This window comes from Mastigoproctus giganteus, chromosome 3, assembly GCF_048544385.1.
Source record: "Mastigoproctus giganteus isolate SK-2022 chromosome 3, ASM4854438v1, whole genome shotgun sequence".
Taxonomy (NCBI): domain Eukaryota; kingdom Metazoa; phylum Arthropoda; class Arachnida; order Uropygi; family Thelyphonidae; genus Mastigoproctus; species Mastigoproctus giganteus.
In genome coordinates this window covers 5,315,776-5,459,954 of record NC_143577.1, presented here as the reverse complement: position 1 = coordinate 5,459,954, position 144,179 = coordinate 5,315,776, and the positions used below count along the sequence as shown (strand labels likewise).

The following is a 144,179-nucleotide window of genomic DNA, read 5'->3' as shown; positions in this document are numbered from 1 at the left end:
ACAATTTGGCTTTCGTAGAGACTGCTCCACTGTAGACGCCTTGGAACGCATAATAACCGCAACTAAAAACTGTAACCGCAAATACTTCCTAATGATCTCTGTCGATTTTGCCGGGGCATTTGACTCACTCTGGTGGCCAAGTGTCCTCGGCAGACTCCGGGAGGCAAATATCTCCAATAACCTGTACCACTGTATCAAAACCTACGTATCTGATAGAAGGATCTCAGTATGTGCTCCATACTCTCAACTTACTCAGCCTATCTTCCGGGGGTGCCCACAAGGTTCAATCCTGGGGCCACTCCTTTGGAATCTGGTGATGGACGGCTTCCTCAATCAGAATCTCAATGGGGCAGATGCACAAGCATTTGCAGACGACCTCGTCCTGATGCTGGAGGAGGACAGCCGGGCACAAGTGGAAGCCACTGCAAACCGGGCAATTGACTCCCTGCAAACGTGGGCGAAACAGAACCACCTAACAATATCACCAACCAAGACATCCTCAATACTCCTCAAGGGTTCTCTCGACACGAGAAGGCCACCACAAATCAAAATAGAAGGAACCACGATTAAACTAACTACAGAACTAAAATACCTCGGAATCGTATTGGATAAAAACTTATCCTTTACCCCACATCTCATCTATCTCCAGAGAAAGATCAGGAACTACTCAGCCCTCATAGCAAGAGTCACACGAAAAGATTGGGGACTACGGAAACGGACCCTGTCTCTCTTTTACAAGGCTTTTTTCATCCCTGCCGTGTCATACGCTGCAGGGATTTGGTACAACAAAGCAACCACGGCTGTGAACAAAAGGAAATTAGAATCAATACAGCGTAGCATCTTGCTCACCATCACAAGAGCATGCTGCACTGTCAGCTCTCATGCGCTGCAGGCCCTGGCAGGATCACTCCCCCTGGACCTGGAAATTGTCCGCTGCGGCATGCTCTTTCAACTGTCCAGAGGTAAAAGTGTATCCTGCATCGGCTTCACTACCGATCCAGCCAACAACAGCAACATAGAGAAAAAACGTCTTATCAACCATCTCCGGAAAACCTGGCAGTCCCGATGGGCAGAATCAACTAAAGGCGCCATAACCCGGAAATTTATCCCGGACGTTACCCAAGTCTACCTCCACCAGCCGGCCTGGTTCTCACCGGGGCTCTACACCACCTTCCTTCTAACGGGACATGGTTCCTTTAATGCCAAACTTTCGACCTTCGGAATAAAAGAATCACCACTATGCCACTGCGGTGAAAATCAGACATGGACACATCTGATGCATGAATGCCCCCTTTTTGATGATATAAGATGTCACTTTATAACAAAAATATGTTTCAACCCGAAGGATCGGGAACACCTTGTACTGTCGGAGGAGAAGTACTATAGAGCCCTCTCGAAATTTGCGCACGAACTGTTCAGCAGACTACGAGCATTACCACAACTTCCCTAAATTCGACACTGGAACTCTAACTCTGACAACTGAAACGGACAACAATGACTAGGACTTTACTGGATGAGACCTATATCCCCTTAGTGACACCATCCCACACTGACACCCTGATTATTGGAACAGCAGTGGATGAGATCCTATCCCAACACTGACCAACTAATGGCCTGTACACTGTCATGGACCTGACGAAGCCACAGCTTTGCTACATACACGCCATGTTAGTGATCTGAGCCGGCTCCCTTGTTCGGCCCTTTCTTCTCCCTTACCCCGGCGGGGGAGGTGACGGCTTTCCTGTCTCCTCCCCTCCTTGCCGACCCCACTCTTCCCTCTGGTGGGGTATGGGCATGCCCCACTGATTCTACCTGGGGTCGTCTCCCCCTATTGACCCCATTCTTCTGTCTGTATCCCTTCAGTCTTCATTCTCCCTACCCAACTCTTTATTAATACCATTATTGGGTAGTATATAATTTACTCATAATATTTGCATTAACCTAAAAGTGTAAACATAACGATACACAATTGTTATAGCGAATAGCCCACAGCCAATATGTAATTATAAAATTAAAAATTTGTATAATTAAATAAAACCCTCACTGTTTATTATACTCGTGTAATGATTTTATTAGAATAAAATTTAAAAATATATAATTTAAAAAAAAAAAACCTCCCCATTTATTATATTAGTGTAATGATTTTATTAGAACACAAGCCCGTGCTCAGAGCAGTTTTTTGCATTATGTAGAGGAAAAATTAATGTTTATATTCTGTTAGTAAAGGTAAATACCACCATAAACAGTAATCAGGCCAGCTATCGTACATAAGTGTATGAATAACCGTATGTATAAAGACAGGTCCCTGATCGACGTCTAGCAAAAATAGATATACTGTGCTAGTTGGTCAAAATTAAAGTGAACCTCTTTCGAAATACCTGAAATCCTAAACGCCCATGGGGAAAACAAAATATCTGGAGGGAGAAGGAGGAAAATAATTAGGGAAATGTTGTGCTTGTGTGTTGTAAATAAAACAGAACCATATAATAATGGCTTGTGTATCAGTAAAGCATTGATGGCTATTAGCCTCCAGCAGTAGGAATTTATCTTATGTGGAAGAGGCGAATTTTCGGTGCGGATATAAGTGATGGACGGAAAGAAAGCCAAATTTTGTAGTTTCTTCAGGACCCTGTGATCAAGGTGATCACTGTTTTCACTAAATTTAAGTAACTACAAGTAACGGAGCGCTATGTAAATTTTACAAGATGAGATATTTTACTTTTTCCATTTTATTTTTCCCTTGAGGAAACAGTACGGCACCTCGCATATTGACGAAAAATCCTATATGAGCAATCTTATATGCCAGGACAGTCTCTCCCGCCCCCACCACCACCACCCACACACATACACAGATCAAGGATAATGCTGTGATCGCGGACACATACCAATGCACCAAACTGGTAAAGTCTCCTCTAGGTGGAAATAAATCAGAACTCAACACAGTGGAAATTAGGAGAAACTCAATTAAGCCGCATTGTGGCGTCGAGTTATATTAAAGGAGGCAGCAAAGGAAGTAAAGAAACCGTTAGCAATAATTATGAGAGCTTCCTTGGACTCAGGGGAGGTACCGATGGACGGGAGATGTGCAAATGTGACCCCAACAAAGAGGATCAAAGGACGACACAAGTAATTACAGACCTGTTAGTTTAACTTCTGTTCCAGGGAAATTAATGGAGGCATTGGTTAAAGAAGCACTGCAGGATCATCTAGACAAGACTTCAGTTATAGCTCGGACACAGCATCAGTTTGTTAAGGGGAAGTATTGTCTGACCAATTTGATTGGATACTATGATGTGGTCACAAAGGAACTGGATGCAGGGAATAACTTTGATATCATATATTTGGAGCCGACCGGGCTAGCCGAGTGGGTAAAGTACCTGCCCGGCAACCCAAAGGTCGCGGGTTCGATTCTCGCCTTGGGGCTTGGATCAAAGTACTGCAAAAACCTTGGGAGGTGCAATATGGCCACAGAAGCCGATGCGCCAACAACTACCAAATCAAAAAAAAAAAAAAAAAAAAAAAAAACATATATTTGGATTTTAGAAAGGCTTTTGATACTGTTGCACATGGAAGATTGCTGCACAAATTGGAGCAGTGTGGCATTGGAGGCAAATTGCTGCAAGAGATAGAGGGATAGTTGAGTGAGAGAAGACAGAGAGTGGCAATCAATGGACACTGCTCTTCGTGGACCAATGTTATTAGTGGAGTTCTCAGGATTCAGTATTGGGTCCATTGTTGTTTTCTATATTTATAAATTATATTGATGATGGTATATCAGGCTTAATGTCCAAGTTTGCAGACGATACGAAGGTTGGCAGGGTTGTTAAGGACACTAATGACAGTACGCTGCTTCAACAGGATCTAGAAAAGTTGAGCAGATGGGCTGAGAGGTGGCAAATGAAGTTTAACATCGACAAATGTAAAGTACTACATATGGGAAGAAGTAACCCCACAGTAACGTATCAACTGTGTAGTTCTACACTGACAGTGGTAGAGAATGAAAAGGACCTGGGGGTAATTTTGCAGGCAGATATGAAGTTTTCTGAGCAATGCAGACGGTCTTCAAGAGTATCTCATGGTGTCTTATCAATGATAGACAGGAATTTTTCTAGCAGGGATAAGGAGGTGATTATCCCCTTGTATAAGGCAGTGGTGTACTGTGTGGCCACACCTTGTGTACTGGATACAGGTCTGGAGGCCTCATTTTAAAAATGATGTAGAGCTGTTGGAACGAGTACAGAGAAGGGCAAATTACAGTGTCTGAAGACTAGGCACCTGCAAGGTGATCTGATTGAGGTGTTTAAAGGCTTGAATGGTTTGAGCATGCTCAGTGCTGATGGGATTCTTCCTCTTGCTCAGAATAAATTCAAATAAAATTCATAAATTCATAAATTTATGAATTAAAAAAAAAAATTCATAAATTCAAATTGAGGAAAGGCATTTGTAGGATAGATGTGCGGCATTTTGTCTTTAGCCAGCGGGTAATTGATTGGTGGAACAGACTTCCATCTTTTGTTGTGGAAGTTGATAGCCTAAATAAATTTAAGGCTGAACTGGACAAGTATTTGGAACGAAGGGAGGGGTGAAATGGGAGCGGTTTTTCTTTTGGCTGATGCTGAATAAGCTTGCTTTCTTGCATCGTATGCCTCTCCTAATGCTAATGCTAATGATAATTCTAAAGGCCAATCGGAATACAACCTGAGATCATTTGTAATGTGTTGGCTGATGTTGTTCTGCAGCATCTGTGTGCTGCCAATATCATCTTTCTCTGCAATGATAAAAGTTTGACCTTCACTGTGACGTGTTATTCACATGAAGGTGAAGTGAAGGTTTCCAGGTTGAGCCCATAGCTAAAAACTGCTGGATTAAATCGAGCAGAGCAGAGTACACGATGAGGTCAAGCAGTGAAAACGAGGCGCCATCTTACAGCTCTCACCATCTCTTCTCCATGACGGCGTGGATCCCGCTTTTTTTGGTAATTCACTAAAGCCATTCATGGAGAAATTGGCAATACAGAGAACAAAGAACATTCTAATTCTCAGACACTATCAAGTAAATAAAGTACAGCCTGTTTATGAAATAAGAGCAACTATAAGCTGCTTCGCACAAAATGTGATGATGGAGTGTGATAAACAATTACATGCTCTACAATCTTATGATGCAGGATGGCCTTGACTTCATATGCTTGTTTTAAACCAGATTATGGGATAATAGATCATCTAATAAATTAGCTAATTCCAATAAATACAAGTTTTTCAGTTTCAGCAAACTTCAAAGCGGCCTGTGCGACCTTCACAAAAAAGTACAGACATGTACAATATATGAAATCGCACTCTCTAAAGCGCGTGTGCTGCTGCTGCTGTTGCCCCTTTCTTAATCACTGGGCTATATCATCACACTAAAGAATCCAGAGGTGAACTTTTTAGTTGTGAATTTAAGAGATGTACTAGATGTGAATATAAATCAAAATGCAGACACAATTATTGCTTGGGATTGCAATATGCAACTGCCAGAAAACCAAGTGTGAGTTTGACGCAGTGCTACAAACTGTTTAACCTAAAGCAATTTAATACTTCAGCTACAATGGAGAACTTGATCACGGTAAATTCAATTTTGACCACAGTCTAACCGAAAAGATGGCACAAAAACAGAATAAGATATCAGGAGGATTTTTTCCGTGAAATATATTAGGCTCGAAAGAGTACTTAAAAATCTAACCGACTATAACTGTAAAAAAATTACAAACATTTAAATAATAAGCATAAACACAACAAACTGAAGAAACTGTCACAAGTTAACAATAAACAAATCAAATGTGTTTATTACAGTCAAATGTACCTTACAAAATTTTTGAAAAGACCTTCCTCTCAGCCATCACCCAACACTACTTCGGCTTCGTCATCTGCACCTGCACTCCGTTTTATCTGGAAGATCAACTATCACAAATCTCCTTGAGACCTTTTCCGGCTGCAGAAAGCTCTCAACAATAAGGAACAGCTCGATATTGTCTTCCTTGATATATCCGCTGCTTTTGACAATATCTCGATAACGGCTCTGAAACAAATTTTATCTTACTACTTCAAAATACAAGGCAATATCCTGAAGATTTTATGTAACATTCTGAAGAAAAGACGCCTCATAATCTCTCATGGCGATTGCTCATTACTCCATTTCGCAGGGAGTGCCACAGGGAGGAGCTCTCTCACTTTTATTTGCTGCAGCTCTGGAACCATTTTTGCATCCCATAACGATAACTTTATTACATATGCTGATGACGTCAAATTCTTTGTCAAATCTAAAGATCTATAACAAATTAAGCAAACAAATCAACAAGCCAATAACGAAATGAATGGACTGGAGCATTACCTCGACTGTATTGTGCTACATTTAAACCTGCCCAGATGACAATTACAAAGGAAAGCAGAAGGCTCAATATCTCTATGCTGGTAAGCGAATGCAGGTTAAATCGCACATAGACCTTGGCCTAAAATGGGATGAGAGACTAACGTTCTCCGAGCACTTTGATTACATCAAAGCAAAAACATATGCGGCGCTCTGGGCTGCCAAACAGGAGTTAATTGACATTAGAAACCCAGACCTTGTTAAAAAGTATATCTTAAAATGTATACTTCCCATCCCACTATATGCTTCACAAATTTGGTTCTCTGCCCCACCCAGCAACCCGAAAGTTTTATTCAGTATTGAATAATGGCTCTTGAGATGGCTGAACAGGATCTCGAACCATCCATTTACTATCTCTAGAACCATCCTACTTTCCAATCTTAGTATTCCTTCCTGGAAACAGACAATTAACACAAGAAACATTTTCACATTAGCCCAACTGCTAACAGGAAGATTAGACGCTCCGAGCATTGACAGTTTATTTCACTCTCATCGAGAAGACCCTGGAATACTAAAACAAGACATCCTCTTCAAAGCAACTTAAAAACCTTGGACAGCCTAAGTCGCTTTTTTTGCAAACACTATAGAACTCTTCAATAAACTAAGGATTGAACTGGAAAAGCTCTGTGGCGACAACGCCTCCAGGTTGCAGGTCTTTGCCGACTCCTATCGTCTCGCCCAACTGTGCACTAAAGTGCACAGCCATTCGACTCAAAACTGCATTTAATTTTGATTTCTTTGAACTATATCTTCTCAATATTCTAAATGTCAACCTAAGATGTCAAAATCTGAAATATCCTAATATAAAATCATAATTACACATGTACAAATTTGTATTTCAAAATTTTGTATTCAACCTTTCAGGGTGAACGTTCCATGGACTTTCCAACCTTCTGCTCATGGGATCCGCTTCACACCGTAGAATGTAACCCACACCCTTCTAACCAATGGCTGTCCCAGGGGTGTCTCCTCAACGGACGGAGAAAAAAATTGATAATAATAATAAAAATAAAAATGATAATAATAATAAAAAAAAATTGAAAAGACAACGCTCTCAACACTGAATCGCCAACAGTTCCCGTGTAGACCACTACACTCAGTTTTACTCTGCAGATCTACAATCAATCACCTGGATGCTCTCCTATGTAAACCCCTGGCTTGTAGCCGTGAAGGGAGTTGTATACAGCAATGTGCTTTCTGTATATAATAAAGAATTCTTCTTCTTCTTCTTCTTCTTATGCACACAGCATGTATTAAATAACAAGGAACAGTTCATCTTTCTAGACATCTCTGCCGTAGATGATAATATCGCCGTACCAGCCAGAGCCAGATTTAAACTTTTTGTGACCCTAAGCTATAACATGTATGAGGCCCTTCGCCGGCTCACTGTGACAATATTTAAAAAGAATTTTTAAGGTAGAGCAAGGCCCTAAGCTGTAGCTTGATTAGCTTATGTGTAAATCCGTCCCTGGTACTACAGCGCTCATCGTCGTCCCGGAATACTATTTTAATATGGATGTAACTTGCTACATATACTCAGCAGCATGTTGAAAAAGAGAAAACGTTATTACTAAACAAGAATTCACAAGCTATTTTCACAATATCGAAAAGTGACCCACAGGGTGGGGTGCTCTTTGCCAACAACAACAACAACTAATTACACCAACTTTATGGCGGTGACACAGTGGCATCCTTCCACACCGGGTGGAAAAGGCCTGAATTCGAATTTCGAGAGTTTGTTGGTTGTTGGTTCTTCAATCTTTGAAGTTTCTAAAGATTGAAGCTTGAAGTAAGAGCAGAGATTCGGGTAGAAAAACATCGGATTACGTCTGGAAAGATAGTGGATGATTTTCATTTGTAGTGATTCAATTTGCTGTATCAAATATGTATAGTGGAGGTTCCATATGGGAGCAGCAAACTCTAGTACAGGGAGTACAGTTGATTTGAATAAAAGCATAGAAAACTGATGATCTTTGAATCGATATGTCTGCAGTTTGATGAATCCAATTTATTTTTTTTAGCTTGGAGTGATATATTTCTAATATGTTTATCAAACGCACATCCAGCGGTAAAAATAACACCGAGATCTTTAACATCAGCAAATCTGGTAATCGAAATATCCTTGTTGTAGTACTGATTTACTAAAATCATAGATTTTCTTGAACCTGCAAAGGAAATCCAGCTGCATTTCCTAGGATTTACCTCTGATAAATCCTAGTTGTAAATCTGGTAAATCGTTTAAAGCAACCCAATTAGCTAAAGAGTTGAGAGCAGCTTTAAAATTAACTGTATCAACTTGGCTGTTGATCGGTGAATAAAGCTTCACGTCATCTGCAAACATTAAAATCTTAATACTACCTCCCTCTAAAAATTGCGGTAGATCATTGACAAAGATGGTGAATAAGAGAGGCCCAAGATATGATCCTTGTAGAACTCCTTTTGATAAATTTCCTCGAAATTTCCCGTCCGATATATCTAAATTATGATATATACATATATATATTTAATATTACAGTAGAGATTGCTTCAATTTCAAATATAAGCTCACATTTCGATCTAGGGTTACTGTGGTATGAGGATCCGACTTTTATTTATTTATTATTATTATTTTTTTAATCTCCTTTCACCCACATGCAGGCCAATTCATACTCTGAATCACAGAGAAGTAAGATACAGTATGTTACTACTCCGGCCTCTGAGTGGTGGGCTAGCAGGCAGTAGTTAGTAAGAATTCGGAACCCATCTCTTTCAACTCAATACGTCATGAAATATACTTCGCAGATTTATTCCTCAGCCAACAACAGCTGACATATAATAAGTTGGAATAACATATAAGACTTATATGTTATTCCAAGTATTGGCTCTTGAGATGGTTCAATGGTGTGGCTGAGAACCAGTAGCGGATTAAGATCGGTTGAGGCCCCGGGCGCAGAAGAAAATATTGGGCCCCTTAAAAAAAAGAGAAAGACAGGGAAAATAACAATACATGTTAACCATTTTTTTAAATAAATGAAAAATATTATATACTATTAATGTTTTATTTCCAATAAAATTTGAATATAATGTATGTATAATATAATTAATAATAGCATAATAATAATGACAAAGTTTTGAACTAATAGTTGAACATATTAGTTCAACTAATTTGTTGGGGTTTTGCGTGGGCCCTTCAGAAGTCGGGGCCCAGGGCGCGCGCCCGGTGCGCCCGCCGTTAAATCCGCCTCTGCTGAGTGAGAACCCTTTCACCATCTCGCAAGTCATGCTGTCTTCGAACCTCAATATCAAGCCCTGAGGGTGCAGGTAGCAATCACAAGAAATCTGCTGACGCTTGCCCAACTTCCCGGCGCCTCTGTAGCCAGGTGGGAAGGAGCAGCAGTGCGTAGCACACGATTCTTGATTAGACCGGGGTTCGAGCCCGTCACCACCAAATACGGAGGGTGCGGAAAGGTCAGGGAATGACCACCGCATATCCCGGAGCAATATGGCCTTAGTTGCTAATGCTCCTAAAAACCAAATAACAACAATAACAACAACCCAACTTCCCGCCTACAGGCACGTCACCCCAAAGGTCAAGAGTGTAATTTCTCGCACACGGCCAAATTCGAGCCTCTCCGTGCTTCACATTCAACGTGCTGGATAGACTTTCGAGATGCCTCCCAGCGTTTTGGCTATGGTAGATATAAGCTAGTCTGTAATCAAGTCACAATTGTCTGCAATAATAATAAGCATCGCTAAGGAGCCAGGAGTGTCAGATGACACAATTTATGTCGACGATGGCAGTTGGCCTCAGAAACAATCCAACACATGACCGCAAAATGCAAGATGATCACCCAGATGGAGTGCACTCGTAGACACGACCAGGTAGTCAGGATATTACATCAGAAGCTAGCGAGGAAATACCAGTTGACCAAAGAAAGTGTACCGTATTACAAGTGAGAACCCCAGCCCGTACTATAGACCCCAACATACAAGCTATACTGGGACTGCTCCATAATAACGGAGAAGACCATCCCGCCCAACACACCGGACATAACCCTTGTCGACAAGAAGGAAAACGCTACCAATCTGATTGACATAGTGCAATCAGATAGGTAGATAGAATAGTGGTGCCCAACACTGGCAGCCTCCAGAAAACATACGATGAAAAGATAAGGAAGTACACGGACCTAAGACAGGAGATCAAAGAGATGCAGCATATGCAACAAGTTAAGACCTTCCCGATCATCGTGTCAACCATGGTGCCACAAAGACCCCACATAACAGCCTAGTAACAATAGGTCTTCCAGAGAAAACATACAAGGAACTCCAGAAGGTTGCAGTCCTGAACACTTGTAGGATAATCAGAGTTCCTCGACCAATAGTAACACCAGACATAACAACCAACTGTGCACTTGGTACCAATTCCCGTTACGGGGGTGGAATCCCCATCAGGGAGAAGGAACATAAGAACAACAACAACAACAATAATAATAATAATTCAATACAATACAATATTTATTAGTCATATAATAATACAACACAATACAATACAAATTTATTTATCATTTGAATTTGTTTACAATACAAGAACTCGTTAAGAAAAGTAAATTTCTTGACAACAAGTTGCAATTCATCAGTTAAATCAGTTTTTGTGTACAAAATTGTTAGCTAACGTTAAAACATTAAGTGTTAATAATAATAATAATAATAATAATAATAATAATAATAATAATAACCACCCTGTGTACTTGGTAGCAATACCCGTCACGAGGTGGAACCCCCAATCAGGGAGAAATAATATAAGAGCAATAATAATAATAATGAAATGTAATGAAAGGAACTCAGAATAATGATAGGATGCCAAAGTTTTGCGACACCCGTCGGGACATGACAAGAGTCTCCATGGTATTAGGACACCCACTTTGGAAATTTGTGAGCTGTAGTCATAATGTGTACAAAACTTATCTTCAGAGTAATCTCTGTCCAACTGATTATAACACTCCCAATGTTCAATTTTCTTTCAAATACCAGTTATTTCGGGATTCTCCTAAAAATGCTCATAACTGAGTTATTAAACTCAGCAGCCAAACTTTTTTTTTCTTAATCTGGGGAGTAAAAAAGATATCAAAGAACTAGACCTAGTGAAAATGATGGATGTCCCATCATTTCTATAATCGTTGCTCGCATAGTTATTTAAATTAAATTTAATTCAATTATTGCATTTTCTATTGAATTTAACATATTTTACTTGTAGAAAAATGTGTAATAAAAATACATTATTTGTACTCCATGATGGTCACATGTAGTCTAAGGAGTTCTAGGGTAATTCTTTTTCATTTCAAAAGAGCCGACCGGGCTAGCTAGGTGGGTAAAGTGCCTGCCTGCAACCCAAAGGTCGCGGGTTCGAATCTCGCTTCGGGCTTGGATATCACGATGGTGCTGACTATCCGGTTGGATCTCAGGGCCCAAGATACACGAAAGAAGCAAGAAAAAACTGGTTTCTTTGTGTATTGCTCACATCATACGATAAAAAAATTTCAAGAGATTTGAAGAAAGGGTTATTACCCTTATTTAATACAAAAATTCTTAATTACTCCTTTACATTTTCTTCCTTCTTAATTTTGTGCTGAATGATACTAGGCAATGCCAGGCAAAGGAATGTGCGTTATCCGGTTTCTGTTTCCTAACGCAATCTGTCTGCTTACTTTCGAACAAGAGGCATCACTCACCTTTCTCAAAAGAAACGAAACAACCTCAACGGCCACGTGTTTACATCACCCCAGGTGTCTTCGTCATTTGAAACAAGTTTTCTTTTATGTGAATCACTGAACACCCTGAAGCCAATAACTTTCAGACTAGTACTCACAAGTATTTTCAATTAGTTTATCGTAGTTTCATGAAACTTGCTTATTTCAGGACATATTTCAATCCACTATTTATTACAAAGTTGTCGGCTCCTTGATTCAAACCATGAGCTTTGCAAATGGATGGTAAATGGGAATGCAATTATAGTATCCATGGAGAACTTTTGGAGAAAATGACGTTTAACCCTTAAACATCAGATAAGCTGTATCTAGAACTAATATTGATTATTTTGCCCAAATGCATTCAGTTTGAATGTGCAAAATAAATGCAAAGAATTAAGGGGATGCGGCGCCAAAATATTTTGTCTGTTAACCCTATTTTGTGGTCAGTTTTGAACTTTGAGGATGAAAAACTCGAGTTTTCCGGAGAAGAAAACAAGAAACCTCTTCCGATTGAGGATGGTATGAGGCTTGAAACTTCTAATAACAGTTTTCATATCGAGATGACCCAGGTTTGGGATTCAAACCTGGGTCTCTTACACACGATGACATCAAGTACAGAGTCCATAAAGTGTCTTGTCTGACTATAAATTTTGCTATTGTAAAGTTTACAAATATTCCTTCATTTATCACTTGTTTAAAATGAAAGAAATACTTTATTTGCGTCATGATCTGAATTACACACTACTACAACTACTTTTCTTTTCTTTACTTTTTTTTTTTTTTTCTTTTTTCTGTGTACCAATAATGATTTAACCGTACAAACTCTTATTCAAAAGAGATTCAACAGACAACAAGCAGCAGTTCTGGTTCTATGGAAATCGTGCTAGTTTTCATGTTTTAAAAGTTGTAACCAACTTTTAAAGTGAAATGAAACTTATTTTGACTTATAAAATGAATTTTATTCTTTTTATATACATCATGTTCGAGATAATATTTTGAAGTGAAAAATATAATGTTCTTATCAATAGCGATGCGTCTTGATGTACACAGTCAACCATATAAACAAGAAATTCCGTTGGATTCCTCTTCCGTCAGTAGACAAGGTCAAAGTCCGATGCGTCGTTGCCCTTCGGAAGTGCACGTGCACTTAATGCCCTTCTGGAGCACATGACCGGTAGACAGACAACAACGCCTAGCTTGCATTTGTCCCACTTTTTATGAAGTTTCCCCTTCGGCTCTGTAGTGCATTTCGTGACGTAGAAATCGAGTTGTTTACTAATAAACTTAAAAAGCTGATAATCGAGGATATTCTGAAGATCCCTATTCGTATTTCATATGGCTCCATAAAGGTGTGACAGCAATTGGCATATATTTAGCGCTTCCAACATGGATAATATAGCATTCGTATAAATTTTCACCGAATTGGAAATCTAATAGTCCAATTCACAGCAAAATGCCCAATGAGTTATTTTTGGGAAACGTCTCCCTGTGCCTTTATTACCCTCAGTTTTCCAATCAGCCTTCTGACAGATTTATACAACTGTTCCAATTTTACGGACTGGTGCCAGTCCGTGAAATTAAAACAATTTTTAACTGTGGTTTTGTCAGCTCGAGAAGGCTGTAAACCACTGCGCTAGGGTTAGCGAACCCTACACTTCATTTCAAGAACTTTCTCTGGGGTTTTGCACATTTCACTGTGATTGTCAAAATTTAAAAACGAAAACACCTGCTTTGAAATAGGGTGATCTTTAAAAAGTGGAAACAGCGATAAAATGTTCAAGTAGAATAAAATAAACGCAGTTATTACTTTGCGTGTTTGTGTGTGTCCAGGATGTCGACTAAAAATTATGTACAAAATTACAAAATACTTTAATGTTTTGAAAACCAGCACGATACTTGAACCTATTAAACCACCCTTTGCTTGCCACGAACTTGACTTGGGGTTCGCCGTACTTATTCTAAATATCTTCATAAATACTTCTTGCTTTTGTTGAATGGCCATTGGACTCAGGGGCACTTGCTTCTGAATCTCATTTTCCATCCATATTATTAATAGCTTTTCCATTTTCGATATAGCACCTGAACGCTGTTTTGTGATCACCGTTGACCTTAAATGCGCTGATCCTTTAACGTGTTCTTTTATACGCGCACTGTCCCTTAGAATAGTATTCACTGTTGAAGCAGCGAGACCTAATATCCATGCAATAGATGACAAACTGTCCTGCTTTGTACTTCATCTTCATTTCTAAATCAATTTTGTTTCGTTTCCTAGCACTTCCACCACTTGCACTTTCCGTTGGTCCCTTTTTCTTTACCATCGTAATAAGTAAATAGGAATGAAGAGAAGATTCTGAAAATTTATTTATGTTTTTTATATGATTGAAGAAGGGGAACCCATTTCATCATAATACCATAAAAAAACCCACAAAATTCCAGTTATCGATATTATCTCTAATTCAATAAGATCGACTTTACTACCCGTTTATAATTAGACGGGTAGTAAAGAAAAGCCAAATAAACCGGAAAAGTGCAAATTGTTTTATGGTAGTGACCACCAGAAATGTGTTTTAGATATTGAAGTCTCAACTTTTTATAGTTTTATCTTACACACTTTCTGTTTTCTTTTATCTATTAGATTAGATATCGATCGGTGCGTTTCCACAGGTGTGTCTTTTACATAAAAAAGATTTCACTTACTCCGTCATATTACGTAGAAAAGCGTGCCCGGGGGTTGGCGAGCAAAGCGAGCAGGGGGCGGAGCCCCCTAGTAGTATATTATAATAAATCCAAATGCAACAAGATATAATATTATAAGAGCTTAAAAATTACACTATTAAATATTGGTGTAGAGACACCATAGATGGCTCTTAAACGAAAACTACGATAGTAGTGTAAAGGCATCGTTTCAACTGTATCTCATATTGTGATCATCCTTCACAACGAGTTACCATGTACAGTATTGCACTATCTCGAATACGTAACGCATCACTAATAGAGAAGACTTATATAATATTATATGCCTTGTTACATTTGGATTTATTATAGTATTATCACGTACTCATTTTGACATCTCTCATATTGTGAGATTAACTTCACAACTGGGTTGTCATGACTGCAATAACAAGGTGCCTGCCAACCCACCGATGAAAGGACAACTATCCTCGAAACGGCGCCGTCTGGGTGATGGTGTTCACCGAGAATAAGTAACAATAGTGTTCTATATTAGTGAAGCATTACTTATTCGAGGTAGTAACACGGTAACTCGTTGTGAAGGATGATCACAATATGCGATACAGTTGAAACGATGCCTTTACACTATTACCGCAGTTTTCGCTTAAGAGCTATCTATGGTGAATCTATACCAATATATAATATAATATAATATATATAATAGATAGTCAATTTAGTGTCACATTTAAAGGAAATTCTGATCTGAGAAAAGCATTAAATACTGTCTCAACTGATCTGTGTTCAACTATATTATGCACATAACCACCTACCCGGGGAAACCAGATTTTGGATCTCTTTTTCCACAATCGCCCACATCTCAATCTGACCTCAGACACCACAGATTTTCTTCTGACCACTCTTCCATCACGTTTAAGTTCGACCTTCCAAATGACTTAAATGCAGGAAAAGCGCCAGGTAATGATTATGTGATAATCAAAACAATATATTCCATCAAGTACTTGAAACGAAAAATCATTCTTGCACATCTCAATGAAGTGAACTGGGAGAAGCTACAACATTAATCAACAGACATCGCCATATCAGACCTGGAAAATGGGCTATCTAATATTGCCACCCAAGGAACTGCCAAGAAAATAATCTCAGGAAGGGCTAATTCATGGTTCAACGCTGAAGTCAGAAAAGCTTTCAGAAGAAAACCAAAAACCTTCCAGAAATGAAAAAAAAAAAAGTTTAATAACTCGATGGACTACCACATGTTCAAGAAAGAGTGGGCCACCTTCCTCAACTGTAAACGAAACGCAATCCGGCTGGTAGTACTCAACAAAATAAACCACTCCAGTAGGATAACACCCAAATGTAACAAGAAATTTCATATGGAGGGGAAAAGGTATTTCGGGAATTGGTATCGTTGTCTTTCAACTAAGCGCCAACAGACCCAATAACTCCAAACCTCAAACATTTCATCATCCAGTCCAGACAAACCCTTTCAACTATACTCATAAGTACCATCAAACTTTTCAACAAGCCTACTATCAGCCCAGATGGTTTTCCACTTTTCACGGTTAGAGTATGCGGTGCCTTCACTGTGGAGCCCCAATCTATATTTAATTAGATCTTAAAATCCGTGACAATCTCGACCAAATGGAATCACCACAGGGTTCAACCCATACCCAAAAGAAGAAACACTAAAGAGCCTAGGAACTTTAGACCTATATCACTGGGATTCTCTTTGCCGAAATTTTTTGAGAAAACCAACCTGACAGTGACAGCACTCTTTGATCACTCATTGATGTTTAGGTCTGTCACATATCTAAACATCTTCATGCAGTGATCCCCAAAAGATCTACATATACTAACGTACTTGACAGGGCCGTAAAAATGGGGGGGGGGGGGGTGCATTGGATGCACCGCACCAGGGTCCCAGTCGAGGGAACCATCAAAGTCTCAACATAAATAAACTAGGACCCTTGACCCATCCGGGCCCCCAAGTACCTTTGCACGGCCCTGGTACTTGACATCCTGTTTAAAATACAAACAGCTCTCAACAATAAATCTCAACTGGATATAACCTTCTTTGATGTATCTTCTGCTTTTGATAGACTCTCAATCTCTGCTGTGATTTACATTCTGGAGAAATACATATTGAAAATCACCAACCTGATTCTTACGTCCAGACAGCTGCTTCCTTCTAGCCATAAGCCTTTCAGACAAGTGTGCGTTGTAAGACTGCGAGTAGCGCAGGGTGGAGTCCTATCCAGTTTACTGTTCACTGCCGTTCTCGACCTTTCCTCTCAGGGTACAAACTAAACTATAATATTAGAGCCCCCTAGAAATTCACTTCAACTACCCATGTGTATTTTTTCGGTTACCGATTACGGTCAGTGATAAACAACCTCTCCTACCTAAAGAATTTTTTCCCAAGGAATTCAGTAAACCTATTGAATTCACTGAAAAAAGATCAAACTGTAGAAATAGTGTCCGAGCAAGCAATATAAAGTGAAGTGTGTATCCGAAGCCCACAGCTTACTACAATTATAGAATGGGAGCATCCCGAAGGAAACTCAGTATTATTTCAGCTTTGCCCAACCCCAACTCCTCGGGTTAGAAAACAGAAGAAGCAGTACTATGTAGCAGCAACTATAACAACATATAATAATAGCCTATTGAAATCTTATCGAAATAAAGTAACATTGAATAATGTCACACTACGATTTTTGTAAAATATTGTAAATAATTCTGTGTATATATTATTGTTATTACACTGCCGACCCTTCTAGCCGGTGGGCGGTAATAGGGGTGAAAGCAAACATTTGCTGAAATAATAATAATAATAAAAATCAGGAAGTACACGAACCTAAGACAGGAGAACAAAGAGATGTGGCATATGCAACAAATAACGACCATCCCGAACAAGGAACTCAAGAAAGTCGCAATCCTGAACACCTGTAGGACAATCAGAGAGTTCCTCGACCAACAACGTAACACCAGACATAACAACAACTACCCTATGTACTTGGTAGCAATACTCGTAACGAGGTGGAACCCCAAATAGGGAGAAATAATATAAGAGCAATAATAATAATAATACAATACAATACAATAATAGTAATAATGATACTGTTTAATTATGATATCAAAGATCATATTGTGCTATCTGCACAATATGATCACTGACCTTTCGCACCTATTGAAAACACCTGAGTTCAAATCCCATCAAGATAGAAGAATTTTTATGACCATTCTGCCCAATGTGGTTGAATTTGTCCTATGGTTTGAGTGGTTGTTTTCTCCCTGAAGCTCGATTTTTCATCCAACAAACAGGCAAACCTAGAATATAAGAATATAAGCAAATATAATATATAAATTCCTCGTGGTCTTAACTGCCTGACCTTTTAATCTAAAACAAAAAAAAAATCTGCTAACAACAAATAGTTTTGTTAGTGATGGAATCCTAGCAACAGGACTGACAGAAACGCTTCTGGCAATTTATAATTTGATTAACACTTATTTAGTTTTTAGTGACATTTATATCATTATAAAGCCCATTAAATAACTAGTTTTAAACACAGATTTAGTGCTTATTCTTATATATATTGTAGATCAATAAGTTTCGTGGTCCTGCCTGTATTAAAAAAAAAAAAAACATACAAATCGAATGATTTGTATGATAACCATTCAACACTGAGTTTTAATAGTAATTGCATAGGTTGACGCTATGTTCAAACTATATTTAGATTTGTTTTATGATATTTCTCTAACTTTAGAGAAATATCATAAAAAAATATCATACTGCCCTATTGAAATAAAGGAATTCCTTTATTCCAATTGGGCAGTATTCGGTTCCATTTCGTTAATGTCGTTAAACAGTTTCTCTGCAAAATTTATCTGCTTGGTCCCATTCCACTTGGTCCCACAGAGGAATATTATTCCATAAAAGGATACAGTAATTTAATTCAATACAAAGATGCATGGCTGTTTGCATTGCTACTGATGTTTGCTGGATTTCTGCTTTAAATAAAGACCTGATGGTTTGATAATTTCTTGACTTTACCTTTGCTTATTAGCATACAAAGTTCAGATAAATTAATCACGCTTTTAGGGTAGGAAAATTTCACTGACATCGAATGTATACAGGGTGGTTTTAATCTTTGTGTACATCTGGGTTCTGTTGGAGTGTTCACAAGAAGTACCAAGGCAGCACAAATAGTGCCTTAGCCTAGTATATTTGTAAATTGCGTGTATGTTGTTTGATTATCCCTTTGAAGGAAGAAAAATATGCCTTTTGAAAGTTCATGTTAGTATTTGACGGTGAACTTGTCTTTCAAATTTTTACATCTCATCAAGAGATTCATATCGATTTATTATTTATTTATTATTTTTGTAAATGGAGAAGGTAAATAGTATTACTTATTTTTACTTGTAGTTTTTTCATGCTGTCTTCCAATTAGTAGACATTCTTGTTATACCGTTTTCCCCTTTTAATATCAGTCTATTTTAAGGGCATGGAAAGTAATACAGTATACCATAAGCCCCTGTGGCCTAATGGATAAGGCATCGGTCTCCTAAACCGGGGATTGTGGGTTCGAATCCCGCCAGGGGTAGAAGGAAATTTTTTGCAAGCATGCGGTCGGTGGTTCAGTAGTAGAATGCACGCCAGCCACGCGAGCTGCCGGGTTCGATTCCGGACCGATGAAAGTTTATTTTAGAGGGTTCAGTATTGGGCCTATTGTTGTTTTTGAGAAAGGTATATCAGGCTTAATATCCAAGTTTGTAGACTATACGAAGATTGGCAGGGTGGTCAATGACAATAAAGACACTACGCTATGCAACAGGATCTAGAGAAGTTAGTCAGATGGGCTGAGCGGTAGCAACTGAAGTTTAACATTGACGAATGCAAAGTATAGCATATGGATAGCAGTAACCCCAGAATAACGTACCAACTTTGCGGTACTATACTCAGGGTAGTGGAGAATGAAAAAAGATCTGGGGGTAATTGTGCAGTCAGATATGAAGTTTTCTGACAGTGCAGGTAGGCTGCCAGAACAGCCCATGAGATCTTGTCAATGATATACAGGAATTTTGCTAGCAGGGATAAGGAGGCGATTATCCCTTTGTATAAGGCGACGGTCAGGTCACACCTTGAGTACTGCATAGAGCTCTGCATCCTTCTTCATTTTAGGAAGGATGTAGAGCTGCTGGAACGAGTACAGAGAAGGCAACGAGATAGGTGAGGAGAGCAAAGGGTTGTTGTTACCAAAAAGGCGTTAAGTTCTGCAAATTATAGCGTCTGAAGATTAGGCACCTGCGAGATGATCTGATTGAGGTGTATATAGCCTTGAATGATTTGAACAAGCTCGATGCTGATGGGATTCTTCCTCTCGCTCAGATTACGCAGTTGAGGGGGCATAAATTTAAATTGAGGAAAGACAGTTGTACAATAGATGTGCTGAAATTTGATTTAGCCAACGGGTGGTTGATTGCTGGAACAAACTTCCATCTATCGTTGTGGAATTTGCTAACTTAACTAAATTCAAAGAAGAACTGGATAAGCTTTTGGAGCGAATTGATGGGTGAGATGGGAAAGGTTTTTTTTTTTTTTTTTTGGCTGATGATGAATAAGCTTGCTTTCTTGCATCATATGCCACTACTAATGCAAATGCTAATATGGACACCCATTACAGCTCTAGTGAAAAACGATGCCTCCGCAGGAGACTTAATTATGTTTTATCCATCGTTCCCTGTTTTAATTATGGAAAAGGGATTCCTTCCGATACATTCACGCGTATCACTTGTTAATGCAAAAATGGAAAACGTGAAACTTTTGTTTCACATTTTATAATTTTAACTCTCTGTGCACATTTAAACACAGCCATACAAGTCCCTTTACTTTTTACGCAATGATTGCTTCCTTTGTTATCCTTTGGACTAGGAACCATCCAGAGTAGATGTTCCGCCTTTTAAAAAAACAAAGGGAGTCACGATACTGTTATCCAATGTTGCATCACCACCTTCAGTTCCCATCTCTCTAAGTTACTGTTTCCTTGACGCACCATGTATTTCACAACCGTTTCTTTATTTATCTTCTCTCGTATTTATTTTTCCTTTTAATCGTGGAAGCATACTCCCTGTATCAACCTCCCCTAACCCGACAAAATAAACATCGTGACTTGCAAAAAAATGAGTGCACAACCATTGTTATTCCTGCCATAAAATAAAAAATTTAAACTGATGGGCGCAGCTTCTGTGGGATAATGTTTTATTTTTATAATTTTAAATCTTTTTCATGCCTCTTGTATGGTTCAAAACGATGGATTTAAAAAAAAAAAAAAACAAGGAACTGGAGAGCAGGTAAAAAAAAAAAAAAAAATCACGGATTAAGAGGTGTTCACTTTTTACTATTTCATAACACTGGAATAAAGCTGAGCTTACCGCATCACTCAGCATATGTTGAAAAGATTTAATTCCTACTCTTTTCAGATCTAATTTAAATAAATGATATATTATTTACGACGATATTATTATGTTTATAACATTGCCTCGAAGACATTTTTCATATGAGTAGTCTCTTGACTGTTGAGCAAATTATATTGCTGGCATTTTCATCTATTTTTTGCACTGAATTGCAGCCTCGGGTTGTGAGGTGACCTTGCAGAGTGGTAAGACCTAATCTAACGGATATAAAAGGAGAACACAAAATGAAGACGAGAAATAGTACTCTTTCTACGATGAACGAACGCAAAATTTGGCCCTCAAGGAGTTACGAGGTTCATGCTCAGCTAAGTATGAAGTGGCATATCGCTCGGTAGAGCCAGAGAATGTACTACCCTCTATAGAGCATGTACTTATATAAAAGAAAGAGAGAAGTGTGTTTTCGTTCATCCGGAGAATCGCCACAGAAAACAGCCATCAAGTAATTATTGATAGCGTCACCTGATGGACAGAAAGAGGCAGATGATAATTTACGAAACTTTTGTTTAAACCTGTAGTAGTAGTACTTTAGTACCGTGAATAAGTTGACAAATGTAAAGCCAGAAGAAATATACTGACATTGAACCAGAATTTTTTTAGTGTTCCATTTTCAGGAAATACGTATGAATAAAATTTATTCTATAAAAGATTAGAGGAATTGAACGAAGAAGGAAAGTTAGTTTGCTAAATATGAAGCTGTTCAGCTTCATATTTAGCAAACTGAAAGGAATGCTCACTGAATGACACAACTATTCAGACTTTTTTAGAAGAAAGCAAGGAATTCCGGATGACAGTCCAGAACAGCGTCCCTGGAAACATTTTTTTTTAGAAAAGGTACAGTAGATACATCTGTAATAAACAAAAATATGTTTCATAGTAGGGCTAACTGAGAGAACAAACCCATCCACCCGTGTGTATGTCCGTAAATTGCATGTGTTCTCCGATCAATTTGCCTGTTTTTCTGGACGAGAAAACGAAATTCCGGGATAAAAAACGCTGGTGTCCTCCCTGAGGCTGACTAATTCATCAAGGAATCACCAAGAAAAAGAAGAATGATGATATCCAGCTCAGGACTCTGGGTTTGCCATGCCCATACTCACGAGACGTGAGCCCCTGGGGTATCGCAGATAAACTTTTCACTCTCCTTTTTATTGCCTTATTTACAAATAAATTGTTTAAATTAGTAGAACTTTTCAAACTTTACAAAATGTATTAAAAAGTGGCGAAACATTATGGCGCTGTTCAGTATGAGAGGTTTTAGTTCTTACGATGGGGAAAGAAGAAATTATAACAAGAATCAATTTAACGAAAAATTATACAAAAGGATATCAAAAAACTGAATCTTCAAATCGGTAAGTACTGTGTATCATAATTGTTACTGTTTTAAAGATCCGGTCACTTCTATATTTTTCATCCTGACTTCTTAAACTCTATTTCTCTGGGTTTCTTGTACCTTGGTCATTAACTTTCTTATTGTTATGCCTGTAAATTGTGTTCTAAGGTCTATTTTCTGCAGTCATTGACAGCATGGAGAAATGGTCAAATAAGGATAACGTCTTGCCTATTTGTGTTCTGCACGATTAATTTTTTTTAAATAAAAAAGTTTAGAACTGTGCACGTTGATGTTATTCTTTATAAATTATAAACACCATGAATTAAATAAATGCAATATTCTTGCAGACACCGATAATCACTGCCATGGATCCATCACTCCAGTGTTCAAACCTTCCTGGAGTCATAATGCTGTTTTTTTTTTTCTTTATTTCCATCTTTGTTTATTTATTTATGTTGTATAATTTCTTTTATGTAAACCCCTGGCTTGTAGCCGTGAAGGGAGTTGTATACAGCAATGTGCCTTCTGTATATAATAATGAGTTTTTCTTCTAAATAAAGAATATCTTTCCAGGTTGACCGAAAAGTCATTATAACGCCAATCATACCAAATTCTAAGGAAATAAATTATGCCAATGTATAAAGTAAGTAGGATAATTGAAGAAAGAAGAAAACTCCAAAGTGCCAGTTGATGGTAGGTTTCTTTTCAGGCATAAAGTGTTTTCACAACTGAAGCACACAAAATATCCGCAAAAAAATTCAGAAGAAGATGTAGGACTTATATGTGTAATAATGTATTTTTTAAAATTTTATTTAAGAATAAATAAAATTTATTTATTTTTTCCCCGGTATTTTCCTTAGTTATATTGTTTATTGCGTCCCTTATTCATTTTTATTCTCTGTTATACTGCAGCATCTCTATTATCATACGCCATTATTATTGGCTTTCTTATTGAGTTTGTTTTCAAGAAGAGAAGATAAGTTGCTATTCTCGAAGGCGCTTTTGACAAAATTCTTTCTATACTAGAAATAAATTTGTTAATTTCACCAAAATCCTCCCGAATTGCTTCTGCCAACCTATGTAAACCATGGACTAAGCGAGTAACATGGATCAGATTTGAATAGAAAATGTAAATAAAAGCGGTTTTTACCATTCACGAAGCAGCGTCAGTAATAAAAATTCCTTCTCTTTCGCTATGGATCGATTCTGGCCATAATAACTGCAAAGAATCATTACAAAATCTTTATAAGGTAGAGTGATTCACTTTTTCCAGAGCCTTACAAGCGAGTAAATACAGACGCGATGGTTCTGCATCTAATTTTCCCCATATAAAGTGTGCAATATTAGAGGCCCCAAACGTTTGTCGTTTCGTCAACGGACATCAAAATGAAAATTTCTCTATCTTGACTGACAGATTTCGTGAATAATGTCACATTAAGTAATTCTTTCTCAAGGTAGTTTTGTCTGGAATATTTTTGATTTATACAATATTTTTTTTCAAAATTTGCTTGGACTCGATTTTTCAACTTATTGAAAGGGATATTGCTGCTTACCAGGGTGAGACACATCCTTATCACTTTTCTCTTTGAGTACATGGCTTGGTTAAAAGTAACTGCTCTGGAAAATTTTCCTTGCTTTTCCTCTGCTTGGCCATTATGTGTAATGCTGTTTTCGCATGTTGGTCGCTCTGGAATTTGTCCTTGCATGGAACGTTCTTTTCGGAAACAGCACAGAACACGATAATGCCACCCGTAGTAAAATCTTTTCAGTGATTGGCAATCCACGAAGTTTTGTAACAGATTTAATTTTTGGCATATTTAACAAAAATATTTCATCTGGTGTAGTCGATAGCATAAGAATGAATAGCATTAAAACTGTGGGGTATTTACGTGTTTATTTTATTATTATTTTCCCTTTTCCTTTCATTTGCTAGCACTATTTTCTCAATTCGCCCATTACCTCCTCTTTCCGGGACCCCTTTCCCCACGGAATTACCAGTTGTTTTCTATCTTCGCCACCTGATGGACAACACTCGTCAGTAGTCCTTTCTATAAGTCATTTTCAACGCATCACCACAGTCCTCCCGCAGCTTTAGAACAAAGGTTCCCCACTGGAGACTTTGCCGTCTACCAGATTTCCACTCTCCGATAGTTAGTAGGGGTTTTCGCATCTTTGCGATCTGGAATTGCTGTCTCTTTTGTCTCGTTTTCACTATTTTCATATACTGCCTACTACTTCCTTTGCGTGAAGATCCTCAGATGATACCAGTTGGCTGAACGGTTATAATTTTCGTGTTTACTACATACGGCGTGATTTACTCTGAAAGCGGTTATTTTCTTTCCCCTTTATTAATGTGAACCCTATTATCTACTATCTACCGGCGGTGCCCCCTCAACAACGAGAAATAAACACACTTTCTTCCGTTTTCTGAAATTACAAAGACTCTGCTGATTGCCTTCCCAAGGCTGCTCTTTCTTCTATCCACGTCTAATGTTGGAGATTTTTAATAAGTGTTATTTAGCTGGTAGCTTTCCTGGATATTGGAAGGTTGCTAAAGTTGATACCTAAACATGGCAAAGATTTGTTGGAACCTAGAGCACAGGCTTATCTCTTTACTTCCAAATATGTCCAAGATTTTGAAAGATTGTTATTCCTCAGATTAAATGATTGGTTTACTAAGTGTAATTCTACACTACCGTATCAATATGGTTTTAAACGAAAATGTTCCACTGAAGATGCACTAAAGGACCTTGTAGATTATGTTGGCTCTTCAAATAGTAAATATGTATTAATTATTTATATAGACTTTGAAGGAGCTTTTGATAATGTCTGGCACGAAAGCATACTTTATTCTTTGCGCTTGTTGAAATGTCCTCAGTTGTTATATAAATGTTTGTCAAATTATTTGCACGGCACGAAGATTTTGGTAAGATATCAGCATTTGGTGTACTCAAAAAATATTTCAAGAGGTTGTCCCCAGGGATCTGGGGACAACCTCTTGAAATATTTTTTGGGGCCAACCTTCTGGAACATGGTATCGAATTTATGGTTACAAAACACAGATATGCAATGCCATAAAATTGCATATGCAGATGATTTGGTGCTGGGTTTTGATGGCATGTCAAGACGGGATTTAGAGATTAAGGCAGCTACTGTAATGGATAATCTAGTATGTTGGGCATCAGATCATAAGTTAAAGATATCTATTAGTAAAACTGTAATGATGTTATGTAAAGGTAGATTAGATGTGGGAAGGCCTCCGAGGACATTAATTGAAGGGAAACAAATCCCTATGGGTAAGACAACAAAATATCTACGGATATTAATTGACAGTAAGTTGACTTTTATGCAGCATTTAGAGTATTTAGATGAAAAAATTAAAACTTTTCCTCGTCTATTATTAGGATTAGTAGAAAGGAATGTGGTCTGAGTAAGAAGACTCTTGTATTATACTATAAGGCAGTTTTTCTGCCTATCATTGTGTATGGAGCTAATGTTTGGTATTCAAGATTACTCACTGTAAAATTCAGACAGAAATTATTGTCTGTACAAAGGAAAATGATACTATCTTTGTTTAAAATGTGTTTCCACTAATGCTGCTCAGGTTATATCTGGTTGTGTGCCTCGAGATCTCTACGTTGCTTACAGAGTTTTTTGTTACTATTTGAGAAAGGGGGTTGAACTTACTTTTATGGGTATTACTAATAATTTAGATATAACAAAATCTAAGGCTAAGAAATTGATAATGACTGCTTTGATGAATCAGTGGCAGGCCAGATGGTGCAGTAGTGAGACTGGTCAGGTTACCCGTTTGTTTCTTCCAGATGTTAACTTTGTCTGTGATGAGAAAAAAAAAAAAAAAACAGCTGGTTGTTTCCAGAAATGGAAACCTCGTATTTTATGACGAGACATGGATCTTTTAATTATAAGCTGCACTATTTTGGGTTAAAATCTGATCCGTTTTGCTACTGTACGTGTGTTGAAACCTGGGATCATGTGCTGTATTACTGCATTATTTATGAGCAGTACAGACAAAATTTAAGAAATGCGAGTTATTGTCGAGTTAGGTCCTGCAAATGAAAAATTATACCTCGCAAATAGAAGGTATTCTAATGCCTTGCAAGATTGGTCTTTAATAAGCAGAGACAGAGACATTTCCTTGTAATGTCAACTTCTGGTCTTGCTGAGCAGTAAAAAGAGTAGGAAATTTTATTTATTTATTATTTACTTTTTTTTGTCTATTTTTTTTGTTTATTCTTTTTATTTTATTTTATTTATTTATTATTTATTTTATTTTTTTGCTGGCCTGTAGTTTCAGGGTAACTGTAGGCGGATTATTATATATCTCCAGTTTGGATTTATATTCCAGGGGATAAGACTTTATTATTATTATTATTTTTTTATTTATTATTATTATTTTTTATTTTATTATTATTTTTTTTATGCTGGCTCTCAATTGCAATCTGCATGCTGGCTAATATGTGCACATTGCAATTGATGAGCGGGATTGCTGGCATCTGATTTTTTTTTTTTTTTTTTTCAGATGCAGAATTTTTTTTTTTTTTGTTGGCTCTCGGGTGTGGGCGACCTGGGAGCGGGATTTTGCGGGCACCTGCCGGGAGGTGCCACTGGTGGGTGCGGGATTTTCTGGTGCTATGTTAGCACTGACATAGGAGTAGACCCAGGTTCGGCTCCTTATGCTAGGGCGAGCATCGATTGGTATTTGCCCATGTTGGTGGCTGCCACCTGATGGCAGAGAGGCCTGGTAAATACCCATTTACACTTCAGGCCGATGTGATTAAGAGTTTTTTTTTTTTTTTTTTTCTACATGACAGTTGGTGGAGATGGACGAATAGTCCTGGTGCCACTGTGAGCCAGGTATACATATACATATATATACATATATTCTTTCTTCTAACATATTCTTCCTTTCTAAAACAATTTTAAAAAAATATATAAACATACATCACCTTTATCTAAGAGTTGGGTCTTACAAAACATTTCCCATGCCGATTTGAGAAATTTTTCATGCTCAATGAAATATTACCCCACGCTGATTTAATTGCAATACAATTACTTGATAATTTGCACTGCTTTTGTATAGTGATGAGCAAAATCGAGATGTCATAATCGCTTTTTTCGATTATAGCAAAATTATTCGATTATATCAATCGAATGATTAATTTGATTATGGAAACTCATTTTATTGTGTTATATTATTCAGTTGCTCTTTGCTCTGTTTTATTAATCAAAATTTTGTATATATAGCAATACGTCAGGCTTTGAATTGATTCTCTGCAATGGTCAGCTTTCTCACTTTATCTAGGATATGCGTGTCCTGTGGGTTAGAAATTCATAAATAAATAAAAAGTATTTCCTTCAAATGATAGTATCGAATTATATCATTCGATTATTCGTGTATTAAACACTAAGCAATAAGCAGCTGGTAATACTATATAACTTACATGAACTTATATGTAAATATTCATTCAGTTTTATTCGCAAAAATTAAGTTGTTATATCAACGGAGAAATATCTTAATATTAATTATCACATTCGTAAATAGCGTGACATCATGAAAGAAGCAGAAAAATAAGAAAAGTACCGGCTTTACTAAAAGTTACGTGTAATGTGGGTTTTGACCTCTACGTAAACATCGAAGGCAAGTTTTTGTGTGCAGTACGGTTGCCTATCTTGCACTTGATTTCCCCGGTGTAATGAACTGGTCCAGAACATCACGTGACCGAGCAGATAGTAATGTCCGGGTAATCTGGCTTGCCGACATTCTTGTGGGAGGGCTGATTCCTGAAAGGCGCGGAGTGATGCAAAGGGAAAGTTTGTTTTGCTGCTAGTTTTTACCTTCTCGGATACTGGAACCGGAAAATAATTCTATTCCTGAGTATTCAGTAAGTAACCTCCGTTTTTTGTTATTGTTATCATTATTTTAATCCTAGTTTTACAGAATCAGAATTATATCGTTGGTATTATAAAAACTGAAATTTTTAACAATAATGCAACCCATTTTTACGTTTAATTATGGCTCTATAATTATTATATTTGTATTCCCAATACTGTTCCCCTTTTTTAGCCAGTAGGCAGCTCAGTGAGTGAACAAAAATAGCAAATGATTTAACAATAATAAGGTTGTGAATTGAGAATTATTTTACCTGCTGTTATTAACACGAGGATAACAAAATGCTTGTGAGCAGTAACATATAAATAAATAAATTTTCTGTTTATACTCCAGGACGACCGCACAGTCAGAGGACTCGATATGGCAGAGAAAATGCTAGAAACAGTATATTTAGTAGTCACGCGAGCTTGAATCTTGGTCACCCAAAGCACGTGTTTTTATGTACCCTCGCGCCTGGCCACTTGGCTACGGTGACCTTCATCCCAGGAAGCGGGCCTTCTTGGGTAGCACAGTATAATCACCGTCCTCCCCACACCGAGTGGAAAAGGCTTGAGTTAAATTCCTGTCAATGACGTGAGGAATTTTTATGAGTCTTTTTCACTACGTGGCTGAGTTAGTTGGTCTCAGGCGAGGGTAGCACGGTTTTTCTTCCGGAAACTCGGTTTTTTCATCCAGCAAACAGACAAATCGACCAGAAAACACCCCGATTTACGAACAATAGATATGGCGCAGTACAGTCGAAGTCGCTGATGCGACTAAAACCCCTACAACAACCAACCAACTCTCGAAATTCTAATTCAAGCCTTTTCCGCCCGCTGTGGGAGGATGCTACTGTGTCACCATCGTGAAGGAGAATAGTCAAGGTACTTCCTTCTAGGTCGCGGAGATCGGTTTGTCTGTTAATCACGATGCCCTCTGTAACCATCAGACTGCAATCAGGATAATATTTCTTTTCAGTGCGAATCGCTCTGTGAGAATCACATCGAGAATCAGTTTCAAGATTGAATTTCGATTCATCTGTACGTAGAACAGTGGCTAGACTGGATAGTTTCCAACGTCAGAGGGCTTATCTGGAGGGAAGGAGTTAGGAAGAAACAAAACCATGAGCCATCTCGCTGTAGTTCTGAAGCAGCCAGGAGCTGGAAACAGCGCTGCGTGTTTGCTATTTCCTTATTTAACGTTCGTCATGGAATGTTGCAAGACCTTGGCCGACCTTGAACCTGCCTCACGTCTCTTGTCTCCCGATGTTTCCAATAACCGTGAAATTATGTTATGATACATTTAACACTGTGGTCACCTGTTGCGACTGTTCTGCATCACCTTCGGATTAGCCACCTGAATATTCTAAATTCAACGTTGTATTAGTATTGACTGGCGCTGTTGTAGTGCGCAGTTTTATAGCTCGCCTGATTTGCACGTTCTGGTTTAAAATCACATTTTGATTTATACACTAATTTAAAATGTATACACTTATTTAAAAAAAAATAATAAAAGCTTGGCTGTAAGTACACTTTTGGACTTAGTGTATTTAATTTTTTCTGGATATGTAAGTTTCTCTATTTTTCCTGCGCTTTATTTTTAATATATAAATTGCCACAATATTCGTAAAAGTCATTGGAAATAACCCTGCCCCACTTTATGCATGGACAGTCCGATGATTATTTCACCTCTATCTTGCAAACCAGTCTAAACGTGTTCATCAGTTAACGGCAATCAGTAAGATCTCTTCTGTTTCCTTTATACTATCGTTTTTTTTTGGAACAACGTTCGTAAGTAAATTTTTGAAAATTTATATGTCACATACATTAATCAAATGAGAGAGAGAAGAACTGTGATGGATATAGGGTAGTTCGCTAGTGAATGTTCCGCCCTCAAAAATTGAGAGGAACTTGAAAAATATGATTATTCCTCCCTTCCCCCTTTCTCCTTTCGTAATGCAACTAAGTGCAAGGGCGCACCCATAAAGAGAGCCATTATATTTGACATAGTTATACTGAAATAAAATGGACACCACCCCAACGAAAAAAAAAAAAAAAAAAAGGAAGAAAAAGAAACTTTATTTTGTTGTACTTCAATTAAGCGGAGTTTGACAGTAAACCACGAAAAGAGGCCAAAGTGCCGTTCGAGGTGCAGCTGAAAAAATTGGAACTGTTTTGTGTTCTAGATTTTGCCATCAGTGAACGAATCATCAGAGCACTGACTTAATAATACGATCAACAGAGAACTTGGGACTCTACAGTAATCTAAATCGCGTCTAATGTAATTTGATGTTAAAACTTGCAGTCTGGAGTGGGACGGGTTGTCTTTTTAAAATAAACAGTTTAATTATTATTATTATTATTTTTAATAATAAATGAAAGAAGAGGTAGAATAACGGATTCCAAAGACCTCTGCTCATTGAAATACAATATCTGTAGAAAAGGGTTTGAAAACTGAGCAGCCAAGTTGTAAAATTGGCTGCTTAGTTTTTACAACGTGAATGTCTTTAATACCTGTGGGTAAGAGTTATTGTAATGGGCGGCTCCTAGAACTTCAGTTCAAATTCGCCTCATTTCATGTAAATTAAACAGACTGTAAAAATGGGCCCTGACGTTTAGTAGTGTGTGCTGTGTTGTGCTTAGCTGTCCAGAAGCAGTAATCACCTGGAAAACTGCTTCTGAGTACTCGTCTACACCGTGGGAAGGTTGGCCATTTTCATCTTGTATAGACACAGTCTCAAATTATAAGGCAGAAAAAAACAAAAAAAAACGCATCTCTCTCTTACAAACACACAGGACATCCCAGATACAGTCAAGGTAACCCCAAAATAAAGATTTCCTAAAGAGCAACAGTTTCCTAAAGAGCGACAATTCAAAAACAGCTTTAGAAAAATCCTGAAATAATTTAAAAATTGTTGGACCACATAAAAATAGAATTTCTTGTTCGGGTATCAAGCTCCCAATATTATCTCTAAGAACCTTCCTGAGATTGTTATAGATATTACAATTATATGATTACAATATATGATTCCAACTTTCCTTGGCTCCCCACATACACAAATCTACAATTAGCAGACCCAATGCATACAATTTATCATTCATGGAACAATGTCCCGTTATTAATTAAAAACAGAGATTCCGAGGTGTGTATAAACCAGTTTTTAACATTCTTATTTAATAACAATGTAACATCAGGAATGAACTATTTAGTCACTTGACGGTATCCCATCTCGCCTTCCATAAGTTTATTTTCTTATTTAGACAACGTAATTTTTCTCTTTTTACATTATTATTAATATTAATCCCAATATCATATATTATGGTAGGTATCTGTCTCTTTATGCGATAGCACATACCTCGATAAATAAGGAAGGAATAAATGCAACCACTAAACCACTACCTGGATAACGACACTAGAAACCGTTCTGCATACTTAAGATACGTAAGAGAATTGTGCGTTCTCCTGCTTAAGATACAAGAATTCTAGTCTGAAACTTCCCAATCCGAGTTCTATTAAACCACGCCCCGCCTGCAAACATGGCCATAGGGAGAAAAACTGCTTTGTAATGTGGAAATAATGTCTTATACGAAAGTCCCCAATCAGATTTTGAAATGCGTATTAATGGAGCCAGAAAAATTCTTATTTAAGTACATTAAATGCGGATAGAATGACAATTTGTGGTCTATAACAACTCTCAAATATTTGGTCTCCACAACCATATGTAATTGGCTTCCATTTAATATAATCCCTGGAGGACGGTTAATATGCTTTAATCCAAGAAAGTGTAAGGTATTACACCTGGGAAACAGTAATCCAAAAATAACTTATTCACCTGGTGGAATTCAACTAAACCCAGTACTGGAGGAAAGGGACTTGGGTGTTACGATACGGTCAGACATGAAATTCTCTGAGCATTGTAAACAGGTTGCAAGGAAGGCCCATGGTGTCCTATCGATAATCTATCGAACTTTTGCAAGTAGAGATAGGGACGTGATAATCCCATTATATAAGGCTTTTGTTAGACCACACTTGGAATACTGTGTTCAAGTATGGAGACCGCACCTAAAGAAAGACATCGAGCTTCTTGAAAGGGTGCAAAGACGGGTAACTCGCCTGGTGAGATCGGCAAAAGGGCGTCCTTATGAAGAAAGACTTCGAATATGTGGGTTGCAGAGTTTGGAAACTAGACACCTTAGAGGAGATTTGATTGAGTGTTTAAGGCTCTGAGAGGCATCAGTAAAATGAACGAGAACTAAATTTTCAAGGTTATAAATGATGTTAGAACTAGGGGACATAAATTCAAGTTACGGGGGGAAATGTTTAGATTGGACTGCAGGAAGTTTTATTTTAGCCAGCGAGTTATAAATTACTGGAATAAGTTGCCTTCATGGGTGGTAGAGGCCGATAGTTTGGGGAAATTCAAAGGTCATCTGGTTAGTACTTTCAGGTAAGGGAAGCGCATAGGATGATAGGTTTAATTTCCTTTTTTTTTATTAATTATTGTTATTTTTTTTTTGTCTTTATCATTGTTTTGTTCGGATTTTTTTTTTTTTTTTTTTTTTTTTTTGGCTGGTGCAGCATAAGCCATAGGCTTTCTTGCACCATGCGGCCATTACTAATACTGATACTATATCCAGTTGAGTTCTAAATAACATCATTTTTGTCTTTGTTGTACTTATAGTGAGTTTAAAGTCTTGGGCCCAAGAATATAAATCTGATAAAACATTATTTTGTTCCAGATTCGATCGAGATCTACCAGCAACTTTTATAGTAAGGTCATCTGCGAAGGCTATTACATGATAGTTTTGAAATGTTCGGGAAGCCAATTCTGTAATACAAGATTCCAAATGAGAGTTCCCGGTACCGAACCCTGGGGGCAGGGGCGTATTCAGGGGTGGGAAGAAGGGGCATATGCCCCTCTTTAACCCTAATTTTTTTTGAACGCCTCCTGGTTTCTAAAAAAACTCACTGGTCAGCATGCCCCCTTCCCCTTACGATGACACCTGGACATGGTCGCCATGCCCCCCGTTACGATGATATCTGGATACACCACTGTCTGGGGGGCTCTGTCGAAAAAGTTGTTTTTAACCTGAAAATATGTTGATTTAACAAACACATACCTGTCAGAAAAATTCCCCCTAAACAGTTTATATAACTTGATGGGACAATCTGCACTATGCAACTGAGCGAGAGCAACCTCCCACCATAGTGAGTCGAATTCCCTCTCAAAGTTCATATAGATAGCAAGTTCATATTTAAATGAAGAACTTTCAATATGTGATTCTAAATCACTGGATTTAAACGGTGAAAAAGCCATATCGTTTTAGGGAATTCTTACTGAGTACCAAAAGATCAGAAAGATGATAGCCGTCGACCGTTCAAGAATCTTGCCAAGATTGGACAAAGTGCAACTGGTAGATAAGATTTGGGTTCTAATACAGGTTTATCAGGCTTCCTAAGAAGTTTAAATATAGCTATTTTCCACTCTTGAGGGGAAAAGTCCTTCGCACACGTTTATTGTACATTGTATATAAGCAACACAACATGTGGTAGAAAAATTAAAAATTCTTGCTATAAATATATTTTCTATTAAGTCCATCCCTGGGCATTTTGTAGTATTAATTTTCTTCATGATACTAGTCAATTATTGATTCGTAAACAGAGATACTGCCATCTGAGTTTTTGATAGTCTTGATTACCTTTTCTAATAACTGACTGAAATTATGAGTCCTGTAAAAGATCATATAAAGGAAATAATCGCGTTAATAAACAGAATCTTCGCTAAAAGGCTTGTCTCTCTCTCTCTCTCTCTCTCTCTCTCTCTCTCTCTCTCTCTCTCTCTCTCTCTCTCTCTCATCTTATCTGCAATAGCTTCACTATAAGTATATTTTTCAACGTCATTAGCCTATTTACCTCATGATTGTGGACAGTCCAGACATCGTTGATATTGGCGCGTAGCCCGACATACCGATCTTCATAAAATTGCAAGTTAGCATTAGCAGGCAGTGGCAAATGATGCAAGAAAGCAAACTTATACAGCATCAGCCAAAAAAATAAAACTCCCATTTCATCTATTCATTTACTTCGATACTTTGTCCTTGAATTTATTTAAACGATCAACTTCCATAACAACAACAGATGGAAGTTGATCGTTTAAATAAATTCAAGAACAAAGTATTGATTATATTCTACATCTATTCTGCAACCGTTTTTCCTCAACATGAATTTAAGCCCCATTACCTGTGTAATCTGAGCAAGAGGAAGAATCTCATCAGCACTGACTTTGCTCAAACCATTCAAATCCTTGAACACCTCAATCAGATCACCTAGTAGGTGCCTTGATTCCAGATGCTGCAATTTGCAGAACTGAAGCCTTTAATGGTAAACGCACTTCTTTGTTCCCCTTACCAATCTCATTGCCCTTCTCTATGCTTGTTCCAACAGCTCTACATCCTGTCTAAAATGAGGCCTCCAGACTTGTATGCAGTACTCAAGATAGTCAGATCCTCCAACGCCAACCCCATGTAGGAGTTCCACAGGGTGGAGTTTTATCTGGACTTCTCTTTACCGCCATGATGATCCCGTTCTGCAACGGTAGGAATGATGTATGCACTTATGCAGACGATATTAAGATCCTGACACCCATCCAACCGTCCATGAACAATAGGGCATTGTGTGAGCAGATTAATTATAAGCTTCTGAACTTATTCGTGTACTTAGACAAATTTGGCTTGGCCCTAAATCCGCAGAAGACTGTAATCATGGTGTACTCGCTCAAAAAATCGCCTACGCTCGTACACCCGAAACTTAATGAATGGATCCCAGTTGTTGAGACGCATAGAGATCTGGGAGTAACATTTGATACGAAACTTACGTTCAAGTCTCATATTGACCTGATTGTAAAGAAAATGAACTACTTACGTTGGGCAACAAAAGAGCACCTCTTGCACGTGAACCCCACGATATTTAAGAACCACAGTGTATTTGGCCATTTTGTATGGCGCAGAATTGTGGGCTGCAGCCACATTACGAGAATATATGCGAGTGAATTCTGGCTGCTGAAGTGGGCAAACCATAAGCACCATCTCCCTCAACAGTTAAGGACCACGCAGCTCTCTGAACAGCTTAAACTGCAGCGTTTACCAGACATCATTGCCTGGAAACGATTAATAACTACAATCAAAATGATGACTGGCACGATATCATCACCATGCTTCTGGCAGCTTTGTGAGTGGCACATTCCGCCATTTGCATTAAGAGGCACAAAATCCTTGAGAATGAAGACCAACAGACTGAAGATGGCCGACAGGTTTATACCCGCCAGTGCGTTAGAATGAATTCAGTGCCTAACACATATCGGAATTGACCTACTAAGGCTCATAGAAGATCTGAAATATAGGAAACAAACCGCAGTGTGGCTCGCTGAGGCTACTGTTGCCTAGTAGTTGTGTGAATTTCTGTCAAGAACTGTGTGTACGCAATTGAATAATGTATATCTCGCACAAGTTGATCAGTGGATGTGATGTTAAGATAAACTTTTGCATTACAATTGCCAGGACTCTAGACAGAAATGTAGTGAAGAGTAATGCAGTTTAAATGTCATCTTTTCGTGTATATTTAACCTTTCTTGTATATTTTAGACATTCTTTTATTCACATTTTATGGTAATCCCCTGGCATTTTCTGCCGTGAAGGGAATTTGTCACTTACCAATGTACACCTATATTTTAAATTTGGTAGGACAAATAAAGATTTATTATTATTATTATTATGTAACCTGACCATTGCTTTATACAAAGGGATAATTACCTCCTTATCCCTGCGAGCAAAATTCCTGTATATCATTGACAAAATCCCATGAGCTGTCCTGGTAGCTTGTCTGCATTGCTCCTGTAATAAAGTTTATATTATTACACACCATCAGGCATCTCTCATATTGTGGACTTATACTTCATAACTGGGTTGTCACTATTGCAACAACAGGGTACCTGCCCACCCACCGATGATAGGACAACAGCCCTAAAACGGTCACCAGGGGGAGTCTGATAATCACAGAGTTTCCGAGAATAGGTAACAACACGTCTTTCCCACTGGGGTAGCGTTGCCTATTCGTGGAGTTTGAGTTTTTGAGTGGTGTGCATTGAAGGAGTTACCGTCCCTTTCATTCTTCTACACCGTTTCTTTTCTTCTTGTACCTCTCCTACTATAACTTCCCCCCTCTACCTTTTGCTTTTCTAAGTATAATAGGGACAAGTAGACAGTAGAGTTATTATCCCACACATATACAAACAAGCTTCGAAGTGGTGCCGTCTGGGTGGTGATATCCGCCGAGAGGAGTTAACCTTCTCTTCCTCTTGCACACATTTTTGCAATAAGTAAGATTACTTTCATGGTGAAACAAACGATAGCAGATTTAAACCTCCTTAACATCTGGAATTTTGTTGTAATTCGGGTTCCATCAGAATTTTTTCCGAAACGCATCCGAGTTAACTTCAAACCTCATCAAACAAAATTTGATCGCAGCTCACCAAAGTTTGTAGTAGTACAGGAAATTACTTAACCTTGACCTTGATGCAGACCAGTGATCAAAGAATACAGGTAAATTCATATAAAAATGTGAATTGTTCTTTCTGTTAACTTTAATCATTTAAATTTCTCATTTCTATCTTGATTTGTTATCTTTTCTTATATGTGAAGATTCAGCTGGTCTCTGTTCTGGGGGTCTCCCGTTTGATCTTATGTACTCAATTGGGATTATTAAAGACTATTATTATTATTAAAGAACCAAACATAGTCCACATTATATACCACAGTGTACATTAGCACATCCACATTATATACCACAGTGTACATTAGCACATCCACATTATATACCACAGTGTACATTAGCACATCCACATTATATACCACATTGTACATTAGCTTTCTTCTTTTCTGTACATTTGTCGAAGATGTCTTTTTCTTCATGCACTTGTTTCACAAACTGGAGCTTTAAACTATAATTTTTGCCTCCAATTTCATAACGAACGTTTGTACTGTCCATTAATCAGATTAAATTAAACAATGTACTCGAAGTATTTCTTTAACCTTTGGAGATTCATTTAGAGATCGGTCCTGTAATACAGGAAACCCCTGCTGAGTTCATGACTCTCACTCGTACTTTGACGGAATATGAGAAGCAGCGTTCTGCAAGAGGTTATCCGATTTCGCCTCTTGTTACATACGATTCAGTTGCCAGTGACGTAAAAGGGATTTGCTCTGGACACTTCGATACGATTAACCGACTAAGTGAAGGTCACCTTTACATACGACGTGACAAACAGGTAACAGAAACGCATACCTTGGTTTCACATTGTAGATTTATCTTAACAATGAAACATTTTAAGCAGTTTGTGAGGACCTTGACATCACCAATTTAACGAGGTTAATTGGGTTATATCATCAGGAATGATGTGTCAATCCTAGTTTAGTGTTAATTTATCGCAATATTACGGATTTATCGGTACACCATGTGAGGTGAAAGGTGTTCAATCCGTAGTTCACCTGTGTGGAGCCACGACAGCCCTTGAAAACTCTTCCGCGAGGTTTTCCTGTTTGGACTTCGCGGGGTAGTAGCCTACATACGAAATCGCGCATGATTAACTTCCTTTATGAGAGTAATTAAACTTCGATTAACCAACTGCGCGAAATAATTAGCTTTTTTAACATAATTATTTCCTCCACGGGGTTATTTACTGTTTGTTTTTATTGTTATATTAAGCAACTCAATTGCGAGTCGTTTGCCTTTCGGAGTGCTGCTGGGCAAGGGACAATAAGATTTTACTACATTTTTGCCTGTTGCTTGTCGTTTGAGCTCCTTCCTCCCAAAAAAATTATATATACGGTACGTAATTCATAATGATCGGGAACTGATAAAGTAAATGATGGTGGAAGCTCATGCACCTCAAGCCTTCCCTCTGGTAAATCCGATACACAGAATTCAAGGCGACGTATTGGTTGGTCCTTGAATTAGAGACTGATGGGCATGATTAAGTTGGATGAAGTTTCTAGCGGGTGTTTGCAAGAATATGTTTGGAGCTCCTGTTCTATGCATGTCTCCACCACTTAGGAGATCAACGACCCGTATAATTCTTAGTACGGTCAACGTAGCCCAACTTCTGATCATTATGCAAACTGTTGAAAGAACGAAACAGTAGGAAGTTCATTTTGAATGGATTGTTTATTGATTCATGGCTATTCCAAGCTATCCTGCAGGGACGGCTTTAGGCACGTTGGCGTCCCTAAGCAATTTCCATTGAATATACTTTACGAGGTGCCTGTAATAAGCGCTCACTGTAACTTCCGCCTATTACAGGTCTCTCCATGCAGTTCTATCTCGCTTATTGCCTGGAGAAGATCCCGCTGGGTTGGGTATGACAATGTTCATATTTAACACATTATTTCCCCCCTTTCCTTTATGACTTTCATTGCTACATATGACAGTGCGTTCTTAATCGTGTGATTCGCAAGCAACGAACAAGTGGTCGGTGCATCAATCAAAAATCAGTAAGTTGATCCATATTTTAAAAAAACATGTTAGTTTTATTTATATTTGTAAACCTCCGTTTACATCTAGATACGTGTAACAGAACTTGTTTGAGATATAGTCGAGATACATCAGCTTACACAAATGCTCACATAAATTTATGACGAGATGTTTCGCGCGTTGACTTTTCTAGATAAGCGGTGGATATCGTGATTTTAGCATATACAGGAAAGTCGCAGAATTTTACCAATGAGAATTTCCTTCATTTCATCAGATTTTTCGAGGAACGGAATTTTCTCCCATTTATGTTTCGCTTTATGTGCTAAAAGTAATCGTGGTACAAAAGTGTATAGTCAGAGTAAAACGTCACTTTATAACGAGGCGCTTTAGTATATACAGGGTGTTTCAGTTAAACGTTTCAGAACTTCTAAGAGGGGTAGGGTACATCCTGACAACTCGAAATCATATAGCAATGTGGGGTCGGAAATGCTTTCCTGAAGCGGTGTTGTACACAGAAGCACCATAAAGAAAAGAGACCGTAAGTGAGAAATCGTTTTAATAATACATGAAAAGAAGCAAAAGGTACATGGATTAAAGTAAGTGTTCGAAGTTTCTTCCACGGGCTACAATGCACGCCTCACATCTCCGACGCATGGACATCCGAACATTCTGGAATACTCCAGGCGAATTTCGAATTTCTTCGGCAGCTACTGCGATTCTTGCAACCAGCTCCTCAGCATTGTCAACAGGGGTGTCATAAACTAGCGATTTCATATGACCCCAGAAATAAAAATCAAGACATGATAGGTCGGGTGACCGAGCAGGCCAACGCACGGGACCACCACGTCCGATCCACTGTTGACCAAATGTGACATCCAGGTAGTTACGAACATCTCCGCTATAATGGGCAGGGGCTCCATCGTGTTGGAACCACATTGTCTGTTGCGTCGATGCAGAAATCTGTTCATCTCTCAAAAGTTGTGGCAATACTTGCTGCAGAAAGATCAAGTAGATAGGTTCGGTTAGACGACACGGTAACAGGTAAGGTCCGATGAGGTGATCTCCCATAATACCGGCCCATACATTGACCGAAAATCGAATCTGTGCTGCACGACGTCGTATTGCATGCGGGTTCTCGACCGCCCAGATATGGTCGTTATGCGTGTTGAAAATTCCTTCCCTTGTGAAGGATGCCTCATCGGAAAACAACACTTCAGCAGGAAAAAGGGGATTTGTAGCACATTTTCCAAGGTACCACTGTGCGAAAGCAATAAGAGGTTGAAGAAACTTCGAACACTTACTTTAATCCATGTACCTTTTGCTTCTTTTCATGTATTATTAAAACGATTTCTCACTTACGGTCTCTTTTCTTTTTATGGTGCTTCTGTGTACAACACCGCTTCAGGAAAGCATTTCCGACCCCACATTGCTATATGATTTCGAGTTGTCAGGATGTACCCTACCCCTCTTAGAAGTTCTGAAACGTTTAACTGAAACACCCTGTATATGTACATAAAGTGACAAGGGTCTTCACTATGTCTGTCCGTCCGCATGTAATAATTCTATTCATAGTAGGTAGTTTTTTATGAAATTTTATATTTGGGTTTTTTCTAGAAAGATTTGTAGAGTAATTCCAAATTTCATTGAAATCGGATCAGTAAAAATCGGGAAATCATTATTATTTATTTATTTTATTATATATCATATAGGCTATACCGTATATTGTAACTTCAGCACTGGACTTAATGTTTGTTGCCATGCGCTGATTGGGAAAATGAATGGCAATGTGTCAGATGCGCAAAAACGAATTTTTTTTTTTTTTTATATAAATCATCTTATTACTAATTGCTTTGTGTATTGTATTTTATTTATTCAGAACAGAGAAGCTATTCGTGTTCTGTTTTATTCGAATCTTTGACACACTGTGTACAATTAAATTCAAGTTTTCTTTTATGAGATTTCATTAAAACAAGCTCTTAGAAACTTTATTCGTCCTTTGGCAGTTGTCACCGATTTTTTTTTTTTTTTGCCATAGATTTGTTTCTGAAAATGTTAATACAGTACTATAGTTCATACTTCATGCATATATCAGCAAAAATCGCGGAACATGTATACAAGTTCTGATACCTGTATTCAGATGTAAACGCTCCATAACAAACGTGTCCTTGGGCAATATAATGTATATGTATGTCCGAACAGATGTTATTAACACTTTCATAATAATAAATTAAGGATATTTATATTATTTTAATGTGTTCAGTTGAATGGGGGCCCGTAGTGGGAAAAGGTTAAAAAATTACATAGTACATCATTCGTTGGTGTCCAACTTTTTTTTTTGTTTTTTTTTTGTGACTGTGGGGTTATTTGGAACTCTGGCGCACATTTTTGTCTGATACCCCACAAAATATGGGGGACACAAAATATATATTTATTTCCCTGGAGCCTTCAATATTTCGAGGCCGTAACAAATAATCTGCTTTACTGCTTCCCGTTCTTGGTTGAGGGCCACGTAGTACAAAGAAATTCATACTTTAATATGAATACAAAAAACACATGATGTTTTCCGAATTGGACAGTATCCACTTCGTGTTTCCTAACGTTGCAGCTGCCAATTACTAATCCCTCTCCGACCGTTATTTTGAGATAACGCGGTTTATATTTGTACAGTACTGTATATATTTTCATATGCCTTTCTAGCACATTACTGTTCTGGAGCATGTATATATTAAACTAAAAAAATTTTGTTAAGTTTTCCTGTAAATAATTTTATTTCATTTATGATTAAACTAAAAACAAAAGTCTTCTTAAACAGAAGAGCGTGAAACTATTGCTACTTATATCTCTATATTGATTAAAGTGTAAAGTGTGTTTGGGGTCTAATGGCACCAGCGTATCTAGATATCATCGTAAGGGGGTGGCGATCAGGTGTTTGGATGTTCTTTTCTTCGTTTTTTTAGATAGACCAGGAACACGTGTTTTATTGATTGATCAATGTTTTACTGATTATTATCTTTATTTGAATATTAGGAAAGCAAGTAAATAATAATATTAATCATAAAAAAATGCAATAATATATCATTTCCAAACATTTGGCAATAGAACACACGGAACAAACAGGTTTATGAAATACACGTGTATATAAGAAAATTATAAAAGGAAAGAATAATAGAAGTATGCAGAGACAGATTTATTATTATTAGCCATATGGTGCAAGAAAGCCTGAGGCTTATGCTGCACCGGCCAAAAAAAAAAAAAAAAAATTCCCTATTACCCTGAGAGAGAGAGAGAGAGAGAGAGAGAGAGAAGTAAAAAGGAATCACCAAGAAAGGGAAGAATGATGATATCCAGCTGAGGACCCTGGGTGTGCCAAGCCCATGCTCACCAGATGTCAGCCCCTGGATTTACAGTGAATCTTAAGCTTCAGGGCCCCTCACTTGCACGGGACCTGGTAGGGGCCATAGCAATATGTTCTCATGGTTATATGTTTTTGTAAGATTTGAAAAAGTAGGATATTTTAACCACCACTGTCTCTTTCCATTTCGACTTCTCCTCCGTCACACTGTCAGGTTGGATGGCATTAGAGTCACGGGTGCTGGCAGGATATTTTGCAAGGGGGGTGCATGTGTGAAATGGGAATAAATTTTTGGGTGGGAAAAAGAAAATGCATTCTTTCAATTAATTTAAGTTTGACTGATTTACGTGTACAGCTGAGCCAACGTTTCGTGATTGGCGGGAGAAAGGACGTATTGTTTTAATGTTTCAAATTACTTCGATATCCAGTAAACTTGCACCACTTTTGGACTTCGAATGTTCCTGGTGCACTTTGCATGATCTTGCCCCATGCTGTCAGCATCCATGGTCTGAGTGACCATCGGCTTTAAAAGAAAAATACAAAGAAATCTTTTTTCTTAACCGTATTCTTATCTGCTTTCGTTTATGAATTTTCATAAACGAAAAAAAAAAAAAAAAAAAAATTAGTGACCTACTCAAAGTAATTGAATCATCACAAACGAAAAAGGGCAAATTTTCATCAACACTCTGTTAAACCTATTCAGAACAGTGGTTTGCATGCAGAAACGATTTAAGTTACTGCATCTTTGTTCTGGGCAGTCTGACCCAGTAATTCGAAAAGTGAACCACGATAACGTGACCCTCTGTATTAGGAAAGTAAGACCATCGAATTTCAAAGAAAGGAAGTTGAAGAGTTCTGAGTGATGGTGGAAATTCCTATTATAATATTTTTCTGATCTGTAAATGATCCAGCAATGAATTTTCAATTAAAAAAAAAAAATTACTGACAGAATAATAAAATTACAAACCGTTCTCTCAAATTGTTTGGACCATTCATAATTTGTGACTTATATAATATCGCCGTAAATACACCATAATTTACCCATAAGTTCAACTACATAAGTAGTGTAATGGCATCATTTGATTTTTATCTCATATTGTGGCTCCCTTCAACAACGAGATACCAGGCATTGCACTACTTTGAATAAATAATGCTTCTCTAGTAGAGGTTGTTGTTGTTATTTGGTTTTTAGGAGCATTAGTAACTAAGGCCATATTGCTCTGGGGATATGCGGTGGTCATTCCCTGACCTTTACGTATCCTCTGTATTTGGTGGTCACGGGCTTGAACCCCGGTCTAATCAAGAAGCGTGTGCTACGCACTGCTGCTCCTGCCCACTTGGCTACTGAGGTGCCCTCTAGTAGAGGAGACTACTGTTATTTATTCTCAGTGGGCACCACCACCCAGACATGTTTCAGAGCTTGTTGGCTCACTCATTGGTGGGGGGTAGCCACAATATGAGATAAAATCAAACGATGCTGTTACACTACTTATGTAGCTAAACGTATGGTGTATTTACACTGATATTATACAGGGTGTCGGTACAAACGTTTAGGGGAGGTAGGTAACATCTAAAGGAATGTGAATCGCATAGGAACCCATAATCGGAAAAATTACGGGGAAAGTAGTAGCAGAGGCACAAGAAGCAGAAATGACACAAGACAGTAATTAGTGGCAAAAATTTATTTGACATAATATTAACAATGGAGTATGAGATGGATGCATTTCATGATGTTACAACAGATGCTCGAAGGTTCCACCATGAGATGTGATGCATATGCGACACTGATGCATCATGGACTGGCGGACATGGTCGAACACACCTGGAGTTTCTTTGACAGTAGCAGTAGCGCAGAAGAGTCTCGCCATGAGATCCATTTCCGTCTCCACAGGCGATTCATACACGATAGATTTGAGGGCCCCCACAGAAAGAAATCAAGGCTCGATAAATCAGGTGAGCATGGGGGCCAGACAAAGGGTCCACCATGGCCAATCTATCGACGCCCAAAACGCCTGTTCAAATGGTCACGAACACACCTTCCATAATGGGCAGGTGTCCCGTCACGTTGAAACCAAATGTTGTGTCCCACATTTGCTGGAACATTGTCCCTGGTAGAACTTGTTCAAGAAAGATCCGATATTTAGCGGAGTTCATACGGGATGGTAACAGGTATGGGCCGACTAATCAGCCACCAACCATTCCTGCCCACACATTTATTGCGTTGCAAAGCGATGTTGTGCCACATGGGGACGCACACCGTGTGGTTTGTCGTGAGCCCACACATGAGCATTGTGCTGATTGAATAAGCCTTCCTGAGTGAAATAAGCCTCATTCGTCAACAAAACATAGGCTGGAAAATTCAAGTCTTGAACACTTTCTTGGAGAAACCACTGTGCAAAAGCTACATGTGCAGGATGATCTTGGGGGAGCAGTAACTGAACCCTTTGGAGATGAAAGGGGTGTAAGGAATCGTCGTGCCAGACACGCTGTACACTGCAACGAGACACTCCTAGGGCAGAGGCAACGGCAGTAAGTAGGATTATTCTGGACGGCATTCAACACACTTTCTTCCATGGTGGGAGTTCGCGTCATACGTGGTCTGCCCGCACTACTCCTGTTACCTCTAAATGACCCATAATTGCACACATGCAAACAAACGGTGGTTCGATACATGTCTGTCTGTGAAACGTTCTCCTTAAATTTGTTGAGTGGCTCGTCCATTGCTCTCTGCTAATCCATACACTAGGTGCATGTCTGCCAGCTCACAGTTCATATATCGATGCATGCTCTTCATGCGGCGACTACTGCTTGAATGAGTAAACCAGAAATTTTCCCTCTCGCGAACTGATGAACAGTGCTGTGTACCGACTTACGGTGACGTTTATGGTTATGGGTTCCTATGTGATTCACATTCCTTTAGATGTTACCTACCTCCCCTAAACGTTTGTACCAATATTTTTGAGAAACCCTGTATAATTAATTTTAACTCATAACATATTAGGCCTTGTGCATTTAGTCTTCAACATAATTTGTGAATGTAAACTTATGAAAACTAGAATTATAAATATGCTAACCTGAAGGCCATTGAAGTCGAATGATCAAGCACAAGGGTGCATAAGTACACTTACCTTGAGTGACCGGGGTTCAAGCCTATGACCATGGGTGCCAGCAGCATGGTGCAAGTGCACCACCTTTGGATTTCAAAGTAATACACAATTTTTAATATTTTCATTAATTTATTGAAATGTTAAAACAATACAAATTCTTTCTTTCAAAATAAAAGTGTTTCTCCCACCGATCATGAAACGTTGGCTCAGCTGTACACGTAAATCAGTCAATTTGAAAATTTGGTGAGCAAAAAAATTATTTCTGCATGCACCACCTTTCAAAATATTCTGCCGGCACCAATGCCAATTAAATACGGTGCCATTTCTTCTATTCTCCCTATCTTGTGAACTTCTCTGACTGTGTGGTAGCCTGGAGCATAAAGAGCAAATTCATTCATAAAATCACTTATTACAGAATCACTACAAAGTTTGCATTGCATTGCACACATAAAGCAAATCAATGCACACTTCTCTCTTCAGAGGTGCGCATTCATTGTTTACTGTGAGCAAAAGGGGAAAACTGGCAAGGACATGAAAATAACTTTTTTTAAATTCATATTACATCTTTCTATAATCTGTAAATGATCCGGCAACAGGTTTCAATTAAAAAAAAAAAGAAAAAAATACTGACAGCAGAATAACAAAATTATAGATCATTCTGTCAAGTCGTAACAAAATGCAAAGAATAGTAAAAAAAAAAAATAAGAAATCTAGAGCGACGAGTAACTTTATTATCAAAACTGGACGACCTTTTGACTGTTGCAGACATCATGGAGCATTCAACATTTGTGAACAGAGGCAGACTGGGTCAAAAATTCTTTCTGGGGAAAACTTTTAGCGTCCTCACAACAATGTTTATGGCCATGCAATTGCACATAGGTCTCCAGCTTCCAGCCCATCGGGGTTTCCCTGGTAAGTCTTATGGCCAGTCTGCCTCTGTTTGTGAATGGTCCATCAAGTAAACTAATGAAAACTGGAATAATAAATTTGCTTACATTTTCAGCCTTTCTATCACAGGTTAGAAAAGAATGCTTGAATGGGTGATTTTTTTTTTTTCGTGCTCTGCTCCGAGAAACTCGAAAATGTAAAATCACTACACTTGACAATGCAGAATTACAGAATAGCACATGATAAGAGCTGCAGAGCTTTCTTTCTGTGCCAATAAAGCAAAATGAAAATATCTGGTTGGCTGAATTTTTTTGTTTCATTTCCCACTCTCGTTTCCCCACTTTTTCCTTCAAGTAACTTTGCAACAAATTTTCCCACCCCAAGCGAAAACAGAACAGATACATATAAAATGTATTAAAACCGACAACGTCCAGTCTTGTTGGCTGTATAGAAAGAAAGCAATAGACAAGGGTAGAATGTGGTTGTGAAAATAGTAAATGACCTCAAACCATAAATTTAATGAAACTGCATACTTTGGAGTGACATGTTGGACAAACAATTTGTGTGATCAAAACCCGCTAATTTTGGGGTGACTGAAGTAGACATTTTACTCTTCCTTGTCATTGCTTAATTCGCTCTCTGAACACCACGAGATAAACGCTAATTACACAAAGAGTTCCTTCCACTGCATCGGTCACTTACAAAAGGTCATCGACATAGATGAGGATCGAAGGATCTGGCAATTTAGATGTCTGTGGTTAGCATAGTAATAACTCATTTATAGCCCTGTAGTTTTTCGTTTCAGATAAACAAAAAAAAAAGGAAAGAAAAAAACTAGATTGTTATGTGACAAATTTGTGTATTCTAAAATAAAACATTGCCCTGCAACAACAATCAGTGTACCCACCCTTGTTTCCCCACTTTCTCTTTCAGGTAACTGACTTGAAGTAACTATTTTTTGTAATCAACCACTAAAAAACATGTTATTCAGTGGGCGTTGGTCTAGTTCAGTGCTACTAAAAGTGTGGTCTGCGGACCGGCAACGGTTCGTGTAGGTATATCCTGTCCCAGCACTTTATTTCTTTATCTTTTTTCCTTATTGTATTGTTAACCTTATCATCATTTTTAGGTTGTATAATTTTGAAAATGAAGTTTGTGTGTTTTTTTAAATATAGTTTATTGACATATTTATCATTTACTCCCAACACCCAATTTTCTGTGGGATCTCAGTCTTGCCAACTGCTATTTTGCCAAAATAGCAGTTGCCAAAAAAAATGGGACTTTTCAGGAATGTAATCCCCACGGTTGGCGAGGGGTCACTGTACCATCGTGCATATAGAAGAGAAATTATTTCTCTGGTTGCTTGGAAAGTCAATCTTGGCTCAGGCCGCAGTTTAGATTACAGTGTTCAAACTGATCTTGTCCACATCTCATCACAAGGCAATTCTGCCAGGTCTGCTGCAATATTTCAGTGATCAGGCCAGCCACATACCTACAAGGCTCCTTTGTGCAAAGTCCTATAGCCCCCCCCAAAATTACATCTGTACTCCAACACTTTACAACAAAAACAAATAACATCTTTTATCAGAACATTTATTGTACCCTTGCTGGTTTGTTGGTTGTTGCAGTTTTAGGCAAATCACCAAATTAGGCCATATGTTATGTTTGTTTGTTATTTGGTTTTTAGGAGCATTAGCAACTAAAGCCATATTGCTCTGGGGATATGTGATGGTCATTCCCTGACCTATCCGCATCCTCCGTATTTGGTGGTCACGGGCTAGAACCCTGGTCTAATCAAGAAGCGTGTGCTACGCACTGCTGCTCCTGCCCACCTGGCTACAGAGGTGCCCATATTTTTTGTCTGTCATATATAATATGTCTGTAAATTGAGTTTTGTGGTCAATCTGCTGTTTACTAGGCAAAAAACCCCCGAGTTTCCGGGAAGGTAAAACCATGCTACCATCGCCTGAGACTGATAACTGAGCCATGTTGTGAAAAAGGCCCATAAAAATGCCTCTCGTCATTGACAGGATTCAAACTCAGGTATTTACCACTTGGTGTGGGGAGGACAGTGATATACCAACTGTGCTAACCACTTTACATTAATACATTAATTATTTAAATTAGGATACTAACAGAAAACAAATAAGTTTTGCTTTAACAGAAGTATAAGAAAGTAGAGCTAACAAAATGTATTCTTGTATAGTATACTGATGTTATTATATTTTGTAGCAATTTAAAATTACAAGAAATAGTTTAGGAATAACAAAATTAGGATTTTGTTGTAAAAAAAAATACTTTTTTTTTTTTTTGTTTGACAGAATATTGCACTGTAAATAATCATGTTATTCATTGTGTTTGTAGAATATATTTTTTTTTATAATAGGTGTTCTTGGTAATCTATTCAGGGATATGATATATATCATATTTGTTGGCTTATAGGATGCTGCAGTGTGGAAGACATATCCTCATTTTGGAATGGTAAATTTAAGGAAAAAAAAAAACTGTTGAAATTATTGTTAATACAATGGAAATTTAAAATTCAATAAAAAGAAAAGCCAATAAAGAAAGGTATAGGATTATTACTCTTATTATTTTAGTATTATTCAACTTCAGATTCATTACTGACTAGGTCATCATTATCCTCAACAGCATCATAATCATCATCCTCTTCACTACTCATATGAGAGCATCACTGTTACTCTCATATAATAAATGATCTTCAGTGCCATCCGTTGCATTATTTATACCACATTTTTTAAAGGACTCAACTACAATTTCAGTCTTAACATCATGCTATGACTTCAGCACCCATTCACGCACTTGTGTTATTAATGGACATCTCTATCATCCATTTATTCCATTGCTCCTGCATAATTCTTGAATGGCTTATTGATGCTGATATCTAAGGGCTGTAACTGGAAGTTAGGCTACCCAGAATTATCACCAATTCTGTGTTCATCATTTCAGCCAGTTGTTTGATGTTTTCAGTCCTAGGTGCTCTAAACTGATCCCATACTAGTAGTGCATTTTTATGCAGTAGTCCACCAGAATGCTTGGACTAAACTTTTACAAACCAATCCTTGATACATTCATCATCCATCCCTTCAATTGTACAAGTACGTGATTTCCAATTATAAAATAACTTTGCCTTCTTGATGTGCTTGCCATTGATTAGGGCTTAAATGTAACTAGAATTCACTTGTTACTCCAACAACAGCTTGATAATTACTGACAAGTGTACTAATGTATAGTAGTTAACTAGCCATTTACTACTATATGTTAACTCTTGGTTTTGCACATGTGCTATATTGCCACTTTCGGCTTCTAAGACAGGGCGATTTTTTAAGATATTTATTAGGGATAAAAGTGCATCTCATAAGCCAACAAATTAGTACCTTTTTATATTTCTGGGAGAAAAATCGCTGCCTTAAATTGTTTATGCAGTAAATGAAATAAAGATGGCTATAAATTTTGAAGAAATGCTTCTCTTGAAAGGTAATGTAAGTTGGTCTTTTGGAGCAGGTAAATCGAAATATTGAAAATCTAAGCATTTCAATCTGATTGAGAGAGAGAGAGAGAGAGAGAGAGAGAGAGAGAGAGAGAGCGAGAGCTTTCAAGTTATGCAGATGATTGAGAGAGAGAGAGAGAGAGAGAGAGAGAGAGCTTTCAAGTTATGCAGATGATTTTCAGACGTTTCATGGTACTTCATATACCATGCATTCAGTGAATAAATTTCTGTCTCTATTACACTTCAACTTCTCACATTGTAATTTATAGATAATTTACATTAACATAATTAGCTAATTATTTAAATGGGATATCTAGCCAAACTAACTAAATTATGAGTTATCTTCTATCGTAGTACGTTCGAACTTCACCATCTAAAACAGTGAGGACTTTTTGCAGTTTATACATGCTCAAGTCATTGAAGACGATGAGGCCCTGGTGTTATTCGATGTGGTGTCCCTGTTTACATGCACCCCCATCGAGCACAGGATGAAATGCATGTGCATGCCTTTGGAGAGGGATGACACCTTAAGGGACAGAACTCCCTTGAGCATAGAAGATATTTGTAGTGGGGTAGAATGTTTGTCCAGTACCACCATAAGCCACACTCCCTTGTGTGGCCCTATCATCCCTTTCTTCCCTGGCAGAGAAGACAGTTTTCTCTCTCTTCCCCTCCCTGCCACCCCTCTTTTTGCCTGGTGAGGCATGGGCCTGCCTCACTGACCATCTGGTGTCATCTTCTCTATCGTCCCCAGCCTTCAGTCTCCCCCTACTCTGCCTGAGACGACAGTGTGCCCACACAAGTTGTCAAAATCTAATAATGTTCAAATCTAAATTGCATCTGCATAAACCTCTTTTGGCTTTTTCTATTCCCAGCACTTAACCCTTCCCTTTTTTTTAATAGGTCCTAGCCACTGAAATCTCAGGAAACTAGGTGGCAGGGCCTGCCAGAGTAAACATAAATCTACTGGGTACCTGGACTGCCTCCACTAGGCAAAGTGTGGAAACGGTGAGTTGCAATAGGGACCCAATGGCTAAATGGCCAGAAGAACAACAGTACACAACACTACACATATACACCATTTCATGCCACTACACATATACACACACGCTTTTAAACCTCTGGCCACGACAGAGTATTGTTTCACACTTGCAATGAAAATTATGCAGAGATGGGGGAAACCCCTGGTGCTGTGAGAACCTAAACACACTTTTCACCATGTTATTTCAAAACACTATGTATAAGCAGGTTCATGGTGCAGTGATGGGCTCTTATAGCAAACCTAGCCATTGAGGAGCTCAAGTCTTAAGATTTTTGACAGATCTATTTTCCCCATGCATGCATGGAAACAATACGTCGACAATACATTCGCCATTAACCCCAGGGGGCTCATATCTGGTGAGTATGGCCTTGGCACACCCAGGGTCCTGAGCTGGATATCATCATTCTTCTCTTTCTTGGTGATTCCCTTCTACTTCTGACGCACTCTCTCTCTCTCTCTGGATAATTCAGGAATTTTTTTTTTTTTTTTTTTCCTCGACTGGTGCACCAAAAACCTGGCTTTCTTGCACCATATAGCTGCTAATAATAATAATTGTACAGTGGGGAAGAGAGGATGAGGTTCTCAGTTTTCTTAATAGCGTCTCCCCTTTTATTCAGTTTACCTCAGAGGTGAAAATGGATGGTACCCTCCCTTTCCTGGATGTGTTGGTGTATAGAGATGGCCCCAGAATAAAAATAAGTGTATGTATATATATATATATATATATATATATATATATATAGAAAACCCATGGGCTGTGAGCAATATACGCATTATAATACAGCACAGCCCAACAATCACAAGAATAGTGATATTAGGACTTTGTTGGATAGGTCTGGGTCCTATTGCAGTGCCTCCAAGGATAGAAAGGAGGAGATTTAAATGTGTCAGAGCAGATCTCAGGAAATGTGGGTACCCCCAGAAGATCTTCGATAAACATGTTAGTGAAGGGGAACATGGAAAAAGAGAGCCATTTGCATCCATTGCCACTGCATACATCCCCTACTATCCGGGCTTAACTGAGCGAATTGCTCAAGTATTACGTGCTTGTCAGACCCACTGTGTGCAACTATCAGGGCGAAGATTGCACACAGTCATGTCAAAGGCACAAGCAGGGGTCATATACGAGATTAAATTCCTGGATTGTGGGGATGTTACTTTGGCGAGACAAAACGCCATTTCAAAGATCATATGGGGGGCATATTAACGCAATAAAGGCCGCAGATTATGGGAAATCTGCTGTGACCAAACATTTTTTTGAATGAGAACCACCAAATTTCACCTGGCGATGCCGTTATAATCGACCATTTGCACAGATTTTGGAACTACAAATGGTTAAGAGTTTGCAGATTTGCTCTTCTGAGCATAATACCATTAATAGAGACAGGGGAATCCAAATTTATCCCCTCTTTGAACTGTATTTGCACTTCTCCAATCCATGGGGACTGGAAAAGTGCAAATGTATCCCCAATTCACAAACAATCCAAGAATGCTCTCATAATTATGGCTAAGGGTTTGCTTGCTTCCTTTGATGCCCCCCCCCCTTGGATAGATCCCATCCACCCCAGGTACTTTTCTTGTGTTTAGCTTGAACAATTTCTCTTCTACTTTCTTCTCAGTTATCATAAAATCATTTTGGTCTGTGTTAGAGTGTGATTAAACTTTTGGCCTCCACTTCCCTAGAGAATTCCTCATTTGTGAATGTAGATATCAAGTGGACCAATCTGATTCATGCCCTTCCATCTAGAGTTCACATAAGTAAAGAAGGCTTTGCTGTTTTTCTTTTCATTCTTTGTCAAAGATTTCTTGTAATCAGCTTTCACTTGCCTAACCTCCTTTGTGACTCAATGACATACTAGCTTATGTCAACTTTAGGCGTCTGTGTCGTCTGATAATTTATATGCATGCCATGCATTTTCATTCTCTGCCACAAATCTTATTAGCTCATCTCACATCAAATTTAGTCCTAAACCTTGAACAGTATTTCTTTGTTGGTATGAAAATCCTAGTAGCTTCCATGATTAATTCCATGAATGCTTCCCATTTAGATTTGCTCTTGGTAATGTCATTAGTAGGTTCCATTGTATAGAATTTAAAAACCATCAGAGACCATTGTGGCCACTTTAATGAAAGCAAAAACCCTTCCCTCTACTCCTGATGGTAGTTACATCATCTTTAAGTAAATCCCACATCAATATACTGTGATCATTGCCACCTAGTGGTTCTTTTATCAGCAGATTATTAATGCATGAATAATCACTGCTGATAATCAAATCAACAGTATTTCTCTCTCTGGTTACCTCTTGAAAACAATCATCTAATAAATCCACAAAATTTTTGCTAGTGTGTGAATGACTAAGCCACAAGTTCCAGTCAATATCTGGAAAGTTAAAATCTTCCATTATAAGACATTCTGATTTAATGGCCCACTCTGTTTCTCTGTGCAGTTGTTCATTGTACTTTCCATAGTCATTAGGTCTATAACACACTCCTACTCTCATTTTTGCTTTCCAAGTGCTTATGTCACACCAAATTGACTTAACATTGTGCTGGCCTCCTGTGTCAGCTGGATGCACTGCCTTAGATTTTGTGTTTCTTAACAGCATAACCCCCTCTTCTCTTCCTATCCTGTCTGTTTTTTCTGTACACATTGTACTCCCCAAATTCAAATTCTGCATTCCTTATATCTTTGTGACACCACATATTTGATCAGTAGTGTAACTAGGATTTTTTGTCAGCAGGTATATCCATAAAAAAGGCACCATTGCCTAATGCTAAAAATTGCCACAACACCAGATTTTGGCATCAGGGGGTACAATGTTCCTGCTTGACCCTACCGTGGCTATGCCACTTCTCTCATATCCCAACAATATCTGCCTTTGATGTCTTTACCAGCACTTCAAATTCACCAAATTTATTTACTATACTCCTAGCATCGATGTACATGCAAGTATACATGCACCTGTTGTTACTCTTAGTTTCCCTAACACAGCCCATTTATTTGTTTGTTCCGTGATGACTCCCAGCAGTCCTTGAAATCCCCAGAAGTTTGCTTTCCAGGCTGCTGTGCATTTCAATAGAAGCAGTGCAAGTATCACTTTTACCTCTGGCTGTGGTTACTGTTAATCTATTAGTCTGTGAATCCCTCCAAGGTAGCAGTTTTCTGTCCCACGTAAAACTGCCTTGATAGCATCAGCAAATATTCTTGCACCCTATCTATTTAAGTGTATCCCAACCCTGTGGAAACAGTCTATCTACCTTTTTGAAAAATTAAAAATAGTTCAGTGTTCACCACCTGGAGGCTAAAATTTCATATTAAGATGTGACAGGGGGAAAGCAGCTTATTTTATACATCTCTCTATACATTAAAAAAGTTTTCCTTCTAGTGATATTTATTTGAGCCAATGGGAGAAGAGGGCAAGGTGATTATGTCACTACAAATGTGCAGGTAAATTACATAGGTCATTTCCTGATTAGATTTTGATCAGTGCATTATAATGTTAGTATATTTGTATAATGTTATTATTATAAAAATAATAACATGATACAATACAAAACTATACAAATATTTACAAAAAACTAATCTATTTACAATCACACCGCTACTATATCGGGACAATGGTCTCTTCATCAGCTGACATTAATATACAAAAAACGTTACAATGGAACATCAAATGATGGCGGGTGTGGTCATGTATTAGACAGCAAAGCACATGCACGAGGTTGGTGAATGTTAAATGGAAAGGAAAAGATGGATGCACGTGCATGAGGTTTGTGAATGTTAAATGGAAAGGAAAAGATGGAATGCACGTGCATGAGGTTGGTGAATGTTAAATGGAAAGGAAAAGATGGAATGCACGTGCATGAGGTTGGTGAATGTTAAATGGAAAGGAAATGTAAAAGATTTGACTTACTCCATCATACCTCTACATTTTACATAGAAAAGCATGCACGGGGGTTGGTAAGCAAAGCGAGCAGGAGTTGAGTCCCCTAGTATATTATTATTTTTCTTTGTTGTGTTTAAGGCCCAATTTAGACATGATGAGGTCTAAGCCAAAGCACATGAAGGTACATTTTAATCTTCACAAAAAGAAACAGTGAGGGAGTGCCCCACTTAGCATTAGCATTAGTAGAGGCATATGATGCAAGAAAGCAAACTTATTCAGCATCAGCCAAAAAAAAAAAAAAAAACCAACCTCTACTCCCATTTCACCCCTCCATTCGTTCGAAATACCTGTCCAGCTGAGCCTTAAATTTGTTTAGGCTATCAACTTCAACAACAAGCGATGGAAGTCTATTCCACAAACCAACTGCCCGCTGGCTAAAGGCAAATTTCCACACATCTATCCGACATCCGTCCTTCCTCAATTTGAATTTATGCCCTCTCAGGTGATTATTCTGAGTAAGAGGAAGAATCCCATCGGCATTGAGCATGCTCAAGCCATTCAAAGCCTTATACATCTCTATCAGATCACCTTGCCGATGCCTAGTCTCGAGGCTCTTTAATTTGCAAAACTTAAGCCTTTCTTCATAAGAGCAACCCTTTGTTCCATTCACTAATCTTGTTGCCCTTCTCTGTACTCGTTCCAGCAGCTCTACATCCTTCTTGAAATGAGGCCTCCAGACCTGTATACAGTACTCAAGGTGTGGCCTGACCAATGCCTTATACAAGGGAATAATCACATCCCTGTCCCTGCTAGAAAAATTCCTGTATATCATTGACAAGACACCATAAGCTACTCTTGCAGCTCGTCTGCACTGCTCAGAGAACTTCATATCTGCCTGCACAATTACCCCCAGGTCCTTTTCATTCTCTACCACTGTCAGCGTAGTACCACAGAGTTGATACGTTGATCTGGGGTTACTGTTTCCCATATGTAGTACTTTACATTTGTCAATGTTAAACTTCATTTGCCACCTCTCAGCCCATCTGCTCAACCTTTCCAGATCCTGTTGCAGCAGCATAGTATCAGTAGTGTCCTTAACAACCCTGCCAACCTTTGTATCGTCTGCAAACTTGGACATTAAGCCTGATACACCATCATCAATATCATTTATAAATACAGAAAACAACAATGGACCCAACACTGAACCCTGAGGAACTCCACTAATAACATCAGTCCACGATGAGCAGTGTCCATTGATTACCACTCTCTGTCTTCTCCCCCTCAACCACCCCTTTATCCATAGCAGCAATTTGCCTCCAATGCCACACTTCTCCAATTTGTGCAGCAGTCTTCCATGCGCAACAGTATCAAAAGCCTTTCTAAGATCCAAATATATAATATCAAAGTTATTCCCTGCATCCAGTTCTTTTGTGACTACATCATAGTATCCAATCAAATTGGTCAGACAAGACCTGCCCTTAACAAACCCATGCTGTGTCTGAGCTATAACTGAATTCTTGTCCAGATGATCCTGCAGTGCTTCTTTAACCAGTGCCTCCATTAATTTTCCTGGAACCGAAGTTAAACTAACAGGTCTATAATTATTTGTGTCAGCCTTTGATCCTCCTTTGTGAATTGGGGTTACATTTGCACATCTCCAGTCCATGGGTACCTCCCCTGAGTCCAAAGAAGCTCTCATAATTATGGCTAGGGGTTTGCTTACTTCCTTTGCTGCCTCCTTTAATATAACTGGATAGATCCAATCCACCCCGGGTGCCTTTTTTATGTTTATCCTCAATTTCTCCTCCACTTTCCTCTCAGTTTCCACTTCAGATAGTTTAGCTCCAAACCATGACTTATTTAATTTAGAGTTAAATCCAACCTCTCATTATGTTGTGCTGTGTGAAGGAGGGGAAAGCCAATAAATGCTGTCATAAGAAAAAGCAGTAATAGTTTGTCTTTTTTATGAAAATAATCATAACATTATTATGATTTCCACTGTTTTCAAGCACCCAGATGTGTAAAATGGCTTCCATGTTCAAGAGAAAAACCCTCATTAACATGATTATGAGATTTCCAGAAACATGAAATCTTTGCAATAGACCATGAACTAGAAATCCTTGAGTTTGACTGAGTTTGTCTCACAGACAGTTGAATCTATCAGTGAAAAGGCTGCCACCAGTGCTCACAGTGCTTCTAGCACATGTTTGGTTTCTTTAAGTCAGTATTCCTTGCAGAATGGCCAGACAGGAATATCAAGAGTCAGCATGGGCTGTAAGTAAACAGCCTCACCATGCCCACCTTCATCTTTTCATAATTTCAACCACCAATTCCCACGATCAGTTCAACATTTCTCTAACCTCACAAGTAGAAATTTTCAAAAAAAAAAAAAAAAAAAACAATGAACAGAAATTTCATTAAGCAGTTCATGCTTTTGTAATATTCTATTTGGAAATCATGCTTTTGTAATATTCTATTTGGCAATATGTGAATTTTTTGGTTTGTGTTTTTAATTCCTGGGTATCAGGTTGAGGTATTCCAACCATTTTTAGTATTGATTAGAAAAGCTGCGATGACTGAATGACATTTCTGTCAAGGTTTCTAATATGTAGCTGTCCTAAGCTGCTCATCTGTGCAATTCCCTGCAAGCAGAATATCTACCAAAGCAGATGCTTTAGGAGGAAAATGCTTCTCTTCACTTGTATTCAGTAATATAAAAAATAATAAGCTCCAATTCTAAAGATATAACAAGGACAATTTTAGTTGAATGGCTTTTCATAAAAATTGTAACTAATGGACAATTTCTAATGTGGTAAAATGCTCATATAACTTCTAGAAAATGTTACTATGTAGTGTATATTCATATCTATTTAGCAAATTTCAGACTGACAATTTTTATTGCAGCTTTCACAGCTCCTGCAGAATTATACTGTAACAGCAGAGTTGTAATGAATTTTTTTTTTTTTTTTCTTTTTTTGGCTGATGCTGCATAAGCTTGCTTTCTTGAATCATATGCCTCTACTAATGCTAATGCTAATTTCTCTCAAGGTTGATGAAGTCTTTTGCATTATGATAGCAAATGAAGTATTGCTTATCTCCCACTATCTCAGATAGGCTACCTAAAATCTTGATTAGAGATGCCTTTAAGAATTCTAACCAGAATTCACACTAAGACCATTTCTTAGGTGCAAAAAGTAGCAATAAAACTATATTTCACAGAAGACTGTATTTGAATTATGTTATAAAGTTATGGCATAGTGTTGGGTTACAAGAGGTGCAGCTCCATCACCTCAACAGTAATACCCGAGGCTTCTACAAACTGCATGGTAAGTCATATCTTGTATATTATTCACCATTTAGGGATCCCATGCCAAAGCAGATCAGAGACATTTATGCATGCATGCATGGGAAGGCCGGAGTGTTCCAATTCTCTTTTGGAAGCTAATATATAACCACAAATAATTTTAACATTAATAATATCTTATGATATACAGTTTTTCATCATTTGTTTACTGAAGCAACTTAAAAATTTTTTACTTAATAAGTAAGCATATATTTAAATACCACAGGAACTGTGATTTTTCTTCTTACTATTTGTACTCAGAATGTGCTGTCTAATATTTTAGCAATAATTTTAATAATTTATAGTATGATATACTAAATAATTTAGTATGAGATACTTTTTCAAACAAAATAACCTATCCAAGTTATTTAAGTTTGAAAAATTTTAATGAAAAAATAATTTTGCATGACTTTAATTTTCATTTTTATTTATTTCCAGAGGTTCACTTGACATTTAACTTGCTGTTTAAATACTGTCATTGTCATGCCTCCAAGCAAAGTTATGACACATCTTCTGGAGGAGCACAGTAGCCTCACTATACCTGCTAATGAGCTCCGTCAGTATCTTCAGGTAGTCAGAAAAGTTGTTAGTTAAAAATTTATTAAAATTCACATTAAATAAAATGTGTTATTAACAGTACCAATAATAACTTCTGTTTGTAATGGCAGGGGATACAATATATATTTGAACTTCATTGAGGCTTTTGACACAGTCCCACATGGATGTCTTGTTTGTACAAACTGGAGTACATTATTTGGAATATGATACTATAATGGATAAAAAGTTGGCTGAGTGGTGGAAAATAAAGTAGTCACAAATGCTTAAAGTGAAAAAGTGACATGAGTAAAGTACCTAAAAATCAGTATTTGAGTCCTTACGGTTTCTAGCATTCATTAATAATACTGCTTATAGTGCTGATACCAGGCTTCAAATTGAAACTTTGGAATAGGCATTCTGTTCTAATATGTTATATTCCTTAAATTTATTATGCCGATTTCAAAATTGACATTTAAATTTTTTTTTTTTTTTTTTTTTATCATTTATGATTATTTACAAACTGCAAGATGGAAAACACATTTTTCCTTAATTTGTGAATTAATCTTCTTCCACTGGCTGGAAATTCTATCAATTGTTTTGCTCATAATAATACCCTTCATTCTACCTTCCAGTTTGAAAAATCTTGTCCTGCCCAAACTACCTCAACTTCTTAAAGATACATTACCAATTCCTTAAGTGCTGAACTCCATGTAATCCACCAATGGGACAATGAAAACTTACTTTGCTTTACTCCTTCTAAAACACAGTCCTATTATATATTTTGCAAAAAAAAAGAGTGTATGCCTATTCTTATCTTCAGTGACACTCAGATTTCTAGACAAGATCATATATCTCTGTTATACAGTACCCTGACTTCTTATTCATAAGCACATCAGTAACATTTCTTACTCTGAATACAAAAAAAAAAAAAAATGTTTTCTTTTTCATTCTCAAAGATTGAGGTTTCATATTTTCTGTAGCTAAATCAAATGTGCAGTTGAAGCAGAAGCATCCATGTTTGCACTTATGAGTTTCAAACTAGACTTTCAAGCTAGTTTTGGAGGAATCAAATGGTCTGCACTCACTTGGTTCATATACTGTAGCTCTTAAGACAGTTGTTAATGTGGAAATATTGGTGTAATAGGCAGGTGAACAAGTACAAATAAGCACTAACAATTTAAATATAATGTGGTTCACAATAAATTTGTCTCAGTCAAATCTTGTTTATTCCTTATAAGCTGTTTCTGATTTAGCTCATATTTAATTAGCTCATATGTGAACAAAAATATAACTAATTACTGCTTAACTATCTGCATTTTCATGACTATTTTCCCAGCTACTTCTTTTTTTTTGCTCATTTTTTTAAAGGTGATATTACATTTGGCACATCTCCCATCCCATTCCTTTTTTTTTTAATGTGGGCAAGTATTGAGTAACACATTCTTCCATATGCACAGACTTCCCTCAATGAAGTTAATGTTATTTTGTTATCTCTTTCTCAGTCACACATACATTTCTGAGCATCTTTGAGCAGTGCAGATGGGCTTCCAGAGCAGGTCATGGAGTTCTGTCAATGATATATAGGAATTTTACTAGCAGAGACAAGGAGGTGATCAGGGGTGGCTCATTGATAAGCACTGCAGAACTGCAGCACCCCCAGCTTTTTAAATCTAAATATACAGTCAACAGTGTTATATGAAATTTTGTGAAGAACAATGCAATGCAATGAATATTTTTATTAACAGTTCCCGCATATAGTATACTCATCTTTTATTTCCAATAATCATTTCAATAATAAACGAATAAAAATATGAGATCATTTTCAAATTTGAAGTTTACAGCAGGTGGAACTGTGCACTACACAATTCCACATTTAGGCCCCAGTGGTTGAATCAATACTTAGTTGGCAGTTTGCCAATATGCAATTTTAGAGGTGATAAAACGAGTCAAAGGAACTGCAGAGCGAGCAGTGCTGATTTGAAACCAAATTTGAATAAAAAGTTATTAATCAGTTTTCAACAAATAAAAAGTGAAGCATGGATTTTATTTTTAAATAAAATTTCGAGATTGCCCAAGTCTCTTAATGGTAAGTGTCCAGTTAATGTTTTGTAGTATTTTTAACTTTCTTATTATTATTATTATTACCATCTATGTCTACATGCCTTGTAACCAAGACAATTTAAGAGGCAGTACTCCCATACAGCAGTCACTAGCTGCCACTGGAGGTGATTATCCCTTTTGTATAAGGCAATGGTCAGGCCACACCTTGAGTCTGTGTACAGGTCTGGAGGCCTCATTTTAGGAAGGATGTAGAGTTGCTAGAATGAGTACAGGGAAGGGAAACAAGATTGGTGAGAGGAACAAAGGGGTGCGCTTACGAAGAAAGGCTTAAGTTCTGAAAGTTGCAGCATCTGGAGACTAGGCACCTGTGAGGTGATCTGATTGGAGTCTGAGGACCCAGACTCCAACTCCTGATCCCTATGGGAAAAGGCAGGTAGGCTGGCTCAGTGTGGCTTGTGTATTCTCTTTCAGTAATCACATTTGTTGGTGGCTGTTGTAAGAAGCTGAATCCAGTGTCAGTTGTAACACATGACGTCTGCTTTTAGTAAATCTAAAATAATGAGTTGATACAGCATATCATGCACTTGAGGGATGTTAATAAAATAAAGTACAAAAAGATCATTATCACAGAGCATTTATTACCATGGAGATACAACTGCTTGTGCAGGTACAAACATTGTAACATTACTTTTTTATATATATATATAAAATATCCACCCAGGGGCTCACATCTGGTGAGTATGAGCCCAGCGTCCCGAGCTGGATATCATCATTCTTCTCTTCCTTGCTGATTCCCTTCTGCTTCTGACTCTATCTCTCTCAGGGTAACTCAGAAATTTTTTTTTTTTTTTTTTTGGCTGGTGCAGCAAAAGCCTCAGGCTTCCTTGCACCATATGGCTAATAATAATAATAATATATATTCATCATTGTTTTGTAAGCACTGATCCCAGTTTTAATCCTGTACTTCACACCACACTGGCAATAAACACTGTTGTGAGGCTGCTAAAAGTTTTCCCCGGTAATTTTTGACCCAGTCTGCCTTTGTTCACAAATGTTGAATGATCCATGATGTCTGCAATAGTCAAAATGTTGTCCAGTTTTGATAATAATGTTACTCATTGCTGTAGATTTCTTATTTTTTTTTTACTATTCTTTGCATTTTGTTAAAACTTGAAAGAACGATCTGTAATTTTGTTATTCTGCTGTCAATATATTTTTTTTTATTGAAAACCTGTTGCTGAATCATTTACAAATTATAGAAAGATGTAATATGAATTTCAAAAAAGTTATTTTCATGTCCTTGCCTTTTTTCCCCTTTTGTTCACAGTAAACAATGAATGCACACCTCTGAAGAGAGAAGTGTGTATTGATTTGCTTTATGCGTGCAATGCAATGCGAACTTTGTAGTGATTCTGTAATAAGTGATTTTATGAATGAATTTCTTCTTTATGCTCCGGGCGGCCACGTGATCAGAGGAGTTCACAAGAAGGGAGAATAGAAGAAATGGCACCGTATTTAATGGGCATTGGTGCTGGCAGAATATTTTGAAAGGCGTTGCATGCAGAAATTTTTTGCTCACCAAATTTTCGAATACATGCAATATTTAAATTGTCAAATCTGACTGATTTACATGTAGCTGAGCCAACGTTTTGTGATCGGTGGGAGAAACACTTTTATTTTGAAAGAAAGAATTTGTATTGTTTTAACATTTCAATAAATTAATGAAAATATTAAAAATTGTGTATTACTTCGAAATCCAAAAGTGGTGCACTTGGACCATGCTGCCGGCACCCATGGTCATAGGCTTGAACCCCGGTCACTCAAGGTAAGTGTACTTATGCACCCTTGCACTTGATCACTCGATTTCAACGGCCTTCAGGTAATCTTATTTATAATTCTAGTTTTCATAAGTTTACATTCACAAATTATGAATGGGCCGTGACGTCTCTCAAACAATTTGAGAGAACGGTTTGTAATTTTATTACTCTGATGTTAGTAATTTTTTTTTAATTGTAAATTTGTTGCTAGATCATATACACATCTGAGAAAAATATTATAATAGGAATTTCCACCATCATTCAGAACTCTTCAACTTCCTTTCTTTGAAATTTGATGTTCTAATTTTCCTAATACAGAGTGGCACATTATACCGGTTCACTTTTTCGAATTACTGGGTTAGACTGCTCAAAACAAAGATGCAGTAACTTAAATTGTTTCTGCATGCAAACCACTGTTCTAAATAGGTTTAACTGAGTGTTGACAAAAACTTTCCTTTTTTCGTTTGTGATTATTCAATTACTTTGAGTAGGTAAGTAGTTTTTTTTTTTTTTTTTAATTTTTATGAATTTTCATATTAAACTATAGTGTGTAATTTTTCCCCTTTTTGAAAATGAGCAAAAAACATAGTCAACACGAAAGTGTTAACTATATATTAATCAGTGACTAATTAATCAACAGCTCAAAGATGTTAAATCTAAGAACTGGCTCTGCAAATTTCGCTGATGCTATAGCAAAATCAGGAATTCCCACTAATATTCATGGCGTGTCAGTTCCTTAACGCAGACTACAGTCAAATAATACAAAACAAGATATACTCTCAATGGCAGGATTCATTGAATAGACAGACTACATTTACATAAGATAAAGTCTGTAAATGAACCATGGTATTTGTCTGTACAGGATTTGTAAACAGGCGCTTGTTCTCGCTTAGCTCTGCATAGGACAATGTCATCTAACATTCCATTTTGCTGACTGAGAGACATTAGCATTAGTAGAGGCATATGATGCAAGAAGCAAGCTTATGCAGCATCAGCCAAAAAAAAAAAAAAAAACACCACTCCAATTTCACCCCTCCATTCATTCAAAATACCTGTCCAGCTGAATCTTAAATTTATTTAGGCTATCAACTTCACAACAAGGGTTGGAAGTCTGTTCCACCAGCCAACCAACTACCTGCTGGCTAAAGGCAAATATCCGCACATCATTCATCATACATCTGTCTTTCCTCAATTTGAATTTATGCCCTCTCAGGTGATTATTCTGAGCAAGAGGAAGAAACCCATCGGCATTGAGCATGCTCAAACCATTCAAGGCTTTATACACCTCTATCAGATCGCCTCGCCGGTGCTTAGTCTCCAGACACTGTAATTTGCAAAACTTAAGCCTTTCTTCGTAAGAGCAACCCTATGTTCCATTCACTAATCTTGTTTTCCTTCTCTGTACTCATTCCAGCAGCTCTACATCCTTCTTGAAATGAGGCCTTCAGACCTGTATACAGTACTCAAGCTGTGGCCTGACCATTGCCTTATACAAGGGAATAATCACCTCCTTATCCCCTAGAAAAATTCCTGTATATCATTGACAAGACACCATGAGCTACTCTTGCAGACCATCTGCACTGCTCAAAAAACTTCATATGCACAATTGCCACCAGGTCCTTTTCATTCTTTACCACTGTCAGTGTAGTACCACAGAGTTGATACGTTGCTCTGGGGTTACTGTTTCCCATATGTAGTACTTTACATTTGTCAATGTTAAATTTCATTTGCCACCTCTCAGCCCATCTGCTCAACCTTTCCAGATCCTGTTGAAGCAGCGTACTGTCAGTAGTGTCCTTAACAACCCTGCCAACCTTTGTATCGTCTGCAAACTTGGACATTAAGCTTGATATACCAACATCAATATCATTTATAAATACAGAAAACAACAATAGACCCTACACTGAACCCTGAGGGACTCCACTAATAACATTAGTCCACGATCAACAGTGTCCATTGATTACCACTCTCTGTCTTCTCCCCCTCAACTATCCCTTTATCCATAGCAGCAATTTGCCTCCAATGCCACACTGCTCCAATTTGTGCAGCAGTGTTGTGTTGTTTTTTTTTTTTTTTTTTAGGAGCATTAGCAACTAAGGCCATATTGCTCCGGGAATATGCGGTGGTCATTCCATGACCTTTCCGCATCCTCCGTATTTGGTGGTGACGAGCTCGAACCCAGGTCTAATAAAGAAGCGTGTGCTACGCACCGCTGCTCTTTCCCACCTGGCTATGGAGGTGCCTCTGTGCAGCAGTCTTCCATGTGCAACAGTATCAAAAGCCTCTCTAAGATCAAAATATATAACATCAAATTTATTCCCTGCATCCAGTTCTTTTGTGACTGCATCATAGTATCCAATCAAATTGCTCAGGCAAGACTTTCCCTTAACAAAACCATGCTGTGTCCGAGCTATAACTAAAGTCTTGTCTAGATGATCCCTGCAGTGCTTCTTTAACCAGTGCTTCCATTAATTTTCCTGGAACAGAAGTTAAACTCACAGGTCTATAATTACTTGCGTCAGCCTTTGATCCTCCTTTGTGAATTGGGGTCACATTTGCACATCTCTAGTCCATAGATCCCATCCACCCCGAGTGCCTTTTTTTATGTTTATCCTCAACAATTTCTCCTCCACTTTCTCCTCAGTTATTACAAAATCATCTAGCTCACTGCCAGAGTTTACTTCACTTCTGGCATTCCCCTTCCTGAATAACTCCTCATGTGTGAATGTATATGCAAAATACTTGTTTAGTTTGTTAGCCACCTCATCAGGATCATCAACAGTTGAACCATCAATATCCAGTGGACCAATATGATTCAACCCTCTTCTAGAGTTTACATAGGTAAAGAACTCTTTTCTTTTTTTTTTTCTTTGCATCCTTTGCCAAGAATTTCTCATAGTCTGCCTTTGCCTGACTAATCTCCTTTGTGACTTGGATACAGACCAGCTTATATCTATCATAGGCTTCCCTGTCACACATTAATTTATATGTATCCCATGCATTGTTCTTCTTCTCTGCCATATGTCTCATTAGTTCATCTGATATCCATTTAGGCCTAAGCCTTGAACAATATTTCTTAGTTAGTATGTAAAGCCTAGTAGCTTCCAAGATAAATTCTTTGAAGGCTTCCCATTTTGAATTTACTGCTGGTAACATCATCAGTTGGTCCCACTGTATAGAATTTAAATACTGTCTCAGTCCACCGTATTCGCCTTTACGAAAGCAATACCCCTTCCCTTTATCCCTAATGGTAGTTACCTCTTTGAGTAAATCCCACTTCAGAACACTGTGATCACTGCCACCTAGTGGTTCCTTTATCTGCAGATTCGTAATGCATGAAGAATCACTACTGATAATCAGATCAAGAGTATTACTCCCTCTAGTTGCCTCCCAAACATGCTGGGGCGCCTCCGTAGCCAGATGGGCAGGAGCAGCTGTGCATAACACACGCTTCTTGATTAGACCAGGGTTCGAGCCTGTGACCACCAAATACGGAGGATGCAGAAAGGTCAGGAAATGACCACCGCATATCCCCGGAGCAATATAGCCTTAGTTGCTAATGCTCCAAACAACAAACGAACAAACAACCCGAACATGCTGACGTAGAAAACAGTCATCCAATAAATCTACAAAAGCCTTGTTAGTGTGTGATTGACCAATCTACAAATTCCAGTCAATATCTGGGAAATTAAAATCCCCCATTATAAGACTCTCTGATTTACTGGCCCACTCTATTTCCCTGTACAGTTTCTTATTATACTCATCAGAGTCATTAGGCCTATAGCACACTCCTACTCTCAATTTTGATCTCCCAATGCTTATGTCACACCAAACTGACTCGACACTGCACTGTCCAGCGATGTCAACTGGCTTCACTTCCTTGGATTTTATGTGTTTCTTAACTAATAGCATAACCCCTCCTCCCTTCCTATCCTGTCTGTCCTTTCTCTAGATGTTGTAGTCCCCAAATTCCAGTTCTGCATTCCTTATATCTGTGTGACACCACGTCTCTGATATCTCAACAATATCTGCCTTTGATGCTTTGAGCAATACCTCAAATTCATCAAATTTATTTACCACACTCCTAGCATTGGTGTACACGCAAATATACATGCACCTGTTCTTTTTCTTAGCTTCCCTAACACAACCCATGTGTTTACTTGTACCGCAATGACTCTCAGCAGTCTCTGAAATATCCTGCATTCTGTTTTCCAGGCTTCTGCTCATTCCAATAGAAGCAGTGCAAGAATCACTTTCACCTCTGCCAGTGGCTACTGTTAATCTATTAGTTCTTGTATCCCCCCCCCCAAGTAAGCAGAGACGATATATGTGTTCATCCTGTGTCTCTGGTTTATCTCTGAAACATATTTTAATGATACACGATTTACCACTTTTAACCATATGACTGAGTTTTATGTACCTAATAAGATTTTTCTAACAATGATATAAAACTGCAGCCATTATCAACCCACTGCAGGATGGAAGTCTCCTCAACAATTCATGCTGAGGGAAAACTACCATAATCTGCCACACTGGTCCAGTGCGGGTTGGCAGATCAACCGTATTTAGCAGTCAGGGGTTTGAACCCCGGTCTACTCAAAGAGCATGTGCTACTGCACTCCCACTCCTGACCACTTGGCTATGGAGGCCACAATGAGATATATATATATATCCCTCATAGATTTACTCTTTGCCTAAGGAAATACCTCACTAATTGCTAAAATATACTTTTGCAACAATTTCATGTTTCACAAGTTTATCTGAAAATTTTAATTTGTAATTATTAAATGAAGTGATCTCTCCTTATAGGGTTTGCGAATGGAAATTTTAAAGGATGTGGATGAAAAAATTTTTAATGCCATTGATGGCCTTGTTGGTAACCTTGAACACAGACAAGCCAGCAAAATAATTACAGATAAACATAAAAAAGAAAAGAGGTAAGTATTGTTTTTATTAGAAAAATTGGTATTTTGTTCCAGTTTTTTCTGTAAAAGCATTCACACAAACAGAGGTAATTATCTCACTGTACAGATCAGTGGTAATAAACTTCTTCACTATTGTAAACACAAGTCTGGAAACCTAATTTAAAACACGATGTAGCTTACTTGATATAGTTTAAAAGAATAACATTAGTTGTTGATCCAAGCAATATTCTTACAGGGAAAAATCTGAGTTTTGCAGTTTGCAATGTCTAGAAACTAGGTATCTGTGTTTTAAAAGCAGGGGTAACTTGTTGATAGGCATTGCAGAACTGCAGCACCCCAGCTTTTTAAATCTAAATATACAGTCAACAGAGTTATATGAAATTTTGTGAAGAACAGTGCAACGCAATGAATATTTTTATTAACAGGTCTCACCTATAGTATACTCATCCTCTATTTCAAATAATCATTTCAATAATAAACGGATAAAAACATGAAATCATTTTCAACTTTGAAGTTTAACTGTAGGTGGAACTGTGCACTACACAGTTCCACATTTTGGCCCCAGTGGTTGAGTCAATGCTTAGTTGGCAGGTTGCCAATACGCATTTGTTAGAGGTGATAAAACAAGTCAAAGGAACTGCAGAGTGAGCAGAGTCGATTTGAACAGTGCACCAAATTTGAATGAAAAAGTTATTAATCTGTTTTCAACAAATAAAAACCGAAGAATGGATTTTATTTTTAAATAAAATTTTGAGACTACTGAAGTCTATTAATGGTAAGTGTCCAGTTAATATTTTGTAGTATTTTTTAACTTGCTTATTATTATTATTATTATTATTATTATTATTATTATTACCACCATCTACACTGTGCTGCCACTTTATTAGGTACACCTACCTAGTAGTATGTTGAGCCTCCTTTAGCCTTCAAAACAGCCTGAATTCATTTAGGCATGGATTGAACAAGATTTTGAAAATGTGGTGATGGAATGGAGCACCATGCAGACATGAGTGTGTCACACAGTTCCTTGAGATTCAACGGAGGTGTAGGCCTGCAGCGAACAGCCCTTTTCAGCTCATCCCAAAGATGTTCAATAGGATTAAGATCCATGGACTGAGCGGGCCACTGCAGTAAAGAAAAGTTATTGTTATGTTCCTGGAACAATTCCATAGTGATTCGGGCTTTGTGCACCAGTGCATTATCCTGCTGGAAGTAACCATCTGATTGAGGATAAATTGTCAACATGAACGGATGCACTTGGTCAGCAACGATGTTTAGGTACGATGTGGCATTCAGATGTGAATATATGGGTATCAATGGACCCAACGTGTGTCAAAAAACCTTCCCCACACCATAATACTTCCCCCACCACCTTGCACAATAGTCGTCAGACATGATGGGTCCATGGATTCATGTTGTTTTCTGAGCCTTCCATCAACATGAAGCACCAGGAACTTTGACTCATCAGACCAAGCAACTGTTTTCCAATCCTCTATAGTCCAGTGCTGGTGTTGCTGTGCCCCCAAGAGAGCAAGGAGGCATGCTCTCTTGTTATTTATTGATAACAAAGGTACACGATGTGGCTGTTGGCTGTTGTAGCCCAATTGCGACAAAGTGCGACTAGTGGTCCGTTGCGATATTTTGTTCTGCACACCAAGGTTGTATTCTGACGTGATGTGTGACATTGTGGCCCATCAGTTTGCTTGCACAATTCTAGCCATCCTCCTCTGACCTCTCTCATCAACAAGCGATTTTCTTTCACAAGAATGCCGTTGAAAGAATGTTTTATGTTCGTTGCACCATTCTTGATACACTCTTGAAACTGTGGTGCATGAAAAGTTCAGGAGAACTGCTGGTTCAGAGATGCTTTGTCCAGCAGGTCTTGCCAAGTTCGAAGTCTGTTAGATCACTCCTTTTCCCCATTCTTGCTACGGTTTTTACACTTAACTGATAGTAGAAAGGTTGTTCTGCTGCATTTATATCCACAACTGTGGTCATGTGACTTGCAACATTGTGGGACAAACCATTTGTGTGCACATCTGGAGTGTACCTAATAAAGTGGCAGCACAGTGTATGTTCACATGTCTTATAAGGCAATTTAATGTAAATTTAAGAAGCAGCGCCCCCATACTCAGAGCCATGAGCTGCCACTGATTAAAAGGTTTTGGCAAACAATGTTGGGGTCATATTTTCTCTTTCTAGATGATACAAATAAGAGTAGACATGATTTAAATTAACTCAAATTAACAAGAGAGGCTGTTTTTAAAGGGATTAGCATTAAGACAGTTGTAGAATAGATGTGAGGAAGTTTGCCTTTAGCCAATGGGTAGTTGATTGCTGGAACAGACTTCCATCTGTTGTGGAAGTTGATAGCTTAAATAAATTAAAGGCTGAACTGGACAAACATTTGGAGTGACTGGATGGGTGAAATCGGAAGGGGTTTTTTTTTTTTTTTTTTGGCTGATGCTGTATAAGCTTTCTTTCCTGCATCATATGCCTCTACTAATTAGCATTAGTTGAGGCATATGATGCAAGAAAGCAAGCTTATGCAGCATCAGCCAAAAAAAAAAAAATTCCCATTTCACTCATCTATTTGCTCCAAATATTTGTCCAGTTTTCCTTGAATATATTTAAGCTATCAACTTCCACAACAACAGATGGAAGTTTGTTCCAGCAATCAACTACCTGCTGGCTAAAGGAAACTTTCCACGCATCTATTCTACAACTGTCTTTCCTTAATTTGAGTTTATGTCCCCTCAGGTTCGTAATCTGAGCAAGGAGAAGAATTGAGCCTGCTCAAACCATTCAAGACCTTATATATCTAAATGGGATACATTTAAACAGAAGAGGTGCAAGGATATTTGCTGATGCTATTGAGGCAGTGTTAAGTGGGCTAAAAAATCTTTAACAGATTAATTAGAGAGGCAAAAGTGATTCTTGCATTGCTTCTATTGTAACATGCAGCAGCCTGAAAAGCAAGGTGTCAGGGATTTCAAACTCTGCTGTGGGTCCTCATGGAACAAGTAAATATATTTGCTATTAGGACAAGAGTAAGAACAAGTGCATGTATACTTGTATGTACACTAATGCTAGGAGCAGAGTAAATAAATTTGAAGTACTGATTAAGTCGTCATGTGCAGACATCATAGGGATATCAGAAACATGGTGCCACTCAGACATAAGGGGTGTAGAATTTGAATATGGGAAGTGCACATTGTACTCCCCATATTCAAATAGTATATAAGGTATAGTGTTACAGGTCTTGTGGTACTGGGGGTTCCCCCCAACTCTGCAATGTAACTTTTGTGGTGCAAAAGTTATATTGCAGAGTTTTCTGGCTTTTACAGACTCTGTAAAAGCCAGAAAAAGTACAGAAAGAACATAGCATATAGTGTTACAGGTCTTGGTTTTCACCCAACTCCACTATATAACTTTTGTGATGCAACAGAGACTCTGTAAAGACTAGAAAAAGTGTGAAATATTGTGTGGTTTGCATTGTATAATGTTTGGTTATGTTGGCATGTGAAGGGGAAACACATTTCACCATAATAACATAAAAACCCACACAATTCCAGCTATTGGTATTATTGCAAATGCAATTAGAATGAGTTTACTACCCATTTATAACAGATTCCACTAACAGAAATAAAACTGGAAATTGTTTTTGTTTTATGGTAGTAACCCCCAGAAATGTGCTTTAGTAAAATGTGAGCTAGTGAGGTGTTAATGGTGTGTCTCTGCATTTACAGTGTTGTTTATTCAGTTGCTACACAATCACAGCTTTATGTGTACCAAGCGTGCCTCCTCATTTTGTAATTGTGCTTTATTCCCTAAAATGGGAGTAAAGGAAGTGTCCTGGTGAAGACACTACAGATTCAGAGAGAAAAAGAAAAGCAATATCGATAGATAGAAGCAGACTGTGTCAAAAATCCTTACCAGGGAAAATTTGTAGTGGCTTGATGCTAGCATTTATGGCCAAAATCACACCGGCCTCCATCTTCTGACCTCTGTCCCACTGAGGTTTCCCCGGTAAGGTTATAGCCAGTCTGCCTCTGTTGATAGAGAAAAAAATATGAAATTGTGAAGCACTTCGAGTGAAATGAAAGACCATGTAATATTGCATGTGCTACAGCCCTAAATGAGGTAATGCCAAGAATTAAAAAGAACGTAGAGAAAATAAAAACAACTTTCATAGCAGGAACAACTCAAAGTTTAAAAAAATCCATTAGATCAAGACACAAAGAATTGGAAGAGATGGAACGGCTGTCATCTGTTTGGGTAGAAGATCAAATAAAGAACAATTTTGCTTACGATAGAAGCAAAAGCATTATCAATATTTTATTACGTAATAGTCATAATAAAATAGTTACGTATTTTATTACGATTATTTATTGTGTTTGGTAATGTTTTGGTTACAAATGTGTGTTCAGTCTTGGGTGATCGGCACCTAACCCTATTTTTCCCATAAGGCCTGTTATTTATATTGCATGATTTTGCATTGCACGAAGGTTTCTAGGAACACAACTATTGTGCTATATAAGGACTGACTACTGAGAAGTATTAATACATATTGAGAAGTCGCAATAGTCAGCTGTTTTCTTTGTGTCTGTAGCCACTGAGCAAATTAAAGCGTATCCCAGACATGGTAGGTAGTAGGGTTCGTTTTTATCTCAGATGAAGTTTGAGTAGCAAGGGCTTTACACCTACAGTACTGAAAAAGTAATTTTAACAACAGGTTTTTAGCTTTTTTGTACACAAAAAATAAATGTATTTAAAAATTTCCATGACCCCTTTAATTTATCCCGCGACCCTGCTGGGGGTCGCACCCCACAGTTTGCACACCACTGACTTAGGGTGGTAGAAAACAAAAAAGATCTAGGAGTAATTGTGCAGTCAGATATAAAGTTTTCTGAGCAATGCAGACAGGCTGCCAGAGCAGGTCATGGGGTCTTGTCAATGATATACAGGAATTTTGCTAGTATGGAAAAGGAAGTGATTATCCATTTTTATAAGGCAATGGTCAGGCCTTGTCTTGAGTACTGCGTTCAAGTTTGGTGGCCTCATTTTAGGGTGGATGTAGAATTGCTTGAGCGTGTACAGAGAAGGGAAACAAGATTGGTGAGGAGAATGAAGGGGTCCTTTTATCAAGAAAGGCTTAAGTTCTGCAAATTGCAGTGGCTGGAGACTAGACACCTGCAAAGTGATCTGATTGAGGTGTATAAGGCCTTGAATGGGGTAAGCATGCTAAATTCTAATGGGATTCTTCTGCTTGCTCAGATTACGAACCTGAGGGGGCATAAATTCAAATTGAGGAAAGACAGTTGTAGAATAGATGTGCAGAAATTTTCCTTTAGTCAGCAGGTAATTGATATCTGGAAAAAACTTCCATTTGTTGTGGAAGTTGATAGCTTAAATAAATTCAAGGGGGAACTGAACAAACTTTTAGAGGTTAATGGATGTTTTAAATTGTTTTTTTTTTCTTTTTTTTTTTTTTTTTTGGCTACATGAGCTCATATGCTTGTTTTCTTACATCACATGCCTCTACTACTGCTACATATTTTAATGAGTAGTACCAGGTACCAAACTTTTTCAATTCTGATGGTACAAGTATTAAAAAAGGTTGAGAACCACTGGATTAGAGGTTTGGTATTTATAATTTAGCAATGCATGTATTATCATCATCATCATCATCATCAGCCATTTTCAATCCACTGCAGGATGAAGGCCTCTCCAGCAACTTTCCAGTTCCTTCTGTTTTGAGCACTGGACATCCATTTACTACCCACAAACTCATGAATTTCATCTATCCATCTCCGCCTTTGTCTTCCAGGTTTTCTTCTAGCTCCTCTTGGATACCATTCTGTTATTTTCTTAGTCCATCTGTCATCATGTCTTCGAGCTATGTGTCCTGCCCAAGACCATTTTAGTTCTTTAGTTTTGATAAGAATGTCCTTTACTTGAGTTTGTTGCCTAATCCATGTGTTTCTCTTCTTATCTAACAGTCTGATTCCCAATATGATTCGTTCCATTCTTCGCTGTGTAGTTCTCAGCTTCTCTTCCATTCTTTTGGTGAGTGCCCAAGTTTCACTTCCATAAGTCATGGTGGGGAGTATACATTGGTTCATTATTTTACGTTTCAGACAAACTGGAATATTGCTCTTCAGTATGTGACTATATTTCCTGAATGCTATCCATCCAAAATTTATTCTTCTCTTGACTTCCAGCCATTTATCATTATTACAGCTAATAACTTGTCCCAGATAAGTATATGACTCCACCTTTTCAATTACTGCTCCTTCAATCATTATTTCCCTTTCTGTGGCATACTTGTTCATCATTACTTTTGTTTTAGCCATATTCATCTTTAGTCCAAAATCCTTACTAGCTGTGCATAACTGATTAAGATTTTCCTCTAATTCTTTGGGATCATGGCTTATGACCACAATGTCATCTGCAAATCGTAAATGGTTTAGGTACTCTCCATTCACATTGACTCCTTTCTGCGACCAGTCTAATCTTCTGAAAGCTTCCTCAAGGGCAGCAGTAAACAGCTTCGGAGATATTGTGTCTCCTTGTCAAACTCCTTTCTCAATTTTAAATTTCCTACTGTCTTTGTCTAGTCTAATAAAGGATGTAGCACTCTCGTATATTTTCTTCAAAATCATAATATATGGGGTATCAATGGCTTGTCTTTCCAGTGCCCGAAACATTGCCTTATGCTGTATGGAGTCAAATGCCTTTTCATAATCCACAAATGCCAGGCATAATGGTGTTTTATATTCATTTGCTTTCTCCATTAGCTGTGATATTACATGAAGGTGATCCATAGTTGAGAATCCTGTCCTAAAGCCAGCTTGCTCTTTCGGTTGATTCTCATCAAGTATTCTTTCTAATCTGTTAGTAATGACCCTTGTGAACAACTTGTAGATATGGGATAACAAGCTAATTGGTCTATAATTTCCAATTTCTGATTTATCTCCTTTCTTATGCAGCAAAACTATGATTGCATTATTCCACTGCTTAGGCGTCACACCTTTTCTAATGCACTTTGTGAAGAGCCTTGCCAGTTTTTGTGTTATGTCTCTTCCTCCCAATTTTAACAACTCTACAGTAACTTCATCTTCCCCCGGGGCTTTCTGATTCTTCATTTTCTTCAATGCATGTTCTACCTCATCAGGAAGAATATTGGGTATGTCGTATGTGTTGCTACTTTGCAATCCATCTTCCCCACTGCTGGCATCATTTCCCTGCTCCTTGTATAATTCTCTATAGTAGTCTTCTGCTATTTGAATTATGCCTTCTCTGCTGTTTACAAGTACACCATCGCTATTCTTCAGTTTCAGTATCATTTGTCTTTCTGTATTACTGCTCATGGCTGCTGATTTAAATCCTTTGTTTTCCCTTAATGCTTGTTCTACTTTTCTTGTGTTAAATCTTCTTATGTCCTCTCTGAGTCTCTTTCTAATGGCTTTGCATAACTCAGTATACTCAATTTTCTCCCTATCAGTGTTTTTCTTGCTTTTCATTTGTCGTCTTCGGTTCATCATGACAAGTGTTTCTTGACTAATTTTTTCTTCTTTGGATTTCTTTTTCCCTATAGGTTTCTTTGGCTTTATCACTTTCAAAAAGTTGTAATATTCCTCGTCGATATCTTGGTCCTCAGCAGTCTGCAGAAGCTCATACTTGTTCTTAAGTTCCAGTACATACTGCTTTTTCTCCTCTTCTGTTATCTCAAAGACCTTTGTATTATTTACTCGAGTCAGTTTTTTCCTTTCCTTTCCTACATCTATATCAAGTGTACATCTTACCATTCTGTGATCACTTCCAACATTTACCTTATTCAGGACGGTAACATCATTCACAATATATCTTCTGTTAGTGAGGATGAAGTCGATTTCATTAGTAGTTAATCCATTTGGACTCTTCCATGTCCACTTTCTGTTCACCCTTTTCTTGAAAAAAGTGTTCATTACTGACAGTCCTTGAGATTCTGCAAATTCCACAAGTCTTTCACCTCTTTCATTTCTTTCACCAATTCCAAAATTTCCTATAGTTCCCCTTTCTGCACTGTTTTGTCTTTTTCCAACCTTAGCATTGAAGTCTCCCATAATAATAGTGTAGTGGGTTTTCTGCTCATCTAGAAGACTCTCAAAAACTGGCAAGGCTCTTCACAAAGTGCATTAGAAAAGGTGTGATGCCTAAGCAGTGGAATAATGCAATCATAGTTTTGCTGCATAAGAAAGGAGATAAATCAGAAATTGGAAATTATAGACCAATGCATGTATTATACAGGATTTTAAATGCCTTTTTACTTTGAATTTCAGATCTACAAAGTCACTTGCAGAACTACCACTGAAAGAATTTGCACAGAGAAATTCTGCTTTGACGTAAGTATTTCAATATAAAAAGTTAATTGGCTTGATTTTTAAAATTTTTTTTTTTTTTTTTTTATTGAACTTTAGTTAATTTTATAATGGAGTTGTAATATCATTTTACTTATCCTCAGGTTTGGTGTTTAATGGTGCATTGGCAACAAGGCCATAATGTGCCAAGTCAACTTATCCTCAGGATGCAATATATATACAGTAAATCCCCGCTATTCATGGGGGTTACGTTCCTGAGAAATGCCGCGAATACCAAAAATGTGAATACTGAGTTATGGCTCCCATAGTAATAAAGAGGTTCCGTTCTAAAGTATGAAATATATAAGAAAAACTAGTCTAAAATTTTGTCTTCATAATATGACTATGTACATAGACAGTACATAGTGAAATGCAAGCATATGGCATCGAAATGAAAATAAGAAACAATTTAATATTAAATGTAATATTTATTAGAAATTTCAAACCAATCTTTCAAACTAGCGCCTTTGCTAGCAAAAAAACGTATCCCGCCAGTGCTATCACCAGTTTCGCTAAAGTGTTGTTGAAGGAGTTTTGCCTTTTCACGAATGATGAGTGAACTTAACGGAATTTTATTTTGAGTTCGGTCTTCTATCCACAGATTTAAAGCTTTTTTCCATTTTTTTCTAATTTAACATCACGAGTTACAGAGCAAATTTTTGAAGCAATTAGCGCATTTTCACGGACACTACGGTGGATTTTTTCTTCCGATTTTTTGATTGATCGTACCATTGACTCATTGATTTTATAATGTTTTGCCACTGAGGAGACACTTTCACCATTAGAAATTTTGTCTAATAACTCAATTTTATTCGCTAATGTCATCACCTTCTTTGATCTTTTCACATTTCCCTTGTTATTCGTAGCCATATTTTTGTATGGGTTAGAAAGAACTTGTCTACGATAAAGTCACTTTCTTTCATTAACACACTTGAAAAAGTCTGTTTTAAATTGCAAAATGGTAGATTTATCACTTTTGTAAGCATATCAATTTATAAATTTATTCAATTTATAAGCATATAAATTAAAAGCAAATGACGAAACCTTCCATGACAAGTGCATAACACATACCGAACAAGGATTAGCGAGAAACATCCACGCTCGCGATTTTGTCACCCCTCTCCCCCCACCCACTGAGTGCTTTTTTGACCGGGAAAGATAGTTTTAGCCACTCCCACGTTTTTTTATGGCGGAAAATGTTCACGGCGCTTTAAAATTCACATTTTTTTAGGTTTCATTTTATATTAAATCAGCGATCGTGAATACGCGAAACCGCGAATACAGATACCGCGAATAGCGGGGGTTTACTGTATATCTCAGGGTAAATCTTTGCACTAAATAGGTAATAATAATAATATATAATATTGTGAAAGGTGAGAGCAACCTCACATCAGCTGTTCTAATTTTCAGAATGGCACTTTTATGTTATTCTGACAGTTCTTGTCATATTGTAATTTCAAAAATATTCTGTGAAATCTCATTTTGTGAATTAAAATATATATTTAGCATTGTAATGTTTAATCCTTTCAGCTATATTTAAATACTGTGAAATCAAAATAACAAAAATCCTGTGAAATTATTTTTACAATAATTTCACAGGATTTGGAGGAATTATGAAATAAGACTTCCTCTCTTATTTTGTAGTTAATGTGATACTCTTGATGCTCTCAACAGAATGAACTTTGCTTTTTCTCAGCTTGGTATTGTACCTTGAAGCAAATGCCATTACCAAAGGCTATCTGCCATTTGTTTCATTTTGAAAGGGCCAAAATAATATTCACTATCTTATGATTTAAAAGTTTCTTCATATTGAATAATTTCATTATATTTCTGTCAGCTCCAGGTCATTGTCACCTTCTGTCTGAGGGACTTGTAAGTCTCCAAACAGGCTGTTATAGCAGTTTTTAATCTTTTAAATAAATGGTATCTTTATTTAAAAGCAAATTATATCACCTTTTGGTGATACTGTTTGCTTAAAAGTAGTTTAATGCCAAGATGACTTTTTGGAAGGGACAAAGTTCACTCTGCTGCATCCATTGAGAATACTGCATGCACTACTTAGTTTAAATCCTGATGCCAATGAAAAAAACAAGAGAGGATAAGCTGCCTTCTCTATCCCTCTGGCTGTCATAATTTTGAAAAGGCCAAAATAGCATTGGTAATTTTATAATTTCAAAGTTCAAACTTAGAGTAAATTTTTAATCATGTAAATTCTTTGTCTTTTAAGTTTTGAGTTTAATATAAGTCTTGTGCATTGGATTTTAAAGAATTATTTACATTAACAAGCTTTGTTCTTTGGGACTTAAATTTCACATTTCTGTCAGTTTTCATAAAAAAATTGCATGTGCTTATAATTGTGTCTAGTCATTAGAAAGTTTTTTTTTTTTTTTTTTAAATGATATTCAATAAATCAAGGTTTTTATAGAAGTGCTGTTTAATTAAGTAATACTTTTGCTGTGAATTATGTAATATATTGTATTCTGAAGCATCTGATCTTTGTTTAAAGAATTTTTTATGAGAAAGATTATAGTATTGTATAAGTTAAGAAATAAAAATAAATTTATATTAGTAAAATTGAGGACTATTTTGTCTTATGTATTTGGTGGCCAGTAGAATTTCAACTACTATAAGTAATACTATGGTCTTAATATTCTGGATAAAACAAGTCCTTAATGATGATTCACCTTAAGAAGTACTACTGAAAAATAACATAATTTTTTTTATTTTTTTTATTTTTTATTTCTTTAACATACAAGACCCTGTTGAAATCCTGAAAATGTTTGGTGGTTGTGATATTCTAATTGGCTTGTAATTAATCTTGAGTATTAAGACTATAGCATTACTACGGCAATTGAATCCTGTTGGCTAACAAATATGTAGGATAAGATGGTGTCTAGTTTTGCTAATTTATTTCATATGCCATATAGCTTTTGTTATAAGTTAAAACTAAACTTAATGCTGGAATAAATTACTAACACTCTTTTAATTTTAATGTATAATCTTAGATAATTTACATTAACCAAATTAACCATAAAATAATTTTTTGTAGTTGGCGCATGTTAAGAAGATACTATTTCTAAAGCTGTGTCAACAGTGTGAATTATTCACGGTAACAGTAATAATGTTAAGCTAGTTCTTCATTAGCAACATCAGTGAGTGAATTATTTTGTGAGTGAAAAGTTTTGTGAAAATTATTGAAATATTGTGCTCAGAGAATAGCTAAACCACTTCACTATTCTTATATGCACAGTGATAATTCAGAAAAAGGCAAAATTTAAGAATTCAAAGCAAAGAGAAGGGAAGCTTTTATGAAAATTAGAAAGGTTTGAACTTTGAGGATGATTAGAAAGAGTTAAGAATTTTAGCAATTTACATGACATAAAAATGATTAGTGGGTGCAAATATTAATTGGGAAGTTATAAAAAACCATGCAACTGTTTTCTGAAGAAAATCATTGAAAAGGGTCATTACATGCTGAAGAAAGTGTTGATGAAAATGTATTATAAATAGATATCAGAAAGAACCTTCATGCTGAAGAGAAAATCCATTAGAGGTGGAAGTTGCTGAATAACCATCTTTCTCTTCTAGTGATAATGCAGAGAGAAAACTTTCACACTTAAGTCTTTTTTTTTTTTTTTTATTGTTATTCTGAGCTGTGATGAACTCTCAGGCAAGAGTTCATCACAGATCTTGCCTTTGGAATCTTGCAGAGATTCCAAAGGCAAGATCTCTGTAATGTATGTTGGATGAAATGTGAGGATGTATAACATTAAATTATGTGAAAAATAACACTGATCTCATGAGTAGTTGATTAATTAGTTTATATAAATATCCTCCTGCAATCTTATAATACAATATTATAAGATTGCAGAAGGATATTTCAATGCAGTAGCTGAAATCAATAAAACTCATACACTTTACTGTTTGATTTTCAATCATGTGAATAATTATGAAGACCCAGGCCAAGTATTTAGCGCCAAGACCTTGACCCATGTTCATCTTAGAGACATACCATTATCCAAAGGTTTCTTTGTAATTTGTTAATATGTTTTTAAATTATATAGCATCAACTAAACAGGTGAATCCATTATAAATTTAAAAATTTGAGACACTGCTAGGACAGCTGTTTGAAGCTACTGGGTTCTCATCAGCTGGTAGGTGGCCTCTATTAGTAAACATATTGAACTGTGAATAATGCATTTTGTCAAAGTGAAAAGCCAAGTGATATATGGAAGTAAAACTTCCATTTAAACACATAACTATAATTTGTGCCCTTAACTCTGAACTGGGATGTATTTTCCTTATGTTTGCTCTATAAGGAGGTGCATTTATCCCTCAGCAATTCCTTTACTACAGGAATTTCAGTGCAACAGTTTAAATCAAATAAAAGTAGTATGCTTTACTGCATTCGATTTTTGATCATGGGAATCATTTTGTTCCCGCTGAGGAGTGAGACTGAATACTTGGTGCTAAGACATGGGGTCACATTCAACTTAGAGATAAATACCATTATTTGTTCTTCCTAAGTTGCTGTCTTTTTGACTTGTATAATGTCACCTGAACAGGTAAATTATACATCTAAAAATTGCAGCTACTGCCAAGACAGCTGTTTCAAATCTACTGGCTTCTCTCAGCTGGCCTCAACCTTTAGTGGAAACAGTGATCCATGTTCAACATGTAATGCAGTCAAGAATATAAGTTTTGATTTCAAATTACTTACTGTATTGAATTATCCCAATGCAATCCTATAATGTTATTAGATGAAGGAAATCAGTGTTTTCTTCATCTGACATCTAATCACCAAAAAATTTAATGATTAGATGTTAATTTTAGCCATTATTATACTTCATTATTATGATTATTCATTTAGTAATTGGATGTCTCTAGTCTTTGTTTATCTTTTAAGGGATTTATGGAATGTTCCTCATTTGCAGTCAGTCTACAATATTGGGGTAGCATTTTTGGTGTTGCTGCTTCTTAATACAGCAGTTTTCTATGTGTTTGACAGAGAAACGTAAGTATTCATATCATTCATGACTGAATAGTTTAATCATTAATTAACATGTAACACTATTGATAAATTATACTGGATCATGAACCACATTTTGGCTATGGGAGTGACCTGTACATTGTGATGTGAGTGTTAAGCAACAGGATTGTCTTATAAGTTAGTGCAATAGCATAATTTCTCTACACTGTAAACCAACCAAAGTTGTGCAATGTCATCTTTTCATAACACCTTGTATTATGAATTCCCTTCACAACAAATTGCCTATCTCATTATACCTCGAATAAGTAATGTTTCCCCCAGTAGAGAAGATGGGGTGCTCTTACGAAGAACGGCTTAAGTTTTGCAAATTACAGTGTCTGGAGACTAGGCACCTGCAAGGTGGTCTGATTGAGGTGTATAAAGGCTTGAATGGTTTGAGCATGCTCAGTGCTGATGGGATTCTTCCTCTTGCTCAGGATAATCACCTGAGAGGGCACAAATTCAAATTGAGGAAAGACAGTTGTAGGATAGATGTGCAGAAGTTTGCCTTTAGCCAGCGGGTGGTTGATTGCTGGAACAAACTTCCATCTGTCATCGTAGAAGTTGATAGCTTAAACAGATTCAAGGCAGAACTGGGAAAACATTTAGAGCAAGTGAATGGGTGAAATGAGAAAGGGTGTGTGTGTGTGTGTGTGTGTGTGTGTGTTTTGGCTGATGCTATATAAGCTTGCTTTCTTGCATCATGTGCCCTTGCTAATGCTATTTTACTTATTCTCAGTGAGTACCACCACAACCCAGATGGCCGTTTCATGGTTATTCCCATCATAGGTGAGTGTACCCTGAGGTAACCTAATGGTATGACAGATGACAACCCAGCTGTGAATTAATTTCACAATATGAGAGATGCCCAGTATAGTTTGTTATATATAGGATTTAGGACTAAAACTCCTCAGACTGCAAGAAGAGTTTATATTAATTAGTGCAATAGCATCATTTCTATACACAATAAACCAACCTATTGCTTGATCAGGGTATCCTCTGTGACAGAGGGTGCCCTGATCAAGCAAACAAACCTCAATTTTAATAAAAGAAATGCTCATGCCAGAATTGAAATAATATTTTTGAAATGCTAACCTATCAATAAAAATTCACCTCCTCAAAAATTCCTGAAGGTATACATACTTTCTCCTCAAAATATCATTTTACAGAGAGCTATTCAATGTCTACATGGTTTTAAGGTTTCCTAAATATTTGCTATGTTCTTAAGAGGAGCAGTAAAAGAGGTAAGCAAATCTTTAGCCATAATTATGAGCACTTCCTTGGATTCAGGAGAGTTCCCAAAGGATGGAGATGTGTCAATGTCTCCCTAATTCACAAACTTTTTTTGCCACTTTTCAAAAAAATTTTATAAGACAAATGGATAAAATTCCATAACAAAATTCTATTGATAAATGCAAGATAAGGTAGTAGTAATCTCAGATTAATGTACCAACTGTGTGATACCCAAACTGAATGTAGTAGAGAATGAAAAAGACCTGGATAACTGTGCATTCAGGCACAGAGTCTGAGCAGTGCAGACAAGCTGCTAGGACAGCCCATGGGTTTTTATCAATTATATACAGGAATTTTGTCAGCAGGCATAAGGAGATAATGATTTCACTGTGCAGAGAATAGCAGTCAGATTAGTAAGGGGACCAAAAAATGTGCTCTTACAAAGAAAAACTTTTGTTCTGCAAATTTCAGCTTCTGAAAACCAGATACTTGTTTGCAGATCTAATTGAGGTGTGTTTAAAGCTCTAAATGCATTAGCATTAGGAAAGGTACATGATGAAAGAAATCAAGCGTATATAGCATCAGCCAAAAAAAAACCCTACTTATTTCACTCATCCACTCGCTCCAAATGTTTCTCAAGTTCTGCCTTGAATCTGTTTAAGCTATCAGCTTCTACAATGACAGATGGAAGTTTGTTCCAGCAATCAACCACCCGCTGGCTAAAGGCAAACTTCTGCACATTTATCCTACAACTGTCTTTCCTCAATTTGAATTTATGCCCCTTCAGGTGATTATTCTGAGGAAGAGGAAGAATCCCATCAGCACTGAGCATGTCAAACCATTCAAGCTTTTATACATTTCAATCATATCACCTTGCAGGTGCCTAGTCTCCAGACACTATAATTTGCAAAACTTAAGCCTTTCTTCATAAGAGCACCCCTTTGTTCCATTCACTAATCTTGTTGCCCTTCTCTGTACTCGTTCCAGCATCTCTACATCCTTCTTGAAATGAGGCCTCCAGACCAAGATACCAAGCACAACAGGGTGACTATCCTACAGGTGTTCAGGATTGTGATTTTCTGGAATACCATGTAGATGTTTGCTGGAAGATCGATTGCTGCTAGTCTGTTATGTAGGGTCTTTGGCACCATACCAGTCGTTACTTGTTTCATACGCCACATCTCTTTGATCTCCTGTCTTAGGTTCATGTATTTTGTGCTTTTTCTGCAGGTTTCCAGTGTTGGGTTACTGCCTTGTCAATCAGACAGGTAGCTTTTTCCTTCTTGTCCACAATGGTTATGTCTGGTTTGTTGTGTAGGATTGTCTTATCCGTTATTATGGTGTGATCCCAATACAGCTTGTGGGTTGGGGTCTCTAGTACTGCTTGAAGTTCGTACTTGTAGTATGGTACACTTTCTTTGATCAACTGGTATTTCCTTGCTAGCTTCTGATGTATTATCCTGGCTACCTGGTCGTGTCTATGAGTGTACTCAGTCTCGGTGATCACCTTGCATCCCGCAGTGATGTGTCGGATCATTTCTGAGGCCAGGTGGCATCGTCAATATGTGTCATTGTTCACTCTGGGCTTCTTGGTGATGTTTTTCTATAGTTTCTGGTGTTGATTATCTATGCTTGGATGCTGAGCATGAATCCTCCAGTCTTGGGGAAGAGTGTCTCACTCGCGAGCCATGCATTGGAGGCAGTTTTGTGCGTGTGATCTTGATCGTTATCATTGTAGTGTCTGCCCTGGAGTATCTTTCTTTGTCCATCTTTCTAGCTTTGTTTGTGCCTCCTGGTTGGGAGGGGACTCCTCACTTAGATTGAGTGGGATATACCGCTTGTCTCTCTTCCTTATGGCCTGGTGGAGCTGCTGTGTGTTTCTAGAAGTAATCCTTAAGGTTAGCAATCGCTGTTTTCTGCTGCTGGTTGAGGTCTATCAGGCCCCTTCCTCCTCCTTTCCAAGCAATCATCAGTCTCTCCACTGCTGACTTCGGATGGTGTTGGCACCTCTTGGTCAGCACTGTCCTTGTCTTTCTCATATCCTCCAGCTCCATGTTAGTCCAATCTGTGACCCCAAAGGAGTATGTCAGCAGTGGGACTGCATAGGTGTTTATGGCTTTAAATGTTTTTCCTCCATTCAGCAGGCTTCTGAGTCTCTGATGGTATTTTTCGGTCAGGTTATAACAAAATAATTTAACTCCCTGTTAAATTATTTCTTACTTTCTCACTTTTAATCCTTCTACCCTGAAGTCGTCTTTCTCAAGCTTGCGGTTCCTTCTCATTTCAGGTTTTCTGCTGCTGGTCTCTCATTTCTCTTCCATTAATCCACAGTACATGGCATTGTAGCTGGCCTCCAGTGTTGCGCCATTGCTGTTGAGGTAATGTGATATCAGGTGTGCCGATTGAGGTAGTCTGTGACTCTCCACAAGGTTCTATTCGGCCTCTGCTTCGGTATCATGTGAGTCTTCTTGGGATCCATTCCTTTGAATTCTGTTAGGGCCTTCTTCCACTCATCTTCTATTCTGGATATCATGACCTTGTCTTGTTCCACTTTTGCTGCTGCTGTGGGTTGTATGTCTTCTTGCTCTTCCTCCTCTGGTTTCGTATTGACCATATTCTTTGTCCTTTGCAGCAGATTGCTCACATCCTGCTTGATTTTTTCCAATATTGCAGGCACTATCAGGTTCTTCGTGATGATGGTCCTTCTCTGGTCTGCTATTCACTGTTCGGTGACCTGAATTATATATCATTATATATATATATATATCATTTCATGGTATGCTTGCATGATGTATTCATTTCTATGCTCCACTTCATGCTTTGCCGTTTTCTTCCTTCCTGGGTGGTCACTAGCACAGTTGCATAGGAAGCACTTCCAGGTGGTGGGGCTGGATAGTCTTGTCCTTCTCTTGTGACTCTTGGTAGCCATATGGGGAACAGTGGCACTTGCTCCACTATCTTCCTCGGGGGACTTTCTCTGACTTTTCAAACCGACCCCTCTGCCTAAGGCCTGAACGCAAGTGGCTTTATCCTGTGCCACACTCGATGCAGTATGATAATTATTTCTCTGTGACATCATCCTTCTATGGAGGTGGACCTGTTTAGCTTCAGCATATGTCCAGTGGTCATTCTTGGGAGTGACACCAGATGGTGCCACAATCTGTCAGCCGTCACTTCGACCTTGGGTAGGTAGGTCCACTGGATCAACTGTCACAAATGTTTATTTTATTTATTGATTGTTGTTAATTAAATTTTTTTATTGTTATTAATTAATTATTATTATTTTTTATTATTCTAATTTATTACTCTTATTACACCGGTCTCCCTGAGTGATTGAGCCGTGTTCGCTTTTGCCGAGGAGGGACTCAAACTCGGGTCCATCAGACTGGTAGTTCAGTGTTGTAACCACTGGACCATCACCCCCAATAATAATAATAATATTATTATTATTGGGGGTGATAGTAGTAATAATAATATTATTATTATTACTACCACCACCTAGTTGTATTGTTTGTAATCTTATGAATATTTCCCAATTAGTTATGTAAAGATTTATATATTTCATAGAATGAAGAAAGACATTGATGTATTGCTCTGGGCATCTGGTCAATTCCATGTTGTAGTGTTTGTATGGATGATCATTATGCTTTCTACTACAACAGTGATGTATCCAGTATTTTGTTACTGGGCCCAGAATAGGCATTTATCTCACAAACCAGGTAAGTGTCTTTTGGGTAGAGTATAGCAGTTTTCTTTTTGTTTTCTTCTTATTTTAAAGTGCATCAGAATGTCAAAATAAATATATTTCCATTTAATTTCAATGTGGCTGAGGCACAAAAAGTTAGATATGTGCCAATAAAGTTCTTGCTTTATGAGTTCCCAGGTTTACGAGTTTTTTTTCCCAAGTATCAAGTATCAACAAAATTGAAAATATGAACATTAATTGCAAAAAATGAATGTTAAACATTCATAAATACCACATTCCAAACCATGTGCATAGCTATACAATACAGTGTACCCTGCTTTACGATATTAATCAGTTCCAGAGACACCATCACATCATTAAAATATCATAATGTGAACCCAATAACACATCTTTTTTGGTAATTCGCTTCAAGATCTAGGAAGTTGAAATTTTTTGCTGTATAACTAAGCTATTTATTATTAAATAGCTTAGTTATTATTAAGGTCATTATTAAGATCACAAGCGTGACCTTAAGGCCATATAAAAGGTTGTGAGCATGGTGTGTAAATTGTATTAATTACCAATTCAAATCATTAAAATGCACTACACTTTCATTGTTAGCATATGTTCCGTTATAAGAATCAATTTTAAACGCCTTTGTGATATTTTTCTAAAGCACATTTCTGGAGGTCACAACCATAAAACAATAAAAACAATTTGCACTTCTGGTCTATTGGGCTTTTCTGTTACTGCAAAAAATTATAAACGGGTAGTAAACTCAATGTTATTGCATTTGTGAAAATGCCAATAGCTGGAATTGTGTGGTTTTTTTTACTTTATTATGGTGAAATGTGTTTTCCCTTTATTGAAATCTTCAATCATATAAAAAACATAAATAAATTTTCAGACTCTTCTCTTCATTACTTTTAATTTTAAGCATCATAAACTTGCTACTCCACGTGAATCGTGTTAGTTGCAATTCGTGTGTGCCATTAAAAAATGCTTATCCTTGCAATCGTGAAATTTATAATTAAAAGAGAAGATTATCTTGGAAACAAATGCCTCTTGAAACATTTCTGAAGACGACTCCTTGGGCAACAAACCAACGAGTGTCAAGCCAATAATGAGTGATCAACAAGTTTGCATTTAGTCGATAATGATGAAGAATAAACATTCTTTAACATTTGTAAGTCGTAAATAATTTCTCTATTATTATAATTTGCTTGATTTTCAGGCTGCATTTTCATTTCTTTTGAAAAATCAATCATTGTTTGAACATAAACTAATTAGCTAACTAATTTCATTGTTGAGAACGTAACCCCTATTTTTAACCTTACGTCCATGGGAAATAAATTCCTTCTTTACGAGTTTTCACTTTACGAGTGAATTAACTCGTAAAGTCGAGAACTACCTGTATTTACTTTGAGGCTTGTTGGTGAGGAAAAGATAAATAGTTTTGGATGGATAGTAGGATTATATAGTATAGCCAAACCTATGAAATCTGCAAGCCTGGAATTGATTCGTGCATGATCTTAGAACTTGTATTTTTGGTGATCATATTATATTGTATTATACAATAACAAAAAAAAAAAAAAAAAAAAAAGGTGTGTTGAACAATATATATATTTCCTGTAATGGAAACATATATTGCACAGTACCATAGTGAAAAATAATTCCCCCTTCCAAAATATTCTGTGTATGGTTGATGAACCAATGAACAGAAGTTTTGAAGTCTCACTGTAGAATTTTAACAATGCAACATTTCCACAAATAGATAATGATTCTCTTACAGCTTATTAAAATATTAATTTTAAAAATATCAAAACATATTAATAACGTTTTTAATATTTAATGCTTATTAATATTTAAATATTATTAAACTTATAACTAAGGAAACTTACATAAATTAGTGCTCATTTCTTAAAAGAAGTAATTTTTTTCTTCATTCTGTTTCAACCAGGATTTTTCTCATAAATTCAACAGTGTTGCTGCTCTTCAACCTATTGGCTGGATTGTCTTATTGTGTCATTAAGAAATGGCAAAGATTTCATTGCCATCTTCTTCCTCCCTTTGCAGCATCGTTGACCACTCTTTCCACCTCCATCAATAATTTAGATATGGTGTTGGCCTCAGTTACTTCCTGAACAACTTCTGAAAGAACATTTAATGTTTGGTATAAATTTTGCCAGTTATTTACCCAATCTGAATTGCAGTCATTTCCACTCTCACACCCTTTGGTGTCTTGTGGCACAATACTGGCTTTGCAAAAACAGTTTGCAACAGTACTTGATGTCCTCCATGCTTGCAATTAATATTTCAGTAGCCACCTTCCAAATTAATATTTCAGTAGCCGCCTTCCAAATTAATATTTCTGTAGCCACCAAAATATTTATCTTTAAGTTACTACCCACCAAAATTGCCAATGTTTGCTGCACTAGTCATGGCCTTTGCAGCATGAATTATTCCCTGCTTCAAAGGTGGCAAAATAGACATGCAGTTAGGTGGAAGAACATAACCTTAATGTGCTCAGTGTGTCCTGGCACAGCCTCCTTGTGTATCAAACAGTGGTTAATTTAAAACAGAAGATTTCTCTCTCTCTCTCTTTTTTTGCCATTTCAATGCCAAAATCCAGCCTTGAAAAATATCACCTTTATATTGTAGTGATATTCACAATACAGAATGCATATTTTTGAACACTTGGGGAATTTGTACTTCCTAATAACCAATGGTTTTAGTTTGTTCATGTCAGTTGAACTTGCACTTAACAGCCCAGTAAGCCTTTCTTTGGAATTTTTTCCAACTTGCATCTTTTGCCCTCGAATACAAGTGTCTTATTAGACATTAACTTTTGAAACAATGCTGTTTCATCAACATTATAGACGTCTTCCAGGATTACTGCTGAGTAACAACCCTCTCTCCAATGCAGAATTTTTGCTTCCTTTCTCTGCCATAAATTGATTTATGGCAGACGCTATAGCATTTTGAAATCTCTGCAGCCAACCAATACTAACCTTAAGTTCAGTTAGGCCAAATTAAGTAGACAAAGGATCATTATTGCTCGCACAATAAGAGAACATGCACTGCAGTGTTCTTAGATCTTGTTCCCAAAAATCACTTATACATTACTTTGTCAACTTCTTCATTGTCTACAATATGTATTTTTGTGTTCCTCTGTGATCCAGCTGCATCAGAATGTTTTTCTCAATTTTCTCTCTACCTTTGAGAAAAGTACAGAATTTCGATGGACTGATTCTATACTTTTAGAAACTTCATTTTTTTCATTCCTCCGTCTTTTCATTTCTCTGTCTCTTTTCTGATTTTTATTTCCATCCAAGGAAAACTGCTTGCACTTCTTTTTCTTCTCCATAACACAAAAACAAGTACCAATTTACCATCAACTAACTTAAATGAATGATAACAAATATGCATCACGATACATAGATTAGAACTGCTCTGAAAGAACTTTATTTCTCCCACTGTTTGTGAACAGCACACCTTTCACAGTCAATCAGATTGCTTTCTCAAGAGATAGTGCACATAATTGAAACCAATGCAACTGTCAGATTATATGATGTGCATTTCTTCAACAGCACAAAACTGTAAACAAACATAATTTTAATAACTCTGACATTTCATCTGTCACTTTCACAAAATATTGCTTATTAAGGATTTTTCTTTTAAGTTTGCAAATAATATAAAGTAATAGTAATAATATTGACAATGTAGTGCACAGAAGCCACAGGAATTTGCGTAGTGGCCAAAAGAAAAAAAAAAAAAAGTAGATAAGAAAAAACAATCTAGTCTAAACCTCCTCCCCTGTGATTTTGAATTTACGGGCCTAGTTCTTTATAACAGTGAAAATTCCACTTTAAATTATTTTATTAGCCCCTCTCAGAACCATACAGATCTCAATCATACCTTGCATTTTGTTACATTAAATGCAAGGTTAGCTGCTACTTTTCTGACCATTTTTGAAGTCCCTTCAAGTTATTCTGAAGGAGAGGTGCTTGCCACTGATCATTAATGACTCTACCAGTCTTTACATTAGCAGCAAATTTTGACATCATGCTTTCTATCCCTTCGTCAATGTTGTTTATGAAAATCAGAAACAACAGTGGTCATAGAATAAATCCTTGGTGGGGGGACTGCACTCTTGATGTTACATCAATCTGAAGAATATCCATTATTCACAACCCACTGCCCTGCAGCCACTCAGCAATCCATCTTGGGCTTTCCAGTAATCCCAACATGTTCCAGCTTGTGCAATAACATCTCATGTGGGACTGAATCAAATGCTTTGCTAAAATCCAAATAAACTATGTCAAAATTGTTACCTACATCCAGCCCTTGAGTAACTGTGCTTAACTATGTGAAAATCATGTTTAACTAATAAGTTAGCTAAACATGATTTTCTCTTAACAAAACAATGTTGTGTGTTCTTCAGAATGATTTGAACCTGATGGTATTTCTCCACTTGTTCTCAAAACCTTGCTCCTGAACTTACGCCTGTTCTTTGCCGCCTTTTTTCACTTTCTTATTCCAAAGGTGTTTTTCCTTCTGGTTGGAAATTTGTTCATATCCAGCTAGTTCCTAAAAAGGGTGACAAATCCCTCCCATCCAGTTATTGTCCCATTGCAATTACTTCTACTCTTTCTAAAGTACTGGAGAAATCAGTTAACTGCCAACTCTTAAACTACCTAGAAATTTTCCGTCTGATCAGCGATCACCAGTATGGATTCCGTCAGTGTCAATCCACTGGTGATATTCTGGCTTATGTTACCCATTTATGGACAAATTCAATGGAAAAGTTCAGTGAAACACAATCAGTTGCTCTTGACATCTCAAAGGCTTTTGATCATGTTTGGCATAAAGGTCTTCTGAACAAGCTTCCACCTTATGGTTTGAAAACTGTTTTTTGTAATTGGTTATCCAATTTTCTCTCTGATCACTCACTGAGGGTGATGGTAGAGCTCTCTGTCTTCTAACTTCTCCACTAATTCTGGTGTCCCCCAAGGTTCAGTTCTTTCCCCCACTCTTTTCCTCTTGTATATTAATGACCTTCTTCCATTGACTGGAAATCCTATCCATAGTTTTGCCGATGATAGCACATTGCATTCCACTTTCCATTTTGAGAAACCTTGTCCTGCTCAATCAGCTTCAACTTCTCGAAAATCTGCTACCAATTCCTTAAATGCCAATCTCCAGGTAATTCCCCAGTGATTTCAACTTCTATTTGATTTCAACTTCTAAAACTCAGTCTTGTCTTATATCTTGCAAAAAGGATTCTTCTGCTGCTGTGCTTATCTTTGGCGACACTCCGATTTCTAGGGAAAATGATATATCTCTTTTGGGATTACCCTGACTTCTAATCTCTCTTGGCACTGCATGCCTCCTTAGCCAGGTGGGAAGGAACAGCAGTGTGTAGCACACGCTTCTTGATTAGACCAGGGTTCAAGCCCGTCACCACCAAATACGCAGGATGCGGAAAGGTCAGGGAATGACCACCACATATTCCCGGAGCAATATGGCCTTAGTTGCTAATGCTCCTAAAAACCAAATAACAAACAAACAAACTCTCTTGGCACTAGCACATTACAAATATTGCTTCCTCTGCATCTAAAAAACTTGGTTTTATTTTTTGCTCTCGCCGTTACTTTTCTTCCAAACAGCTGTTCACTCTGTACAAATTGCAAATCTGTCCTACCATGGAATATTGTTTCCACATCTGTGGCGGTGTTTCCAAAATTTCTCTCAGGCTTCTAGATTCCATTCAGAAGAGGGCAGTTAGGTTAATTATGACTCCTCTCTAAAAGAGTCTCTCCACTCGCTGTCTCATAGACCTACTGTTTCTGCTGCATGCTTTCTACAGATATTTTCATTGCCACTGTTCCTCCATATTGGCTTCTATAGTTCCCGCTCTCTCTTTCAAAACAGTCTGAACACGTGCTGCCACCAGCCAACATCCATTTACTGTCCAACTTCAAACTCACTCAACTGCCATTTTCTGGAACAACCTTCCTTCATACGTATTTCCTGAAAATTATAGTCTACAGAGTTCAAGTCTAATTTCAATAAATATCTTCTTTCATCTTCTCAATCTCCAACCCGAGCAAGGTACTAAGTACTATAGGTTCTAATACCTCTCGTGTTTGGGGTTTTCATAAAAAAAAAATATATATATATATATATATATATATAAAGCACATATTTAGCTCATCAGTAACATCAGCTGTGTGATTTCAGACTTTTCCACACCCATTATGCATGTTTCTGATCAGATTTGTTTTATTTTTGTATTCACGCACATGAAAAATTCCTTGTCCCCATTCTTCCTTCCCTTAGCCTATATTTTGTCATACTCAGCTTTTGCCACCCTAACCTTTTCTGTTAAATTAAATTATTAAATAACTTTTTCACCATGTTTTTATGTTGTAAAATTATGAGCAACAATTCTTCATCTTTTTGCTACTTAGTGGATAGCTCATCTTTTCACCTTTCACCTTAACATTTCACCTAGTGTTTACATGATTTCATCATTTCTTTTTAAGTCATATAATTTTAAGAAGTACAAGTCATATAATTGTACTTCAGCTTTAATTTTTCCCAAAAGAGACAAAAGATATTTTTGTTTCTCATACAATAATTTTGATAATGACCAGAATACAGATTAAAAATTCTTAATGGAAATAAACTCATGAAAGTTGTAAATGTCAAATATTCCTGAAGATTATAATTCTGACTTAATGCACAGTACAGAAGTGGTTTATGTGGTGGGGTTGGAGTGTAACATACCTCAAAGTACTTTGGACTCTTCTAATTTTCAAAAATAATGTATGAACATGCCTAATTTATTACTACTATAATAATTTATTATGGTAGTAATAAATGTTGTAAATTATTGTTGTAATTTATTATGGTAGTAATAAATTATTACTAGTTTTGTGGAGCTAATGTATGAAATTGACATGGAGGATAATAATGTCCCAGTTTCGTGGATTACATTTAGAAATTATTGCATTTTGAAGAACTTTGGGTTGTGTGAAACTCCACCATACTAACACTGGGTTAACAGTAATTTTATAATATTTAAGTACTGATGTTTATTTTTTAATTTATAGGTTTATATGACTTGCTTTTCTTGGTGCTTTTCATGGCTTATGAGGTAGCACTCATTGTTTTTCCAGTGCAGGCCATTGTAAATAATCAAGTTCCACCAATATCAGCATTCATTATATTGAATGAACAGGTATGTTTGAGCAAATTTTTTAAAGCTTAGAGGCAGGGTTGCAGGGTTGGAGTAGTTATTGGGGCAGGGGATAGCTATGCTATCCCCTGCCCCAATAACCTGCCCAACCCCCAGCAAGGTTTCACTGAATGTAACAGAATCTCAACCCCATAATTCACCTTTGGGGGGGGGGGTATTGTTTATAAATATATCTACATTTTATATTTATCTGATTTTTGCCTATATATGACACGAATGTTTATGAATATACACTTTTAACTGTAAAATTGCCTTTTAAGGATTCTTATAACTGTGTAAGGCAGTATTATTATGTATCTCTAAACTTCATATGTCAATCATAGAGTAAACATACTGATGTTTTTCAACACTGATTCTGCACCTGATAAGGAATTTTAATTGGCCGTGAAGTCATTATATTTTTCTTTTAGGCCAGGATGCTAATGAAAAATCATGCTTTTGTTCGAGAAAATGCTGCTCTTGTTCTGAAATATAAGTCCCATAAAGGTATAATTGTTTTCATATGATAATGAATTAATATATTTATCTATGAATCAGTGAAAAATATATTATTAATAGCTCACATTAAGTCTTTTTTGGTTACATTACAGTATGTGATTTATTACTGGCTAGTGTACTCTTTGGAATCCTAAGGAACTACTCAGAATACTGAAAATCTTTATTCTCCTGAATTTATTTTATTGTCAAATTATCACTTTTATTATGAATTAAAGAACAGTACAAGGCTTGATAAAGCTTGATAAACAGCATGATAGCATGGACCCATCCTGCAGGTGTCAACAATGCAGGCATGGCAGTGCAATGGTATGAGGAATATTTTTGTGTATACATTCAGCCCCTCGATACAAGCAAAGTCAAACAATGTTTGGATGCCATGGGTAATCTAGAAATTGTTTCCTACTAGGTGCATCCCTTCATGTCTCCAGTGTATACCTCTATTATTATTATTGTTGCTCTTATATTATTTCTCCCTGATCAGGGGGATTCGACTCCGTGACGGGTACTGCTACCAAGTACACAAGGTGGTTGTAATGTCTGGTGTTACTGTCGGTCAAGGAAATCTCTGACTATCCTACAGGTGTTTAGGACTGCGACTTTCTGGAGTTCCATGTAAGTGTTCTCTGGGAGACCTATTGCTGCTAGACTGCTGTGTAGAGTCTTTGGTACCATACCGGTGGTTGACATGATGATTGGGATGGTTGATACTTCTTGCATATGCAACATCTTGATCTCAGGTTCGTGTACTTCCTAATTTTTTCCTCATGGGTTAGGTTTTCTAGACATTGCTAGTGTTCCGAACCACTATGTCAATCAGGTAGGTAGCCTTTTCCATCTTGTCCACAAGGGTTATGTCCGGTCTGTTGTGCGAGATGGCCTTATCCGTTATTATGGCGCGATCCCAGTACAGCTTGTGGGTTCGGGTCTCTAGTACTGCCTGGGGTTCGTACTTGTATGGTACACTTTCTTTGGTGAACTGGTATTTCCTCACTAGCTTCTGATGTATTATCCTGGCTACCTGGTCATGTCTATGAGTGTACTCAGTCTTTGTGATCACCTTGCACCCCGCTGTGATGTGTTGGATCGTTTCTGAGGCCAGATGAACCCTGAATGTCATCTGACATTCAGGGCTCCTTTGCGATTATTTTCTATAGTTTCGGGTGTTGATTACCTGGTCTTGGATGGCCAGCATGAATCCTTCAGTCTCGGGGAAGAGCGTCCCACTTGTGAGCAATGGTGTTGATGTGATCTTGATGGAGGTCATTGTAGTGTCTTCTTTGCCCATCTTTCTAACTTCGTTTCTTTTACTGTCTGGGCGGGAGGGATTTCCTCGCTTAGGTTGAGTGGGGTATACCACTTATCTATCTTCCTTATGGCGCGGTGGAGTGGTGCTGTGTTGTTCTCGAAGTAATCCTTCAGGTTAACTATCGCTGTTTTTCTATCAAGTCTATCAGGCCCCTTCCCTCCCTCTTTCTGAGGTATTGTTATTCTCTCCATTGCTGACTTCGGGTGGTGTTGGCGATTCTTGGTCATCATTGTCCTTGTCTTTCGCATGATATCTTCTAGCTCGGTGTTAGTCCAATCTATGACCCCGAATGTGTATGTTAGTACTGGAGCTGCATAGCTGTTTATGTCTTTAACTGTGTTCCCTCCATTCAATTTTGCTTTCAGCAGGCTTCTGAGTCTCTTATGATATTTTTCGGTCAGGCACTTTTTGATTTCCTTGTGTTCTAACTGCTCAGCCTGCATCATCCTTAGGTATTTGTAGGTCTCTCCTTCTGTCATAGTTTCGATCTATTTACCAGTCAGCAGCTGGTAGTTTGGGCCAACTAATTTTCCCTGGTGCAGTGTGTGGGTCTTGCATTTTTCTGGACCAAATTCCATCCTGATGTCTTTGCTAAATTCTTCTGTGATCTGGAGTAGTTTCTGAAGTTGCTTCTCAGTTGCCGCGTAGAGCTTGATGTCATCCATGAACATCAGGTGGGTGAGGGCGTACAGGTTCTTTCTTCCTTTTTTGAGGTTATATCCATACTTGCTGCCGTTGAGCATGGTGGATAGCGAGTTGAGTGCTAGACAGAACCATAGTGGGCTCAGAGCATCTCCCTGATATAATAATAATTATTATTATTATTTATATTATTTCTCCCTGATTGGGGGTTCCACCTCGTGACTGGTATTGATACCAAGTGCACAGGTGGTTGTTGTTATGTCTGGTGTTACTGTTGGTCGAGGTACTCTTTGTCTATCCTGCAGGTGTTCAGGATTGCGACTTTCTGGAGTTCCTTGTAGGTGTTCACTGAGACACGTATTGCTGCTAGGCTGTTATGTAGGGTCTTTGGCACCATACCTGTGGTTGACATGATGATCGGGATGCTCGTTACTTGTTCCATATGCCACATTTCTTTGATCTCCTGTCTTAGGTTCGTGTACTTCCTGATTTTTTCCCCATGTGTTTTCTGCAGGCTGTCAGTGTTTGGTATCACTATGTCAATCAGAACGGTAGCCTTTTCCTTCTTGTCCACAAGGGTTATGTCCAGGATTGTCCTATCTGTTATTATGGCATGGTCCCATTACAGCTTGTGGGTTAGGGTCCCTAGTATATACTTGAACTTGAGAAGGAAAGGGATGAATCAGATTGGTCCACTGGATATTGATGGTTCAACAGTTGAGGATCCTGCTCAGGTGGCTAACAATCTAAACGAGTATTTTGCATCTACATTCACACATGAGGAGTTATTCAGGAAGGAGAATGATGTAGGTAAAGTAAACATTGGCAATGAGCTGGATGATTTTGTAATAACTGAGAGGAAAGTGGAGGAGAGATTGTTGAGGATAAACATAAAAAAGGCACCTGGGGTGGATGGGATCTATCCAGTTATATTAAAGGAGGCAGCAAAGGAAGTATGCAAACCCCTAGCCATAATTATGAGAGCTTCTTTGGACTCAGGGGAGGTACCCATAGACTGGAGATGTGCAAATGTAACCCCAATTCACAAAGGAGGATCAAAGGCTGACACAAGTAATTATAGACCTATTAGTTTAACTTCTGTTCCAGGTAAATTAATGGAGGCACTAGTTAAAGAAGCACTGCAGGATCATCTAGACAAGAATTCCGTTATAGCTCAGACGCAGCATGGTTTTGTTAAGGGCAGGTTTTGCCTGACCAATTTGATTGGATACTATGATGTAGTCACAAAAGAACTGGATGCAGGGAATAACTTTGATATTATATATTTGGATCTTAGAAAGGCTTTCGATACTGTTGCACATGGAAGACTGCTGCACAAATTGGAGCGGTGTGGCATTGGAGGCAAATTGCTGCTATGGATAAGGGGATGGTTGAGTGGCAGAAGACAGAGAGTGGTAATCAATGGACACTGCTCAACGTGGACTAATGTTATTAGTGGAGTTCCTCAAGGTTCAGTGTTGGGTCCGTTGTTGTTTTCGGTGTTTATGAATGATATTGATGATGGGATATCAAGTTTAATGTCCAAGTTTGCAGATGATACAAAGGTTGGCAGGGTCGTTAAGGACACTACTGACGCTATGCTGCTGCAACAGGATCTGGAAAGGTTGAATAGATGGGCTGAGAGGTGGCAAATGAAGTTTAACATTGACAAATGTAAAGTACTACATATGGGAAACAGTAACCCCAGAGCAACGTATCAACTCTGCGGTACTACACTGACAGTGGTGGAGAATGAAAAGGACCTGGGGGTAATTGTGCAGGCAGATATGAAGTTCTCTGAGCAGTGCAGACGAGCTGCAAGAGTAGCTCATGGTGTCTTGTCAATGATATACAGGAATTTTTCTAGCAGGGATAAGGAGGTGATTATTCCCTTGTATAAGGCAATGGTTAGGCCACATCTTGAGTACTGTATACAGGTCTGGAGGCCTCATTTCAAGAAGGATGTAGAGCTGCTGGAACGGGTACAGAGAAGGGCAACAAGATTAGTAAATGGAACAAAGGGTTGCTCTTACGAAGAAAGGCTTAAGTTTTGCAAATTGCAGAGTCTGGAGACTAGGCACCGGCGAGGTGATCTGATAGAGGTGTATAAGGCTTTGAATGGTTTGAGCATGCTCAATGCCAATGGGATTCTTCATCTTGCTCAGAATAATCACCTCAGAGGGCATAAATTCAAATTGAGGAAGGACGGATGTCGGATAGATGTGCGGAAATTTGCCTTTGGCCAGCGGGTGGTTGGTTGGTGGAACCGACTTCCATCACTTGTTGTTGAAGTTGATAGCCTAAACAAATTTAAAGCTCAACTGGACAGGTATTTCGAAGAACGGAGGGGTGAAATGGGAGTGGTTTTTTTTTTTTTTTTTTTTTTGGCTGATGCTGAATAAGCTTGCTTTCTTGCATCATATGCCTCTACTAATGCTAATGCTAGTACTGCCTGGGGTTCATACTTGTAGTACGGTACACTCTCTTTGACCAACTGGTATTTCCTTGCTAGCTTCTCATGTATTGTCCTGGCTATTTGGTCGTGTCTATGAGTGTACACAGTCTGGGTGATCACCTTGCATTCCGCAGTGATGTGTTGGATCATTTCTGAGGCCAGGTGGCATCGTCGACATTTGTCATCGGACACTCAGAGTTCCTTGGATTTGTATTTTCTATAGTTCCTGGTGCTGATTACATGGTCTTGGATGACAAGCATGAATCCTTTAGTCTCTGGGAAGAGCATCCCGCTTGTGAGCCATGCATTGAAAGCAATTTTATCTATGTGATCTTGATGGAGATCATTGTAGTGTCTGCCATGGAGTGTCTCCTCTGCCCATCTTTCTAGCTTTGTTTGTACCTCCTGGTTGGGAAGGACTCGTCGCTTAGGTTGAGTGAGGTATACCACTTGTCTATCATCCTTATGGCTTTGTGGAGTGCTGCTGTGTATTTCTGGAAGTAATCCTTCAGGTTAACTATTGCTGTCTTCTGTTGCTCAATGAAGTCTATCAGGCCCCTTCCTCCTTCTACCTGGGCAATTGTCCAGCTCTCCACCACAGATTTTGGGTAGTGTTGGCAGCTCTTGGTCATCACTATCCTTGTTTTTCCCATGATATCCTCCAGCTCGGTGTTAGTCCAATCTATGACCCTGAAGGAGTATATTAGCACTGGGACTGCATAGGTGTTTATGGCTTTAACTGTGTTCCCTCGGTTCAGCAGGCTTCTGACTCTCTGATGGTATTTTTTGGTCAGGCAGGCCTTGTGCTGTATCTGCTGAGGCTGCATCATCCCCAAATATTTGTAGGCCTCTCCCTCTGCCATGGCTTCGATCTCTTTTCCACTCTGCAGCTGGTAGTTTCGGTTGACTAATTTTTCCTGACGCAATCCGTGGGTCTTGCATTTGTCTAGACAAAATTCCATCCTAATACCATTGCTGAATTATTCGGTGATCTGGAGCAGTTGCCGAAGGTGCTTCTCAGTTCCCGAGTAGAGCTTGATGTCATCCATGTGCATCAGGTGGGTGGGGTGTACAGGTTCTTCCTTCCTTCTTTGAGGTTATATCCATACTTGCTACTGTTTAGCATGGTAGATAGCGGGTAAAGTAGTAGACAAAACCACAATGGGCTCAGGGCATCTCCCTGAAAGATTCCTCTCCTGATGGGTATTGGCCTGGTTGTGATGTTTTCGACATTAATGGTGGTACTCCATTTTTCCATCGTTTCTCCTAGGAAGTTTGTCACCATCAGATTGACTTTGTAGATGTTCAGCTCCTTTATTAGCCAGCTTTGAGGCACGGAGTTGAAGGCCTTGCATTAATCGATGTAGGCTGTGTACATGGTGAAGTGCTTCTTGTAGACTTGCTCCATGACCACGACATCTATAGATAATTTCTCCTTGCATCATTTGCTTAGCTGCTTCCATCCTTTCTGCTGTTCAGCGATTATGTTCTGGCTCTCCAAGTGGTCTGATATCTTCCTGGTTGTGCAGCTGGTCAGGATCTTGTACATTTTTGGGAGGCAGGTGATTGGCCTATATTTCGCTGGGTTTTTTGTATCTTCGTCTTTAGGCTTCAGATATGTGATTCCTTGAGTGAGAAACTTTGGGATTGTTTCTGGGTGCCTTATCATTTGGGTGAACTGCTCTGCCAGGTGCTTGTGTGTGCAAGTGAGTTTCTTGTACCAGTAGTTGTGAACGTTATCTATTCCTGGATTTTGCCAGTTGCGAGAGTTTTCAATCGTCTCTTTTACTTCTTCCCGAATCTCCCACCCTCTCATTTCTTGTATGTCCTTGGTTTTCTTGCGTTGTAGTTCTATCCAGGTGGCTCGGCTGTTGTGTCTTACTTCCCTGCTCCACATGTTTCCCCAGAACTCCTCAATCGCCTTCTTCTCAGGTGGTCCGTTCCTTTCTTTCCACTCGTCTCCGAGATTCCGTTAGAAGCCTCTTTGGGCCTCATCGAAGATTTGGTTGTTTATTTTTCTCTGGGAGCTCTTTGTATTCTTATTATTATTGTTGCTATTATATTATTTCTCCCTGATTGGAGGATTCCACTCTGTGACGGGTACTGCTACCAAATATACAGGTTGGTTGTAATGTCTAGCGTTACTGGTGGTCGAGGAAATCTCTGATTATCCTACAAGTTTCAGGATTGCGACTTTCTGGAGTTCCTTGTAGGTGTTCTCTGGGAGATCTATTGCTGCTAGGCTGCTATGTAGAGTCTTTGGTACCATACTGGTGGTTGACACGATGATCGAGATGGTTGATACGTCTTGCATGTGCCACATCTCTTTGATCTCCTGTCTATGGCTTTAACTGTGTTCCCTCTGTTCAATTTTGATTTCAGCAGGCTTCTGAGTCTCTGATGATATTTTTCAGTCAGGCACTTCTTGATTTCCTTGTGCTCTAACTGCTCAGTCTACATCATCCCTAGGTATTTGTAGGTCTCTCCTTCTGTCATAGCTTCGATCTCTTTACCAGTCAGCAGCTGGTAGTTTTGGCCTAATTTTCCCTGGTGCAGTTTGTGGGTCTTGCATTTGTCTAGACCAAATTCCATCCTGATGTCTGTGCTGAATTCTTCAGTGATCCGAAGTTGTTGCTGGAGTTGCTTCTCGGTTGCCGCGTAGAGCTTGATGTCATCCATGTACATCAGGTGGGTGAGGGCGTACAGGTTCTTTCTTCTTTCTTTAAGGTTATATCCATACTTGCTGCTGTTGAATATGGTGGATAGTGGGTTGAGTGCTAGACAGAACCACAGTGGGCTCAGAGCATCTCCCTGAAAGATTCCTCTTCTAATGGGGATTGGCCTGGTTGTGATGTTCTCGACCTTAATGGTGGTACTCCATTTCACCATTGTTGCTCTTAGGAAGTTTGTCACTATCTGATTGACCTTGTAGGTCTTCAGTATCTCTATTAGCCAGCTATGAGGTATGGAGTCGAAGGCCTTGTGAATAGGTTGCGGTGCTTCTTGTAGGCTTGCTCCATAACTGTGGCATCTATGGTTAATTTCTCCTTGCATCCTTTGCCCCTCCGCTTGCATCCTTTCTGCTGTTCGGCCATTATGTTCTGACTAAGTGCTCTGATATCTTCTTGGTTATGCAGCTGCTCAGGATCTTGTACATCGTTGGGAGGCATGTGATTGGCTTGTATTTTGCCGGGTTTCTTGTATCTTCATCTTTAGGCTTCAGATATGTGACTTCTTCAGTGAGAAACTTCAGGATTGTCTCCGGGTGCCTTATCATTCGAGTGAACTGCTCTACTAGGAGCTTGTGTGTGTGCAGGTGAGCTTCTTGTACCAGTAGTTGTGGATGTTATCAATTCCCGTGGTTCGCCAGGTGTGGGTGTTCCTGATCGACTGTTTTACTTCTTATTCTCGAATCTCCCACTCTCTCATCTCTTGTATGTCCTTTGTTTTCTTCCATTCTACTTCTATCCAGGGTGCTCTGCTGTTATGTCTTACTTCACTGCTCCAAATATTTTCCCAGAACTCATCGATCATCTTCTTCTTGGGTGGTCCATCTCCTGCTTTCTCATCTTCACCCAGTTTCCTGTAGAAGGCTCTTTGGCCCTCATCATTATTATTATTATTAGCCATATGGTGCAAGAAAGCCTGAGGTTTATGCTGCACCAGCCAAAAAAAAAAAAAAAAAAAATTCTGAATTTACCCCGAGTGAAAGAGAGGTAGAAGGGATTCGCCAAGAAAGAGAAGAATGATGATATTCAGCTCAGGACCTTGGGTGTGCCAAGCCCATACTCACCAGATGGGAGCCCCTGGGGTTAAATATATGAATGAATTCAGCTTATAGTGGCCTCCCCAGCCACCAGGTCTCAGTCTAGTTGAGTATATCTGTGATAATGTGATATGAAACAAGCTTCTTGGAGTAGAGGTTTGTAACTATCCAATTTGTAATGACTGTGGAGGAACATGTGAGACGGTATGAACCAGCATCCCTGTAAATAAATTTAGTAAATAAATTTGATGAATTTGAGGTATTGCTGAAAACATACATCAAAGGCAGATATTGTTGGGATATCAGAGATGTGGTGTCACACAGATATAAGGAATGCAGAACTGGAATTTGGGGAGTACAATGTGTATAGAAAGGATAGACAGGACAGGAGGGGAGGAGGAGTTATGCTATTAGTTAATAAACACATAAAATCCAAGGAAGTGAAGCCAGTCGACATTGATGGACAGGGCAGTGTCGAGTCAGTTTGGTGTGACATAAGCATAGGTAAATCAAAATTGAGAGTAGGAGTGTGCTATAGGCCTAATGACTCTGATGAGTATAATAAGATACTGTACAGGGAAATAGAATGGGCCAGTAAATCAGAGAGTCTTATAATGGGGGATTTTAATTTCCCAGATATTGACTGGAATTTGTGGGTTGGTCACTCACACACTAGCAAGGCTTTTGTGGATTTATTGGATGATTGTTTTCTACACCAGCATGTTCGGGAGGCAACTAGAGGGAGTAATACTCTTGATCTGATTATCAGTAGTGATTTTTCATGCATTAGGAATCTGCAGATAAAGGAACCACTGGGTGGCAGTGATCACAGTGTGCTGAAGTGGGATTTACTCAAGGAGGTAACTACCATCAGAGGTAAAGGGAAGGGTTTTTGCTTTCGTAAAGGCGACTATGATGGTCTGAGACAGTATTTAAATTCTATACAGTGGGACCAACTGATGATGTTACCAACAGCAAATTCAAAATGGGAAGCATTCAAGGAACTAATCTTGGAAGCTACCAGGCTTTACATACCAACCAAGAAATATTGTTCAAGGTTCAGGCCTAAATGGTTGTCAGATGAACTAATGAGACATATGGCAGAGAAGAAAAATGCATGGGATACATACAAATTAATGGGTGACATGGAAGCCTATGATAGATATAAGTTGGTCTGTAACCAAGTCACAAAGGAGATTAGGCAGGCAAAGGCAGATTATGAGAAATCCTTGGCAAAGGATGCAAAGAAAAACAGAAAAGAGTTCTTTACCTATTTAAACTCAAGAAGGAAAGGGATGAATCAGATTGGTCCACTGGATGTTGATGGTTCAACAGTTGAGGATCCAGCTCAGGTGGCTAACAATCTAAATGAGTATTTTGCATCTACATTCACACATGAGGAGTTATTCAGGAAGGGGAATGTCGTAGGTGAAGTAAACATTGGCAGTGAGCTAGATGATTTTCTAATAACTGAGAGGAAAGTGGAGGAAAAATTGTTGAGGATAAACATAAAAAAGGCACCCGGGGTGGATGGGATCTATCCAGTTATATTAAAGGAGGCAGCAAAGGAAGTAAGCAAACCCCTAGCCATAATTATGAGAGCTTCTTTGGACTCAGGGGAGGTACCCATGGACTGGAGATGTGCAAATGTAACCCCAATTCACAAAGGAGGATCAAAGGCTGACACAAGTAATTATAGACCTGTTAGTTTAACTTCTGTTCCAGGAAAATTAATGGAGACACTGGTTAAAGAAGCACTGCAGGATCATCTGGACAAGAATTCAGTTATAGCTCAGACACAGCATGGTTTTGTTAAGGGCAGGTCTTGTCTGACCAATTTGATTGGATACTATGATGTAGTCACAAAAGAACTGGATGCAGGGAATAACTTTGATATTATATATTTGGATCTTAGAAAGGCTTTTGATACTGTTGCACATGGAAGACTGCTGCACAAATTGGAGAAGTGTGGCATTGGAGGCAAATTGCTGCTATGGATAAAGGGATAGTTGAGTGGCAGAAGACAGAGAGTGGTAATCAATGGACACTGCTCAACGTGGACTAATGTTATTAGTGGAGTTCCTCAGGGTTCAGTGTTGGGTCCATTGTTGTTTTCTGTATTTATAAATGATATTGATGATGGTGTATCAGGCTTAATGTCCAAGTTTGCAGACGATACCAAGGTTCGCAGGGTTGTTAAGGACACTACTGATACTATGCTGCTGCAACAGGATCTGGAAAGGTTGAGCAGATGGGCTGAGAGGTGGCAAATGAAGTTTAACATTGACAAATGTAAATACTACATATGGGAAATAGTAACCCCAGATCAACGTATCAACTCTGTGGTACTATGCTGACAGTGGTAGAGAATGAAAAGGACCTGGGGGTAATTGTGCAGGCAGATATAAAGTTCTCTGAGCAGTGCAGACGAGCTGCAAGAGTAGCTCATGGTGTCTTGTCAATGATATACAGGAATTTTTCTAGCAGGGACAGGGATGTGATTATTCCCTTGTATAAGGCATTGGTCAGGCCACACCTTGAGTACTGTATACATGTCTGGAGGCCTCATTTCAAGAAGGATGTAGAGCTGCTGGAATGAGTACAGAGAAGGGCAACAAGATTAGTGAATGGAACAAAGGGTTGCTCTTACGAAGAAAGGCTTAAGTTTTGCAAATTACAGAGCCTGGAGACTAGGCATCGGCGAGGTGATCTGATAGAGGTGTATAAGGCTTTGAATGGCTTGAGCATGCTCAATGCCGATCGGATTCTTCCTCTTGCTCAGAATAATCACCTGAGAGGGCATGAATTCAAATTGAGGAAGGATGGATGTTGGATAGATGTGCGGAAATTTGCCTTTAGCCAGCGGGCATTTGGTTTGTGGAATAGACTCCCATCGCTTGTTGTTGAAGTTGATAGCCTAAACAAATTTAAGGCTCAGCTGGACAGGTATTTTGAACAAACGGAGGGGTGAAATGGGAGTAGTGGTTGGTTTTTTTTTTTTTTTTTTTGGCTGATGCTGAATAAGCTTGCTTTCTTGCATCATATGCCTCTGCTAATGCTAATGCTAAACTCAACATGTCACTTTTGACATGTTGAGTCTGTGCTATGATGAACTCGTGCCATTATGAGGGCTAAAGAGGGATGTACTTGCTATTAGGTGGATATACCTTGTAAGTGGACAGTGTATTTATTAGCTATAATCAGAATTGGTTCAGTGTCAGCAAGAATAGGATTAGTACTAACAAAGTTGGTGCAAAGAAAGCAGCACTTGTTCAGCATCAGCCTTTAAAAGAAGTTAAGCACCTCTGCTTATCCAGTCCTTTCTTAAATTTGTGTAAGCTCTACAAGATTAGGAGGTAATTTATTCCAGTAGTTAATAATCTTTTGTCTAAAATAGAATTTTCTTCAGTTTACAACACATTCCTTCCCCAATTTAAAGTGCATGTACTGTGATTTGTGGCACGTAATAATAAATTCGACTATAATCAAGTTATTTATGGGTTAGGCAAACTAAAGTGGACCATGAAAAATCTTTGCATAACCACAAAGTAAAGTATCAAACAGTTCTTTGCTACTTTCTTTTTGCTAAAATTCAAAAAAACATAAAGCAAAAGATGAGCAATATTGGTCCATGTGATATAAATGACAAAAGTATCAATGTTGCTACACAGTTGCCTTACAGCTGAATAAATGCATCCACATTCATACGTAAAGAAGTGTTCAGAGATGGAAGTACCAGAAGACTATCTAACACTGAGTGGGAGTAAAATAATACTGACTGAGCAGTGTAGATGGGCTTCTTAGGGCTGCTCATGCAATTCTGGCACGATATACAGGAATGATTTTTTTTTATTTGCCTGGTGCTGTAAAAGTTTGCTTCTTTGCATCATTTTGTCAGTCCTAATGCTGCCTGTACCTTAAAGCATATACAAGACATACCCATTATTTAATTTCCTCAAGCTTTTCAAAACTTTAAACACCCCAGTGAAAATTTCTATTACTTTATTTTGTATAGTTACCTAATAGAGCCTCTTCAGTCCTCAGAATAGCCAATATTTGTCATAACATGGACTCAATGAGATGTTAATTAATAGATAACACAGACCTGATTCTCATGGTATGCTTTAGACTCAGTTGCTTCCTGCAGTTGTTGCAGATTGGATGGTTATGGATCTCTACTCAGATAACTCATTCCATTCAATTAGATTAAGTTATGGTCATTGAGGATGCCACTGTAGTATTCTGAATTCACTCTGTGTCGGGAACCAGTTCTGTAAAGTTCTGGCCTTATGACATGGTGACTGATTTCAAGTCTTTCACTGAGAACATTCCTGTAAAAAATTCACTTGCAAATAAAAGTCAGAATCAATAATCTAATTCAACTTATTTTTCTAATTCAACATATTTTTGATTCTGATATGCAAAAAAAATAAGTTAAACATTGAAAACAAAAACTGATATATTAATATATGAAAAAGTAACAATATTTTAGCTTTTAAAATGGATTTTATATATTTTGTCATGTAATTTTATTATTTATTTCAATATTTGAATAGAATAAAGTAGAAATTGCTAATTTTGTTGCAATATTCATCATAATGAAATTTTAGTAAAACAAAATGATTGGTGCACCCCAGAGAAGTTTGTAATAGAATTTTATTTTATCATTAAAATTGTTTATTCATAAAAATAAATTCAAAAGAAATTTAAACAAACTTTAGTAGTGCAGACTCATATGATATCTTTTTTTTTTAATTTTTTAATTAATATTCTTTTCATTATTTATATATTTTAGATGATGGAAAAACTAATACCAAGCTATGTCCAGAACCTAAGAAGCTTCTCTATTTCTTATTTGCCCCTACTTTGGTATATAGAGATGAATACCCAAGGTAATTTTAGTTTAAAATCTCTTCTAGGCATTTGAATAATAATATTATATATATATGAATATATTGTATTTCGTACATATATGAACTGTTTTTAATTTAATTTAAAACTTAAAATTTTTCCCATACAGAGTTCTTTCTTTTAAGAATAAAGCCTGCTATGATTTACTGAGTTAATAAGATCCCTTTACTTATTACAGACCTGAAGGCTCACCCTGTGGGCTGCATGATATGTGAAGTTTATGTAGTTCCCTTTTTAGGAAAGAAGTTGGTGCCAGTGCTTATTCATTAAAACAGATTAGTTATATATATATAAATAAATTATTATATTCATTTAGTAGAAGAAATAATGGATACAAGGTAAATAAACAGTAACTGAAAAATAATGTTAAAAAAAGAAAGTTACACTTGCACAGTATCTGGCAGATGTTTTTTATTTCTGGAAAAAGTTTTTTTTTTCTAATTCTATTTGAAGTATGCCAATGCTTGATCTTTTAGTAATGGACTGTGGTACTTATTAAATGAAAAATTTAAAAATTTTGTGTTTCTATACTTGTTATTTTCAGTGAAACACAACTTTTATTAGTTCTAATGAAAAATAAAATAAAGAAAAAAAAGTTTTGGTAAAAGCGCTGGGAGCATGAAAATTGAAATTTTATATTTTTGTCAAATAAATAAAGGAATCAACAGATAAATAATAATTACAATCAAGACTTTTTAACATCAATAATAATAACAATCGAAACAAAAACACGTACAACATTAGCATTAGCATTAGTAGGGGCATATGATGCAAGAAAGTAACCTTATGCAGCATCAGCCAAAAAAAAAAAACCCAACACACTTCCATTTCACCCCTCCGTTCATTCGAAATACCTGTCCAGCTGAGCCTTAAATTTATTTAGGCTATCAACTTCCACAACAAGGGATGGAAGTCTGTTCTGCCAACCAACTACCCGCTGGCTAAAGGCAAATTTCTGCACATCTATCCTACATCTGTCTTTCCTCAATCTGAATTTATGCCCTCTCAGGTGATTATTCTGAGCAAGAGGAAGAATCCCATCAGCATTGAGCATGCTCAAACCATTCAAGGCTTTATACACCTTTATCAGATCACCTCGCTGGTGCCTAGTCTCCAGAGACTGTAATTTGCAAAACTTAAACCTTTCTTCGTAAGAACAACCTTTTGTTCCATTCACTAATCTTGTTGCCCTTCTCTGCACTCGTATCAGCAGCTCTACATCCTCCATGAAATGAGGCCTCCAGCCCTGTATACAGTACTCAAGGTGTGGCCTAACCATTGCCTTATACAAGGGAATAATCACCTCCTTATCCCTGCTAAAAAAAATTCCTGTATATCATTGACAAGACACCATGAGCTACTCTTGCCGCTCGTCTGCACTGCTCAGAGAACTTCATATCTGCCTGCACAATAACTCCCAGGTCCTTTTCATTCTCTACCACTGTCAGTGTAGTACCACAGAGTTGATACGTTGCTCTGGTGTTGCTGTTTCCCATATGTAGTACTTTACATTTGTCAATGTTTAACTTCATTTGCCACCTCTCAGCCTATCTGTTCAACCTTTCCAGATCCTGTTGCAGCAGCATAAGCGTCAGTAGTGTCCTTAACAACCCTGCCAACCTTTGTATCGTCTGCAAACTTGAACATTAAGCTTGATATACGATCATCAATATCATTTATAAATACAGAAAACAGTAATGGATCCAACACTGAACCATGAGGGACTCCACTAATAACATTAGTCCACGATGAGCAGTGTCCATTGATTACCACTCTCTGTCTTCTCCCACTCAACCATCCTATTATCCATAGTAGCAATTTGGCTCCAGTGCCACACTGCTCCAATTTGTGCAGCAGTCTTCCATGTGCAATGGTATCAAAAGCCTTTCTAAGATCCAAATATATAATATCAAAGTTATTTCCTGCATCCAGTTCTTTTGTGACTGCATCATAGTATCCAATCAAATTGGTCAGGCAAGACTTTCCCTTAACAAAACCATACTGTGTCTGAGCTATAACTGAAGTCTTGTCTAGATGATCCTGCAGTACTTCTTTAACCAGGGCCTCCATTAATTTTCCTGGAACAGAAGTTAAACTCACAGGTCTATAATTACTTGTGTCAGTCTCTGTTCCTCCTTCGTGAATTGGGGTCACATTTGCACATCTCCAGTCCATGGGTACTTCCCCTGAGTCCAAGGAAGCTCTCATAATTATGGCTAAGGGTTTGCTTACTTCCTTTGCTGCCTCCTTTAATATAACTGGATAGATCTCATCCACCCTAGGTGCCTTTTGTGTGTTTATCTTCAACAATTTCTCCGCCACTTTACTCTCAGTTATTACAAGATTATCTAGCTTATTGTCAGAATTCAATACACCTCTGGCATTCTCCTCGCTGAATAACTCCTAATGTGTGAATGTTGATGCAAAATATTCATTTAGTTTGTTAGCTACCTGAGCAGGATCACCAACAGTTGAACCCTAGATATATCAAGTGGACCAATCTGATTCATCCCCTTCTAGAGTTGACATAAGTAAAGAACTCTTTGCTGTTTTTCTTTGCATCCTTTGCCAAAGAATCCTCATAATCTGCCTTCACCTGCCTAACCTTCTTTGTAACTTGGTTACAGATCAGCTTATATCTGTCATAGGCTTCTGTATCACATGTTAATTTATATGTATCCCATGCATTTTTCTTCTCTGCCATATGTCTCATTAGTTCATCTGACATCCATTTAGGCCTAAACCTTGAACAATATTTTTTAGTTGGTATGTAAAGCCTAGTAGCTTCCAAGATAAGTTCTTTGAATGCTTCACATTTTGAATTTGCTGTTGGTAACATCATCAGTTTGTCCCACTGTATAGAATTTAAATACTGTCTCAGACCATTGTAGTCGTCTTTATGAAAGCAAAAACCCTTCCCTTTACCCCTGATGGTAGTTACCTCTTTGAGTAAATCCCACTTCAGCACACTGTGATCGCTGCCACCTAGTTGTTCCGTTATCTGCAGATTCTTAATGCATGAAGAATCACTCCCTCTAGTTGCCTCCCAAACATGCTGATGTAGAAAACAATCATCCAATAAATCCACAAAAGTGACCAACCCACAAATTCCAGTCAGTATCTGGGAAATTAAAATCCCCATTATAAGACTGTCTGATTTACTGGCCCACTCTATTTCCCTGTACAGTTTCTTATTATACTTATCAGAGTCATTAGGCCTATAGCACACTCCTACTCTCAATTTTGATCTCCCAATGCTTATGTCACACCACACTGACTTGACACTGCACTGTCCAGTGATGTCGACTGGCTTCACTTCCTTGGATTTTATGTGTTTCTTAACTAATAGCATAACCCCTCCTCCCTTCCTATCCTGTCTATCCTTTCTGTACACATTGTACTCACCAAATTCCAGTTCTGCATTCCTTATATCTGTGTGACATGTCTGTGATATCCCAACAATATCCGCCTTTGATGTTTTGAGCAATACCTCAAATTCATCAAATTTATTTGCCAAACTCCTAGCACTGGTTACACGCAAGTATACATGCACCTGTTCCTATTCTTAGCTACCCTAACACAACCCATGTGTTTTCTTGTACTGCAATGACTCCCAGCAGGCTCTGAAATATCCTGCATTCTGTTTTCCAGGCTTCTGCTCCTTCCAATAGAAGCAGTGCAAGAATCACTTTCACTCTGCCAGTGGCTACTGTTAATCTGTTATTCCTTGTATCCCCCCTCCCCCAAGCTAGCAGTTTTCTGACTTACCTAACGCTGCCTCGATAGCATCCGCAAATATTTTTGCACCTTTTCTATTTAAGTGTATCCCATCGCTGTAGAAACAGTCTCTCCTGTTAACAAGTACAGTCCAGGCTGAAAAAAAAGTTCAACATAAAACAAAGTGTCTCTAATTTTTGTAGCAGAAATTTTTCAGCCAATTCAGTCAATGGATGAGAAATGTATGTTTATATATGCTGAAACTACCTGATGGGTCCTTTGCATATATAATTACAAGTAAACAATTAAACTACTTAAATAAAAGTGTGATTATATTTAAAAAGATGGAAAAAAATTTAGATTTTTAATCATTAATTAATGTTAACAAGGGATCATTATTTTGGAGTGGGGACTTGTCAAACCCTGTGCAAGTGCTACCAATTTCATAAATAAAATAAAAAAATAGAAAAACTAAAGATTCTGATAGCATCTTTACTCAGGTGAAACACACACACCTGAGTAAATGGACATAATACATAACTTTAAATTGAAAAATGATGGTAGCAGAATAGATGTCTGGAAATTTCATTCTGTTGAAGAGTAAATGATTGTTAGAATAAACTTAAAAGTTAGGACAAATAATTTGAGCAAATTAAGTGTTTTTTTTTTTTTGTATAAGCTTTGCTTCCTTAGATCATTTGGCAATAATAATACCATACCTGAAAAAAGCTTGATGGTTCCTATTACTATGAAAAAGACAACTCAGTGCCTCTGTTAATTTTTGAGAAAAATGATAGGAACACTTCACATGAGATATTGTATAAGGTTTTGTTGAATAAAATATATGTACTGAGTGGTTATAAAATAAGTTTCCCTATTCAGGAGACCCTAGTGTAAAAACGGTTAGAGATAGTGCTGTGAAAATCAGAGGGTATGTCATTTAGGGTATGGGGAAGCAATTTGTAGAAGAAAAGAAAAAGTTCAAATTTCCACCATGGGATCAATTGGCACCAGAAGCATGAAATGTATTACTTAACTTAGGATTAGATTTCAGAACTTAGAAATCTACAGATATTGTTCTATGTGCTTTCTTTTACTTGAGATATTCTGAAAACAGAGGACTGCATGCGACACAGTTTCGCATAGCATCTTATTGGAGATGTTGGCTACATGCTGTTTAATGCTTGCTTTCAAATCGACAAGCATCTGTATGCTACCACGGTAAACTCTGTCTTTCAGGTATCCCCATAGCCAGAAATCACAAGGATTGAGATCTCATGATAAGGCTGACCAGAACTGCAGAATGTCCCTAGAAATGATGCGATCATTTCCGAATTTTGAACGGAGCAGTTCCTTCACTTGTCGACCAACATGGAGAGGGGCACCATCTTGCACGAACACTATGGTCTCCAAGCATTGCCTTTCTTGCAGAACGGGAATAATGTGATCTCTTAGAAGAGCGCAGTACTGTGCACTAGTTACCGTACACCTTACGGGGCCATGAGGTGTAGACTCTTCAAAGAAAAATGGTCTGATTATAAACTCTGCTGTGAATCCACACCATACTGTAATGTATGGACTTTGTAGTGGTCTTTCATGCACAGCAGATGGACGAGAAGTTCCCCATATTTGGCAGTTTTGTGCATTTACAGCCAAATGAAGAATGAAATGTATCTCATTAGACCACAAGATCATTCGAGCCCATGTATCGTCAAGTTCCATATGAGCCAAAAATCGTAGAGCAAAGTCCATTCATTGTTGCTGATCACAAGACTTTAGTTTTTGCACTACATGAATCTTGTATGGGAACCAGCGTAAAATTATTTGAAGCACTTTATATACAGTAGACCAAAGAAGGTTCAGGTCTCTTGACACACCTCTGGTACTACTGACTGGTAGTGTTTCACATTCAGACCTGGAGGCCATTGCAACTGCCACTTCACTACTACCTACGTTCCAATACATGGTCGTCCCCTGCCTGGAATTACATCTTACTCCTCCTCAGTCGCTTCAAATTTCTTTATTAGTTTTTGAAGCACCACTGACGTCAAGGTCCTTTACGCAAACCTTAAAGTTTCTGATATTCACGTAGTGCTGCATTAGCATTACTATTATTATGGTAGAACAGTTTTCCTAAAAGAGCACGTTCCTTTTTTTGTAAGAATCATAATGGTTATTGATGGCCACGTTGACCTTTTATCTAACAGGATGTCATTTGCACAGGCAACGTGTCTTGAAGTAAATGACAACTTTTACATATATGCAGCGGCGTTTTTGCCTGGTGGCGAAAATTTGAACTAATTCTTTTGCCGAAGGTAAAGAAAGCCTGCATGAGAACGACGAGAAACGTCGGATAACTTATGTTGAAAATTAGTTTCCTGATATGGCACTCTAGCACTGCTCACTCGGTAAACAGACTGTAGGTGTTATCGGTCTGAAGCAAAGTCGAGAACATTATATTGATTGACAGGTAGGCATGGCAAACGATGTGCTGATTGGCTCGCGAACACAACACATGATAACATCGGTTTGGTATCACTTTAGCAGCACTAATGGTAACTTGTCCTAATTGCATGTGCCGTAACCTTTTTTCACCATTACAGTATTTTGTAATGGTGAAAAAAGGTCAGGTTACCTCGACTTGAATCCCATGGGAGCTTGAATCCCTCCCGAAGTGGAGGGGGTAATCTAACCTTTTTTTCTTTAGAATCAGTCATATTCAGAAATACATTCATAAAAAAATAAATTTTTTTATGACTGTATTTTTATTTTCTTGTTCAATAATATGCCTTAATGGTGAAAAAAGGTCAGGTTACCTCTACTTGAATCCCATGGGAGCTTGAACCCCTCCCGAAATGGAGGGGGTAACCTAACCTTTTTTCTTTAGAATCATGGGTGGACTAGCACATAAATTGTTTATTAACAAAATATTAATTTTTTATTACTGTACTTTTATTTTTAAAGACACTCATGCGGATACACACTATCATAACATCAATCAGCACCTTAATAGCTATTCAGTATATATATATGTATGTATATATATATATATATATATATATATATTGTGTTCTTATTGAAGATTATAATAATGATATCTGGTAAAGTTTACAGTATTAGATATTTGTCAATTGTGCAACGTTAATGCTATTGTACATAGGGCAATTAGACATTATACATGCGTGAAATTATATTGGTTGATTTTATTTAATTAAATGATATTTATCTGTATATAATGGTATTTATCTATATAGTGAGGGAATGTTATTTGCTTTTTGCAATTTTCATTGTTTATTATAATTTTTATTGATATTTTCATTTTTTAGCATCATTTTATATTTATTTTATTTTTATTTCCATTTCATTAATATAAAGTTATATAGGCCACCCAGGCTAAAGCTAGTTTACTTTTACTAATTTGGTAGCTTGGTCCATATACACCTAATTCCCTACAGATAAATACCATTTAATTAAATAAAATCGACCAATATATATATATATATATATATATATATATATATAAAGAATCTTTCTTTCTTTTTCTATTATTTCCCAACCTAATGTTTAAGTTTAGGTCGCGAAATACAAGGAAACCTTTTGTTTTATTTCCTAACCCATAAGCTCAGGTTATGAAATACAACGAAAAACAAAGAAACCTTTTCCTTTTTTTGTAACCAAACCTAAATCAATAATACAGTAAAAACACTCAACTCCAAAAAAAAAAATTCATGAGTACAAATCATACAGTTGGACCTGAATAGCTATTCGCAGTTTGAGTAACAATATTGCGAAAAGTATCTTCATGATTTTTCCCATAAATTTGATGCCACATATATTCATTGATGTGACCCATCAATATATGTTTACAGCTGCCATTTACTCTTTTAGTTACACTTTTTAGTTTCTTCCACTGGGCTTCGATATTATTCGTATGTGATCCTGTATGTGGATCTACAAAATGTTCCTTGTGTTTCACCATTAAATGTTTGTAATTCTTTTTTTCTAAGGCCGTAATACAGCTATATGCATGCCATTCGTCTGTTATGATAGTAGTATTTTTCTTCACTACTTTTCTAATAATGCGCAAAAGAGTTTTTGCTTTCCGATTTTTTATCAATTTCATGAAGACGAATTTAGATTCTCTTTCAAACACAACAAACACCCATTTCTTCTTAGCAGTTAAATTTCGTCCTCTGTGATGTTTTTGTTTTACCAAAACAGTTTCGTCTGCTTCTACAATTTATCATCCACCCAACTTAATGGGTTTTTTTATCAACTGCAATTCGCAAATATCTCTTAGTTTCTTTACTATCATTAACAACCCTGCCAACTATATCATCTGAAAACTTGGACATTAAGCCTGATATACCTTTGTCGATATCTTTAATAAATACTCAAAACTGCAATGGGCCCCAGCACCGAACCCTGAGGGACTTCACTAATAACATTAGTCCACTTAGAGCAGTGCCATTTATTACCACTCTCTGCCGTCTCCCACTTAACCATCCTTTTATCCATTGCAGAAACTTGCTCTTAATGCCTTACCGCTCCAATTTGTACAGCAGTCTTCCAAATGCAACAGTATCAAAAGCTTTCCTGATATCCAAGTATATGATATCAAAATTATTTTTTGCATCCAGTTCCTTTGTAACCACATCGTAGTATCCAATCAAATTAGTTCGACAAGACTTCCCCTTAAACTATTGCTGTGTCTTAACTATTACAGCAGTCTTGTCTAGGTGATCCTACATCACTTCTTTAACCAGTGACTATATTATTTTCCCTAGAACACAAGTTAAACTAACAGATTTATAATTATTTGTGCCACCCTTTGAACTGTCTTTGTGAACTGGAGATACATTTACACATTTCCAGTCCATGGGGACCTTCCCTGAATCAAAGGATGATCTCATAATTATGGATAAGGGTTTGCTTACTTCCCTTGCTTTCTCTTCCAATATAACTGGACAGATTCTATCTATCCCAGGTGCCTTTTTATGTTTATCTTCAACAATTTATCGTCCACTTTACTCTCAGTTATTACAAGATTATCTAGCTTACTGCCAGAGTTTAATACACCTCTGGCATTCCCCTTGCTAAATAACTCCTCATGTATGAATGTAGATGCAAATATTCATTTAGTTTGTTAGCTTCAACAGTTCATCAACAGTTGAACCATCGATATCAAGGGGACCAGTCCAATTCATCCTCTTCCTTCTAGAGTTTACATAAGTAAAAAACTCTTTACTGTTTTTCTTTACATCCTTTGTGAAAGATTTCTCATAACCTGCCTTTGCCTGCCTAACCTCCTTTGTGACTTGGTTACAGATCAGCTTATATCTATCACAGGCACCCGTGTCATTAATTTATATGTATCCCATGCATCTTTCTTCTCTGCCACAAGTCTAATTAGTTCATGACTTCCATTTAGGCCTAAATCTTGAAAAATATTTCTTAGTTGGTATGAAAAGCCTAGTAGCTTCCAAGATTAATTCCCTGAAGAACTCCAATTTAGAATTCACTGTTTATAACATCAGTCGATTCCACTGTATAGAATTCAAAAACTGCCTGAGACCACTGTCACCTTTGTGAAAACAAAAACCCTTCCCTTTACCCTTGATGGTAATTATATCTTTATGTAAATCCCACATCAGTAGACTGTGATCACTGTCACCTAGTGGTTCCTTAATCTGCAAATTCCTAATGCACGAGTCATCACTGCTGATAATCAGATCAAGAGTATTACCCCCTCTGGTTGCCCCTTGAACATGTTGCTGTAGAAAACAATCCTCCAATAAATCCACAAAAGTCTTGTTAGCGTACGAGTGACCAACCCACAAGTTCCAGTCAATATCTGGAAAGTTAAATTCCCCCATTACAAGACATTCTGATTTACTGGCCCACTCTATTTCTCTATACAATTGTTTGTTGTACTCATCAGAGTCATTAGGCCTATAACACACACCTACTCTCATTTTCCCTTTCCCAGTTTTTATGTCACACCAAATTGACTCAACATTGCACTGTCCACCATGTCAACTGGATGCACTTCCTTAGATTTTATGTGTTTCTTAACTAACAGCATAACCCCTCCTCCCTTCTTACCCTGTCTATCCCCTCTACACATTGTACTCCCCAAATTCCAATTCTGCACTGCTTATATCTATGTGACACCATGTCTCTGATACCCAACAATATCTGCCTTTGATGCCTTCATCAGAACTTCAAATTCATCAAATTTATTTACTATACTTCTAACGTTGGTGTTCACAAGTATACATGCACCTGTTCTTACTCTTAGTTACCCTAACACAGCCCATGTATTTACTTGTGCCATGATGACTTCCAGCAACTCTTGAAATCCCCAGCAACTTGCTCTGCAGGCTGCTGCTCATTACAATAGAAGCAGTGCAAAAATCTCTTTCACCTCTGCCTGCGGCTACTGTTACTCTTTTAGTGTGTGGATCCCCCAAACTAGCACTGCCTCGATAGCATCATTAAATATTATTGTACCCTTTCTATTTAAGTGTATCTCTTCCCTGTAGAAGTAGTCTCTCTTGTCAGCAAGCATAGACCACACTGAAAAAAAATTCTACCCCACGAGCCTTGCACAATCTCTCTGGGGCTGAATTGATTGACAAGGCTCTCATCATATATTCCCTCCTATTGTGTCTGGGCAGCAGACACTTTCAAGTTCATCCCTAGTTTGCGACTTTTTTTCAACATTGTTACCTGTACTTGTTAATTAAATCTGCAGATCTCTTACTCTTAAGTTGCATGCAGACGGTTGCCGCCATTAGATCAGAACAAAGAAGATGCGCTTTCAGTGGAAATCAGTCTTCCCCAGACCAAGACAGACTCATGGCTTTTAAGATCTATGTGCACTATTTATTTTATTTTTTTATTATCACCAAGTACTGGCCCTTCTGTGGGCAGAACTCTGATATTTTCCCTGAAAATGTCTCTTCTTTCTTCTGGCTGTACCAATAGCACTGTGATTCATCTTTAGCTATTATATGCAGCAGGAAACATCACCCCTCTGCCTGCTGGCAGTGCATAAGAAAAATTGCAAGTAAACATTTGCACATTTATTTTGTCTGTAAGTCACTGAAGTTGCACACATTCTTTGATAATACAAATTGTTGTGCTTTATAGCATACAATGCCAACACTGTCATTTTAAATGTTCTTCATTTTGTGGGGGCGCCTCCGTAGCCAGGTGGGAAGGAGCAGCAGTGCGTAGCACACGCTTCTTGATTAGACCAGGGTTCGAGCCCGTCACCACCAAATACGGAGGATGCGGAAAGGTCAAGGGAATGACCACCGTATATCCCGGAGCAATATAGCCTTAGTTGCTAATGCTCCTAAAAATCAAATAACCAAAAAAACCAAATTCATTTTGTGAAGTTAGTGTCTAAACCAGATCTTGCCATATTTATAAAATATAAAATATTATTAACATTAATATTAGAAGTAGCAATGATGCAAGAAAGCAAACTTATACTGTATCGGCCAAAAAAAAAAACACAAAAAAAGGACACCTCCCATTTCACCTATTCATTCCCTCCAATAGTTTGTCTAGTTCTTCCTTGAATTTATTTAAACTGTCATCTTCCACAACAATGGTTGGAAGTTTGTTCCAACAATCAAACACCTGTTGGTTAAAGGCAAACTTCCACACATCTATTATGCAACTGTTCTTCCTCAGTTTGAATTTATGCTCCCTCATGTGTATAATCTGAGAAAGAGGATGAATCCCATAAGCACTGAACTTATCCAATCCATTCAAAGCCTTAAACATCTCAATCAGATCACCTCACATCTGCCTACTCTATGGACTCTGGAGAACTGAAGCCTTTCTTGGTAAGGGCACCCCTTTGTTCTGCTCACCAATCTCATTTCCCTTCTCTGTACTCCTTCCAGCAGCTCCACATATTTCCTAAAATGAGGCCTCCAGACCTGTATGCACTACTCAATATTTGACCTGACCATTGCCTTATACAATAGTATTATGACCTTCTTATACCTGCTAGCAAAATTCATGTATATCATTAACAAAACCCCATGAGCTGCCCTGGCAGCCTGTCTGCATTGTTTGAAGAACTTCATATCTGACTGCACAATAACCCCAAGATCTTTTTAATTTTCCACTACCCTGAGTATAGTACCACACAGTTGATATGTTACTCTGGTATTACTGCTACCTGTATGCAGTACTTTGCATTTATCAATGTTAAACTTCAATTGATGTTTCTCAGAACATATGCCTAGCTTTTCTAGATCCTGTTACAGTAATGTACTGTCATTAACCACACTACCCGCCTTTTGTATCTTCTGCAAACTTGGACATTAAGCCTGACGTGCCTTCAACAATATCATTGATAAATATAGAAAACAACGATGGGCACAACATCAAACCCTGCGGTGACTCCACTAATAACATTAGTCCATGAAGGGCAATGTCCATTGATTACCTCTCTCTATCTTCTCCAACAAACCATACCTTTATCCATAGCAACAACTTGCCCTTAATGCCACATTGCTCCCAATTGTACAGCAGTCTTTTATTTATGTGGAACAGTATCAAAAGCTTTCCTGAAATCGAAGTATATAATATCAAAATTATTTTTTGCATCCGTTTCCTTTGTGACCACATCATAATAACAGATTAAATTTTTCAAACAAGATTTCCCTTTAAACCCATACTGTGTTTTAAGTATAAGTGTGGCCTTGTCTAAATGATCCTGCATTACTTCTTATACCAGTGACTCCATTATTTTCCCTGGAATAGAAGTTAAACTAACAGGCCTCTAATTACTTGTATCACCCTTTGATCTTGCTTTGTGAATTATGGCTGAGGGTTTGCTTACTTCCTTTGCTGCCTCCTTTAATGTAACTGGATAGATCCCATCCATTTCATTTGCATTTCTTATGTTTAACTTCAACAGTTTCTTTTCCACTTTTCTTCTCACCTAGTTTCTTTTCCACTTTTCTTCTCGCCTAGTTTCTTTTCCACTTTTGTAGGGAATTAGAGGCATTTGGCCTCCAATTCCCTACAAAATTTCTCATGCATGAATCTAAATGCAAAATACGCATTCAGTTTGTCAGCTACCTGAGCAGAATCATCAACAGTCGAACCTCGATATCAAATGGACTGATCTGATTCATACCCTTCCTTCTAGAGTTTACATAAGTGAAGAAGTCTTTGCTGTTTTTCTTTGCATCTTTTGCCAAAGATTTCTTGTAATCTGCATTTGTTTGCCTGACCTTCTTTGTGACTTGATTATAGACTAGTTTATATCTACTATAGGCTTCTGTGTCTCCTTATAATATATTTGCATCCCATGCACCTTTCTTCTCTTTGACTAGTGTCATTTCACTGGAGGCAGCCATGTCCCTCTTCATCTGACAGTATTTGACCATTGTGTATTTTGCTTAAATTTTTTTCTTTCACTCCCAGAGAGAGCGAAGAGGACTTACAAACAAATTAGATTAGTTGTTTTTATTCATTTGTTAATACCTTCTCCTTCATAAGACATTCCTTTAAAATAATGCAATTAATTTTAATGTTAATAAAAAATAAAATGGGATTATTTTCATTCATGATATCAAAAAAAATTAAAAAATAACAATGCAGCTATGAAATAAATTTCATATTTTCGACAAAAACAGTTTCCTTTTCATAAAAAAAAAAAGAATGATAAACTCATATGGAGTCATGTCATGTCACAATTATTTTGAGAGTTGTGTAAATTAAATTTAAGAATTTCATCAAAAATAACTATAATGAATATGATATTAAACCTTTTCAGAGATTAATTGTACTGTTCTTTACTATCTGGAAAAAATTTGGTGAGAAATATTTGTTTATATATACTCTATTTGCTTTTGAAGTTGGGGCTGAAAAATCTTCCTTAAGAAATTTGGCTTAAAAAAAAAATAATAAATAAATAAACCTGCTAGCTCATACAGTAATATGAAAATGAATTTTGTATTCAAAGTTCATAATAATTTTTTTTAATTAGTGAGAAAAATTGAATAGGAAATACTGAAGGAAAGGCTGCACTATAAGAGTTTAAAATTGAAGTGTGAAATGCTCTCCAAACCCCTGAGTATTATATAAACCTATGTCTTGCAGCAGGTTAAAACCATAGTGTCCTTGCAGAACAATATTAGCACTTGAATGTGTTACATGTAAACAGGATTTATAATCAGTGATTTCTTACTGTTAAATCTTTAAATATTTCAGCAAGACATTTTATATTTCATCAGGATAAAATATGAATGACTTATTTATCACTGTATTGTTTGTTTATATCAGTTCTCTTTAATTTGGATCGACAGTTATTATTATTTATTATTATTACTAGCCATATAGTGCACGAAAGCCTGAGGCTTATGCTGCACCAGCTAAAAAAAAATAAATTTCCAAGTTACCCTGAGAAGAGAGAGAGAGAGAGAGAGAGAGAGAGAGAGAGAGAGAGAGTCAGAAGTAGAAGGGAATTACCAAGAAAGAGAAGAATGATGATATCCAGTTCTGGACTTTGGGTGTGCCAAGTCCATAGTCACCAGATGTGAGCCCCTGGGGTTAGTAATCCAAACTAACATTGAAATATTAACATAAATTGGTTACTGAGTTTATTTGGGAATAAACTCAGTAACCAATTTATGTTAATATTTCAGTGTTTCATTGTTAATATTTCACAAATTTGCAAAAAAATTAGCAAATGTAATTAGCATTTTTGATATAATAATATATTTCAAAAAAGATGTATATTATATTTACACTGTATATGTTGCCAACACTGATTATTATTATTAGTAGTAATAGTATTTTATTTTTTGAATTTCAGAACACCATGTGTGAGGTGGCAGTACGTGCTTTGGTACTTCTTACAGTTTCTGGCTTGCGTGTTTTGTTCCTTTGTTCCCTTCAATAGGTTTGTGGTTGAAATATTTCAGAATACAGGAAAAGAGCCAATGTCATTTGTAGACTTTGTTCTTACATTATCTTTAGCAGTTCTAGTGGGTGCATTAGCCATGTTTTTAATTTTCTATGGCTTGCTCCATTCTTGGATGAACTGTTTTGCTGAAATGTTACAGTTTGGAGACAGATTATTTTATCAAGTAAGTTTGCATTATTTTCAGCATACTGTTTAAAATATTTTATGAATAGGGTCTTGACTGAATTTCAAAATTATTAATATATAATTGATAAATGTTTATCTATATGTATATGAATGAAATATTATATAATGAAATTTATATATATATAAATAAATGAAAGACAGGCATAAAACAGGCCCTCTTCCTTCATTTTATTAAAATATCTTTTATTAAGATATTTTGATATCATGTTCAATGCTATTAAAGTATTTGATGATAATTTTTTATTTATTACTATGGATGAATTTCTAGAGGGTTGCATCTTGGTTGTTGCAAATAAAAACATTAACCAAAATAAAAGACATTTTGATTAATGCTTTTATTTGCAACAGTTATTAAATTACAATTATACTCATCTATGCAAGTTATCAAGTAAGAAGATGTAATAGCATGCTTTTTATTTGTATATTCTGTACAAGTTTTATATTTATAGGACTGGTGGAATTGTACATCATTTGGAAAATATTATCGTACATGGAATACAATTGTGTATGATTGGCTGTACACATATATCTACAGAGATATGTATTCAGTAAGTTTTTTTTTTCAACCTTATTTCTTTTCTACAAAAAATATTCATTGTAATAGTAATAAAATTCTCTGTAAAACATTTTTCCTGTATGAAGTCATCTGCTTGTTATTATCCAGTCAGTTCATGTTACTAAACTGTTGATTATTACAATGAACACTAGTTTAATAATTAAACTTGCAATTTCTAACCAAAAAATTAAATTAATTCCAATTTTATTATCAAATAAAACAATAATAAACAGTTCAGCTAAATTTAAAATAGGGCTTATTATTAACCAATCAAACAAAATCAGGCCACACCTTGAGTACTGCATAGAGGTATGGAAGCCTCATTTTAGGAAAGATATGAAACTACTGGAATGAGTACAGAGAAGGACAACAAGAATTGGTGAGAGAAACAAAGAGTTGCCCTTACTAAGAAAAGCTTAAGATCTGCAAATTGCAGCTTCTTGAGATTAGGCACCTGCGAGGCAATCTGATTAGCATTAGCATTAGTAGAGGCATTTGATGCAAGAAAGCAAGCTTATGCAGCATCAGCCAAAAAAATTAAAGTAAAATAAATAAATAAAAAATAACCACTTCCACTTCACCCCTCTGTTCGTTCGAAATACCTGTCCAGCCGAGCCTTAAACTTATTTAGGCTATCAACTTCCACACAAGGGATAGAAGTCTGTTCCACCTACCAACCACCCGCTGGCTAAAGGCAAATTTCCGCACATCTATCCTACATCTGTCTTTCCTCAATTTGAATTTATGCCCTCTCAGGTGATTATTCTGAGCAAGAGGAAGAATCCCATCAGCATTGAGCATGCTCAAACCATTCAAGGCTTTGTACACCTCTATCAGATCACCTCGCTGCTGCCTAGTCTCCAGACACTGTAATTCGCAAAACTTAAGCCTTTCTTCGTAAGAGCACCCCTTTGTTCCATTCAGTAATCTTGTTACCCTTCTCTGTACTCGTTCCAGCATCTCTACATCCTTCTTGAAATGAGGTCTCCAGGCCTGTATACAGTACTCTAGGTGTGGCCTGACCATTGCCTTATACAAGGGAATAATCACCTCCTTATCCCTGCTAGAAAAATTCCTATATATCATTGACAATACACCATGAGCTACTCTTGCAGCCCGTCTGCACTGCTCAGAGAACTTCATATCTGCCTGCACAACCACCCTCAGGTCCCTTTCATTCTCTACCACTGTCAGTGTAGTACCACAGAGGATACGTTGCTCTGGGGTTGCTGTTTCCCATATGTAATACTTTGACAAATGTAATGTTAAACTTCATTTGCCACCTCTCAGCCCATCTGCTCAACCTTTCCAGATCCTGTTGCAGCAGCATAGTGTCAGTGGTGTCCATGACAACCCTGTCAACCTTCGTATCGTCTGCAAACTTGGACATTAAGCTTGATATACCATCATCAATATCATTTATAAATACAGAAAACAATAAAGGACCCAATACTGAACCCTGAGGGACTCCACTAATAACATTAGTCCACGATGAGCAGTGTCCATTGATTACCACTCTCTGTCTTCTCCCCCTCAACCACCCCTTTATCCATAGCAGCAATTTGCCTCCAATGCCACACTGCTCCAATTCGTGCAGCAGTCTTCCATGTGCAACAGTATCAAAAGCCTTTCTAAGATCCAAGTATATAATATCAAAGTTATTCCCTACATCCAGTTCTTTTGTGACTGCATCATAGTATCCAATCAAATTGGTCAGGCAAGACTTCCCCTTAACAAAACCACTCTCTCAGCCCATCTGCTCAACCTTTCCAGATCCTGTTGCAGCAGCATAGTGTCAGTAGTGTCCTTGACAACCCTGCCAACCTAAGATCTAAGTTGGCAGGGCTTTCCTTGACAACCCTGCCAACCTTCGTAAAAAAGTAAAGTGCAGCCATTATCAACCCACTGCAGGATGGAAGCTTCCTCAACAATTCATGCTGAGGGAAATGGACCATAATCTGCCACGCTGGTCCAGTGCGGGTTGGCAGATCGACCGTATTCAGCAGTCAGGGGCTTGAACCCCGGTCTACTCAAAGAGCGTGTGCTACTGCACTCCCGCTCCTGCCCACTCGGCTACGGAGGCCGCCAACCTTCGTATCGTCTGCAAACTTGGACATTAAGCTTGATATACCATCATCAATATCATTTATAAATACAGAAAACAATATAGGACCCAATACTGAACCCTGAGGGACTCCACTAATAACATTAGTCCACGATGAGCAGTGTCCATTGATTACCACTCTCTGTCTTCTCCCCCCTCAACCACCCCTTTATCCACAGCAGCAATTTGCCTCCAATGCCACACTGCTCCAATTTGTGCAGCAGTCTTCCATGTGCAACAGTATCAAAAGCCTTTCTAAGATCCAAGTATATAATATCAAAGTTATTCCCTGCATCCAGTTCTTTTGTGACTGCATCATAGTATCCAATCAAATTGGTCAGGCAAGACTTCCCCTTAACAAAACCATGCTGTGTCTGAGCTATAACTGATGTCTTGTCTAGATGATCCTGCAGTGCTTCTTTAACCAGTGCCTCCATTAATTTTCTGGGAAGGGAAGAGAAGTTAAACTCACAGGTCTATAATTACTTGTGTCAGCCTTTGATCCTCCTTTGTGAATTGGGGTCACATTTGCACATCTCCAGTCCATGGGTACCTCCCCTGAGTCCAAGGAAGCTCTCATAATTATGGCTAAGGGTTTGCTTACTTCCATTGCTGCCTCCTTTAATATAACTGGATAGATTCCATCCACCCCAGGTGCCTTTCTTGTGTTTATCTTCAACAATTTCTCCTCCTCTTTACTCTCAGTTATTACAAGATTATCTAGCTTACTACCAGAGTTTAATACACCTCTGTCATTCCCCTCGCTGAATAACTCCTCATGTGTGAATGTCGATGCAAAATATTCATTTAGTTTGTTAGCTACCTGAGCAGGATCATCAACAGTTGACCCATCGATATCAAATGGACCAATCTGATTCATCCCCTTCCTTCTAGAGTTTACATAAGTAAAGAACTCTTTGCCGTTTTTCTTCGCATCCTTTGCCAAGGATTTCTCGTAATCTGCCTTCGCCTGCCTAACCTCCTTTGTAACTTGGTTACAGATCAACTTGTATCTATCATAGGCTTCTGTGTCACGTGTTAATTTGTATGTATCCCATGCATTTTTCTTCTCTGCCATATGCCTCATTAGTTCATCTGACATCCATTTAGGCCTAAACCTTGAACAATATTTCTTAGTTGGTATGTAAAGCCTAGTAGCTTCCAAGATAAGTTCTTTGAATGTGTCCCATTTTGAATTTGCTGTTGGTAACATCATCAGTTGATCCCACTGTATAGAATTTAAATACTGTCTCAGTCCACCGTAGTCGCCTTTATGAAAGCAATACCCCTTCCCTTTACCCCTAATGGTAGTTACCTCTTTGAGTAAATCCCACTTCAGAACACTGATCACTGCCACTTAGTGGTTCATTTATCTGCACATTCTTAATGCATGAAGAATCACTACTGATAATCAAATCAAGAGTATTACTCCCTCTAGTTGCCTCCTGAACATGCTGATGTAGAAAACAATCATCCAATAAATCCACAAAAGCCTTGCTAGTGTGTGAGTGACCAGCCCCCAAATTCCAGTCAATATCTGGGAAATTAAAATCCCCCATACTAAGACTCTCTGATTTATTGGCCCACTCTATTTCTCTGTACAGTTTCTTATTATACTCATCAGAGTCATTAGGCTTATAGCACACTCCTACTCTCAATTTTGATCTCCCAATGCTTATGTCACACCAAACTGACTCGACACTGCACTGTCCAGCAATGTCGACTGGCTTCACTTCCTTGGATTTTATGTGTTTCTTAACTAATAGCATAACCCCTCCTCCCTTCCTATCCTGTCTATCCTTTCTGTAGACATTGTACTCCCAAATTCCAGTTCTGCATTCCTTATATCTGTGTGACACCACGTCTCTGATATCCCAACAATATCTGCCTTTGATGTTTTGAGCAATACCTCAAATTCATCAAATTTATTTACTAGACTCCTAGCATTGGTGTACACTTAAGTATACATGCACCTGCTCTTCCTCTTAGCCACCCTAACACAGCCCATGCATTTACTTGTACCCCAATGATTCCCAGCAGTCTCTGAAATATGCTGCATCTTATTTTCCAGGCTGCTGCTCATTCCAATAGAAGCAGTGCAAGAATCACTTTCTCCTCTGCCAGTGGCTACTGTTAATCTATTATTCCTTGTATCTCCCCAATCTAGCAGTTTTCCGACCCTCCTAACACTGCCTCGATAGCATCAGCAAACATTCTTGCACCCTTTCTATTTAAGTGTATCCCATCCCTGTAGAAGCAGTCTCTCCTGTTAACAAGTACAGACCAGGCTGAAAAAAATTCTACCCCTTGAGCCCTGCACAATCTTTCCAGGGCCGAATTGATCAACAGGGCTCTCATCATATACTTCCTCCTATCGTGTCTGGGCAGAATTGCAGACACTTTCAAATTCAACCCTAATTCACGGCTTTTTTTCATCGGTGACCTGTACTTGTTAAGTAATTCCGCCGGTGATTGAGGTGTATAAGGCCTTGAATGGTTTGAGCAAGCTCAATGCTAATGAGATTCTTCCTCTTGCTCAGATTATGCACCTGCGAGGGCACAGATTCAAATTGAGGAAAGACAGTCACAGACCAGATGTGCAGAAATTTGCCTTTAGCTAGCAGGTGGTTGATTGTTGGAACAAATTTCCATCTGTCATTGTGGAAGTTGATGGCTAAAATAAATTCAAAGAAGAACTGGACAAAGTTTTGAAGTGAACGGTTAGATGAAATGGGAAGAGTTTTTTTTTTTTTTTTCTTTTTTTCTTGGCTGATACTGTATAAGCATGTTTTCTTGCATCAAATGCTAATGCTAAAGTAATTCAAGAGTTTGGAATAGATAGAAAAGTTGGATTTCCAATAAGTTTTCTTAGCAGCTGTGGGCCTCTACTGTCAATTAGAAAACATGATTTCCAAGCAAGATTAATGCTGTTCAGCTCTAGATTGAGGCTACTTCCAAGCTCAGGTATCTAGAGAAGTCCATGGAAAACTCAAACTAATATTAAACCTTGTAAAATATTTTTATGATTATAACTTCTCTTTTCAAAAAAACTTAAAATATTAATTATTTGTGTGCAGATTATTCAGTTTGCAGTTATCCATGTGCAGGCTATTCAGTTTGTGGCTTACCTTTGTGCAGGTTATTCAGTTTTCAGGTTATTTAGTTTGGTTTTCATTACTTCATGAATTTGCTGAAGACATTAACAGCATATTTTCTGTAAACAGAACTATGCTTTAATTTTTCTCTGGCTCTCTTCCATCTGTGTCAGCAGTTCCCAATCTTTTCAAGAATGCAACCCATTTTGGGAATTCAGTAAGGCTTAATCACCCATGCCAATTCAAACTCGGGAAAACTGAGAAAATGCTGAGTGAAGGTTGTTTTCATATAACACCGAAGTAAAAAAAAAAAAAAAAAAAATGCACATGGTTCCTCTTAAATTAATTAATTGTTTCTACCATAGCTGCCGATTCTCTGGATTTATGATGGAGAATTCATCTTTTTTAATTTGATCCCTTTTCCATCTTAGCATTAGCATTAGTAGAGGCATATGATGCAAGAAAGCAAGCTTATGCAGCATCAACCAAAAAAAAAAAATGCTCTGGTGTTGAGTTAGGTAGCTGAGAGCTAGTGGGCCCCACCTTATTAATTTCCTCGAGGGTATCTACCCTACACCTCAAACTCTCATAGACACCCATCAGAACGCTGAGTTGGCGCCTAATTTCCTCACAGTCTCTGCACCTAGCACACACAGAGACATCCTCCTTGGCTAGATCATGCCCTGTTCTAGACAGGTCCACAAACATTTCACATTTCATGCATTTTTTTAGCCTGTGATGCATTGGAGAATTGCCCCCTTCGGTTCTCCCCTGAGTCACAGAACTCTGGCTAATCTGTGAGCGTTGCTTTGCTGCTCTAATCTGGGTCATGATTCCGTTTAAGTACAATTTAATTGACAATGAAATTTAATAACAGTAATAAATTTTACTGATTAATTTATAATACTATACTAAGCTAACAGATTTCTAATACAGTGCTACGTGTTTCACTATCTAATTTTATGTTAAACCTTATGCTATCTAGTTCGGGATATACGTTGTATCGTATAACAATGGCAGCAAGTTACAAACACCAAAATCTACTGACACTCAAAATCGCTATCTAAATTCAAAATAAATCAAGGAGCTTGACTAGGACTATAAGCTACTTATAGAAAATAATTTAATATACGGTAACAATTAAGTCAATAAAACGTCTAAATATAATTAAAAATTTAGCATTCACCGGAGCTGCAAAATCTTGTCCAACATGTGGATACCCTTGCCGATACTAAGTAATAACCTACAAAATCTCTTAAGTTCAAAATAAACCAAGTATCTTAACTAGGAATATAAAGCTACTTCTAGAAAATAAATTAATATTCCAATTTAAGTCAATAAAATGACAAAAATTTAAGAAAAACTTCTTTATTAGCTGGAGCCATAAACACTTCGCCTGCACCCAGACAAAGTTTACTATAAACAAATGGGAATAAAGTGATACAAGAAAATTGTAAAATCTCTTTTATAACAGTTGTTTTATTTGATTACTAATACATATTTTGATATTCCTAGTTATTAGGAAAAAACAGACTTGGTGCCATGTTGGTAGTGTTCATTGTGTCTGCTATAGTTCATGAATATATTTTGGCTTTCACCTTTGGATTTCTTTACCCCATACTATTTGGACTCTTCATTACTTTTGGATGTAAGTATTGTTCTCTTTACATTACTTTTTTTTTATTTTATTCCTATTTAGTAAATTATTTAGTAAATTATGTAAATATACCTATAAATGTTGGTTTATTTTTAAATTTAAAGCATAATATGGGACCCCAGTAGGTTCATCCAGTCTTGGATTGCTTCATCTCAGAATAGGACAAGTAATATTACCTAGCAGTTTCAGGGATTCTAAATAACTGGGTTTTCATCTTACTGAGTTACTGCACTTAGCCATTATAACCTGTTTTCTTAAATTCCAAATTTTCATGTGGAAAGGCTCCTCATCTCAATTTGATATAATAAGAATTTGAAATTAAAATAAATAAATCTGAGAATTAACTTCATTGATCAACAATAAGTCAGTATATATTACCTTTTAGTTATTTTTAAAATGTTATAGTACCTGCTTGATGTGCCAATTCCATTATTTGCACAAGTACCCACATAACAGCAAACATTGCACTTATGTCAGTGTGGCAAACACAGAAAACAGTAGGAACTTTATTTTGTTTTTATAGGAAGAGTAACAAAAGTTGAATAGAATAGGTTGGAGGAAGAGCTTCCTTGCACCACGTAGCTAATAATATTAATAATTAATAATAATAAAATATTAATAATGGCAGAGAGCCCAATTTCTGAGGAAAACAAACAACCAGTGTAATGACTTTCATTCAAAGAATTCTATTCAAAGGATATCACAGGAACCTGATACAAAACACAGACTGAATTATGGATCTTGAACTATGAAATCTATCAGGTTGAGATTACATCATCCAAGGTCAATTCAGTTTGTTAAAATACAAGATTATCAGGAGATGTTTAGGAGACATTGTGTAAGGTAATGTTGTGCAAAATGCAGAGAAATTTTGGTCAAAATTATTTTTCATATGAGACATACTCATAATTTTATCTTCTGATTTGCAAACGTTTCTAGTGTTACTATCAATATGCAACAGTATCTCATCATTTAGTATCATAGATCTTTTCTTATTTAAAGGGCTAATTGCAAATCACTTATATTTATTGGTTCAAACCTGTGTGGTTACCTCCAGTATATTAGGTACCATATTTCAGGAATTGCACATGGGGATTATACCCACGGTTATTAACAGTTCCACCAGTGTGAAGATGCAAGCAGAGGAATTAGTTGTTACAGAATGACTAGAGTCCACCGAAATTCAGTAGACTTATCTACATGACTTAAATGTCACCTGAATATCAGAATTTTCGACCCCAGGCAGAAAAACTAGCTTGTCATAACTGAGAGAATATAACTGACAGACTTAAGCACTAAAGAATTTACAGAAGTTTGTTAAAATAAGTTCCATTCATTATCTGTCCATGGAAGCCAATGTTTATGAAGGCAACACCCATAACATGGTACTTCTACAACACGGTTTTGCTCTATTTGTTATTTGGTTTTTTTTTAGGAGCATTAGCAACTAAGGCCATATTGCTCCAGGAATATGAGGTGGTCATTCCCTGACCTTTCTGCATCCTCCTTATTTGGTGATGATGGGCTTGAACCCCGGTCTAATCAAGAAGCGTGTGCTACACACACTGCTGCTCCTTCCTACCTGGCTACGGAGCGCCAGGTTTTGCTCTAACACGATTGGTAAATTGCGGCAATCCTCGCACAACACGGTACTTATATAACATGGTTTCGCTCTAACATGGTTAGAGAATTTCGGTAAATCTCACATAAACTTGTGCGGGAAAACACAGCTATTATGTTGGATGTAATTTTTCAACATTTCCGCCCTTTTTTGAATCCCTACTGTTTACTCGCTAGTCAAAAAAAAAAAAATATTGAGAAATCCCTGTATTTTATTTTGTTGGAAAATCTCTGTGTTACATTCTGTGCTGTTGAACTTATGGAAAAATCTAGATTTCAAAGTTTTATTACTATTGGATAGCACACCAGGCTATCCAAGAGCGCCAGGTTTTGAAGTTTTGTTGCTACCACCACAGTTGTACTAGGTTAATACAACTTCTTTCATTCAGCCATTCGATCAAGGCATTATATCCACCTTTAAAAATCATTCCATAAGAAAATCGTTACAATGGATTTTGGAAAAAAATTGATTCCGAATCTATTGAAATAATGGAGGTATGGAAACATTTTTCAATTGTGGACTGTATCAGAACCCTAGCTTTTTTGCTGAAAGAAGTAAAACCATCAATGTTAAATGTGTGTGGAAAAATGTATGGCCAGAGTCAGTTCATTCAGGAAATATGGTCGAACTGGCAGGAATTGGTGCGATAGTAGAACTTGCTACATCGGTAGGAGGAGAACGTTTTGATGATATGACTACTGAAGCCCTTGTGGGTAGCACAATTGATAGGATTGTCCTCCTTCCCATACCGGGTGGAAAAGACCTGAGTTTGAATTCTGTCGATGTTGGGAGGAATATTTATTATAATTTATTTAATATTTATTTAATTTTCACAATATGGCTGAGTTAGTCGGGCTCAGGTGAGGGTAGCATTGTTTTTTCTCCCGGAATCTCAGGTTTTCGTACAGCAAAACAGAAAATCGACCTCAGGACACATGCAATTTATAGACAATATACACAGGGTAACATCATGGCCTTAGTCGCCTATGCTCCTAAAAAAATTTAAAAAAAAAACGATATGATTACTGAAGACGTTCAAGAATTACTGGTAGAAAAAGAGGCTGGCAAAGCGGATTTGGTGGAAATGGCATTGGAGGTAAAACCAAATCAATTCAGAGGATGCTAGTGCAGATGAAAATTCTAAACTTCCAAAATTTACAATAAAAAGCATACGGGAAGGCATAAAGTTAGCTGAGCAATTAGAATCTTATTTTTTAATGCAGATTCTTGAATGAAAGGAGCTCAAAGTTCAAAAGGGGGCTTCAAAAAATTCTTGGTTCCATACGATGAAATTCACAGATTTATCAAGAAAAAGCAAACAAACCCAGATTACAGATTTTTTTAAAGAGAGTAGAAGATACCCGAAATCTAGAATTTTGTATTTTTGTTATCTTTTGAAACATAATCCCCCTTTTTGTACTTTTTTTCCTAGCCATATAACACAGTTTTGCATAACATGACATTTTATAGGAACCTAACTGCCGTGTTATATGAGGGTTACCTGTACTGTTTGCCACTGTCAAGCATTGTTGATAAATTTATCTGAACTCATATTTCATTTTCAGCATATATTTGATTTCAGAATACAGTACATGTACTTTTCTTTCCACTGTAATAGTATAGCATGGTTTGCATAAATAATCTTGTTGCTAAGCTGCCTTTTAATCCATAGTAGAGGGTTACTCAGATTCATTTATTTCACTTCACTTTTAATTCCATTTATTTTTGTTTTATTAACTTTTATTTGAAGAGTATCTGTAAATGTCTATATGTATTTTTAATTAATGTGATCCTAATTTATTTTTTACTAAATATTTCAGTGATCTTGGTCTTCGTTACAAGGCGAACAACCTCAGCAGCATGGAATGTGTTCTTGTGGTTTTCACTGTTTCAGGGTTGGGGTCTACTAATCGTTTTATATGCAATGGAATGGTATTCTCGCAAACATTGTCCTAGAATTTTAGTAAGTATCAAATAGTTTTGTAGTTGAACTATAATTTGGATATACAAAAAAATAATAAAAATGTGTTCTATAACTCTCTTCCCATTTTTTAAGAAGTCAGGAGTAAAATACAATAAATATTCTTGTCAAAACCAACCAGACAGGAAAAGTATCTGAATTTTTTTTTTTAAATAGGCTGCCCGTATAGGAAAATATCAAAAATTGGTAAAATGGTGTTTCATTACAGGTTTAGTTTCTAAAAATGAAAAACTAGAATTATTGGAAGAAAATATTCCAGAAGTGTAAACTCTGGAAAGCTGAGTGAGGTGATGTGTCTCCTTGAGTGGCAAAAGCTGTCACAAACAAGTAAAATTTGGATAGACTAAATTGAATAAAATGAAGTTTACCTAATGCAGGGAATAAATGAAATACCTGAAAAACAATAGAAGAGAAATTTGTTGCCAATGTCCCATGTTTTCAAGGGAGGTTACAAGGCAATCCAGTGGATGAAGATGTTGCAGTGTGTTGATAACCTCTCAACCCAGAAGGTTCTAAGTGTTGTAACCCTGATAATATGCAACAACCAACAACCAAACAGCCACAGTCCTGACCAGTGAAGCAATCAGAACTGTGAAAAAATGAAATATAAAACATGCAAAAGAATATAAGTTGTTTGGTTTTTAGGAGCATTAGCAACTAAGGCCATATTGCTCCGGGATATATGGTGGTCATTCCCTGACCTTTTCCACATCTTCCGTATTTGGTAGTTATGGGCTCGAACCCCAGTCTAATCAAGCAGTGTGTGTTATGCACTACTGCTCCTTCTCACCTGGCTACGGAGGCGCCAGAATATAAGTATTCAAAGATAGTGCCTCTAAGTGAGAATAAAATATTTGATGTTTCAAACTTAAAACAGAAAAGGTTACTTTATAATTAAAATTATAAGTATATTAAAAATTAAATTAATTTAGTATTATGAAAACCCCAGACACAAAAGGGATTAGTACCTGTAGTACTTAGTACTGTGTATGGGTTGAAGGTGGAGAAGAAAGGAGATACTTGTTGATATTAGACTTCAATTTTTGTAGATGTAATTTTCAGGAAATGTATGTAAAGGAAGGTTGTTTTAGAAAACAGAAGTTGAAGGGGTAAATGATGAAGAATAAAAGTTGGTTCTGTGAATTTGAAGTAAGACAATAAATGAATGTTGATTGTTGCAGCACATGTTCAGACTTGTTTGGAGAGAGAAGAGAGGGGGAGAAAAATAGAAGCCAATTCAGATCAGTGCCCATGGAAGTATCTACAGAAAAGGCATGCAGCAGAAAAAGAATGACTATGAGACAGAGTGGAGAGACTTGGTTAGAGATTGGTCATTAATTAACCTAACTACCCTCTTTTGAATTGAGTCTAGAAGACTGATTAAGGTTTTTAGGTGGCGCCCTAAATGTGTGAACAATATTCCATTATAGGGCGGATTTGTGATTTGTAAACAGTGAGTAACTGTATAGAAGAAGAGTAATGTCAAGAGCAAAAGAGAAAACCTAGTTTTTTAGATGTAGATTAAGTAACATTTGCCAAGAGATTATGATATTATGAGAGATTATAAGTCAGGGTAATCCCTAAAGGAGATGTGCTTTTGTATTGAAATCTGAATGTCATTGAAGATAGCATAGGAGCAGGAGAATCCTTTTTTTTTTTTTTTTTTGAGATATAAGACAGGACTGAGTTTCAAAAGAATTGAAATTAAGTTATCTTGGCCTCACCTGGAAATCAGCATTTAAGAAATTGGTAGTGGATATTCGAGAATTTAATACTGTTTATGCAGGACAAGCTTTCTCCAACTAGAAAGCGGAATGCAATGTGTGTTATCATCATCAAAACTGTGGATATGATTTCCAGTCAATGGAAGGTCATTAATATACAAGAGGAAAAGAGTGGGAGAAAAAACAACCTTGGGGAACGCCAGCATTAGTGAAAAGTTAGAAGAGGGAGCTGGAGAGCCACCTGCCAACAACCACTGTGAGTGGTCAGGGACAAAACTAGATACCCAATTACAAAAAACAGTCTGCATTCCATAAGATGGAAGCTTATTTAGAAGACCTTTATGCCAAACCTGATCCCTTAAGAAATGTCGAGAAGCTGCTTGAGTTTCACTAAATTTTTCCATTGAATTTGTCCATAGATGGGTAATATTAGTAAATTAATAAGAGGAGTTTACCTCAATATAGTACGTGGAACACTTCCGTATGATACCCTCCAGAAATTAAAACGGAAAAAACGAAAAAATCGACAACTTACCGGTACATTAAAGTAAAATATAAATAATTAAAGTAAAATATAAATAATTAAATAATCAATTTAACACAATTAAGGAAGAAAAATCGTTTTGAATATTTTCGTTAGATTCTTTTAATTGCGTTAATTTGAATTTTAATTGTTTTGAATTGATTTTGAATTGTGTTAAATTGATTATTTAATTATTTATATTTTACTTTAATTATTTATATTTTACTTTAATGTACCGGTAAGTTGTCGATTTTTTCGTTTTTTCCGTTTTAATTTCTGGAGGGTATCATACGGAAGTGTTCCACGTACTATATTGAGGTAAACTCCTCTTATTAATTTACTAATATTATTATCAACATAGAACATATTGAGTATTACAGCTCTGATTCATACTATCTAATAGATGGGTAATGTAAACTAGTATACCACCAGTGGATCAACAGCGGAATCCACATGGGTGATCATTGATCAGATGAAAGGTTTCAAAATAGTTTAGGAGTTGGTAGTTAATGAATTATTTCCATAACTTTAGAAAGAGTAGAAGTAAGTGCAATGGGATAATAATTGGATAGGAGGGATTTGTCACCCTCCTAACATTAGTGGGATAAGAAATTGTAAAAAAGGCAACATAGAACAGGAGTAAACTGGAGCACAGGTTTTGAGAACAAATGGAGAAATAACATCAGGATCTGGAGCTTTCTTGGAATCAGTATTACTCATAATACTTCTGACATTGTTTTGACGGAAGACTATGGGAGGCATGGAGAGTGGTGTGTACACTGGGAATGGTGGAAGGTTGGGTTTACTAAGATCATCAATACAAGATTTAGAAAAAAAAGTGTGATGCTAATAAGTCTGTTTTACTTTTAGCTGAAGTGGCAATAAAATCAACAGATTTTAGCAGAGGTAGGAGTAGAGATGGGCAAAAGTTGTGGCCAATAGGTATGGCAAAGAGATCAGAATGTTCGACTACTACTTGGACAAGAAGCAAGTTTTATAGTGTTAACATGTTCAAAATCTAGTTTGGACTGATTAATTACTGCTTTGCTAGTGTTGTGAGCTTTGGTATAAGCAGAAAATGAACCTTGATTTGGATGCAAGCCAAGTGTTATATGCAGCATTCTTATCTTGAACAGCCATAGCACATTTATTGGAAAACCAAGGTTTAGATAAAGAATGAGATTTTAAGGTGGACTGTGGAATAAAAGATTTCATCCCTACAAGAATAATTTCATTGATATGATCTGAGCAAACATTGACATCAGAAAATTTAAAACAGTAATCCAATCAATGAAAAGAAGAATGGAAATTTTGCAGATCATCCCATTTTGCATCCTTGTGATGAAAACCGATGTAAGGCTGATAATGGCCATGAGAGAAAGCCTTCATTGGAGAAGACACCATCAAGTTGTGATCTGTGGTGACTAGAGGACTATGTACTTGGAAGGGTTGTTTGTGAGAAAAAGATCAAAAATGTTGGCTGTGTTTAAGATTATCTGGTATTTTAGTAGGTAAATGAACAATCTGTGTGAGGTAATTAGTAATAGCAAAAGCCTCAGCATCTCTACTAGCTGGATCCATGTGACCAGAAAACAGAAACTAGCTGGAGTTAGTAACATTATAATTACCAAGGAAAATTACCTCACTGTTAGGAACATTAGAATGGAGAAGGTCAAGTTTCAAAGAAAGGAAGTAAAAGAGTTCCAAGCTGAGTTGGGAGAACAATAGAGGCAACAGATGAATTTGACAGTATGGGGGTAGAGACATTTTAAACCAGAGAAGATCAAAAAAGAGAAGATTCCAAATCACTAAATCTCTAACAGAGAATATCAGAGTGGACATATGCACAGATACCACATTTTAAGTGAAAGGAATCATACTGTGAATAATTAGGACAACTGAGATGAGCAATGGTTGAATCAACCAATAATTGGGATTCTGTCAGAAACAGTAAGTGGAGCTTGGCAGATTATAAGTGGAAATGGACATCATTGAGATTGGAACTAAGACCATATATATTTGTAATTAATTAACTATATAATATCGGTGTAAATACACCATAGTTAACCCATAAATTTTAACTATGTATGTAGTCTATGTATATAAAGTGCTTAGCATCATAATACACAGCCATTTCTGAATAAACAGAAAATTTTTAAGGTGGCATCGTTTTAGGTTATATCTCATATTGTGAATGCCTTCACAACGAGTTGCCATGATATTGCACTACTTCGAATAAGTAACGCTTCACCTAAGGAGAAGACTAGTGTTACTTATTCTCAGATAGGTACCACCACCGCTCATATTGTGGAGTTATACTTCATAACTGTTTTTGCCATCATTGCATCACTTGGGTACCTACCCACTCACTGACGAAGGGCCAAATAGCCCTGAAACAGTGCTGTCTGGGTGGTGGTACCTATCTGAGAATAAGTAACACTAGTCTTCTCCTTAGGTGAAGCGTTACTTATTCGAAGTAGTGCAATATCATGGCAACTCGTTGTGAAGGCATTCACAATATGAGATATAACCTAAAATGATGCCACCTTAAAAATTTTCTGTTTATTCAGAAATGGCTGTGTATTATGATGCTAAGCACTTTATATACATAGTCTAAATTTGTTCGCAGCTTGAGGCTCTAGCCCTAAATGCGCCTTAGTCTAAATACATCATACACCATCAGGCATCTCTCATATTGTGGAGTTATACTTCATAACTGTTTTTGCCATCATTGCATCACTTGGGTACCTACCCACTCACTGACGAAGGGCCAAATAGCCCTGAAACAGTGCTGTCTGGGTGGTGGTACCTATCTGAGAATAAGTAACACTAGTCTTCTCCTTAGGTGAAGCGTTACTTATTCGAAGTAGTGCAATATCATGGCAACTCGTTGTGAAGGCATTCACAATATGAGATATAACCTAAAACGATGCCACCTTAAAAATTTTCTGTTTATTCAGAAATGGCTGTGTATTATGATGCTAAGCACTTTATATACATAGTCTAAATTTGTTCGCAGCTTGAGGCTCTAGCCCTAAATGCGCCTTAGTCTATGTATGTAGTGTAAAAGGCATCGTTTTAATTGTATCTCATATTGTGGCTGCCTTCACGAGATAGCTGCTATTGCACTACTTCAAATAAATAACACTTCTCTAGTAGAGAAGACTACTGTTATTTATTCTTCAGAGGATACCACCACCACCACCCAGATGATCGTTTCGAAGCTATTGAGCTTCATCATCAGTTGGCGGGCAGGTACCTAGGTAATACAAGCCATCACAGTTGCGAATTTATATCCACAATATGAGAGATGCCAAAAGGGTGTGGTGGTAATGTATTTTCAAAACGAAATGCACAAGGCATAATCCTTATGGGTTTGATAATTAATCTGATCATCATCATCAGCCATTTTCAATCCACTGCAGGATGAAGGCCTCTCCAGCAACGTTCCAGTTCCTTCTGTTTAGAGCACTGGCCATCCATTTACTACCCAAAAACTCATGAACTTCATCTGTCCATCTCCGCCTTTGTCTTCCAGGTTTTCTTCTAGCTCCTCTTGGGTACCATTCTGTTATTTTCTTAGTCCATCTGTCATCATGTCTTCAAGCTATATGTCCTGCCCAAGACCATTTTAGTTCTTTAGTTTTGATAAGAATGTCCTTTACTTGAGTTTGCTGCCTAATCCATGTGTTTCTCTTCTTATCTAACAGTCTGATTCCCAATATAATTCGTTCTATTCTTCGCTGTGTAGTTCTCAGCTTCTCTTCCATTCTTTTGGTGAGTGCCCAAGTTTCACTTCCATAAGTCATGGTGGGGAGTATACATTGGTTCATTATTTTACGTTTCAGACAAACTGGGATATTGCTCTTCATTATGTGACTATATTTCCTGAATGATATCCATCCAAAATTTATTCTTCTCTTGACTTCCAGCCATTTATGATTATTACAGCTAATAACTTGTCCCAGATAAGTATATGACTCCACCTTTTCAATTGCTGCTCCTTCAATCATTATTTCCCTTTCTGTGGCATACTTGTTCATCATTACTTTTGTTTTAGCCATATTCATCTTTAGTCCAAAATCCTTACTAACTGTGCATAACTGATTAAGATTTTCCTCTAATTCTTTGGGGTCGTGGCTTATGACCACAATGTCATCTGCAAATTGTAAATGGTTTAGGTATTCTCCGTTCACATTGACTCCTTTCTGCAACCAGTCTAATCTTCTGAAAGCTTCCTCAAGGGCAGCAGTAAACAGCTTCGGAGATATTGTATCTCCTCGTCGAACTTCTTTCTCAATTTTAAATTTCCTACTGTCTTTGTCTAGTCTGATAAAGGAGGTAGCACGCTCATATATTTTCTTCAAAATCATAATATACGGGGTATCTATGCCTTGTCTTTCCAGTGCCCGAAACATTGCTGTATGGAGTCAAATGCCTTTTCATAATCCACAAATGCCAGGCATAATGGTGTTTTATATTCATTTGCTTTCTCCATTAGCTGTGATATTACATGAAGGTGATCCATAATTGAGAATCCTGTCCTAAAGCCAGCTTGCTCTTTCAGTTGTTGTTGTTTGGTTTTTAGGAGCATTAGCAACTAAGGTCATATTGCTCCGGGGATATTCAGTAGTCATTCCCTGACCTTTCCGCAACCTCCATATTTGGTGGTCACGGGCTCGAACCCTGGTCTAATCAAGAACTCTTTCGGTTGATTCTCATCAAATATCTTTTCTAATCTGTTAGTAATGACCCTTGTGAACAACTTGTAGATGTGGGATAACAAGCTAATTGGTCTATAATTTCCAATTTCTGATTTATCTCCTTTCTTATGCAGCAAAACTATGATTGCATTATTCCACTGCTTAGGCGTCACACCTTTTCTAATGCACTTTGTGAAGAGCCTTGCCAGTTTTTGTGTTACGTCTCTTCCTCCCAATTTTAACAACTCTACAGTAACTTCATCTTCACCCAGGGCTTTCTGATTCTTCATTTTCTTCAATGCATGTTCTACCTCATCAGGAAGAATATCGGGTATGTCGTATGTGTTGCTACTTTGCAATCCATTTTCCCCACTGCTGGCATCATTCCCTCGCTCCTTGTATAATTCTCTATAGTAGTCTTCTGCTATTTGAATTATGCCTTCTCTGCTGTTTATAAGTACACCATTGCTATTCTTCAGTTTCAGTATCATTTGTCTTTCTGTATTACTGCTCATGGCTGCTGATTTAAATCCTTTGTTTTTCCTTAATGCTTGTTCTACTTTTCTTGTGTTAAATCTTCTTATGTCCTCTTTGATAACGATCATTAATTTGATAAATTAATGATTGTTTCGAAGCTATTGGGCTTCTTCATCATCAGTTGGTGGGCAGGTACCTAGGTAATACAACAAGCCATTACAGTTGCGAATTTATATCCACAATATGAGAGATGTCAAAAGGGTGTGGTGGTAATGTATTTTCAAAATGAAATGCACAAGGCATAATCATTATGGGTTTTGATAATTAACTATATAATATCGGTGTAAATACACCATAGTTAACCCATAAATTTTAACTACATATGTAGCGTAAAAGGCATCATTTAAAATTCTGAGTGCAAACATTTCTAAGGAAATAGAATGATATATTTTTGACTCAAAATATTTTAAAATAGATAAGACTTATTTTTAAGATAACATATGTATGATATTTCAAATTGGTTGCTCATTGAGTTACTAAAATTTCAATGTATCTATCATTGGAGATGTGACAGAGAAATAACTTTGATAACTTTGGTATTTTTGTAATTAGCAGATCAATATTTTAGAATCTGCACCTTTTGCTCTGGTATTTGTTTTGCTATTCAGTATGAAAATTTTTTTTTTTTGGCAAGTGTTATTAACCAAAAGGTAAGATGATTAATATTTATTTACCTTGCTGGATTCATTCAAATTGATACAAAGTTCTATGAGCAGTGCAGACAGGCTGAAAGGACAACTCAGGGACTCTGACAATGTACTGGCATATTTGGAAGATTTTTTGTGGCATTCACCTCAAGATTTTAGGAGGTGAATGACACTGCTACCCAAATGAAAATAATGCATATGGGTAGCAGTAACCCCAGAATAATGTACCAACTGTGTGGTACTACACTCAAGGTAGTGGAGAATGAAAAAGACCTGGGGTAATAATGCAGTATGATATGAAGTTTTCTAAGCAGTGCTGCCAGAGCAGCTCATAGGGTCTTGTCAGTGTTATACAGGAATTTTGCTAGCAGGAATAAGGATGCGATTATCACTTTGTATAAGGCAAGGTCACACCTTGAGTACTGCATACAGGTTGGGAGGCCTCATTTTAGACAGGATGTAGAGCTGCTGGAATGAGCAGAGTAGAGCAATGAGATTGGTGAGGGGAAAAAAGGGCAGCTCTTCAAGAAAGGCTTAAGTTTGTAAATTGCAGTGTCTGGAGACTAGGCAGCTATGGGGTGATCTGATTGAGGTGTACAAGGCCTTGAATGGTTTGAGCAGGCTCGATGCTGATGGGATTCTCCATCTTGCTCAGATTGTGCACCTGAGGAGGCATAAATTCAAATTAAGGAAAGACAGTTGTAGGATAGATGTGCAGAAATTTGCCTTTAGCCAGCTGGTGATTGATTGCTGGAACAAACTTCCTTCTGTCATTGTGGAAGTTGATAGCTTAAATAAATTCAAGGAAGAACTGGACACACTTTTGGGGCAAATGGATAGATGAAATGGAAAGGCTTTCAAGGTGTTTTTTTTTTTTTTAGGCTGATTCTGTATAAGCTTGCTTTCTTGCATCATATGCCTCTACTAATGCTAATTTTTCTTTAAATAAACTTAAAGAATAGAATTAATTTAAATAAATTTAAAGAAACCTATAATAGTTTAGAATTGTTCAGTGTGCCATTAAAGGCACACTGAACAATTCTAAACTATTATAGGTAGCTAAATCACCCACACAACAGCCTAGTATTACCTGTAAAAAAAATCTCTTGAATCTATTCCAAATTATTAGGTGATAATTGTAGTCAAGTCAACTATTAGTGACTAACAGGTATTAACGCCCTACTAATAAAATGGAACAAGTGCTTTTAAATACAAAGATGCTATATTGAAATATAAAATTATAAGTGATTTAATATCTTGTTTTTTAGATCAGTTGTTAAACTTTTTGTATGCCCTTCCTAATTATTTTTTTGATTTAAGTAATTAAATACTGACTAAATGCATGCTGAATTTAGTCAATATTTAATAACCTAAAAAAATAATTATTAAGCAAAAACTAGGATTATCTGATATCAAATTGATATAATTATTATTATTATCATTATTAGCTACACTATCATATTAATATAATATGATATTCTTATAAACTTGAGCCAAAACATTATGACAACCCCATCTGCACCAGTTGGTGTTATCACCCCTGGGTGCTGTAGGATGCATCCTAGTCTCCAGATGCTGCAATTTGCAGAACTTTAACCTTTATTGGTAAGAGCAGACCTTTGTTCCGCTCACCAATCTAGTTACCCTTCTCTGTACTCATTCCAGCAACTTTACATCCTTTCTAAAATGAGGCCTCTGTACCTGTATATAGTACTCAAGGTGTGGCCTGACCTTGACAATACACTGTTTGGTAGATGACTATATTGTTTTGGCTCACAAGTGTGTATGCTATATATGTTTAAATATATATGGCCACAATCTAAGCTACCAAAAATAGAAAATCTTGTGAAATTCTTTAAACCTTGCATAAGACTGATATTATGAATATGATAATTGACATTCACAGAACTTGTATTATTGATCATAAAAAATAAAAGCAGTGAGAAATATCATGCTGGTTCTAGAAGTCCAGAACATATAGGAGCTTTTATCCAAAAGTTCCAGAGCCTCTTAAATTCAAGATGGCAGGCATAAGCAGGATTTTTTCAATACAATATACTTTATATTAAAAATAATGCTGCTTATGAACTGTCACCTTGAAATTATTACAAAATATTTATTTAAAGAAAATCTCTGACCAAGAGGATTTTTTTTTTTTTCTTGTGGCGGATGCTATAGAAAGATTACATCGTTGCATCATTTTGCTACTATACCAACACTATAATTGCAAATTGCACTGCAATAGTGTAAATATAGACAAATATCTACATTTAGTATTACAGATATATATACAACAGAAAGATTACTTGTAGTCGTGGGATAAAGAAGTTGTCTTTATTGTATTATCTTGTTATGAATGAATAACAGATCATTATCTTTACTTTATCAATATCTTATTGTATTTCGAATATCCTTGAAATTTCCTTGTAAAGCAATTTAATATTTTTACTTAACTAGAATTCCTATTTGGATTATGTGGTACCCAGGTCGTGGATGTGCAGAGTTATCAGTATGCCATGGAGCTGAAACAATTTTAGTCCATGTGACATTAGCAGTTTTTAAGATGTCATTATACAGGGTAAGATGCACTTTTTGACTGAGAGAGAGAAAACAATGAAGATACTTCTACAAGATAATATTTCAACAAGTGAATTACTGTGGGGCAGTGTAGAAGTTCCAGTGCATGCTCTTTTGTTGCCTGAATAATGGACCACAACAAATTAATTTCCATCCAAGGAGATCCAGCCAATATGACTGTATGTTGCCCAATGTAATTTCATTGCAGAAGTTGCATTTTGGCTAATTAAACTTTTGTTATTCTTTCAGCTAAATCTTCTCTGCACTGTTTTATACAGTAATCATAATTTATTAAACCACAGTCAAATTTTCACTGTAAATTTTAAACATAATCTCATCATGTTGAAGATTAGATAATTAGGGTCAAATGCCAAAAAAAATTGTAGTCTCTGTGATAACATTGAAATCATGCTATATTTTCTGATTGAAATTAAAAAATCTATATTTTTTAGAATAGAATGATAAATCTATATTTTCACTAAATGGTTATGTACATCTTATTTAATTTTTTTTTTTTTTACTTTTTTTTTTGTATTTTCATATTAAAAGTTAATATGTATTATCTACTGTTAGACTGCTTTGTATGGTTTGTATGTTTTTTTTTTAATTAGAAGTTATGTATATAGTAACAGTTTGTTTCAGTTTCACTCATTCATTGCTCCCAATCAAATTTGCAGAAGTCTTGCTGTTTAAATTCCATCTCCTGGGTAACAATGTCACTAATAGTGAAGAAACAAAAATAGAATTAATTTGAATTTAGTACTTTGTACTGAAGTTAATGTTATTTACCCTTTGGTGCTTTTGTTTCTCATATGGTAAAACTGCTCTCTGTTTTACAAGTAATTTATTTATCTGTGGGTTGACTACCTGGTTGCAATTCTGTGGTGCAG

General features: G+C 37.3%; 1 protein-coding gene and 1 non-coding gene across 2 annotated transcripts; both read left to right on the top strand.

Annotated features, from left to right (window-relative positions):
- The first annotated feature begins 19,347 nt into the window (after positions 1-19,347).
- Positions 19,348-19,420, top strand: TRNAR-CCU (transfer RNA arginine (anticodon CCU)). The gene has a single exon. It is a non-coding gene; the product is annotated as a tRNA-Arg (tRNA).
- A 9,030-nt stretch (positions 19,421-28,450) lies between these two features.
- On the top strand, positions 28,451-143,473 carry LOC150087626 (sterol O-acyltransferase 1-like). Its single transcript, XM_090369833.1, has 14 exons — positions 28,451-28,526; positions 58,606-58,737; positions 67,392-67,519; positions 75,832-75,894; positions 80,816-80,923; positions 85,739-85,890; positions 92,975-93,102; positions 93,531-93,606; positions 106,583-106,679; positions 121,268-121,541; positions 122,014-122,112; positions 128,835-128,967; positions 132,418-132,560; positions 143,170-143,473. The coding sequence occupies exons 2-14, from the start codon at positions 58,651-58,653 to the stop codon at positions 143,236-143,238; spliced, it is 1,557 nt and encodes a 518-aa protein (XP_090225959.1). The 5' UTR covers positions 28,451-28,526; positions 58,606-58,650; the 3' UTR covers positions 143,239-143,473.
- Positions 143,474-144,179: the final 706 nt, after the last annotated feature.

Excerpts from the sequence above, each read along its gene's own strand:
- LOC150087626 (XM_090369833.1), top strand. The coding sequence starts at position 58,651 with ATGCCTCCAAGCAAAGTTATGACACATCTTCTGGAGGAGCACAGTAGC. Across the intron at positions 85,891-92,974 it reads GCATTTATCTCACAAACCAG|GTTTATATGACTTGCTTTTC; the intron begins GTAAGTGTCTTT and ends TTTAATTTATAG. Across the intron at positions 93,607-106,582 it reads GAAATATAAGTCCCATAAAG|ATGATGGAAAAACTAATACC; the intron begins GTATAATTGTTT and ends TATATATTTTAG.